Below are 126,436 nucleotides of genomic sequence, written 5' to 3' on the forward strand. Positions count from 1 at the left end.
CAAATCTCTGCTTGCATGAACAAAATTTGCAACGCAAGTTTGAATTCAAAAATAAATAAGCACGGTGTTTGCGATAGCTTTGAAACGCACAGATGATAAGGAAAGAAATCATATATTTTGACAGTTTTTGTGTGCAGTCAACTTGCCTTGTTTTGTTCAGCCGAATCAAACCCTGCTCTTTTTTTTTCCACGTGGATGATTTGTTTGGGGACTCAGCGATCACAAGCACTGAGTAATTTGGGATCAAACCAGCTCCCATTCTAGTGACGGCACGCCTACTGTCACGCGGTGAGACATCTATTTATTGTAATCCTTTGCAGCAGATGTCTTCTCATTTATGCATGGCATAGCGCCTGTTTACACATCCACAAACAACCAAACACAAGCAAAAATTTGCAAAAAAAAGGGACAAAATTTTAAAAATAATGTTTAATGAATAATGTGTTATAAAAATATGCGGTTGTACTGCATCAATGAGGGTGTTTTGTTCATTATGGATCAGTTAGTTCAATTGTGTGAGTGTTCCTGTCAATATGATCATTATAGGTGAAGAGCATCTGCAGATAGTGTTTGGAAAATTCTGGCGGCAGGAGTGAGTTTCCTGTTTAATATATTCTCTGGAAAACTCCTCTGCTCCTCAGCTGTCTGACAGCTGATCACTGCTGAACAGAGCACACAGAGCAGATGAAGCAGGTTTAAAAAGCTCTTCCCTGTCCATAGAGCACATCATGGACAAGCGTCGTTTATTTTCCTGCTTTTTTTAATGGTCCATCCAATAAGAAATAATTTAAGAGAATAAAAATATTCAAAAGAGGTTATAATGTGATTGCAAATGTGTGCAACTATTGTTATATCCAGGGTGTAGTCTATGTGGAAAACCCTGAGTGCAGCACTTCTTTTCATAACATATAAAAAAACTCAGTCATCCCTGTTTAAATAGATTTCATGACACTATAATTTTGCCTGGAATTAAACTAAAGCAAGAGGGGAATTCTGCAAAGTAATAAATGGCCACATGAGTTGGACCAAAGCTGAAGAACTACATGATGCATTGCATCTTTTACGTGAATAAACATTTTAAGTGTTGATATTTGGATTCAGAAACACCAACGAAGAAATGTTGACTTCTGATGTCAAATGGATTGCAGATTAATCCCCGGCTATTTCAAGATACTTTGCCGATTCTCTGGTCGTTAATGTTATTAGTAAACTGTGAACTTACGGGGAGATGGTAAGGAGATTGTAAAAGACTTGGACTGACCTTCTTCTCTCGTCAGCAAGTAAACAATCAGATTTTCGCTCATAAAAACATACGGTTATTTTTTTCAGAGAAACTCATAAACCGTTCCTATAGTCATTATTATATACAATATTTTAGTTAAAACATACTCTTTAAGACTGAGTGCATATGGGGTTACCTGCCTTTGGGAGTTAGCCACACTGAAGCAATAGTTATGGGCCAACATGCAAAGCATTGTTTTGATGGAGTTTTAATAGAGCAGAGGGTCGTCTGTTCTCCCCAGGAGGAGATGAGTCCCTCTGCCAACTGCTGATCTTAGCAGTGCTGATCATTTTTGGTTTCCAGCCAAAAGTAAGAGTTAAGTCTGACAGTCATATGGATACCAGATGCTGTTTTGCCCAAACAAACGTTGGAAGCCTATAACCAATGAATGTAATCAAGAGATTGTGGCTTACACACGAATCTGTCAAATGATGATAAACAACAGTCTTGTATTCTGTATCATGTACAGTGTAACACAACACGTCTGTATTTACATGTAGCAGACGTGATTGTCCTTCACTCATGGATTTTTATGGTTCTTTCTCCCTCCTACCTTGACACCCTGTGGGGTTTGTGAGCATCATACACACTGAGAGCTGCCCACACACATCTGTCTGCAGGGAGTTTGAAACAAAATGTGAAAAGTATGTGAGTGTGTATTTGTTTGCATGTGTGTGGGTACTGTGTGCACAGCCAGTTGGATGAAGGAATGTTATGGAAAATTAAAAAAGACTGTGAGGGGAAAAGAGCCAGCTGGGGTGACTGTGGCATTTTGATGTGGGGGGCAGTTTTTCCAGCCCGTCCACCGTTTTGCCGCCGGTCACCTGCTCACAATTAGACCATGTATTGAGCCCCGGCAATCAATGTCCAGACAGGGCCTCTCGCACACATGTCGAGGACGCACAGGACATTAAAAGTGAAGGACGCAATTGTGTAATGAAATTAGTTTTATGATTGTCCCATTAAACACAAAAACTTTGACACAAATGACTTTACCAGGATTTGTGTCCCACTTAAGTCGTTTCTCAGAGTTAAGGAAGGATCCCCAGCAGGACCTGTACATTGTCCAGAATCCTTGAAAAGCAACTCCTTAAAGAAAAAAATGCAGGGCACACCGATGAATCTTCTCCTGTACAAAACCAACTGTAATCCTACGTGCCATACTGAAAGTGAAATAGTACAAACCAAAAACAGTGTCAAACGTGCTCTTTACATTTAAGTGTTAAAATCCCCTATTTGAATGTCATATTTGGCATCTATTAGATGGATAAAAGTTCTGAGACCGACAGTGTGGTTCCAGAAACAATTGGCCTGTCACTGTGCATCGTCATAAAACCATTATTTTCGTTGAGAATGTCTTTTTTTGTCTCCACATAGTATGATGTCTCTGTGTAATCTCCGTATGAAATTTTTTCCAGCTCCATCAGAACAGCCAGAACCCTTCTCAAGGACAAAACTTACACTGCCAGGCTGAATCAAGACTGTAAGATCATTATCTGTTGTCAAATCTTTAAGGTGTCTCCGAAGTAAAAGTGTGCATGCATCTAAATTTTATGCAAGCATTTCCCGAAGAATGTCCTTTCCTGATGTACCCATTACTGAACAGCCACACCAGGTTTTCTCTCATTCTGGGGTTCAACTACAGCAACTCAATGTATATATTGTATTTTTTTATTAAATCATTTCAGTTTTTGTATATGGCAGTAAAAGGAAATTGAGATAATGGTTGTCCCTTGAGTATCCCTTGATTTAATAAATAAGTGCAGATCAGTGAGAAAAGAAAAATATTTAGACAAGCTGGCATCACAAAAAGTGTTTTGTTCACTTCTCTGTTTTCTTTTAAAGATATATATTATTTTGACCATCTCGGATGTAAGCGGGGAATAATGATAAACCTAATGTTTAAATAACCCGGGGGTGTCTTGTTCACACATACTTGTTAAAAATGCTTTACTCTGAGAGTAAAAAAAAGTAAAACAGTTTTCAAATTGGAAGCACAGGTTATGTTTCTCCTACACTTCATGAGAAATCAAAGTGAAAATAAAAAACAAAACAAAAACAGTCAGTTATGAGTGAGGTCGAGGGAATGAGGCCGAGTATCCACTGCTTGAGGTTTATTTGAATTCACATTTTGGAGGACACGCATTGAGATGTCACACAGATTGACAATAAACTGTCCTCACAGAATCTCATCAACCTGTCAAGTTCAGTCTACGGCGTCTTTCCTCCATGTTTGCGCTTTGATTGTCATCTGTCTGTCTCTTGAATTTGGTCCCCAGATCCCCAAACACTTGAAATCTTGGATACTAAAACATATGCATAAAGAGAGAGAAAAGCAAACTTAAACTGAATTCTGGCACTGCTGTAGATCTGCTTGATCGAGAGGTAGGAAAATATTATGTATTGCCTTTTACTTATGAAGTCAGTGGCTGGACTTGCAAGAGGTGGCCATTTTCACCGTCAGGAACAGTAAAAATGAAAGAAGGTAATCCGGCCTGGAATCATGCATACATGTGTGACTGTTTGAGGAAATGGGAGGAAATTGGATACAAAAATGGGATTAGAACAGTTTTATTCAAATCTCAAAGAGTCTGTGAAAGAGAAGAAACACCGGCACTTTTTCAATGACTATTATAGTATTCTATGGGAAGGACAGTAAATGGATTTTCGGGGCTCGGTCTGCACCCCCAGCACCATCACCGCCGTGCCCACCAGTGTTCCCGACACGTCACGGAGCTACACCTCTGTCGAATGTGGGGTCTTCAATGGAAAATGTTTCAGCCCCAAGAAACAGAGGAAGTATCATTTTCAAAACTCCAGCGGACTGTCAGAGCCTGAAGGGAGGCTATCAACACATTTAAGCCAGGTGATTTGGGATCTGTGAAATATTTAGATAGGGTTTCTTTGTCACCTAGGAGTGAAAGGTCCATATCAGGTGTTGGTGATCATGATGAAGGTGAAGGTTGAGGAGAAGTCAGCCAGGGTTTATGCTTACAGGTGCCGGGGGGATCCATCTGAGGCCCTGCTCGCTGTCAAAGCGGGCCGGAGCTGTAGCTCACTGTAGATGGTGCCAAGAACGTGCCTGGACGAGTAACAGAGCAGGACTCGGTCTTATATTTGTGGTGAGAACACTGGATGCACATATTTAGAGGCACAGAGGCGACTCTATGGAGCCATGGAGAACACTCTGTCGACGCATTGAGTCAGTGTGTGTGAATGCAGGTACTGCAGTTGAGGATGAGTCCCGGCAACGATGAAAATGTGAGCAGTTTCTGGACGTGCCAGGCTCACTTCATCCTTTCGTCAGATTAATCCAACCCTGTTCACAGTTTCTAATCTGCATTTGTTGTGTATGGGCTGGAAAGTAGGTTGCTTCTCTCCTGGGCACAAATGCGCTTACTGCCGGATTCAAAAAGATATTACGTCACAAAGTAATCAACGCTGTTTTCAAACTTTTATTTAAGTGTCTGTTTTGCATGAAGTGATGATTTTGATTATGTCTCTTCCCAACACACTATCTGGTTATGGAGCAAACAACTGCTCTGTATTGGAAAGCTATTTTGCTCTAAATTGTATCCACCTGTTACAGATGGTGTGAAGAAATATGTCAAGAAACATTGCAACTCAGAAGTTTAAAATGTTTTTAAAACTAAATCTGATAACCAAGTTCCTCAACTCTGATCTGAGTACGTTACTTACTACATGTTACAAATTCAGATTCGTGTTAATATTTGAATCTTTATTAAGAAGTTGTGTACAACGCAGGATGAAAAAAATAAATATACGTTGTTTAAAATGGATTTGAACCTCAATGTAAACTGATTTGGGGCGGAACAACAGAAATTTCACGCGAGAGAATAATAAAATACAAATCTAAAAATAATTTGGTAAAGATTTTTCCTTTCTTTAAATGTGATAATTAAAAAAACAAGGAAAACACTGAAAAATGAAAGGGATTTTAAAACGCTTTATTTTGTAGCAATCAAATAAAACATTTTTATTGTGTATAAGATGCAGATTTTATTGAGATTGAGATTTTCTTTTGAAAAACCTCTGTCACCCAATCCTGCGGAAAAACTGTTTTTTTCTTCGAGTCTCTTTAAGGGAATTTGATCATTGTATTATAATTTTTGCTAATTCAAGATGATGTCCTGTTATCCATTTTATGGTGTGTTTCCATTTTTCAGATGTGTTTGCTCACCGCTGGGGACTCAAATGCAGAACGATGCCTTGGCAGGCAGGAAGGAAAGAAATACAAAATTATCTAATTTAAATGCAACAAAAATAAACAAAATTAATACTAACCTACCCTCTGGAGGAAGTAAACAGAAAGGGCTCCGGGACACTGCATCAAAGAGAGGAAACAAAGAGACAAGACAGGATCTGACTGACTGAAAGAAAGACCAAGCCTAACTAATGATGCCACATGAGGACAGCCAGTGAGCTGATTGGGCAGAAACAAGAGCAAACGCCATTCAGCAACATGGATGCAGCGAAGTCGGGCACTCAGTAGAGAGACTCACAAAGACAGGAAGTAATAATAAATGCACAGCAGGAAGGAAACATCATAATGAAATATCACTTAATGACATCAGAAAGTAGGAAGCGATTCATAAACTGAATCCGTGACACAAAATTCAGACTCTTTAATTGTCCTAAATTCAAAAGAAAGTTCAGACAAGCTTTGACATGAGATCACTAGAGGAAAACATTGCATTTTGCAAGAAAAAAAATCATGTCTTCCATAGAAGTACCACACTTCTTTTCCTTTCGGCTTTTGCCTTCAAGGGTCGCCACAACGAATCAACTTTCTCCATCTAACCCTATTCTCTGTATCCTCTTCTCACCAACTACCTTCATATCCTCTCTCACTAGATCCATAAATCTTTGGTCTTCCCCGAGACCTCCTGCCTGGCAGCTCCAATTCCAGCATCCACCTACCAATATAATAATTAATCCTTTATTAATCCCTTGGGGGAAATTCGTTCTCTGCAATTAGCCCGTCACGGATGAACCACGAGCAGTAGGCATGCCGTCGACCAGCACCAGGGGAGCAGTTAGGGATTCTTGCTCGACAACACTTTGACACAGTCGACAAAATCAAACCTGGAATGTTCGGCTCAAAAGACGATTGCTCCATCTCCTGCGCCGCGCCGCCCCTTTATAGGAATATAGTCCCCATTTGTCCTGTGTACATGACAGAACCATCGCAGTCAGGCTTCTCTGACCTTCTCTCCAAGACATCGAACGTGCTGTTCCTCTGATAGACTCATTCCTGATCCTGTCCGTCTTGGTCACTCCCAAAGAGAACCTTAGCATCTTCATCTCTGCAACCTCTAGCTCTGCCTCCTCTCTTTTGGTCATTGTATCTGTTTGTAGGCCATACAGCATCGCTGGTCTCACCACTGTCTTGTACACCCTTCCTTTCATTCTCGCTGATAGTCTTCTATCACATAGTACCCCTGACACTTTTCTCCACCCATTCCAACCTGCTCGGACCCGTCTCTTCACCTCTTTTCCACCCTCTCCGTTGCTCTGGACTGTTGACCCAAAGTGCCTGAAATCCTCCAACTTCTTGATCTCCACTCCCTGTATCTGTCAGGGTTCACACCTGATCCCAATTGCAATCGGCGCCAGCTGCAGCAGATGCCGCTAATCAAGATCCCTATAAAGGGCAGCGGCACGCTCTGCCTGGGGCCGGGGGATTGTGGATCGCAGAGCCCTTGCCGTGACCGGACCCCATTCCTTGCCACGACTGGACCCCAGGTGCGACCTCTGTCCCCTCCCTTGTTACGACCGGACCCAGTCGGCCGACGTAACCTCTGTCCCCTCCTGCAACCCGTCCTGCCTGCATCCCATCTGCAGTCCCGTCTGCAACCCGTCCTGCCATGTCAACCCAATAAAAGCGCTTTCAACCACCCATCTCTGCTCTGAAGTGTGGTTCCCTGCTCGAGTCCGCCCCAGCGACTCGTGACAGAATCCCCTGGCCAACATGGACTTGGGGAACCACACCCACCCAGGCCGGCTCCGTGGGGCGCCAGGAGGCGTCCATTGAGGGGGGGGCACTGTCAGGGTTCACACCTGATCCCAATTGCAATCGGCGCCAGCTGCAGCAGATGCCGCTAATCGAGATCCCTATAAAGGACAGCGGCGCGCTCTGCCTGGGGTCGGGGGATTGTGGATCGCAGAGCCCTTGCCACGACTGGACACCATCCCTGCCATTGTGGATCGCAGAGCCCTTGCCACGACCGGACCCTATTCCTTGCCACGACTGGACACCATCCCTGCCATTGGGGATCGCAGAGCCCTTGCCACGACTGGACACCATCCCTGCCATTGTGGATCGCAGAGCCCTTGCCACGACCGGACCCCAGGTGCAACCTCTGTCCCCTCCCTCGTTACGACCGGACCCAGTCGGCCGGTGTAACCTCCGTCCCCGCCTGCAACCCGTCCCGGTGAGACCCAGCCTCCGCAGTCCCGCCTGCAACCCGTCCCGGTGAGACCCAGCCTCCGCAGTCCCGCCTGCAACCCGTCCCGGTGAGACCCAGCCTCCGCAGTCCCGCCTGCAACCCATCCCGCCATGTCAACCCAATAAAAGCACTTTCAACCACCCATCTCTGCTCTGAGGTGTGGTTCATACATGCTAACCTACATGTCCTGCACCAGTGTAGCATACTTCTCTGCCACTCCAGACTTCCTTAAACAATACCAGTGTGTTCCTCTCTTGGCACTCTGTCATATGCTTTTTCTAGGTCTATAAAAACACAATGCAGCTCCCTCTGTACTTTATTGGTATTCTAAAAGCAAATACGGAATCTGTACTACTCTTTCTAGGCATGAATCCATACTGCAGTTCACAAATGCTGACTCCGCTCTCAGTCTAGTTTCCACTACTCTTTCCCATAACTTCATTGTATGGCTTATCAACTTCATTTGTTTTAGAGTTGCTGCAATTCTGCACATCCCCCTTACTCTTAAAAATGAGTACCATCACACTTATTCTCCATTCCTCAGACTTCTTCTCGCTCTCTATAACCTGCTGAAAAATCTGGCCAGAAACTCTACTGCTGCCTTTCCACCAGTGACATGCTGTGAGGTTCATGGCTGGTGAGGAACTGACGTCATCAGTCAGATTTCCAAACATGTGAACCCCACAGAGTAGCTTATTCCCCATTTTATTGGCAGCAGTAGACGTGTTTTGTTTAGAATATATCAGCATTCTTTACATATACAAACTGTAGCATAGAAAAAAGCACATGTAAAAAAAACGTCTCTTACCTTTGCTCATTAAAGAAGTCCATGCGCCACTCCTTCCGATGCATCGATAGCTTGCTTGTAGAAGTTTTCGGTTTCTTTCTTTAGTTTTAAAAGTCTCTCTGTCTCACTGGAAATCACTACCAGTGAAGACAGTTGTCCTTCATCGGTCCTGTTTTGAGCCTTTTCTGTGCCGGGAATGAGCGCTCCACCGATGCTGTTGTAGCCAGAATGGTGACCACGGGCTGGAGCAACTTTGTCACCTCAGGAACAGTTTGAATGAGATCCTTCTGGACCAAAAAGTTGAGAAATTCATCCCTCACCGTTTGAGCTATACATCCCAATGAGATCGGGAAAAATTAACTGGATGGCTGCACCTGACTTGCTAACTGTTTGCTGCAGCATCTTTCGGCTTCTCCCGTCAGGGGTCGCCACAGCGAGTCAACTTTCTCCATCTAACCCTATTCTCTGTATCTTCCTCTCTCACACCAACTACCTTCATATCCTCTCTCACTACGTCCATAAATCTTCTCTTTGGTCTTCCTCGAGACCTTCTGCCTGGCAGCTCCAGTTCCAGCATCCGTCTACCAATATTTTCACTATCTCTTCTCTGTACATGACCGAACCATCTCAGTCTGGCTTCTCTGACCTTCTCTCCAAAACATCTAACATGTGCTGTTCCTCAGACTCATTCCTGATCCTATCCATCCTGGTCACTCCCAAAGAGAACCTCAACATCTTCATCTCTGCAACCTCTAGTTCTGCCTGCTGTCTTTTGGTCATTGTAACAGTTTCTAGTCCGTACATCATCGCTGGTCTCACCACTGTCTTGTACACCTTTCCTTTTATTCTGGCTGAAAGTCTTCTATCACATAGAACCCCTGACACTTTTCTCCACCCATTCCAACCTGCTTGGACCCGTCTCTTCACCTCTTTTCCGCACTCTCCGTTGCTCTGGACTGTTGACCCTAAGTACCTGAAATCCTCCAGCTTCTTGATCTCCACTCCCTGTAGCCTCACCGCTCCACCCGAGTTCCTTTCATTCACACACATATATTCTGTCTTGCTGCGACTAACTTTCATTCCTCTCCTTTCCAGAGCATACCTCCACCTCTCTAGATTTTCCTCTACCTGTTTTCTGCTCTCACTACAGATCACAATGTCATCCGCAAACATCATGGTCCACGGGGATTCCTGTCTAACCTCATCTGTCAGCCTATCCATCACCATTGCGAACAAGAAGGGGCTCAGAGCTGATCCCTGATGGAGTCCCACCTCCACCTTGAACTTCTCGGTTAAACTGTTTACTGCAGCATGCTATTGCTAATTCTATTATTCTGTAGCTGAGTAGTAAGTATCCTTGGGATCAGCGGTGCCCCCTACCATGAGGCACCGTCACTGCGTGCCTCACTTAATGTCGTTAACCCGGGACTCAACCAATCTGGTATGAGATTATAAGGTTTGATTCGCATGTTTGGTTTTGGCAAAAGTCTTATGCTAGATGCCCTTCTTGACGCAACCCTCTGCATTTATCCGGGGAGACACTGGCCCGTGCCGCCCTGAGGCTGCATTACTAGAAGTACTACTCTACAGACAGAAAAGTAATAATAAGAACATACTAAAAATGCATCTATTTGAGTGACTGATAATAACTGATTATTGTAATTTCCTGTAATTTTTATCAAGGAATCCAATTTATCAACATTAACTGGATATTAAAGGTTAAGGAATCTTTGTTGCAGCGTCTGAAGGACAGGTCTTGGAAGGATCCCTCTGACTACTGAATGATTTGTAACACAAATGGGGACTAAAAGAGGACATTTTCAAGGTAGAGGATAATCTCTTATCCATCTTATGGACTTGGCAATTTCCAGAGGACAGGCAGACTTCAAATCATTGGGATGACGGACAGGAGGGAAGACGAGGGAGAAAAAAATAGAGTAAAACACAAGAAAGAACGAGATTTTCCCAGATTTTTGCTGCTTAGTGTCAATCAAAAAGGAACATTAGGAAAGATTTCATTGTGTTCCACTTCTTTTGCTCCTTACTCCTTTTAAGTGTTACTACTTCATTTCGAATGATATTGAAAAGTACTTGGCCTGTTCAGAACCTTTGGAAACATTTTGTATTATATCTTGTTGGTTTTTCGCTGATAATACGTTCTTTCTCCAAAAGTCATTGACCCATTGCATTGTCATTCTTTGTGTTTTTGGTAAAGCAGTCTACTAACTGACAGTCAGACTTAACTGGCTTCTGGACGGGTTTAGATGTCTGTTTTTCTTCTGCTGAAAGTTACATTAGAGAATTACTCTCAGGACATACGTGAGTATCAACATGAAGTCATAGCGGACAGAAGAATCAGCTTAACTTCAATGTCTGCATTTTGGATTAAACTCAGATTTAATCTGGCCAAAAATAGTCATCCAGAATCAATTTGAAAGCGCTTTATTTCCTCTAATGTGTTTCCGTTTGGCAGGATGAGTCATTTGCTTTACCTCGTCTTGTACAACTAAAACGATACAATGCACATTGTTGTCAATCTGACTTTGACCAGTATTACCACAAATTTCTGCAAATGAGCCTCTATATGCAAAGTGAGTTACTGGAAAGAGCAGTCTAACTGTTCTCTGGAGTTCAGCCCGACTGTCTGGCCAGATCTCCAGCAGGCACTACCTTGGCTCACGCACGTCCCACCCAATAGGTCACGCTATATCACACGAATACGTTTGGATGAAAAGCATGCCTTAGAGATGTATGATTAAAAAGTTTAGCATCGCTGCCGTCTTTGTCCAAGAAACAGATAAAGAAAGATACAAAAAGATACAAAACAAGTAATTCATTCAAACAAAATAAATGATATGCATATAAAACTTCCTTTTTATTGCATTTTTATTCAATTTTATCTAATTTCCAATATGGATTGACGTAATACTGAAAGATCCTTTGCCTGTACTGGTCTTGCATTCCTGTTTTCTGTACTGTGGTTTAACTGTATCATTAACACCTGGGGGAGTAACCCGGAGCCAGACACGGAAATTAAAAGAGGAAAAATTTATAAAAAGGAGAGTCATCTTGAAGTTTTGGTGAAAATTTAATTCTGAAGCAATAAAAAAAGTATCAATTTGTGAAATCACTAAATAGGTTTTCCACTAAAACCCTCCAAATGAATTCATTTGGATGGTGCGAACTGAAGAAAAAAATTACAAAGTGTTTTAAAGACTCTACTTGAGGCTGACGGTTTCAAATCCTATTTTCACTGGAAACTATTTTAATGGCAAGTCCAGGGATGAATAATAAAAAAGCAAGAGTCGAGAGTTAGAACTTCCTTCTTCCCGTAGGACCAATTAGATGTTGAACTGTTTCTGTCAGGAATCTTTCACCAGGGTATCAAGGAATCCTAGTTTATTAGACCAGGAGCGCATCTCACCACACTGGAGAATATAATCCCATGAGACTAATGATGGTTAGAAAAAAAAACAACACAATTTATTCACTATTGACAGTTCTGACATGCCCAGTCATAATACCCAGTAATGATGAAGTGAGTTATTATGCAATAATTACTGCTGGCAAATTGCTGGATAATATGCTCATTTGTATCAAATTAAACGCAATCAGGCATTAGCATGGTCATTACTGTCCTGGCCTGGGCCAGTGCCATGGAGAATATATCCCACATGTAGCACATGGCGTCAGGTGACTCTGTAGTTTATTGTCACCCACTTTACAATCGTACGAGACTCCCTGAGGTGTGTATGCATTTACTTTTTCAAGTGTGCGCTGGATGAGGTTGTGAATCTTTACGTTGGATGATGTCTTTCCAAGCATGTCTGATGGGTTTTCACTTATGTTCCCTGTCTGACAGTTATTAAGTATTACCTTACAGAAGAGACACATGGATTTCTCATGTTTTCCACATGTGTTCAAATGTTTCTGTGTGTGAGCACATGTATCTACATGTGCTCACGCATACCCTGTGACAATGTTCCAAAGTCCAATAATAATGTTGTGCATCCATACAAATGATTATAAATTTACATATACAAATGCTGCGAATTCACATGTGGGCCTAAATACTGGATTTTTTGAGAAAATATTCAAAAATCAAAAAAGAAAATAGCCGAAAGCCACATTAAAATCCACCAAAACCAAGTGAAAATTTGGCAAATCCATGGAATTCGACTTTATTGCTCATAAACCGAAGCCCACTGATCTACTTTATCCAGCTCCAGTATTGAGTTTAGACTTGGACTTTTGGTGTCGTAACAATGTTTAGTCTCTGAAATGTTCCCAGTTTAAAGGATTGTTGCCTCAAGCTAACTTAAAGCTCCACGTGTTGATTTTTACAGTGAATTAGCACCAGTGGCTTCCCGGAATATCTCTCATAAGATGGGCTTTGGACAGTGGGCAACAAAAAAGTAAATTCCACATTCCACATAATTTACAGTTAATGTGCAGAACCATGCCAAAACCCTGGGTGGTCCTTTAGACATGCCACTTTCTTTTTGGACACCAAAGAAAAAAAGGAATGGATTTACAAATTGCTCAGTCTTGCTGTGACACAACACTTCATATCCCTAATGGAGTGGAACTGTTAATAAAATATAGCTAAAGAATGGAGCGCCATTGGAGCGATATGTTGGTCCACTTTGTTACATTTTCATATCATTCTCAGCAGTCAGTGTTGAATGTGAAGTCGTTCAAATGAGACGTTCCTTAGAAACCTGCAAATACTAATGGGGGGGGTGCAAGAAATCTCCCTGCTGGTGGTGCCAAAGAGGAGTTACTGCTCTACTCCAAATGCATAAACTCCCTTTCAGCTCTCTTTAAGACTCCAGATTGAGTGTTTAATTGTACTTCCCTGCAGAGAAAATCACCCTGTTTATAAGGAGAACATGTAGTCCACTGTGAAAAAGCATGAAACAACATAAACCACTGACTCCAGAATCTGCTCCCCCACGGCCTCTGAGTGCTTCAAGTAACATCCCTGTTGTCTTTAATATAATGCACGCAAAATGCATTTTTTAGGAAAGGATGCGGCTCTACGCTTCCAGTTTTTTAACGCTATCCAGTGATTGTCATGCTGATTTGGTATATCACAACCAGACCTCAGCCTGTATTATGTGAGCGTTCAGTATAAATGTTTAATCATGAAAAAATCCTTTTTGTTTTTATAAACATTTGTTAAGGATATTCTCTGGAAGACCTCGCCTCTCGTAAGTGGCTCCTGTTTTTGGTGGCAGGTTGATGAAGATCCTGGCGCTCAATCAGTTAACCTGCAGCTGAATGGAAGAAACTGATCACAAAGTTGACAGAGATCAGCAAAAATAACCTAATGAGAAACATAGAATTTCAGCACTTTGGATCTACTGTTAGGATATACTCACTGACTAAGTGGAAAGTAAACAAACCTTTTATAAATTTGAAGAGAAGTTTAATTTCAATAAACATGGATTGAGTTACTCAGTCTCCAGCAAGATATTGGAAAATCTGCAGAGGAAGAGAACTACTCAGAGAAAATAAAGAACAATGACCAATAATTATAAAGAGGCAAGGCATTTTGTGCAACTCACTATTTTGTCTGTTTCAGTGACATGAGCAACAAATCACTGGATTTTTGATGTGGGACATCAGAATGCCGCAGGTAAGCTATAATGCAGATTAACCCTGCATTACTTTTCTATGCTATACATAATTGTCATTAACGAAAAAAACTCGGAATTTGTTGACTGACAGGACAGTGAATTTGTGCAAAATCCACATGGTTGGTGAGGTTTCAGCAACACGGCCGTTTGTTTAGGTAAAAATATCTAATTGTTTAAAATTCATCATGGCGACAATGAAGCAAAATTATTTTACACAAGCAATTTACAGTCGAACATCACCCTCTAGAATGTTGCTGCCAACAGTCTGAAACACCAACTGAAAGATGAAATTCAGGATTTTTTTTTTAATTCAAATTTTTATTGCGGATCGGCTGATTTGATGGTTTTGCACAATGGGTACAACATACAATTTTATGAAGAAAGAAGAATAACAGCAGCTCTACAATGAAACGCGTTACTTTTCTCTGGTATGATTTTATAACGCTAAATAAATAAGCAGCAGTTCATCAATGCATGTGGATGCCTTTACATTAATTTCTTTTGCTTTAGTGCTCAAAATATTTGCATAAATGCCCGACAGTCGATGTGTTATTTTCATCGACAGTTCCAGTATGCTGCCCTGCGTGACCCAAGGGGGTACAAGAGGCAGACAGTCTCCTGTTTTCCAAGGCTTCTTTCTCTTCACCAACATCGTTGCTGTTCTTCCGTGCTTGATTATCTCCAGGCCCACAAACCTGAGCCAGCTGAGCAACCATCTGCCAAGTCCGGTGAGAGAGAGAGCGGCAGCAACGCCACCCACATTCTCCCTCCAGCTGAGAACTGTCTTTTCATACATGCCCTCTTAAGTCCACAGAACCCCTGGTGACATAAACACACACTTAGCAGAGCTCACTTTTGTTCCTGAACGGGTTTCGTGGTGGAAATTGATTATACCCTTATTTTAAAGGAAAAAGACACCTGGGTTTCCAGAGGAAATTTGTTATGATTAAAATAACTTTTCCCCCTCTTTCTTGGCAGCCTCTGTAAAAATTGGCTGGTTTATATACTTTGGAATGAATGATTTATCTCTATGACTTAGACTATTGTTTTCTTTTTGTCTGTTCCTCTTTGAACACAAATGCAGGAGGCATCGACTGTGCCGCCGCACCGAGCTTTCACTGTCTGACACGAAGAAAAACAGCAGAAAAACACCTGCCGATAGTAATGTCTTCTCTGACGTCAAACAGGGGCTGCTGTGTGTCAGTATAGTTCCTTGGACATTATCGGTCACATTTGGATTTTTCTGTTTCATAATCACCGAAGCCCCTCGTTGAAAATGCTTCTGGCGGACCCAGGAGATATCAGATGAATAGATCAGGAAGAAGTAGCAAGTATTTTCACAAGAAGGTGTGAATCTGCCAATTTATAGACTGTTACATAATTTATTGTAAACTCAAGCATGCTGTTTGGGGAAGTGTGAAATGATATATACAGTGGGTGATTATTTTCCACAGTTCAGTGCAATGAGATCTACTTTGCTTTCACCCTCTGAGTCAGATTGAATTGACTATGGCCAAATATTTCTGGTCCTCTTCCACATTGACATCCAGAGCCTGTCTTAGTTTGATTCCTTGGCTTATTTTTTGTAATTACCTGGAGGACAGACACATGGTGGAGACCAACACGTGTTTTGGTGCATTATCTATCCATCTCTTGACTGACAGCCAAACATTTTTCCAACAATCTATTTTCCCATAACCAAGAGACAGGATTTGATCATGAAAGCCCTTGTAGACGAAAGAAAATAACACAAAAGCTACATATAACCATTTACAAGATTACACGCCAACATTTTTCTGGATTGAGACAACAAAAAATGTAGCTGCTGTAGTGGCTCTGGCAAACGTCATGCTGCAGTGTTTGTTTTACTTCTGAAGGAGGGCTTGCTAACAGCACGGTAACACAAATGTCACGATGAACGGACGCAGATGGACAAAGCGGCTTGCAGGGACTGAATAAATGATTTTTATTTTCCAAACCATAGGAGGCAGGAATGGGGAGCAAAGTGGGCTAACTGAACACTGAGCAGATACATGAAGTGGCAAAGTAAACAGACAAGAGACAGAGGCCCTGACAAACATTAGCACTGAATGTAGAACCCAAATAAGAATTGAAATAATCACGCAACCAGAAACAGGTGGACACCTCAAGGGTTGGCGAGGAGTTGAGTGGGTGCAAACAGTAGGTGCTTTAACTCGACACAGGTGACGTACATTGGGACGATAACACAGGTGGGAGATTCAAACACCCCAAAAGGACAATGGGGCCAGTAAGGTCCCATCGGGAATCCTTTTTAAAAGTAGAGCAGGACACAAAGTCAAGGCAGAACTAAAAAGATACAGAGAGACGAAGTGACATTATCTGTCCTAAACCTTGTACTTGCACCCTCTTTGTGTTTTGTCCCAGTAACCTAGTTTTGTTCTCCAGGGAGTTCATGTGCCCAAAATGCGCCTTTCAGCGTCTCACAGCCCAGTATCTGTCAGCACTTTACCAAGAATCAATACCCGGAGTTCCCGCAATATTTCTTACAACTAATCAATCAGACAGATGAGGAGGAGGGAGAGCACCATGTGCAGACATTTGGAAGAGAAGACGGAGCATAGAATTATTATCATAAGGTGCAGTCATTTCTTGCTCTGATGATCTGCAAGCACTATAACTACCAAATTATCGTTAACACACATTATTAGTCATAATTTCCCCAAACGTACTACTATTTCAATGTTATTCTTGAAATGATTGTCAGGAAAAGTCAGACAAAAACAACCTATCTTGTTTTTGGACCTTAAGTTGCAGAGTGAATGAATATTTTGCAGATTTTTCATTCTTCGACAGACGTTCTAATGCCTGAAAAGATGGATTTTTACAATCACACTGTGAGAACCATAAAGTTTGCATAATCAAATAAATACTCAAATGAATTACTAATTAAATGTATGTGTTGCATAGAGGTAATATGAACTAGCTTCAAACAAAGTGACCTGAAATGAAGATTGATTATATTGAGAAAATGCATGACACAGTAAACCAGTGAGTTTGTAAACCAGTGAGATCATGTCCTGTGTTATGCATTTGTGTGACACAAATGCAGCCTGTACCAACAATCCACTTCAGTTCCTGTTGCAATTCTGTCCCTGATGTCAAATTAACCCACATCAGAAAAGTGTATACTTTGAGAAACGGCTAAGAAATGTAAGTGTTGTGACAGGACGGAGGGTTCCATTAATCCATAAACAAAAGAGTCCAATAGCTCGATCTGAAACAGACGGGATTATGAGAATAAATGCTGGAGAACAGAGAAGGAAGGGCGTGAGCAGACATGTTGTGTACAAACACTTCTTAACAATTTATCTGTTGTATACTAAAATTACCCCTGTGTTTTCTACTTTGGGTGCATACAGAAACTTTCATGATCTCAAAAACATTAACAGATTGCCGCCATGTAGTGAGCCAATGTTCCCCTGTCAACCATTTCATGAAAGTTTTTCTGCTTTAAAACCATTATGATGCTGTTTTTTTTTTTTTTTCTCTAAAAGAGGTCAGGGTGAGTTATTTTCAGTGTCAGGCCATGAAAATGACTTTTGCATGATATTGATCTGAATTGTAGTTTTAGTTTTTTATAAGTTACATAAAGTTGCTGAATTCTCTTTTATCAAAGTTGCAAACTTTTCTCAGTATAGTTTGCCATTTGCATTTGGATGTTTAGGGACACTGACATGTCTGACTGCGAAATAAGATATCCTGGAGGTAGTTTAAGAAAGAAAAAAAAATATTATAAATTACAAGTTCAACACGCAAATGGAAATCACAAAGAAATCTGTTTGACCATCTCTCACACATTTTTCTTCTTTTCCTTTTGGCTTCTCCCCTCAGGGGTCGCCACAGGCAATCAACCTTCTCCATCTAACCCTATTCTCTGTATCCTCCTCTCTCACACCAGCTAACTTCATATCTTCTCTCACAACATCCATAAATCTTCTCTTTGGTCTCCTCGCGACCTCCTGCCAATATATTCACTATCCCTCCCTTATACATGACCGAATCATCTCAGTCTTGCTCCTCTGACCTTATTTCCAAAACATCTAACATGTGCTATCCCTCTAATAGACTCATCCCTGATCCTATCCATCCTGGTCACTCCCAAAGAGAACCTCAAAATCATCATCTCTGGGACCATCCTCTACACATTGAATATTGTATTTTATTTTGAGTATAATGTGCTTATACCTTGCAAGTTGTTAGATTGTTCTCAACTTTGGCCCTAAATAATTCCAAGGCATTAAGACTTGGATGCTGAAATTCAAGATGTCAATGTTGCTTGGAACAAGACACAGTGTTTGGCACAAATCAGTATATTATATAACATGTGTCTTGTAATATTATGGAAAAAGCGTCATATGCAGACAACTGACCTACTGATGGCTTCAATTCAAACAACTGCAGAATCCTCTCAATAGCTGAGGCTCTTTCACGAGCTTAATGGATGCTTTGTCTCCAAAAACCGCTTAAGAATGCGCAAGCTAAACAACAACCACTTTGCCACAAAGCAAGCAACAATGACATAAAACACACTGTGTGGGATTCAACAGATTTTACTTTGTCTGAGCTGCTGGACAAATGAATCTAAACTTTACTCACATCATTAACTTTTTAAACGCCACAGGGGATCTGTGTTGATTTGGCAAGTTCTATTACATGGTGATAATAGACAAAAGGGCAATAATCAGCATGAGAAGCAGAAACATCATCATCCGGGCTGATAAATGATTGCCGTATTGACTTTTTGGATTGTGATTTTTTTTTTTTTTTCACCTTACAGTTGTATACCTGCTTGCCTCTGTTTCTTGGGGAATATTCAATATCCAGTAAATACAGGATTAAATATAACTTGTCAATGATTGTCATTGTTTGTGTCAAAGTTCATCTTTCAATGAACCACACTTGTATGGATCTTTTTTTCCTGACTATGTTTTCTTTTCCAGTGTCCCACAAAGGCTCTTTGTTTGGGTTGGGGTCACCTCTCTGTGTATTTGCTAAATTGGCTTACTCACTTTTTCTTGGATTAATATTTTTTCTCTGGGCTGAGGTGTACGACTCCCCCTCCCCTCCGTGGATTAAAACCCGGAGCAAAGAAAATGTCGTGAAGGGGAGCAGTGTATGTGGAAGCGCCCCGATGCTTACCGGTATAAATGTTGATCAGGGACACCTCAGAGATTAAAACAACAATCCATGGGTGTTAAGACTTTCTGGGCTCGTCCTGCACAGTTTAGCACCCCAGCGAAAAGCCTACTTCGCCATGAATATCTGCTAAAATGCCAACAATTCTGTTAGTCCTCAAGTTACAAGTTACGATGAGACCAGGAATGCAGGCTCATTAAAGTTCATTGCCATTTTACATGGTCCAACAAGTCACATTTTAGTAATGAAAATTTGAATTTGCTCACAATTTTTCTTCTATTTTTGTAAGAAAATAATGCATTATGCTTTTTCCAAAAAGTCAAACTTTGAAAAGTTTGTGTGTTTTTAATCGGGAATTAGTTGGGATAGTAGTAAGAAATCATGTGCGGGTCAGTCGTCCACTTTAGTTTGGAGGTTATTAAACCGTAATGTGAGGTGAATAGAAATGATGTAAGATACAGAAGGGAGTGAAAAGTGGGGCTTCCATCATGTGAATGTCTGTGTGATGTTGTATATCCATATCAGAGCGCGATGCTTACTTTATGCCTAAGGATTTGTCAAGCATCCGACTTGCTGTAAACCCTGAGCCAATGACCCGATCCTCCCCAAGTAATATGGTTATTTATCTTTCAGATGGAAGACCCATCGCGAGAAGTGCAGTCAGATGCATAAAGTATGCGCGCCTGCTCGGGCAAAATGAGCGAGCACACAAACACGCGTGCACGCATACACACATGTAAGCACGTAAGGACACAAAAGCACACAAAATGAGAAACATATTGAGATTTTGGTGAGACTCTTTGACTCTGAGACAATGTAAGAGGCGATGAAGTATATATGTTTTTTCTCATGTCTTATTTTTCTCTATGCTTCAATTCAATGTCCACATTATTATTATTTTTTTTTTTTCCAATCGCCCTGTGGTATTTGTCAATATGTCATTGTTCATCATCCTGCTGCTGTGGGAATGTGTTTTGTTACCCCATGCAGGGCTTTTGGAAGGAATTGCTTTTGATTAATATTAAAAAACAGCATATGGGATCTGCACATGTGTCATTCACCTGTTTTCCTGTGGCTGTATATTAAGTTTTAAGGCCTGTAATATTTTAATATTTGAACCAACTGTTACAGTGATCAGTACCGCAGGCATCTTCATGGTGAATCCAGGTACTGCAGTGATTTGAAAAGCAGCGCAGTTAGATTAAGAGCCAATAAGTGGTTGTAGGTCATGAAGATAAAATGATCCATGTCAAGTGGAGCCAAGTATATTCGTCCTTGATTTAACCCTCCTTACATAACCCTGACCTGGATGACAGAATCATGACACACATCTGCCATTTGGAAATGGATCACTTAACATCAATATCAACTGTCAAAGATGTGGGTCATGCACAAGGGAAACAATCCAAACACAGCCTTGGAAGCAGGCATAAATAGTTCAGATATTAATTCAGGAGGAAGACAAAGACTTGAACTTGAAATCATCAATTTTCCAGACAGAAAAATCCAAACAATTGCAGTCACTTGATGCGGTATACCGAGTCAAGAGCACCTGGTAATCAGAGGGTAAAAGAACGTATTGAGATCAGGGCAGTTTATTTGTGACTTTCAATTTGTGATCAGCATTAATTTTGGAAAAAAAAAACACCCAGAGTGTACTTAGAGAAACTGAAGGATGCCAGTAGAACAATATGGAGTTGCAACAAGGTAACTGACTGACGCAAGTTTAACCAAATTTAACTGCTGTCTTTGGATATAGGAAAGCATAGCAAACATAGCAACCATGTTCTGTGTGAATGCTCAGTTATGCCCAGCACACTAAATCATAGAAATTGTAATGTCGGTTATTACACAGATGTTTTGTGCTGCTTCATCGACTGTGCGCTTTTGCTTTTTCCTTGGCAGAGCTTCAAGTTCCATTTGGGGTGTCTCAGGAAAATACCTTTTTTTCCTACGATGAGCAAAAGATTAGGTAAGCATGGTATACCAAAACAGTTTGTTTTGGTTTTCATCGTTGTTTTTTTTCTTGTGTTATTGTGCCGTAGCGCACAGGAGAGAGGGGTACATTTACAGTAAACTCACTTTTTCAAGTGTTTCTGGTGATCTATCGGAGACTGAGGTGTCTGTGATTGGTTCAAGGCTGACTGCCAAGGGGTATCCGAGTATAAGGAACTGCATGCGTGATGTAAGGATGAATGGTTCAGAATTAAAAAATCCATCATTTTAGGAAAGCTGGATGCCTATCCCTGACCAGAGCTCGCATTCAAAACACAAGGACAGAAAACTTTTTCCAATCAAAGTTGGGGAAGGGTGGGGGGTTACTTGTAAACTATCATCTGTACCTTAATTTTCCAAACCGCAATAAATCACAGCTGGATGTACAAGCTCCTATTTGAATGTAGGCCACTGTTTACTTCATCCGTTTGAGAAAAAGGTGCCAGTTTTCCTGTGAAACCCTGAGTGTTTTGTGAACTTTTAAAGTTCAACTGACCTTTAATTGGCACTGGGATTTATTGAAAATGAATTGATTTTCTTTTCTTTTTATGATTAACAACTCCTTCAAAGCCTCTAAATATCTTTCACTACATCATCAGGGTTTTATGTATTCATGTTACTGAACATTGTTCTCAGTGGACGCACAAATAATATCCCAGCTGAGGTGAGTTTATTGGCCGAATAGCAACTGTGTGTAGGGAATTAGCGCAAGTTAAATATTGACCCGATTTAAGTATCTTCTCATATGCTGACATTCACTTTTAAGCCAAACAATCATCCAAGTGTAATATGTTTTTTTTTTTTTTTTTTTTGTTTTTTTCCCGGCATCACCCAGAGGCCCGTCTCCTTGATCCCTGAGATGACGTACAAGGCTACACGTTCAAGAATCGAGACACGAGGATCCAATTCTCAATGTCAACCTTTATTTTGCTGACCATCTTTGAACACCCAGACTTAACTTGATTCATGTGCGGTGGCCAGCCGTTACCTCTGTGTAAGACCCACAGAATGACAGGATGCCTACAAATGTGGGCTGGAAAAACTGCCCTGAGTGGGCACTGGAATTAAATGTTACCTTGCGTTGTCATACAGATAAATAAAAAACAAGAAAAAAAAACCTTCAATCAGACACTGGGTTAGGTGCTTTCTGGGATAGGGATGCCAAACGTAGCAGATCTGGATGTTGCTCTTTACCTTTTATGCTTTCTATAATTTTGACAGTTTGGACAAATCCTCAGACGTTCTAGGATATACAAGGCTAAGAGTTCTGCATTAATCCAATAACATCTTTGATGTTAGATATTGTTCTTGGAAAGTACTTCTTCTTGTCAAGATGTCATAAAATATTCTGCATGAAAGTCTAAAAATCCTACCTGAAGTACTGACTCAAACACATGGATGGATTTGGCCGCCGTTGTGGAACTCACAAAATAGACCAGCGGTACAGCAGCAGACACATACAGTATGTAAAGATGAAACAAAATAAGCCTGTGACCTCTAGGAGTCTAAAGATCGTCACATTTTCCACTTACACTATGCAGCACCTATTTATCTGGCAGGGAATATAGACTCTTAACTGTCACACATCCTGACAGTCTTTTAATACATTTCAGAAAATGGGTCAAGGTTAGAAAGAATTTTAATAAATCAATCACTATACTTTAATGTAGAGATGTGATGATGTAGTGACGACAGAAAGCTCAAAATATTGACAGGTGATATGACGGGTATATTTATATGTATACACTCACACATACACACATGTGTATATATATATATATATATATATATATATATATATATATATATATATATATATATATATATATAAATAAATGCATAAATATAAATAGGCATATATTGTATACATACATATATCTTTTCTCAAAATAATTGCAACTTTTTAAACTGCTCTGACCTGGTATGGAACACTTTAACTTAATAAACATCTCCATTCATGGCATCAGCGGATTGGAAAATGTGAGTGGAAAAATAATCTGAATTATTGACTTTTTTCCGTGCTCAAAATCACAACCAGTTCTAGTAGGGAAACTTGCACACTCAACTGAGCTGTGAAAGGCCTTTTGCTCTTGGCCACAGCGGTGAATGTTTCCAATCATCAGCACCAACTGAAAAAAAGATGAAACAGAGAAGAATGCAAAAAAAAAAAAAAAAAGGTCACAAACTCAAAATTGAACATTTCATCGTTATTTTGGGAAGGGGTTTTGGTGAGGCTTTCACTGAGTGGTTTTCCACTTGACTAAAGGTGATTCTTCCGGTGGCCACAACATTGTACGGGAGCGGGATACATTTCTTTACTGTCAACGACTTTACGGTAAAAACGTGCATTTCTTGCGGCTTAAGTGTATTTACGAGACTGTTCTATCCCTTTCAGTACCCATCCCGGACACAGTTTAGTGGCTGCGTGGTGCATCTTGGCAGGTGAGGCTGATGATGTGTTGAAAAGTAATAAGATGAAGGAAACGTATGACAAATCTGTGATGACAAAAGCAGAATGAGGACAGTTTTCCTGACCCATTGTCCTTTATGTCCCTCCCAAATCGAAAGGGGGGAAAACGCAGCTGGAGAAGACTGCCAGTTGCGTAACGGGATAAAAAATACGGTACGAAATGAGGCATGAAACAGATGTATGTTGTAGGCATGAATGACTATTTGAATCGTATATAATATGTGTGATGTCACACGTGAGGCGAGACGATCTGTATTACAAAAAACAGAATGTAAAACACAAATCAAGCAGGAATTTAAGACCTCTTTGCTTGAGATGGAAAAAATAACAATAAGCTGAGCGGCAAAATGCACATTTATTAAAGCTCGACTTTGATTGGTTTTATGCATAAGAGCCCTCATTTAAAAACGAATTCCCCAAATAATCAGAAGACACCGGTGAAACACAAGTAGAAGAATCGGACATTTCATCCCCTCAACTCTTCACACACACTTGGTTTTAGTTTTCTCTTTTGCACTTCAGCAATTTGTCACAGTTTGGGAAAGAGTTTGAGCGTCTTTGACATTTTTACATAGACCGATGCAGTGAAGCGGTGCTTTGTGTGGGAGGAGTCATCAAACCATTTTACCAATTGAAAATTTCAACTTACATATGATTTATTACCTGACTTTTAATCACAAGGACATCTTTTGATGGAGACTCACCGAATAGATGTTCAATATTTCTGTCAAATCTCAATTTGAGCGTCATGTCAACGAGGAAGAATAAAAATAATTTTCAAAATTCTACAAAAAGTTTGAGTGTACTTTCAACCAACTTTTTATTCAAAATCAGATCATGTAAAGGCTTGAACTAGTGACGACTGGACTCTTTGTAGTTCTTTGATCATAACTGCACAAGCAAAGACTGAATAAAATACAAAACAGTGAAATTCCATTAGTTTTTTAATAAAACTGTAACAGGCAATGATTTGGTTAAGTTGTTTGTTAATCGTTTTTTAGCTTAAAAGGGGAGCTGTCCTTCAAATTAAACATTAACAACCTCACTGTCATTACATAGAATCTTCTGATTCTTATGTTTGGTTTATCAATCAAAATAAAGGAAACAGTGAATTCACGAGTTTTCTCAATATTCTTATGGAAAAGTTAAAATGGCAGCTGAACCGACAGAGGGTGACGGAGGTGCTTTTGCCTCTTACATCAGTGAGATGTCCTGGGTCTGGTTCTGGTGGTGGATCTTTCTGGTCGGCTTTGGGGGGATGGAGATGTGTGCGCTAAATAGACAATTTTGGGTACACCTTTTCAAATTTTAATCAGTGCAATTCCCGAACGTTTTACCTTAGTTCCCTCCTGATGACACTGTCATTAACACAGCTCCCTTCAACCTTGTTTCTGCAAAACGTCTCTCATTTCCATAACAAGCCATTGCAACTTTGATCAGTTCCCAACCCTGGTGGTTATTTACAGAAACTCCACATGGTCCATTCAAACTGAAGAAACCTCTTGACTGGGAAGGGAAATGTCTTCCAGGGAAGAAAATCAAGTCCATTTGCAAGGGGGAGGAGATTTTGACAAACATCAGTTACACTTGAACATCAGTAGCACACTGCACTAAATGAAACATACCCAGTATATATACTACTGAATACAAAGGGGACTTAAATGTGGAATATTTATAGAGATGACTTGGATTATCTTTAACAACATAATTCACAACAATTTAGAAGAGGATTTTAGCTGTGGGTGAAAGCACTGCATCTGATGTCAACACTGGTTATACAAATTGGGATAGCTGGGAGTTAGAGTCCAGCAAGGACTGGTTCAAACACTGCGATAGGTAGTTTCCTCTGTTGACAAAAGCCAGACTACATTCCATAGGAAAAGAAATTTGGATGAAAAAGCCCAGAGGAGGGCTATCGTGAATGTGACATGAACGGACCGCTATTGAAAGAGAGGAGTGGGTTCGGGATGAAGACCATGCAAGAGAAAGAGAGAGAGTGGACACAGAATGTGATGTGGTAACCGAAGGCCCGTTGAAATAGCCCGCAGCCTTAGAACCGATCCAAATAAAAAGTCTAGTTTAGAAAAGCTAGATGGAATTAAGACAGCATGGTTAAATGGTAATCAAAAAAAAAAAAAAACAGGGAAATCATTAATCATATTTCAGCGTTAATTAAAACATGTACCCTCTGGTGTGACGGCGGACTTTGTTTAAAAGAACTAAAAGTCCGACTAATAAACAAGAGGGTGGATTACGAAAGCGAGTATTTTTAGCCGCTAATTTTATGAAGGAACAAATGCAGTCAGCAAAGCAGTCTGGTTACACCCTTAACTCCTGTCATGTTTGCAGATCATGATTCATTTATATTTCATGGGTTCTGGCATGATGAGGCCCGGGGTTCCATTGCAAGAATGGGGACTTCCTTAAAAGACACGCCTCCCTCTGGCATCCAGCATCATTTCCTGTCTCGTGTGATGACATGTGGTGTGCAGTGAACATCAGCGGGAGGTGGAGATGTTGGAATATACACACAAACACATACACGTGCGAGCAGATTTCTGCTACATGCGCACACATGTACACGCTTCTTGTCCTTGAGGCCGAGCAGAAAGTCTTGGCTGACCATGATTATGAGGTCACAGACAGAAACACACACACACACACTTGCACAAGCACATAAGGTTATATAGAAATTTAAGCAAAAATGAAGCCCGTTGGCGAGAAATGATGTACTTTGCGGTTCTGCCTTCGAAGAAAGCTCATGATGTAACACCGTCTTGTCACCATGGAGTTTTAATTCCCCAGAGAGTGATGTCTGAATATGCAGGATGTGGTTGTGAATAGCACGTTTTTGCAATTGTGCACATGCTGGTCGTCTGGCATTGGCAGCAAATATATTTATAGATTGAGAAATGGTTTCCATGGAATATAATGGCAACCATACTCTGTGCTCTCACAACTTTTTTTTGGATTCACAAGGCTTATATGACAGTTCCAATTAAACTTTAAATTCTTCTGACTCCGTGTCAGTGTTTATTTGATACTTAGAAGCAGCCAAATCAGGAGGCCCACTTGCACTGAAGGGACCGCCCACTTTTCAGGGGATCACAAAGCAAGTCTATCCAAGTGCTTACTTTAAAGAGTTATGAACTGCTTCGGTGGACACGTGCACCTTATAGATATTTTGATCATTTCAGTTAAATGTAAGGACGTGGAGAGATCAAACTCTGGTTTCCTAACCTTGGACAAGACTTGGTATCAATCACATTATGGCTTAATATGTTGGCTTTTGCGTTTTTTATTCGATCAAATGTTACTTTATTGGTGACACTGTGTGGCTCAATAAACCTGTGTACAAGTAAATGATTGACTTTGTCAAAATGTGATGTGATAACAACTCCCTTAATTCCATACTTCTACATTTAGAAAAGAAAATAAATCCTCTTCTAATTTTTCGATTCCTTACTCTCATAATCAAAGAATGCATTCCAATGGCTCTGCTATCTTTCTGTTAATTTTCAGTCCTTTCTATTGTTAATTTTTTTTCTTTATGGAGACAAAAGCATAGAGAATCCACCATAACACTTCAATAATGAGATGCCATTTCCCAGATTCAACCTTTTCGTCTCTCCACCAACCAAAAAGAGCACAAAGTGGTCTTTCAAAGATTCGTTGAAACATCGACTTTATAAACCAGTGGCTGATGCCAAACTGACCAAATCTGTTTCTTGCAAAAATTATCGGCCTGTGAGATTTTACACATAGCAGAAAGACAACATGGACCTGTTCATCGGTGACATTCGATTACAAATGCATTCCTATCTTTGATTGGCTCTTGGACAAAAATGTTTCATAGTTAAGAGCCTTGTTTGAATGCTGTGACAAAATCTTGCTTCAGGTCCTGACTGTAAACCCTGTCTGCTGTTTATAGTGCAGATCATTTACAAAGATCACTTTAGTGCTGCCAAGCCTCATTTAAATAAAAAAGGAAATTTTATTTTGTTGGATCTCTTTATACTTTTGAATCACATCCCAGTCCTGCTGTCATTGTGGATGAATGATGATCGGGTCTCTTTAACAGATCATAGAAAGTTAAGAAGACATACAGTAATAATACATCTCCCTTTAAAGAGCCATAAATTCTGTCACTTCTAAACATATTTTCCATATCATGCATGCAGATATTTTCACCACATTATTATTACTAAAAGCTTACTATGTCACTATACATGGTAAGCTTGATAGACCATTTCTAGGTGAGTATGAGATGTTATAGAGGTCTATGTGAATACAGATGTACTGAATTGTGTTTTGAACCTTAAAGGTGGACACTGTGGATTGGAAATGTAGGGTTTTTTGTAAGGTAAGTTAAACCTGGTTTAACGTAAAAATATTATTATTGTTATGTCAAATATGGCTTGACCCTCTTGCCTTGTGTGTCTCATTATTTCATGTGATTGCCTGCCTGGTGACAGGTAATCATTCTCATCCATTATTCGTCTTAAGATTCTGCAGAGCAGACTTGTGTGATTAAGTTGGATATATTCAAGATCCCTGCATTCTTATCAATTCCTCTCTTTGATTTGGTTTTCTTTTTTCTTTTTGCCAATGTGTGTATGCTCTGTGACTCTTTTTTTTTTGTTTCAATCTACTTGCCTCACTTTTCCAATTAGAAAAAAAAATTAACCCTCCGCAACCATGACATTTGCTGTTACAACATTCATAAACACATGACTTACAATGCAATACTTATAAACTTGAAGCAATTCTCTTACGTTCTGAATATTTGTCTAGAAGCACTTCGAGATATATTTTAACTGTTGGTAGCTATTTGACCATGACTATTTCATTGGCACATGAAATCAGTGTTATTTGGTATAGTTGCACTGAAATTAAAAACTGTTATGCAGTTTACTTGTACTTTACTAAATTGACATGTTCGAATACAATTTACAGCTAATCTTTGATTTTTATGACATCAGAAGGATCTTAGACATCTCCTTGATGTGATTGAAAAAAAAAAGCGAGAATAAGTTTGTATATTTCTGTCTTTGCGCATTTATATAGCTCCAGATATTAATGTACAGAGGTTTGTGCATTTGGCTCCTTGAGGGGGAATTCTGTTGCTCTATTTCAGGTTTCCCCCTTGTTAAAGACATTTTCCCTCTAATTCTTGTGCCTGAGAATACAGGGTGGTGTGTGTTGTCCTGATTGTAAAGCTCCAATTTATGTTTGTTGGCTTAAAACGGTCCGTGAGTTACTGGGATACTGTGATATGGAAACAGGTTGTCCTAAACTGCACCGAAACAATGTAATGACCTAGATGTTTTAAAGAAAAGGGAACATCTGTCATTCTAATAAGGCAAAGTGAAGGGAAAGTCTTACGCTAGTTATGTGCATGACAAACTGCATGGTTACTCTTGTTTTTTTTGTTGATACATATGATCAGATTGGAAACCGAAGACCAAAAGGTGCATGGACCCAAGTCCCGATCGCAATTTTTTTCTTCGGCTATTAAGGAAACCCCATTCTTCGAAACTGATATTATTTGAGATTTTGGAAGCCTATCCCAGTTGTCACTGGGTGAGAAGGTAGGGTACACCCTGTACAGGTCTTCAGTTAATCAAAATGCTGCATAAAGAGACAAACAACCATTAACCCGCTCATTCACACGGCAAAGGTAGATCTTACAAGATCTTTATTCGTCTGCGGGTCTTCTTATTTCACTGTGAAATGCTGCTTGTGTAATTTCAGAATCAAAAAGTGGGTGGTGCTTTGAAGAGTATCAGAATGGTAAATGACAATTAAAAAATTGCAGTCAAGAGAATATAAAAATCCAAGAAGACCTGACCGAGTGAGGGAGGATATCCAGTGGTCCACAAATGGTAATGGAATATTCAAGGGGAATTCTTGATCTCTGGTACAGCAGTGGTTTCTTTGGCTGCAGGAAGGGAGCAGAGCAGAACTTTAGAACATAATACCACAGCCTTTCCCCCTTAGGAGTATAGTAGAATTACAAGATACAATAAAGTGAATACTCAGATAGGGATGAATTAATGATTTTAGATTACACCTTTATTCATGGCAGCAACCGGAGAAACTGTTCATTTTATCTTGCCTCCGCAGGGGACAGCTTCAAGGCTCTTTGTGTTTAGATTTTACGTACCAATCTGATGAATGCGATCTCTCCGGAATGTCTAACAGAATGTTTTTTTTTCTCTCATGAGGATCCAGTTTAGTTCAATTTATATTATATATATCAACTCTAACTTGTTTCCCGTGTCTCATTTGACTGCTTGCTTATATAATGTTTAAACTAGACCAATACCCCAAATTTACATGTTCTTCTCACTTGTGCAATGAAAATATCTGGCTTCTGAAGCTGAAAGAGCTGATGCTGGCACGGTTATATATAAAACAGCTGGAATAATTTCCAAGTGACACATACAAAAGCAAACTCACACAAGCTATTGATTTTTGAAGCACCGAACCAGGGTTCTTATCCATTGTATTTTTCCTATTGCCTCAAATGAGGAATTATCTCACTCTTCCACAGTGACAGGAAATAACCTAACTATCCACATGATGTCAGATATTAGATTCCTATCTGATTTATTTCCATATGTGAGTAAGATCTTAGTATCAGTTTCAAATTCCAAGTGTTTTTTCCCTGCTACAGGTTCTCAATTCAGATTTGATCTGTCTCTCAAGGGAAGAAAAATCATATTGTATGGTGTAAAGGTGGCCTCCAAAGAATTGATTATCCCGTGATGGTCAAAGCTCGTGGTCAGCATAAACTTAAAATACCTGTTTTTGATGTATGTAAGAAATTGAGTAACTTGAAAAGGGTAAAATGTGACAATGACTTGTGATTGGTTAAAACGAGGGCAGTTGAAGGGTCATAATGACAACACTGAGTACTTAAAATACGGTTTTTGGCCATTGTTATCACCGTAACTCCAAAACAGATGGGAAATATTTCATAATTTAAACCCTGAAGTGGTGGCACTAATCCCAGTGACCCAACCCAAGATAACTAACAGTTCAGGCCAGAGCAAGAGAGACACATGTCTACATTTTTCTCTTTTATTTGAGCCTTACGCTATAATTTTGTATTTATAGTCTTTAGATGCATAACACTTATTTTAAGGCAAAAAGTAAATAGACAGTAAGATTTATACAAGAATTTGGCCATAAAACCTGGTTTCGTTGGTGCTGGATTTATTTTGCACTCTGAATGCGAACTGGTGTGTTCGAGTAGATTTAGGGAATTAAGAAAATGTGTGAGATTGTAAACCAAAGACATCATTAAAGACACGCAGATGGAGAGCGGGGCTGCTTGGGACACAACAGGGGAAAATAGAAGAGAAAAAAAAAAAAGAGAAAAGAGGAAAGCTTGATGAAAACTTTGCTTATTCTTTTTGCAGAGAAAGGGAGAGCTAGAGAGAGTTGGGTAAGGGTGGTGGGTGTGTATGCCTTCCTCTGACCACTCCCTCAAAGTTAGAGGTATAGAACGAGCAGGAGAGGAGCAGCCTGCTCAATCCAGACGTCCAGTTCTGTGTGCTGCACTAGTCCTGAACCACCGGCTCAGAGAAGTAGTCCAGCCACTCCAGAGATATCTAGCCTGCAGCTGCCGCTCCTCACTCAACCTGTTACCAGAGATACAGTCAATCAACACAGTAACACTCAGCAACCACCTCTTATTTCCACGCCTCACTTCAGTTTTTAAGTCTGTGAGGTCCAGACCACAACAGTTTGCTACACCTAAGCCTTGCAGCCGACCGCAGCGGTGATGATGGGCAGGATGCAACAGCATTCCTGCAGCTCTCTGGTCCTCTTCGTCATGGTCTCCGTTGCAGGGATGGTGCTGTCTGTTCCCTCCTCCTCACACAGAAGCAGAGGTGGGTGATACCTGTGTCTGTTTATCTTGGTGTGCATGTAAGATGATTGTTGCATTGGCTGAAGCTTGGTTTCCATGGTGAGTTTCTCCTCAACCGCATGCATCCAAGGCAGACTGAAGACTTCCAACTTAGTGTTTGCGGTTTGCTTGAACATTAGTTTTCTTTTCTGTCTTTGTTTTCCCTGGGATAATCGGACGCCTTTCAAGGAGTCTGTCATTTATCTTTGCCAAACAAAATGCTGCGATCCGCAAGTAAATACAGCACATCCATGAGATTAATGTTTTTCAGAAGGAAGAAGACCAGCTGAAAAAAATTTATTTTATTGTTAGCAGGGCCGCTTCTTGATTTGAATATAGTTTCCTCAAACAACACAAATAGATCTTTAACCTTGCTTTAACAACAAAGTACAGGATTGGGTAGAAATAAGCATGTGCAGAAAGTTACATGGGACTCAACAGTGCCGTCATAATGATGTCGCTCAGTAATTGGTAACACACATGTTTTCTCTGCTCAGAAAACAAGTTGCACCCTCAATAAAACTTTGTTTTTCCATCCCCTTGGGTGAGAGACGCTCCTTCAAGTAGCCTACGCTCCTTTATGTCATTTTTCTCTTAATGTTATTTGAAATTGAATTTTGGAATAAGAATAATTGTCATTGAAATTGTAAAATACTTCACATTTTCCCCTTCCAAGCTAAATATACTAGAATCCAGAAAGGCATTTGAAAGGATTCGGATTCTGATGGGTTTGAGTGTGATTTCTATAAACTGCCAATGAATTCAGTCCGTATGATGATCAAAAGAGAATCGTCCAGCTACCAGTTTCAAACCCCCCTGATTAAAAACTGTGTGAGCTCTGTTTTTACTACTCTTGTGGTTAATCCACATTTCCCTGAAATGAGGTGAGCAGTCACAGTGAAACAGGTCGTTTACTGGAAGTGTTTCAAGATTTATGTCATGACCTTTCTGCAAAGTGATCTTGATATTATCGATTAAATTTGTCGATAAATCACCCAAGCAACGGATGAAACATGTTGTTGCACTCGAGAGTACGTCACGTCGCGTCACGTCACGTCACGTCACGTCACGTCACATCACATACATGATCATGCACAGAAGTAAGAAGACAATGCTTTGTGGATTAGGAGTCACATCTATTTACAATTCTGATTTAAATTAAAGTATGTCCCGCTGAAAGAAAACCAGTGCTCGACGAATGTTTTTCACACTGACCACTTGTACACATGCAAACAGGCATAACTCTGGCTCTCTGACTCAGCCTGTCATGCTCTATTGTGTGAGTCAATCTAAGGCATCCTTTGAAGACTTTCATGGTACTAAACATGATTTAAGGTGAGTAGACTGGAGTCAGTATAAAGAATTCACAGTGGAAAAGGTTTCTTCCAGCGAGTAACTTTGCTGGCTGAACTGGCTGAAAAATCGCAGTGTGCAGGTTTGGAAGCGAGATGAGAGAAGGATATACATTTTTTCTCCAGGAGGAAGAGGAGAAGAATCTCTATACCTCTGCTCTCTTGTGATCAAACACCTGGTTTAATCATGAAGTATGTTAAGCAATGTTGCATGTTATTTTTTCATAGGTTGTTAAAGGATCAGTATGTAAGTTTTACTGGGTGCTGATGGTGATGTTTGACTCTTGCATGCAACAAAAGATCCTCAATTTTTTTAACTTATTTAAAAATTTAATTAACTAATTATTTTAACATCCTTTTATTGCTTATGTCTATGTGGCAAAATTTGAATTCTCTCGAAAAAAAGGTTTATGCAACCAATTCTGTCACGAGACACTAACTCATCCAAGCTACTACTGCAGGATGAAATGTGATTAAAATGTATAGATGCTTTGTTTGTCCATAATGTGGCCGCTTCGAATTATGGCGGGATCCAATGATGAACGTACAATAATTTTGTCAGTTAATAAATAAATACACAAAAAACAGATAGATAAATAAATGTTAGTCCCTCAATCCTGTAGTTCATCTAATGACCAGTAGATGGCCCTTTTGTAAAATCAAATCTAATTGCACAATACGCGTAAAATAAATTCCACACTGTCACTTACAGACAAGGTTTCATATATCTGTGAACATTCTGAAGGCCTCCTTAAGGACATCATTATTTTCATTAGCAAATAATAGTTCCATTTAGACCGGGTAGAGAGCCGAGACCTTGAGTTTCTGATCGACAAGTTGCCCGCAGAGCAATTTTTTGTCTTGGAGCTTTTTCAATATGTATCAATTTCAGTCTAAATACTAATTCAAATATGGTAATTTATGATTTCACAAAAAAACCAAGATGATGAAAGAACAGAAATATCCAAATCACTACTGGACAACTGCAGACAACAGGGTGGCTGCATCCACTTCATTGGTATATTTTACATGGTCTGACAGGTCTATGTGTTGCAGCACGATCCAGATGTATTTCCTATTCACATATATGTGTTTTCAGGTAGTCTGATTTAGTTTACATGAGTATATAACCATAAGTGAATTATATTCAATGCAAGACATGATTTACCATCAATCCACATCAGGAGGATAAAAAGCTTGGAAACATAAAGGGAGAGAGAGTAAATTAGAGGACATAGCAAATGAAGAAAAAAACATTTTAGGAAGTTGAAAATGAATCAAGTTGATGGAAAGATGGCCATTGACATATAGGATGGGAGAGACTGAGTGGAGAAGAAGGATGAGATGGCTCGGTGCCACGAAGGGAAGAGAAAACAGCTGTTGTTCAGTCAGACATAACAGAGGACGTAGTGTGGGAATGCACAGACCACTGATGATGTGGCCAAAGCTGGAGGGAAACTTGGGAATAGAATCCCAAGCGTGGTTCTCTCCTGCAGGGCCACAAGGTGAGGCCTTCTGGCTTCCAGTAATGTAAGACTGGGAGGTTGGGATTGTTCCTGGATCACAGAATCTCCTGCTGAAGTCGAGTAAATGTTCAGCAGGCTTTGTTGCACCTTCCCAAAAGCTCAAGGTATTCTCATTATACCTAATATGGGCCAGTTCACCGGCAAAATTATCTCAAAGAAATTGGCACGGGACTCAGAGAGACTTTCACACTTCATTGCCTTAAATGAAGGTGGCAGTTTCACCAAGAGCCAAAAAACATCTGTCTCTGCGCCAGATGAATCGACCCTCATCTCCATCTCTTCCCTTCCCTGACAGAAACCCGAGAGGTGAAAAATATTTTGTACCAGAGCAACATGAAATCACCTTGACACTCAGAACATCCAGGACAGAAAGTTAATACACAGTATATAGTTGAGTCGATGCCACCTACAGTCAGCTTAAATGATTCAAGAGGTTGTGGGAGACATACAGAGGTTGCACGGAGACATCTTGCACCAATATGAAGAGATTAGGTCCTCATTTGGTTTGGGGGATTTAGAGCTCAGCTGTGATGTTCAGCTGCTCTGACATGACTTCATTCTCTGTCACATCCATCCACCTAAATGACCACATTGATTTCAACAAAGAGAGGAAAGTTCTTTTCCGTGGCATATGGCAAACAAAACAAGCCTTGTACTTCTCTTGAGTTTTTTCAAGCTCGACTTTGAATATGTATTCATTGTTTGTTATTCCACACCAATGTCAGTCCATTTACTTCCAAACTGTATACATTAATGGAGTCCTTGTCATCTGAATCAGGAGCATTAAGACAGTAGAGGATGAGGGACCTCGGACTCACGATGATTTATGGTTTTCTAATGTCAGGCTGCGAGTCAGCATGCGAAAAGTGGATGCCAGAGATGTATAGCTTACACTGAAGAGATGCATGTTTTGAGATTTAATTCCAAACACACATAAAAGTATCAGGTTGTGCTGTTTTTCAAACAAAGCGTGTGTGCTTGGCTGACATTAACCTACTCCCTTTCCCAGAGGATCATGCATCACTGCTGCTCTGCTGTGCCAATCCTGGGCTCCTTAGTTTGCGGTTGTTGCTCTGTCTTAAGCCAGCAGGATTACATCCCTGGCCATCAATCCAAAGCAGGATGATAACAATGGGAAATGTTATTTTGGCAAACTCCCAGCAGCAAAACGGATTACTTTGTACAGTAATCACCGATGAACCGCTCGTGTTGTCTTTGAATTCACGAGGAGAGAGCACGCAGATGTCACCGTGTTTTTAATAGTGGACATAAATCAGTATCTCATATAATAGTCCGTCATCTTTTTTTCCACCGTTAAAATGAAGCTGTATCCGAAATATGTGATGAACATGACTTTTCTCCATCCATTAATGTCTATGTCACAGAGCACATCTTATGTATTTCTGTTGGACTGAATGTGCACAGCGCCATATGTGATGGATATAGTGCTAAGGTTAAGGGTTTATTTATTTCTGTGTCAGTTAGTGAGGTTCTTAATCAAGAATTTGACAGAATCAGTCAGCAGTGAACTGCAGGCAGCAGTTAATGATAAACACAACTTCCATTACTGTTAATTTAAAAGGGCTTACTGCAAGCCCTGCAAACAAAAACAATATGTCATTGTGGTTTAGCATTTTTGTATTGGCTGACTGCATGTCAGGGGTTTCTTCTTGTACTCTATATATTGATGATCAAGCCTTTAACTGGAAACCTTCCCAGAGCATTATCATTTTTCCTTGGAAATATTGATAAGTCTTAACAGTTTGAAAGTGGTGTGTGGGCCAAATAGCTGAGTTTGGAGGAGTTGTCGTGGGACCCAGCCAGTGTTTGCTTGTACTGGAGTTTAAAAATACAATGCCAAGAGTTTGCTAATGTTTCCTACACTCTTAGATACCTCCCTCTGAGCCACTCACTCAGTTTCATTGGAAATATTGATGGGCGAAGCAAAACAAATGCAGTCTTGATAGGAAACACAGAGCTGGAAAAGCATGAGGGTATTTTTCAAATCCAGGGCTTCCCCTTCTTTCTCTCGAAGTGTCTGTTTTGGTGGCTGGAAGCTTCTGGCATTATTCCTCAAGCAAAGTTCCACTATTTCATTTAACACTGACATATGAGCCAAAGACATGTGCTTTTTGAGAGTATAGTACAAGCAATTATCCAGGCAGAAAGATCGGCTTTAAGCTCTATTTACGCATTTGTTATTTTCAGAATTGGAGTTCATTATTTTATGTATAGACCGGGAATGGATATTAAATTAAATCTCTGTTTAAAAAAAAAAACAAAACTCAATTTATAAAAGGGTTTATTAGACAAATGCAGTGTTAGTGCTGATCACAGTTTATAAATCCCCGGTGTGATCGTTTATTCTCCTTCAGGTCCACAGGCCAACTATCAGTCATGAGTCAGACTTTTGGCTCAACAGGCTCATCCAACTTATCTGTCTGATGTTGATTCACATCCCTGTAATAAACTAGCTAATTGTGAGCATGTCGAGCTATTGACCGCCATAGGCTACCTGGCCACGGCCGATTCCGTCAACTGCAGAGAAATAAGTTAAACATCCAAATGAAGTGACCTTGGACTGAATGGGAACTTGCCTGAGTGCCTCATCGCACTGAAAACTGCTTGTTTTTAACACATCTTCCGGAGCCCCAAAAATAGTAGTGTGCAATGTTTATTCATGTTGTTTGTTTTTCAGTAATTTACACATAATTTTGGACTTGAAAGTTAATTTAATTTGTTTTTTCTCTCAACTTTTTTTTGGAGGAAGGGAAATATAATTTCAAGAATTCAACGCAATTACAATTACAATTCATTACAAAACCGTGCGCCATTGAGATTTAGGCAAGTGTGGGATGAAATTAATAACATTATGCTCTAGTAGAACTTAACTTTTTTTTTTCAGACTGACAGCAAAATTCATCTACGCTATCATGATCTCAGAACATGTGCGCATTATCATGATCACAAAGGAAAAGGTTGTTTTCTCCTTGTACTGTTTGGCCAAGATCTGCATCACTTGCATCTAAAAAGTGTCAACAGGCTCTTTTGATGGAATCAATTCTGGTGCGGAATGTGAACTTTCTTATGAACTCACCTAAAAATGTATTGGTTTTTTTTTTTATACGCAACTCATTTCATTCAAAACTGAGGGAAATTATCCTTATATGGCTTTGGGTGCAGAGCAGCACTAGCCAACAGGAGCACCAAGTGAGTAAGATGACTGTACCTCTAAACTATTCTTCATATTTACTTTTAGAATTACCAAAAGGATTGCCGGCAAGTGCTACATCATCAATTGATTAGGCAAAGAATGATAATGGAGAAGGTCGCTGGGCAGAAAATGTATTCGCATTTTAAAATTGCACATTGGATGTAAAATAAGTCATAATGACATAGAAAATAACTGCCAAATATTGCCAGGTGTTGAGGATGTTAAGAAAGTGTTGTGCAAAAATTTGCATATCTATTTTTTTATTAAAACAATGACGATAAAAATTCTTGCAAAATGATGAGATTCAACTAAAATGCTGTTTCTGATTTTTTCTGTTTGAATGCAAGTATGTTCATCCAGGCCTCTATTGGACATTCTTTGCTGGTCTCAGACTTTCAGTAAGATATGTTAAGAGGTCTTCAATCACTGTGGTCAATTAATCATGAAAGAAAAATCTGTTTATGATCAAGCGGAAGATACATAGTGTTCTACTCTCTATAAAAATAATTTCTTACCCATTCAGGAAATACTATGAAAAACAGGCAGAGTATACTTCATAAAAGTGTCTGTGAGCCTTCAGTAAACCTCATTATACATTTCAAGCAGCAGCAACTCCGGTGTGACGGCACGTTCACTGCTAACTTTGACGCTCAGTGTGGGCTGGTACAGGTTGTGAAAGATTCAACATTTATTTGACCATGTAAATTATAAACTTTTCTATGTGGTTTTATAAGACAGAGGTGCAACTATTTCTAGGATTTACCCCTTCCTGGGAGATGTTTTGTTTGAGAAGTTTTCAAGCATTGGAGAAATTATTCTCCTAACTGATTGAATGACGAGCCACCAGAATCACTAGAAGTGATTGTGTTATTCTTACATAAAATAAACTCAGTAAAAGAATTAGGCTTTACTAATTCTGTCCTCTCCTGCCTCCCCAGTGAGAAACCAAAACATGAAAGTCCGCATCACTGCAACAGGAGACACCATCGTGATGAAGTTTTTGCGTCCCAACTTGGACACCAAGCTTGAGGGCTACATCCTGGGCTACGGCAGCAGCATGTTCTCCAAACAGTTCATTCAACTGCCTGAGAACGGACAGCCTTATGAAACAGAATTTGGTGAGACCGGCCTTCGACCTGATTGCTGTGAATTGTCCTTTGCCTCTTTTATTTTCTTTTAAAAGGCCGAAAATATGTTGATAACTTATTATAGCTCATTCAATTTCTAGATGCTGAGCCGAAGTACCTTATTGCTGTCCAGCCCATGCCAACCAATGAGGTGAAAAAGCAATGCGCAGGTAATGTGTCTATCGTGACTTTTAATGATTATTTCATTCAGATATGAAGTGAGGTTGACAAATGCACCTGATGCACATTAATTTTTAGGCAAAGTTGAACTGGAGAAGCCACTTCACTTGGTCATTGGTTCGGTGACGCCGACTTCAGTTCTCCTGTCTTGGGGGACGCTGCTGAAGACTCCCTACGAAGGCAACATCATGAACGACTGTCTCGAGGATGGGTAAGCCTTCTCTTTTAGAACTAGATGTAATACAGCATTGTGAAAAGAAACAGACAGGTCTGTGTGGATGGATGTGCAAGATTATTTTTTTAGCCTGTTTTATTTCATGGGGGCTGGATGTGCAGTCATTTAGGTAAGCCGAAAAACAGATGGTGGAAGGTTGAGTCATTCTTCCTCACGCTCTCGCTCTTACCCTCTCTCTGTCACACACATACACACACACACAAACACACACACACACACACGCTTGCACGCGCATGCACTAACTGACCTGTTCTCGCAAAGTTATCAGAAACAGTGCATTTCAGTGAATCAACAAACTCGTCATACACTATAATTTTCTGTATTTGTTTTTTTTTGCTTTCTAATTTCTCGACATCTTGTTGGTAATTTTTTTGTAATATTCTTTGTTTAAAGATTGAAAATGTTAATATTTCTGCTCTCTTCATGCTATGTTTTCCTGTGTCCCGGGCACAGACACTACACAGTGCGTTATCGGGAGAAGAACAGGAGATGGAACTACCAGACCTGCCCAACTAGTGACACGGTCATTGACAATCTGAAGCCCAACACTGTGTATGAGTTTGGCGTCCAGCCGAACTCCAAGGATGGCACTGGGACGTGGAGCAAACCTGTCATTCATAACATCAGCTCAGGAGGTGTAGAGGGTATGTTGTGCAGCAGTCTTTATTATAACTTTATCAGTACCGTACCTGCTAACTTGCAAAAAAAAAAGAATAATTTTCTTCAACATTAAGGTTATACACATGCAAATATGCTGAATATTTTATTAAACTGCAGGAATCTACATTGATACATGCAATTGAAGGTATTATGCTCATATCCAGCCAGCACTGGTCTTCTTGTCTTGTATTACTGCTATGTTCCTCAGGATACAAAATTTTACATTCTGGAATTTGCTGCTATACTATGACACCTCTCCCTAGTCATTGCTGTAAAAGAGTACTGCCAATACTCACAGAACCAGGAGTCCTCTTTTCAGAGTTCTCCATCCATCTGGCAATTACTGAAAGACAGTGCGGGAAAGCATTCATGCTGGCCAGCCACCCCGTGCAAAAGATTTTTTTTTTTTTTCCCAGTCAGTTTTCAGATGCCTCTGCTCAAAGAATAGGGTAGACAAACAGAATTGTTGACCCTAAGCACGAGACCGAAGTGGAGTCCCTCTATTTGGTGGCTGCAAAGGCAAAGCCCCTCAGGGGTCTGGCAGTGCTCCACAGACTGATTTGAGCTCAGGCTGTCGCAGCTCTGAAGTCTGGCTGTGGCTCTGGAGACCTTGGCTTTGGCTGCGTCTCTGAAGGCTTGGATGAACACAGCGACCCTGATTGCTGGGGTCCCCCTGAAGAATTGGGCTGGGGACAAAGAAGTGGAGACTGTGGCTTGGGCTGCAGCAACCTGAATCTGGGGACTCAATTTGGGCCAGACTTTTTTTTTTGTCAAAAGAGGAGAAACTCAAGGCAAATGTTTCTGACCACTGACTGGACATTGATTTTGTAAAGGGTGGCTGATGTGGCTCGCTTCCAGCTGGCTTGAGGCTGCGGGCTAAAACAGAGACTTCCAAAGAAAGAAGTAAAAGCAATGGGTTCGGGACAGTTAGAATCATACATTGTATCAGGGGTTACACTAGTAACATTGGAGGAAATCTGCAAATGTGACATTCTGAGCCATACCTCCTTGTGTTCAATCTCTGCAGTGTCATTCACTCCAAAGTATCATAAAACCCTGTTATCCATGATGTGGATGGATCTATCTTTCAAAATCAAGAAATCAAAAGAAACACTGTTTCTTAATTATAAGAAAAGCAAATGACAAGCAGGCAAATCTATTTATCCAGCAAAGGCTGGAATAAAAAAATATCATAAATACAACATAACATGGGTTGGGCAACATGAGGAACAGGAAGTGCTTTAAAAAACATTGTTCAAAACGGACAGTGACATTTGCAGGGTTTTATGACGTATCAGTAATAAGTAATAAGCAGTAATAAGCAGTAATAAGCAGATGATAGTCTTATGGAACTTTTGACCCTCACACAGGGATTGGCATTTGTAGGGATGGTGTTAAATAACTAACTTATCTTTTGACTAAAAAATAACTTACTCTGTAACAGCTCACAATGAGGTCGGAAGACTATCTTGAGCAAACAGACCATGAGCTCTGGAGAGACATTTCTTTTGACATTCTTAAAATGAAACATTTTTTTTGGCACTTTGTCCACAAGAACTGTATTCCAGAGAAGTGAGGTATTTCTCATTTCTTGGGATAATATTTCCAAAAATCAAACTCCAATTAATGCCAAAACAATTTAAAATTCTTACTGACGACATAATCGCTTTATTATTATTTGTTTGGGTCAGCTTCCCCGTTAACCCTTGGTTTCAGGTTATTTATGCAATATTTTTTTTTTACACGTATGTATTTCTTATATTTTGTATATCCTTTTTCCGGTATATTTTCTCTAAATCCTGTCAGTCTGTCCTTGAACAGATCTTTGGCTATTCAAAAATGTTTTTAAAAACTTTATTCCCATGAGAACATGATGAAATACTAAGTGGTTGTAACAATGGTGACATCAACTTCAGAGTATCATATAAACCATTTGAATAAAACAATGAGATACTGAACATCATTGAACCAAAAACAATCTAGTTGTTTACTCACAATACACCACTTAGGAGGCAGTTCATTTACCCCCAAACATAAACCCGACTTGTGTTTGAAATGAGGTGCACTTCCTTCAGTTTCTATTAGTTCCTCTATGTAGATTCATTAACGATTTATTTTTTCATCCTCCGAAATCTTGTTTTGTGTTTCCAGAGAAAGTCATCAGGAAAATCTTCAAACGCCCCATCAACCTTGTGGTATGTACTGGACACATTTCATAAACAAAACCTTATGTCATGACATTTTGAGTAATTGCAACTTCTTATAATATCTTATTACCCTTTGGTTTTATTGTATCAATATAATGATACAGGTGTTTTCTTTTTAGATGTTGAATGAAAGAAGTGTGACTGCAGAGAGATTGGAATGATACAATTGGCCTCCCAATGTATTTTTTTTTGTTTTTTTTTTGTGGACTTGGAACAAGTAATATCCTTTAGACACTTTGTTGAGAAACAGGTATATGTATGCCATTCTCAGGGTTGTTTGCCTCATTAGTTTTCCATCCAGCTGCAGAATGGAAAGAGCATCAGTGGAGCCAGGGCAATTCCAGCCAGAGGAGCAGTCTGTAGCTAGCAAACTTCACTGTCCTGTGAAAAATAAGAGACGAAAAGAAAGATGAGACTGCTGGAAAACAGAAGCAGAGGGAAGGTGTGGGAATTGTTGCTTGATGCAAGTAGAAAGATGGCATACGTTATCCAACACTTCATATTCGAAAATGATCACCTGCATAACCTCCAAAACAATGTTTAAACAGGCTTTTCCGTGCCTAGTTTGCCAATTGACATGGAATAAGAATTCAGTTCAGTTGCTGTAAGAATTCAGTGAAACACAGAAAAGGGCCTTTGTAGAAGTACTTTTACTTATTGCAAATTTCTAATTAAGATATTCCTCTCTTTGTGTTTTTGTCTTTGTTTTATCAGAAGCCACTACCAGGGCCAAACTCTTTCCCCTTTGCTCCCCGCCATGGTAAGATAGTGGAGACACTCTGCTTTTATATAAATCCCTTGTTGAATGTGATTTAATTCTTTAATCGAATTAATGAAATTGTATGCTCTATGAATTACAACTGACCAGAAAAGTCTCTTACAGCCTCTCTCTTGGAATCCTCCACAAAGACTCAACACTGGAAGAATTTTGTTGTTAATCTTTTTGCAGACCTCTTCCTGTCCAGTCTCCCCTCCTTTTATTTCACAATCCCCATTCTCTCCTGTTTGATTTCAAATTCCATTGTCAATTAACACTGTATCCGTGAAGATTCAGCGCATTAAAAGATGAAGAAATCAAGTGACTAAATCTAACCTGCCACAAACATTATTTATTTGCACAACTGAAACATTTTTTCATCGGTGTAAATGTATTCAGTCTCTTACCTTCGGTCATACTATGTCTGATATGTGTTGCATAGGAAATGTTTTGCATAGGAAAAAATATATATGATAATCACTAGCATTCAGAAAAATCTACATCATATAAATGAACTTGATTTCACCCATTTGATGTATCTGAAGTAAAATGAATTATTTCTTTAACTCATTTCTTTTTCAGGGCCCCGATGGCATTTCTAGTGTGTCACATTTGGCGCTAATCTCTTCTCCCCTATTTTTGTCAGTTTTCCATAACAGGACCAAAGGCAAACTACCCACTCCGCGGAACATAACCCCAAAGACAACCATTGGTAATTAATATTCTGACCAAAATTTCAGTCAGTTACACAGGTCAAACTTAAAAGAAATTCTTCCAACAATACTGCTTTACATCTCTACCTCCTCCATGCAGGAAATCAGATAACTGTGTAAACATGCTATTTTTGCACAATACGAAGGAGATGCAGTATTAAACCGTCTATCAGTTCTATTAATGTACACTATATTTGTCAGCTCCAACCACAACTACTAGACAGGAAAAGCTGTTGACCCCCGGACCGACAGTTCCCGTGATCACCAGACAGCCTTTTGGTAAACAGTGAATCCCATTTTTTGTTTTTTTTTAAAATATGTATGGCTTTCATTATGGCTGTGTTTGGGTTGTCTGTAATAGTGAAGATGTCAGTGCTCCAGTAGTGTATTTAGAAATGCATGATCAAGAGTAGCATGCAGTCTGAATCCAACTTGGCCTGATAAATCAGTTCTTTATTTTTCATTTTCTTATTATGGCAATGTAGATAGCTTGACATGCATGGCATTTTCATTAAAACAATCAGATCCAATACTCTGATCAAAAAAAGAAAGGAAAAAAATTGATTTCCCAGTGCTGTGCTGTTCCATACATTTGTGTAGGATTTAATGTAAACACAGAGGCTACAAAATAATAACATTTAAAATCTAGTTTACTATAGCTGTGGAATAGGAGGCATTTTCCAAATAACTTGTTAAAGAAACTTTCAGAATGTGACCATTCTCTGTACTGGTTCTGTGATGACCATGAGCTTTTAATTGATTTATTGACTGAATTTCTACTGCTATGAGTCCTTAACTGACTAAATGGTTCTGTGTATGATGAGTACTGTAGACACAGAACAGACTTTCCTGTTGTCTTTATGTCTTGGATTTTTGATAGTGGCCGACATTACTGGCATATGGACAATAGCAATGTAACCGTACAACTGCCCACTTAACACTGTCTGGTGATGCTTCAGCAAATAGTGCATTTCACACAAGTTATTTTTCACGTAGCGAGTATTGGGGTTAGACCACTCATACTTGTACTTTCTGTTGCAATAAGAAATTCAGCACATTTGCTGTGCAATTCAAACAATCTGTTACCTAGTTAGATATCAAATAAGCAATCCACTACCTGCGTTTTCACAAGCAGTAGTTTACTTAGTGCCAGACAAACAGAAACTGAATGCCCCAAGAGCTGAACACAATATGTTTTCAGTGAGGTTCGGCTGGACAGTGGGCAATAACCTTTGGACCGTTACATAATTTTGCAATTCCTTTTAATATCATTGCATTTTATTGCTCATTTGCATTTGTAGATTCATCAGCAGTAACATAACATTACCTTACAGATTAATTTTTTTATGTATCCATTTTTTTCCTAGCTGATAACAATAATGTAAGTGGTTACATTTTAGTGGCACGACTGATGTGCTGTATCAAGTTAATTTTAGAAGCAGGAATAGAAGCAGTAATAGCCAAATATAAACTATGTTATAACTATGTTTATTTTCTGCTCCCCTCTATCTCCTGCATGACATTTTTAAAATGCTTTAAAATTAGCTTCTCAGTCATTCTAAAACCTATTTCATTTTTGCAAGTTGTTCTACAACTTAAGACTTTCAGTTTTGTTGTTGATCTCTTACAGCAGTTGCAAACCGAAGGCTTTGGCTTGTAGAACATCACAGTTTGGATTGAATACATGCATGACAAACTACATGAGTGCATGCATCAAGCATCTCTTTCCTTAGCCATCATAAACCAACAGGATCTTAAAATTTGAGTGATTCTTTTCTTAATCCTTGTTTCCTCCTTTATGTTGTTGAAGCTGTTTCTAAGCCACGAGCTGACAAAAATGCCATCAATAACTGCATTATTAATTTGTAGAATAATCTGCCAATCTTTGGAAAAAAATTACATGGCCATTAAGACGACATAAGGTACTTGGAACCATATGTGCACCTCCTGTCTATCCTGTCACTGTTTTTCTCCTCTAGCTTTCTTTTCTTGCTTTTTCTCATTTCTATTTTTCTGTTATTCCCTTTCTCTTAGGTGAACATGTATCCTACTGGTAAATGGGCAGTACAAAGTCAATTGTTTTCTAATATTCAGGTCCCCCCCCCCATAAAACAAAATTTAAAAAAACAAACAACCCCAAAAAACATTTATCAATGCGCATAAACATTTTGTATCATATCAGGACACACTGATTTTTCGGCGTGGCCACAGAATCAGACCACTCCACCACTGGATAATGAGATGGCATCCCCATATCTAAAAAAAAAGGAAAGTGAAGCAACTAACTCTTGGAGCACCAGAAAAACAGGCAACTATCAACCCCTGTTTGCTGTTTTCTCATATACCAGAGGTCTTAGGGGTTCCTTGCTAACAGACATGCAGACCGCAGCAACAGGCCCCGTCTTTAGTGGCATGGTTGCATCAAGTACCTCCATATGGTCTTTTTGGCTTTGAAACTTGAGTTGGCTCGACTTCATTGTTTACTTTGGCTACAGCTCAATGTTAATTCTGTGGGTACCCGGACCGTACTAGCTGATCTCAATATATCAGGTGTAAACCATTGCCTTGATGTCTTGCCTTTGTTATTTCATAGATATTTTGCTTTATTTCAGTTTGTATAGACTGTCCTACGTCACATTACATTTGAAACTGTATTTTGCAGAACATTGTTCTCGCATCATGGCCATACTATATTTTTCTTTTTTTTTATACAACCTAGGGGGAGGAGATGCCTACAGATCTGCCTTGCCCCCTTTCCGTGAGGTCCCCTTAGGACCCAAGCTTAGTTCTCCGATTCAAATTTCAGTGCCTTCAACCCACAGTGTGACATTACCCCAGGAAAATGTGGAGAACCGTGGTGGACATCCTGTGATTGGCACACATCAAAAGCCCTGGTCCACAGGTTATGTTCAAACCCATTCCCAGCCCCCATGGCAACAACTGCCTCCGAAGCCAAGGCCCCACTCTCAACAATCTGACCTTGAACTCCTGGCAAAGATTGAATCACAGCCTAAATCACCCTTCAAGCTTCCACCACAGATTCCACCTACATCACAACTCCCACCAACATACCAACCCATTCCACAGACCCAACCTGGATCACGGCCCATGCAGAATGTCCAAACAATTCCCCAAATTCCACATAAGTCAGAACCACAACCAAGATTTCAGCATACAACCCTTACCCAACCTGACTCACAACCCCTGGCAATCGATCATCAAATAATAGATGCACAACCTGAATCACAACCCCTGTCAACATCTGATCCAATAATAGAAGACCTACCTGAATCATGGCCCCTGCCAATACCCTATACAATAATTGAGGCACAACCAGAATCACAACCCCTCCCAATATCTGATCCAATAATAGAAGACGTACCTGAATCATGGCCCCATCCAATACCCGTTACAATAATTGAGGCACAACCAGAATCAAAACCCCACCCGATATCCCATCCAATTGTAGAGGCCCAACCTGAATCACAACCCTTCCCAACATCCCACCCAATAAGTGAGGCCTTACCTGGATCACAAACTCTCTCCAAATCCCTTCCAATAACAAATGCCCAACCAGAAACTCAACCCCTCCCGATATCCCATCCAATGATAGAACCTGAACCACAACCTCTACCAATATCCTATCCAAAGATAGATGCCCAATCAGAATCACAACCCCTGCCAATACCCCGTCCAAATGTAGAAGCCCAACCTGAACCCCAGCCCCTCCCAGTATCCGATCCATTTACAGAAGCTCAATATGAGTCACAGCCCCCACCAAGATCCTACCTGATACCACAGACCCAACCTGGAACAAAACATCTGCCAATATCTAAGCCCATGAAAAAGAACCATATGGAATCACAAACCCTACCAACAACCCAATCCAAGCCCCAGAGCTCATATCAACCACAGCACAAACAGATGAACAGCCCCATACCTGATATCCTGAATCATCCCATCACCCATGTGAAATCCAAGATCACTCTCCAAACTAAATCTCAGTCACAACCTCAACCAACACCTCCATTTAGGCCCCAGACTACAACTCAGTTGTGGTCTCAGCCAGAGCCTCATCACCATTCACAGCCTCAAACCACACCCTCAAGTAATTCGGCATTTCAACCACATTCAACAATCCAGCGCAAACATCCATCACAAACACATTCAGAAGAAAAACATCAGATGAAGCAAATCCAACCAGCAGATTTGACAACTGCTAAAACACCTCAGACAACACATGGGTCCATATTTCAGACCCAACAGGGATTACCAAAGACTCACATGGAGCCACAACAAAATTCTCAATCTGCTCGACCACAAACCCTCAGTAATTCTAAACATGAGATCAAATCTCCACAACCTCAGCCTCAACAAAACCAACATCCAAAGCCCAAGTCAGACACCAAGCGGCAGCATAAAAGCCAAATTAAACCCAAATCAAATACAGATTTGTTCTTATTCCAATCCAACACAAAAAGTAATAATCCATCAAAAAAGCAGTCAGTGTCGCTGTTAAAGCCTCAACCGAATGTCCGCACCAAGGTTAAAATACATCCTCAGCCAAAGAACCAGTCACGGCATCAGTCAGAACCATCAAATATCCAGATCTATCCCCTTCCCCCTTTTCAACCCACTTCCCCATCTCAGTTTCCCAAAACAGGCCAGGATAAGTCCCATCCCAAATCTCTGCCCAAGCCCCGCCCTGCTTCTAAGTCGCAACCACAACTTCAACATGGGAGTCTGTTTGAGCATCAGACAAGGAACCTCTCTGATCCCACCAAGGTCGCTCCAAGGGAGACAGTCCCTACGGGTAAAACCCCTACTTTCTTTTTTCCCCCCCATCAGCAATTAGCTTTTCAATGTTAAGATGAAATTAAAAAAATCACTTTTTGAAATTTTGGCCTTTAAAAATAATGCTGTATTTCAAAGAACCATTGGTCCAATATTATCATTATTATCCGAGTTATGTCTTGATTTTCCCAAATTTTTAAGTTATACAATCAAACTGCAAAAATATACTATTGTAATAAGTTTTGAACAACTCAAAGAAATTGATTAAATCTATTTAAATTAATTGAATTAATATGTGTCATCCAATCAGAATTTATTTTTTTAATGTTCTCAAGCAAAAGAGTTCTTCAACTATTTATTCATTTTATCTGTAGAAGAGTGCCCTTGGGATATAGTTAATGAAATCAAAGCGTCATATAATTATGCTTAAAGAAACAAGTTTTGCTTCCTGTAAAATTCGAGACAAATCAATATACACATTGTTTTAGATAAATAGTGAGTTTTCTTTCATACAGCTCCTAGTCCACCGGAAGAGGGCAAGCCTCTCCCAAGACCTGCCCTGGCGACAGAGAAGGCTGGTAGTTATGATCATGGTAAACACCATGACAAGCTGAACCCATTATCATCTCTGCTTTCGTCGAAACCACCCAGAACTCAGTGCTTTCCGTTGTACTGCAGTTGGATGATGTCCAGTAACCGCTTCCCCATCTCCATTTCCATCCTGACACAATGGCTTATCGCACAGCCTCTCCATTCATTATCCCTACCACCATGTGTGCCTTCATTTTCAGCCCAGCACACCCAACTCACCCCTTGCCCATTCACAACCAGTGCAGTCCGTCTCTATTTCCATCTAATTTTTCCATTTATGTCTGTCATTTCATTTATCCTTGACTCCTCTCCATTCTTTTCCACTGATGTGTTCTATTTATTCAATATAGGTTAAGCTGTCAAGCTCAGAAGCGGATCCTCCCCGACTTGCCTAACTGCCTTTCTGCTCATCTAGGTACCGGCATCCTTAAACCATCCACTGCCGAAGTTCCTCGTTCTCCCATTAACTCATCAGCTACCACATCGGCGAGAAACACAACGTTGTCACGCACCCGAGTTCCCCCACATTCCACTCGTAACGGTGGCAGATCAGTCACTCCACCCAAGACATTCACCTCCTCTCACAGCTCCAGGACACCTGGGGGTAATGGAATACTCACTTGCTTTTCTCTAAAGCTGTTTATCCCCAACATCTACCTCAGATTTTCTTCTCTTGTCAGCGCCTTTCAATGCTTTCGTATCCTGCTGCTATTACAGAAGGTGACAAACAACACCGGTGCTCAAGGATTGAGCGTATGAATGTCTTAACATATGTACACAACTACATTTCAGTACATTTCTCCCTGTTTTCTGCTTCTTTACATATCATTTCTCCCCCCAGCGTTCATCTACATGTGCTATGTGGCCTTGTTTTGTCTGCATTTCTTACATTTGCAGCAAGTAGCAGTGGCATCTCTGAGGTCAGGATCAATAATATGACTAACAGTTACTCTTGGTGGCCAGACTTCCCATCTGGCCATGGCATCAGTGAAGACACACCACATATACCAACCATGCAAAGCCAAACATGACGCAGAAAAAAAGCCACAGCCAGTCTCCCCCTTCACTTTCTCTCACTCTCTCTGGCTCTTACTTTCTCTCTCTACCTCAAACAATCCCCAAAGATGCCTTGAAGAGTTATCAAACGATGACGTCTAAAGAGCCTTACAATGGTGTTAGTGTTAAAGTCCTGCAAGTTCCAATTGTTTATATTTGCCAAAGCAGGTTGAAAGGGCAATAAATACACACAAAGAAAATGAACTTTTCCCTCCTTTCACTTGTCTATTAGTGTGTTTGTAAGTGACGCAAAGCCTTTTATAACAGAAATGTTTTTCCCTTCAACAGCCGATGGTGCACATCATAAGGGCAATGCTCTTCCTAAGCCTGTGGTGTGGTCCAAAGAGAAACCTGGTAAAGATAAACAAAGAAAATCATCTGTCAGTGTCCCTGGCTCACTAACCCACGAGGCACTGATTTGTTCTGTTCCAAACAATCACACCGCTTTCGTTCCAATCCTCTCATGCTTTGCGACAAATAACTTGCTTGTCACTGTAATGTTTTTTTGTGTAGCGTGTGCTGTTGACTTTGTATAGAACCAGTTTCACGTAGTTGACTGAGACTGAAGCTGTATTAATACAACTGAATATACCAGTCCTGCCACCGTTATTTAGTCTGCAGTGCATTCAAATTTAGAATTAGAAGGTGGTTTGAATTATTTCAAGGATAGTTTTGGCCCACTTTGTTGTTAAAGGTGAATGTGGTTTGCCCTTTTTTGGTCAATCACATTGTTTCCATTCTGCCAGGGAAGCTCGGTTAATTAGACTAATTGAATCCATCTTGCGTAGTAATGCAAACCAACCGTGTCTTGACCACATGTATTGATGTTGACTCTCCTCTTACTCCGTGTTTTTTGGAGTCATGAAGAAAAGGTTGCGCTTCAGTCTCATGTCACAGCTCATGTCTGTTATTTCTGGAAACTTGGATTAGTTTCAGAGGTCTTCAAGGAGCATCGAGTCTCTTTGGAAGCACCTCTACATAATAGAATCATAGGTTTGTCTGCTGCTCCGCACAGCCATCCAAACACATTACTACTGAACATTTTTAACGTTGCAAAAAGGCCACTTGGCTATGATTATGAAAAAAAAAGGAATGATGAGAAAAACGGTTAATCACAGTATTAACTTTATGATGAACATTAGTGGTATGTAGGGTGCTTCTGGCACAATGTGAATAAGTCCGTGCACTTGACAGTTTTATAAAGTTCAATTCGACATTGGCGTTTGGAATTGAATTTATTTCAAACCTGTGGATTTGCAGCTGTATAGGTAATGGACAGTGTCCATCCGTGGATCCAATCCATGCACTGTGAATGTGTTACAAAAACAATAACCCCAGTGAGGTGAGACGCTGGTATGTAGTTCAGTGGGAATATTTTCCCTGACTGAATGTAAATCTCTCTGTTTTGATCGCTCATACTTTTATATTCCTGTCCTGGGGTTGAGGTTACCTGTAAGAAATCAGCACTCACATCATCACTGCTGTTCCAAATCACAAATTCGTAGTATAATACTTTTAGTACACCGCTGGATTTCCCTGCTAGTTTTGAGTTTTACTATGGTACTGCAATACAAAAGCATCCACTGTAGAAACAAACAAAAGAAAAAAAAAAAAAGCAGGCCTGATCGTATCATACACAAGGTAACTATATTTTTGACATCACATTACCTCATTCAGCCTCTGATCTATTCTTTACTCATTCAAGCATGATGTCATTCTTTTTGTCAGGTTTTCATACTTCATATACCTCTGTTTCGTGCAACTGGCATTCAAACGACTGCATCAACATACTGTGTGACTTATAAACATATGTTTGCAATTACCCAACACGTGCTCATTAGGCACACGTACCTGTAGAATGTATTCTTAGGGTCCATCCGTGAGACTTGTTGGCAGTTTTCAGTTTGTCTTGAGAGCCTCAACTTGTTTCTAACAAGGTTGTTTGCCAAAGGTTTGCCAGATACCACTGATTTAACTCAGTGGAGGTCAATCCGGGCAGAGTACAAGGAAGAAAGAGTGCCAAGAGAAATATTTTTTAGCTGTTTTGGCTTCAACATGGTTAGTGTAAACAGTTAAACAAAATGTTCATGGAGTGAGAGTGTATCAATCTATGAGATAAGAGGAAGGGAGGTAGAAAAAAGTGGATGCTTTCTGAAATATAAGTCTTAAAAATCATGGCAACTCAGACAAGGTATTCAGTACCGTCAAGATACGCTTGCAGCATGTTGCAGCATCTGAGACAGGAGAATCAAAATAATTTGGGCTGATATTATTCCATTCATGAATATATCAGGGAAACCGTGTGGCGGAGGAAAAATAGCATCCATTCAGTTCTACGGATGCTGCTCAGTAGCCCTTCAAGCAAACATCTGCGTTCAGTCATCTGTGTTTTGAGGCCAATAGAGTTGTCAATAAGCACAGCTTACTTGAATCCTTCTAAAGTCATTTAGTCCAGTAGCTCTTCTACACTTCAAAAATATGTTGAATAAAAGATCCAACTATGACAGTTAAGGCATTTCTTGTGAGTTTTGGCTCTAAAAAACGCTTATCCATCATGTGACAGCTACTTATTTTCACGGAAAGTCTACGGGAAAAAAAATCCTTTGGGCTCAGTGACTGACGTCATAGTTTTAATTCCAAATTTTGGTCACTAAGAATATTTGCATCAGAGGAGTGCACCGCCTTCATAGATTCATAGTGCCTTTACAAAAAGTCATCACTAAATTATTTATTGCACATGTGCTCTTGAACTTACTCGAAATTTGCACCCATTCCAAACAATCTAAGAGCGATCAGTTGAAATTTAACAAAACACTTATTGTATCTGCTGTTTCTGTTTACAATTCATATTTTTGATTTGCTGGTGGTTGTTAGGATTCAAAATTGACTGGTTTAAACAAGTTTTGAGCCGTCGAAAATGACCTGGTTCAAATTAGTCATAGTGTTTTGCCTGCTCTCTGGCAGCAATTGCAATCTGCCTGGCTTTTATGTGCTTCATTGTTGCTTATTTTGTGCCTTTTGTGTGTAACCTCATTTTACAGCACACAGTTTTACAGCGGTTGTCTGCAATCCTAAACATCTCTTCATTTTCAAATCCATCAATGTGATATACTTCCGTCATTATTGCACCATTAAAGTAACCATCACCATTTGTTTGCAGTTTTGTGTCTCATCTTCAGTGCTGACCACCTGTTCCTCTGTTTCCGTTATGCTTGTAAATCTGATTTGGACTTTGTTTGCCATCAATTACAGCAGTTTTGCACCCCTCCGTTCCTGTCAACAAGAGGCCCAACCTGGTGGGAAAACCGACAGGACATGGTAAGCGTGACAGACAACTACCGTACATTCCCTCTGCAGTGTGCTTTCATTTTTCAGGCGTATCACTAAAACTCCCCAAATATAAAGACACACAAGCATTCACGCCATCATTCACACATCTGTGCATTGAAGGGGCTCCAATTAATCCACTGCAATTTTTTTGGTCTGTGGGAGGAAACCGGAGAGGCAGGTTGGAAACCCACAAAAAGTTGCCCTCTGTCGGGTTTGAACAAGGTTTCGATGTCATGTGGCATGTGATTTCAAAGTGACAAATACAAGAGTTTAAAGCACAGGAAAAAAAGAGTTTTGATTAGTTTAAAAGCAGCTCTTAAAATCTATGCATGTTTGTTCCGAAATTATACCGCACACTGGCTGAAAGAAATTTTACCATAGTTAACTTTAACCCCAGTGAAAACCAGTGATCCCGTACAGATCGGCACATTTCTGCTGCACTGAGGTTTCAGGAGAGCTTGAGGCTGGCGTGGACGCTATTTGGTTCAGAAATCAGAAATACTACCTACCTACTACTACCTACTAACAAATGTACTCAGAATAGTAATGTAGGTAAACCTGCTTTCTCAATAGGTAGGAACTCAGCGCATCTTTTCATTTGAATTGGCACTTAAAGTTCCTGCAGCCCTGCAGTATTTAAGTTCCATCCTGTTTCACTTACGGGAAAAGGTTTCATGATCAAGGATCTTTTCTTTAGCTTGTCCATTTCCCATCTTGGTCATGGAAAATGAATTTCATTGACGAAATTAACACTGGGAGCAGATTTATTCGCTTTCATTGCTCTGCGTATTTTTCCACAAGGTCATTAATACTTAATTGCCTCTCCATATTTCAGTGTGAAGACTATTGCTGTAAGCTGTCCCCTCCAAATGAAAAGCATTTACCACATTCAAAACACAGGAGCTGGCAATGAATGGACCAAAACTGAATTTGTTTTGAAAAACTCAAAGTGCCTCCCGAGCAGTCCTTGATTAACCCAATCTATGGCTTTCGGGATTCATCTTTCACTTGAATCTGAAAATTCGGGCACCCTCGCTGTCAGGGAATGAATCCTCGCAGAACTTTTTACCCCAAGAGATTTATACAACAAGCAATCTGAAGGAAGTACCACTGAACTGCTCAGAGAAGATGCAGATGAGCAGATGGATCACAGCTGTTGAAGTAAAAACTGAATCTCTCCTCTTCTTGCTCCCTGTCCTCAGATAAACCCATGGACCTGAAACAAGGAGAGCAGGAGTCCATCTTGAAGCCATTCCCTCTGGTCACAGCCAAACCGAAGCAAGAGCGCAGACAACAATCTACAACTACCAACGCTCCGACACTGAACAGTATCAGTAACACAACCTTTAATGGTAACCAAAAATGTTAAAACCCATTATCATAGATTTATGGAGACTAACTTAACCTCCATGACTATGACAGAATTTGTAATTGAAAAAATGAATTATGAGTATTAGAGCATATGTCAGCCCAGGCCTCCGAGAAGTTGATGATACAGCCTACAGGTGTGTATGGCAATGACAGAAAGAAATAATATAAGATATTTAATACGAAAAAGGCAGACATGAAGCTGGAGTGAAGGCCCGGGCAGGTGCTGGTGTGGCTGGTGGCTGATCAGGGCCAAAGCTTTAAAAATTATGAGAGAGGGAGTTGCCAGGGACTGCCGCCACATCCAAATAACTCCCCTGCTTCCCTTTTTTAGGCACCCGTTTTGACATAAATCAGAACTCCTCCATATTCAGACCCTTGCCTGCGTCCGAGGTCGACCTTATGGGCAGGATGCGCTTTGTAGGTAAGACTTCAGTACAGCCATTTGAGTAAAATCTTCATCGAACAACCGGTGGCTGTCGTAACACTTCCTCAAGACCTTTGGGCAATAAAATAATTAACTGATAATAAAGTTTGGATTAATAGACATCCTCTTCTCACTGCATCTACAGCTCCGCATGTCATCTATAAGACAGACAAAGGGCCAAATGAGCCGTGCTCCATCACCTCATCTCTCGCTTACTTCCCCGATGAGGAGGGCAACGAGCAGAATGTGACCGGACCCCCGCGCTCGTCCCCCTCCAACCTCACCGTGGTGACCGTGGAAGGCTGCCCCTCTTTTGTCATTCTCGACTGGCAGAAATCGGATAATGAAACCAGGGGTAAAGTGAATCTAAACGAAAGGCTGAAATTAATCAAACACGCATTTGGCGATTTTGTCGGAGGGCAATTTGTGAAAATTGGACGTTCAAACTTTAAAACTAATATGATTATTTGAAATTGCATATTTCAAGAGGGGTATTGGTATGCAATTGGACTAGTGTTTCAGTAATTACATCTTTCTGAGTCCAGAATTAACACTCTTAACAGGGATTGATCCTGAGAGATATTGGGCTCAGAGGTCAGGAGCTGTGGAGTTAACATAAACTGTAAAGGTGCTGCGCCCTTAACTGTGTATATTTTAGTTTGCCAGCGTTTTTGCAGTATTGCCAATAATGGAAAAGCAAAAAAAAAAAAAAAAAAATTCATATTTATGAAAGACTTTTCAAAGCTACTCAAGCATTTACAAACCACATACCATTAAACTCTTCAGCTCTGAATTCTTTTTAGACAAGGACAAATGTGTGCAGCATGTGCCGTGCTCACTGTTTGTATAAATAGATTTAGATTGTCGTGACCACAATTTCGACTGACCGCAGAATCCTTAGGAATTGACATTTTGTTCCGATGCGGAAGAAAAATATGGGAAATAAATGCTGTGTAAATTGAAGGCATCTGTACCTTTCAAAAAATAACATAGCCTTTATTATAAAGGTTTGTAACATCTAAATGCATTTAAATATCCTGCCATTCATTTCCTGTTATATCTGAAAATGTCTAACAAGTCATCTGCAAGGTGTAATTTCATGGTTTTTAATGTTTGCAGGAGTTTTTGCAACCATTTATTGTTTTGTATTCATCAGTAGTAGGCGTGGCAGATAAATTATGCCATTGAAGTTTTGAGGTTTAGTCTCAATGCTGAATAGTTGAAAAAAATGTCTTTTTTTTAATTTTTTTGTCCGAATGCTTCATCAGAATATGAAGTTGTATCCACCACCAAAGGACCTAATGGGGAGGAAGTGTCCGTGCTGACAACGAACCAGACACACACAGCGGTCGAAAATCTTAAACCGGAAAGCAGGTACGTGATTCAACTGTTTCCAGATGTACTTCCTGTAATGCATAGGAACACCATTCCGCTATTTGCTGGTGTAGGTGTCACAGAGGAGCAGTCTGTTTCTTAACTATCTTTATAAATACACCCTCATATCCCTCTCTGTGAATCACGTTTGTTTTAACACGGATAAAATGTCCAAAAAGACAGAAAATCTGAGCACATTTGGGTGGAGTGGGTCACTGAGTTTTTAATTAGATCACAGCATCTGGAATCTCAGAACTCACCAGAAACCTTCCCTCGGCTGGGTTTGTGAACCCAAATCATTGCCAGGACATCTGAACGGAGCACGTGGAATAACCATCAGTTGTGTATTTGAGTGTGTGTGACCCCTGCTTTCCCTTCCAAAAGCATGAAAGCATCTCTGTTTTGCGAAAGAGAGGATTCATAATTTGGAATAATGCCTTTTGTTTTTCTGTATGTAGTTCAGAACACTTAAATATATACTAAACTTGCAATTCTTGTTACAGTTATGAATTCAAAGTGACACCAAAGAATGAGCTGGGAACAGGACCTTCCAGTGATCCTGTGTCTTTTAACACAGAATCAGGCAAGTTTTGTTATTTTGTCAATTTTAAAAATAGAGATCGACATATAGAGCAAAAGATATACCTGTATGTATTTGACCTTCTCTAATCACACTTTAGCAGCAAATCAATGCCAAAGAAAATGGAGAGGTTCAGAGTTTACTCCGTCAAAATTCCCCAGTTGTACATCAGTAAAACTACACATAGGAATTGTGCTGTGAAATGGTATGTTTTACAACAACACATAGTATCCAATATCAGTGCTGGAATAGTGGCCATGTTACATTTAAAGCACTTTATGCTGCTGTGTGGTTAAATCTTTACAAATCAAACTATTGCTGTGTGAGGATCCAATGTTGCTAAAATCAACCTTTACCTTTTTGATGATGCATTTACTGGTTGATCCAAGATATTTATTTAAGATAGGTGATTCATTTTGAATTCCTCTCAGTTCAAGGCGAAATACTTAAGTTTTCAATTTTTCACAAACAGATAGTAATGGAAATATTAAGAGGTATATTGTTTAAATAGAACATGAGATTACGGTGATTTGTAAAGTAACTACAGTTTACGAACATGCAGCATTTCCCTCTGAAACACATAGGAAATACTTAATAAATGAATGAATAAACAAAGAGTACATGCCTCAAATTTGTAACGAAGTACACAAAATGACTGAAAGGTAATAGATATAGTCCAGCATTATGTCCTGAGTTGCCTGACTGTGCTTAAAGGTGCACAGCATTTCAGATGGTGGCTTATTATACAGTTGTCAGTCGATTTATTCTACATGGCACTGATGTTTCACTGATTAAGACTTGAGGGTCTTGTCAGTTCACCAGATGTTTAAAGCAGAGAATCATCCACCTGGTGATCACGGCATTTTGTATAAAAGCTATATTTGCATCAATCATAGTGCAGCTGAAGTATAACCCTGAACTGATGCGCTGGAGTGTTTTAAACTCATGATGACAATACTGAGAGAGGAATGCTTTGCTAAATTGGCGTCTTGCCCTCGTGCAATCAAACCCCTGACATTTGGGGGCTACACGTTGTTAATATTTCGCCAAACCTCTGCTACAAATTTGGGTTCATCCAACACAATATCTGTGCTATAGCCAAAGTTGCTCCAAAGACCTTATTGATTAAAACTTTACTTCATTATTTGCAGCGGATCCACGAGTAAGTGAACACGCTTCAGGTGAATATCATCTTTGGTCTTCATACAAGCAAAGTCTTTCTGAGTTGAATTTCTTCTTTCTCTCCTACTGTAATTCAACCAAAACATAAACTGCTCTTGTTGATTTACTAACAGGAAAAGATGCCATCTGGACTCAGTTCCCATTCAAAGCTGATGCCTATTCTGAATGTAACGGGAAGCAGTATGTGAAAAGAACTTGGTACCGCAAGTTTGTGGGAATCCAGCTCTGTAACTCGCTGAGATACAAGATTTACCTGAGCGACTCTCTCAGTGGTAATTACAAACAAAATATCATCATACAGTCATGTCACTATGTAGCCAACCCTTCTGTCAACTCTTTGAAATCTTCTATTTGTATAAAAATGGTCAAGGTGTTTATTGTCACATGTACAATGTAGAAACGTGTTTCCCTGTGCAGTGAAATTCCTACTTTGCTGTCCACAATGCATTTGGATATGTGCTGATAGGAAGAGTGTAAACATAATTATAAATATGATCATAGATATGAATATGAACAGTGCAATAGAACAGTAGCCGTGCAATAAGACATTTGAGTTCAGCTTGGTGTGGAACTCACAAAGTGCCGGTGCAAAGATGAGTGCAATTCAAGTGGGCAGTAGACTTTACATGTGCGAGAAAAATGAGTGTCAGCTGTTTAAGAGTCTGATGGCAGGCGGGTAGAACTTAAATCGTGTTGTTCTACATTTCACACTCCAACTGGAGGGTAGGAGTGTAAACAGTCCATGTTGGGCGTCGGCGTGGTCCTTGTCGATGGAGGCAACCCTCCTGTGGATTCTACGGTGGTAGATGCTCTGCAGAGAAGGTTCTGGTGATCCTCTCTGCAGTCTTTACCACTCGCGGCAGGTGTCTGCAGTCCTGATCAGTGGTGCTGCCGTACCACAGAGGGATGCAGCTGGTTCGGATGCTCTCATGCAGCTGTAGAAGTTGCTGAGGATCTTAGATGACATGCCAAATCTCCTCAGCGTCCCCCCGACCGTCTGTGTGGTGTTGAGGGACCAGGTGGGGTTAGATGGGCTTGGGATAACTGGACACCGACTCAGTTAAGCTCAGCAGTTATGCTGGTTAAATTATAATTCATAAAATCAGATTCTTTAACATACGCAAACCTTTCGAGGGGCCACAAAGAAATATGTGGATTATTTGAGAATTACGTTTGATTTCTTTTTAGCATGCAACTTCCGCATCTGCACTGTGATGACAACATACATGTCTAGATTTGACCACAAATTGTAATAACGACAACTGTGTCTGTCTGTATGTATGTATATATGTATGTATGTATGTGTGTATGTATGTATGTATGTATATGTATGTATGTATTTAGAAGGTACATTTTTTCTTTTGGCAGAAATATGTTTTCACATCTGGTCAGTTCCGCAAAGTTTGACAGGGAGATCACATTCGCTGACTGTTGTATTCAAAACACAAGAATAGAAAAACTTGTAAAGAATGGAAATCTGTTAATATACGAAAGCACAATTTTCGCAAAACTATTAGCAGTTCGCATCTATATGATCTAGCAGTAGAAAGGATACAGTCTAATCGACGATGACTTACTTTTGGCAAATTATGTTTATAATACAAAGCTCTGGGTTAAACATGGGTCAAGTTATGCCTTTTACAGTCAGGAACATACTTTTTATTTCTGTCTACCTAGGAAAATTCTACAACATCGGGGATCAAACTGGCTATGGGGAGGACCACTGTCAGTTTGTGGACTCTTTCCTAGACGGGCGGACTGGCACCCACATATTTGCTGACCAGTTACAATCAAGGCCAGGTATTAGGATCGACCGTCGCCATAACTTGCTCGTTTGATGCTCTCATTCGTGCAGATATTCATCCCTCTGCCTCCTGTGTCAGGATTCTACAGGGCGATGAGACAGGAGCCTGTCAACTTTGGGGAGATTGGAGGGAAGTCACATATTACCTATGTGGGCTGGTATGAGTGTGGTACGCCCATACCAGGGAAGTGGTAAGATCTCCTATGGCCTTTTCAGGCTGTTTTTTTTAGCGATGGGCTGGAAGAAAAGGACTGTAGATGCCTGCTGCGGCCTTAGAGGAGATGGTCCTTCTCTATCGAGTTACCATGGACATTGTGGAAGTGTCAAATTTATTTGAACTTATCCTACACAACCAGGTATGAATGTGTACAGAAGTATTTGGTGTCACAAAACTGCACTTGTAAAAAATTGGTCTGGATTTCTCTATTTATCAAAACATATCTCCGTGAATGAAACAATGCAGGAGGGTCAACAAAATGTGTTGAATATACAGTAATCAGAGAAATATTGGGAAGCTGGCTCCCAAATTATAATGACTTGTATATTATTTATCAAGGGGTTGTTATTGAATATTTAGTGTGTGCTTTTGAGACGAGATCATAAAAATACTTCTCAATAGTTGCATGGCTATGAACACACACATTGATCATTTGTATACAGAAATAAGGTGGGGATCATATACTGTACTGATTGTACATTTGGACTATGTAAAATACAAGCACACAATACACACAGACATGCAGAACTAACCGTCTGCTGGCCCTGGGGGATTATTAGCAGCTGCAGTTTGCACAGTATCAAACATTTGTTCATATATGTATATGATGTGAAATCATTGTGTTCCAGGATAATAGATGATAGTATTAAAAGTCTGAATATCAGGTAATGAGTGAAAAAGACTTACGTTAAATAGTGTAGTAAAGAACAAAACTTGACCTAAGAGGTTCTACTCATATCACTTGAGAATTTTGTATTCTTTAATGTTCATGAAATATTTCCTGTATTTTACAAATGAAATTGATGATAAATCATGATGAACTGAGGTGTAATATGGAAATAAAATAATCTCTGCTAATGTTTTTGTGTTTAAACATGACGTGCATTGTACATAAGGTCTTGAATCAATATCGTAGCTGTCAAGTCATTTCTACTTCTCTTTATACCACAGGTGTATTTGAAGAACCATGTAGACTGCCTCCTTATTAAATGTTGTTTTGTATTTACTTTACTTTATTTACTTTGTTGACCATTTCCATGACTTGAAATACTTGTATGTTGTACTACAGTTACACATTTAGGGGAAAAATGATTTTTTTGTTGTGCCATAATTAACATTTGGCTAGATTGAGTCAGGACATAGCAGGGATTTGAGAACAGCAATAAAAATATACATACCAAATCCGAGACATAAAATATCTCACACATAGTACCTACAACACAGGATAACATGTGTAACATTTCTTAAACTTGTCAGTGCTAATCTATATTTTACAAATAGGTCTGTGACTTGTAGCAATGTCTTCTAAAATATCCCTAAAATCTTTGTGGTATAAATGGGAGGAAAATTGGCCTTCGGGGTTAATTTCTTCCTTTATTTCAATTTATTTGCTAATTTCCACGGTTATTTGTAAAGTGACGAGAAAATGCCATGAGTACAGACGGTGGTAAGACAGTGGTAAAAAACAAACGACTAACCAAAAAGGAGATATGGGACTGAGCTACTCTTTATTCTTGAAGGAAACTTTGTTAATTCCACCCAGTTGTGCATCTGACATAATTCTTGAACTATTCCCCTTTTCTTAACATAATTTGGATTTATTGAAGTTTGTCCCAATGAGGATATGTGGCTTGAAACAGTTGGTCTGGCTATGTTAACAAGCAACTACTAAAAAAATAAATAAAAAATGGTTGTTTCACACTACATGCTATCAATTAGGGTCACCAGAATACAAGGTTTATTATGGGTACAGAGCTGGCTGCTCTTTTAGATTTTCCTGTGGTGTTCATCATCACTCTGTGCGATGGGTACAATCTTCTTTAAAAAAATGACACGATAACTGCAATTGTCCTCTTGTGTTTTGATCTGGATCTGATACAGACCTAAAAAGGATATGAATTATTAATCTAGGTAGACTTGCTATATTTCACAAATCCCCTGTATGTTTTCCATCAATTAATACTACAAATCATCCATAACGATAAAACACGAGTGATTTAAACTTAGCACTGATTCCAACGAAAGTGTTTGATGATTTTTCTAAATTTTCTTTAATAAACCCTTTGTGCTTCATTCCTCTCACTCGTTGCGACAGTTTGACATGACATATCAACCACATACTCCCGGGTGACATGTCCGAGCCAACCACAACCCTCAAACAGGAAAACCAAATAGGAATACCGCATTACAAGAGTTTTCCAGATCTGGTTGGGGGAGAAGCCAAGAAGAAGAGCCAAACTTCACAGACATGAACTAAGAAACCACAGACAGAAAGACTGTGTTAAGAAAGGGACAGTGAGCCAAGATGGCCAACAGCAACTCAATATCAAAACAGAGAATTCAACTTCCACTGGGTCTTGATCATTTATTACGTTAAAGAAAAATGTTACAGTTTATACATTAACAACTAATTTCACTTGAAGGTGGAATTGGATCTTATATATTAGTAGAAAACAGTGATAGATCATGAGCGCAATAGCAAGCTTTACTGGAGGTGATATAACAAGGTAAGCAAACCCTTTTGATTACACCTGGAACTAAGCCTCCCAAGAGCCCTCATTTAATTGGTATTCCTGTCATAGGGCAGTTTTAATCATTAATAATATCAAAACATGAAGGTGAACTGCTGAAGAAAACAAAACAAACCAATGAGCATAAAATGGGTGAAGTGTCATTTAGATAGGCACCCACACACCATATGCACGTAATGATCAGGATGTCTGTATGAGAGTGCGAGGATATGGAGGCAACTCACAAAATAGTGCTCGAAGAATAGCAAGAGCTTGTGGACCATCATGTTTTGGTCTTCCAAGTGTGTGTGCACGCATACAGGCTGTTAACACTTTTACAGAGACGTGAGAGTGCAGAATAGACAGTGAGAGAGGGCGGGAAATAAGGGAAAAATAACACGAGAAACACACATCAAGAACAGTGGTCTGTTGCTAGACAGTACACAAACACTAACCATTGGCCTGGGGGCGAGGGGAGCTTTCCTGGTTCATATTTAGATTTAATATTTGTATGGGGGAGATGCAGAGCAATAAACCATGCTTTCTGCACCCAGTTCAAATAGCTCAAGCCACATACTGTAGAGGGCAGGGGTATCGCTGCGTTAGGATCAATCCATTCTCTTTTACCGGTATCCAGGGCCTGGCTGAGTGTAGCCCTGGCCATAAGGGGGGCGGTTGCGCGCATATGGGTTAGCAGCTCCAGGTGGAGGGGTGACTGTGCTACCTGGGGGTGGAGTGTATCCTGGGCGGGGTTGGTACCCTGAGCCAGGCTGGGAGCTGGGTGGGATGCTGTAGTTGGCAGGCTGGGAGGCCTGGGAGGTATAGTTTTGGGGAGGGAAGGCTCCCGGCGGATACTGCTGTGTGCCCTGTGGGGGATGGGGCTGCTGCTGCCCCCCCTGGAAGCCAGGGGCTGCAGCTTGGGCTGGACCAGGTGCTTGAGCCTGGGAGGATGGTGGTGCGTAGTTCTGGAACTGCTGCTGCTGTGGCTGTGGTGGACCAGGCTGAGGAGCACCAGGCTGAGGGCTGTATCCGGCTGAAAAAGGGGGAAGAGTCTCTTTAATTCACGATGGGGAGGAAAGAAATCCTGATTAATTAAAAAAAGGCAGCTACCTCTCTTACGATTCTGACTATTTTTACTCTTACCAGGATACTGCATACCATACTGTTGCTGTGGAGGAGCCCCCGGTTGCTGAGGCGGGTATCCGCCTGGAGCCTGGTACGGCTGGTACACCTGACCTGAATGAAGTAAAGAAAAAAATGTTCTTTACATTGCGACTATCTTTTCATCTGACAACAAAACCTTTATTCTGTGATTTTTTTTTGTATGAGCTCACATCATTCTCATGCCAATGCAAAGGTATAGTATTGTTAGGCAAACAGGTGTTTTGGAGTGTCAGGGCTGAAAGACACACCTACTTGATCCATAATCTCTTACAAATATGCCCCCTTCAGTGTTGGCATTGATGAGGGATCAGATATGATCTGCAACAGCTTCTCCCTAATGAATATATACATATGATGGCTGGAGCCATGAGGCCTGAATAAACTTTAAATTCCATTATTATAGGAGGGACACCTACTAAAGGCCTCTATACTCCAATAACTACATGGTTTATTTGGGGGCAGAGTATACAATTTGCAGATGCAATCAATATAATTTCTACATCTGGCAAGAGCGTGCTCAGTTTGATTGTAAACATCTTCAATGGGTACATCTATACTTTTTGGACCCGGGACGCATGAGGTGCACTGAATGTTAATGAGAAATAATCTACCTTCTTGGGAACACCTGTGCATTGTGACAAACAGCTGCAACCACTTTAATTTAATGTGCTGCTAAAAAGCACAACACGCAGAGATCTGGCCGTGGCACATTACAGTAAGAATTGGCTTCAAGCAAGAGGGCAGGGTGCAAGTGCCGAGACAAACACAAACACAGGACCTGACAAATACAACAATGCGATCCTTCTCAGAACTGTGGCTGAAACAACCCACATGGCATCCTTAACAGACCCGTCTATGTTTGCAGACAGTGACTTCCTGCTGCACTTTTTATTAACTATGACTTCACCAGGCGAAACTACCTTCGTGCACACGTGGCAGATGATCTTCAAGTCATGTCATTCCCTTATGTTGTGATTTAAGGAGGACAAGTAATTCTTACAATCGGATGTCGTCTTTATGTTTGAAAAACATGAAACCTGTTCCTTGGTATTTTAATGAGCTCATTAAGTTTTCCTTTCATAGAAGACTTGGCAAAATACTGTTCTCACTTAACTAAGCCCAAAATACCACCCCTAAATGGCCTGTGCTTTCAAGCTCGAGTAAAATTAATGCTGACTTTCCACTCTTTGGGAGGGCTGACACTTTGGGACTTTCTGAGTCTGAACAGACTAAAGCAGAAAGGAAGTCTATAAGCTCCTACCAAACTACTATGCTGGAAAAACATCAATAGACTCAAGTATGACTCAGTTTCTACAACTTGAAGTCAAGTATGTCTTATGAATTCACTAGGTCATTATTTAATTTTGTCATTTAAGGCAGGAGACGCCACACACATGGCAAAAGTCCTTTCAAGGAAACAAAACGAGAGTGGCTGAGGTGCAGCATACAAACAGTGAGGGGCACAGCAGTGACATGACACAGCACATCTAGCATGAGCGCCACAGTCCTCATTGTATGAAAATCTATGTGTAAAATTGGATGCATTTCATGTTTCTCTCAGTCTGTAATGGATCAGAACTGTTATGTAATAGTAATAGAGGTATGCGTGGCTGTTAAGACACCATTAGCCAGGAGAACTTATGTTAACTCCAGTGGGGCCGATAGGACAGCAAGCAGCCTGCCAAGAGATCACGGGAAAGAAATGTCTCCCGGCTGACAGAACTGAATTGATTCAGCAGCAGCAAAACTCCACATAAAATTGATGGCCTGCTGACCTCTGACATGCCTTTAAAACAAAACATAGACCATGAGTTTATTTTTAATTAATCGTTTTACACCAAAAAGACCCTCCTACTTTTGAGCCTCATGCGATGATCTGAGTGCTTGCTCTGTATGTACATGTTTACGGTTTCTTTCTGTCTTGCACAGATGTGAAATTTTGCTTGAGGTCTATCACCGTCTGAGAGACAACAGGTTGAAATCTTTACCATCTGCTCATGGCTCTTGTTAGCAGCATTCTCATGACAACAAGTAACCCAAGCTTCCATTAAAAGTGAGCTTAAGGCAACCTTTAAAAGGCCACACATGCTCAGTTGGCTTGCAACCTTATAAGTTACCTTTTTTCCACATTTTTGAACATTCACTAGTAACTCTGCTTTGTCCAAAGGATGGATCCAGAGAAGCTAATCATGTGACAACAAATCCAGAGCATCCTAAGTATATACCGAATGTATAAATGTTGAATTAGAAAACAGATATTATGATGCTCATTTAAGGCTTTTTTTGTTTCACGTGGACACCATTTTCACATAATCTATTTGCAAGAGGATGAATATAATCATACAGCCCACAATGAGAATACAAGACAGGTCTATGGGTGGATTTTCATCCATTCTTTTCTACAATAGGAACTTAAGACAGCTGGTCTGCGCCCTGCCTTCCTCTCGCCCATGGGTCTACAGCCTAAATAGGCAAAAATGGTCACACATCACAAAATAATCACAAATCAAAAACAGTACAAATTCGATTAACCAGTGGGATGTAGAATCCTAAACAGTTCCATCTTCAAATTATTGAGTCAAACGTGACAGATTTTTGTTTTGATTTGCAGACTCACAATAATGCCCCCATCCGTGTTGAAACAGGAGTTATAACACAGCAAGATGTTACAGGAATGTCTTTTTTTTTGAAAGCCTTTAATTAAATAAATGTCGGTAACATCTACAACTACTGGTACATAACGCAGATGCATTTTTTTCAGAACAGGTGCTGATCTTATGTGCAGCAGCTCTATATCCTTCTTTGACAGCCAGACTGATCGCTTTTAACTTGAAAGCCGCATCAAATGCATTTCTGTGCGTCTTTTTCATGATGGGGGTGTGTGCAATAGGCGCAAAATGGCTGATCTGAAGAATTTTCATAAATGCGAGTGGGCTTCATTTGGCCACTATGACGGTGATGGCAGAAGGAACCTACCATAATTACCCTATTAAAATCCATAAATTAGCTGCATGGTTGTAAAAGCCGCAGTTCTCAAAAAATGTGAAAAAGGGAGCAACTTATATGCCGGAATTTACGGTACTTGAAAGTAACTGTGAGAATCATACAAAAAGAGCAAGTTCTTGCAGTGCAAGGAAATCAGGTTGCTTTAAGAAACTTTACTAACCTTGAATAGGTTCCTCTAAAGCTGGCTAGCTATGTGAAATATAATGCATTACTGGCCAAATTTCTGACATGAAAAGTCTTTCTTCTGGCCTAACTACACTCATTAAACTTTGTGGACAAGTCCTCGTATGCCAAACCACAAAATAATGAGTGCTCATACCACATGTGAGTTGAGCTTCACTGTTGCAAGCGAGCACAGGGGTAAGAAACAGGGTGCAAGAAAATGCAGCACCTTTGCTCAAGTCGCCTCCACAACCACAATATCAAATTAATCTAATCCTTTTGCAGCAATGTATTAACTGATAGACATTTTTAACCTCTATAGCTGCACTTGAACAGAGAGAAAAAAAACAAAGGAAACAAAGGCACAGGTTGGATTGGCAGAGGAAACTTTGTCCATCCAGAGGGGTACCACACATACTTAGGTAGATCCTGTTACAATATGGATCAGGCTCAAGGCTCCTATCAGGAGATCAATGGAAAACAAGTGGCCAGACTTCAGCCACCTCTTCAATACATTCTATATCTTTTATCTGCCAACTGTGGTTAGGTGCACGTAAATGATGCTTGTCATTTTATTACCATTCTCCAGGAATGTAGTATGTAGTGTGTCTACATATATTAATGCTTTAAGAAGTGGGCTCACAGCAACAAACTGAGGATGGGGAAAAAAATTATATAAATAACAGTCATGGGTGACTGGAAAAATTAGACAAACTAATGGGACAAAAGGCTATGTATTTGCAGTGTTTTGATTTTCTGAGCTTGCTTTTCCACCTCCCAAAACAACCCACTGCAGTCACTCCCCTTCCTATGGTTATAGCACATGCAGAAAGGTTCAAGTTAGCTAAAAAAGGATACTGTTTTTGTCATAATTCTGAGCAGATTGTTCTAAAAATGTTTGAATTTTGCTGGAGACATTTACTTATTTCAGCTTATTCTAGTCATTTTAAAAAAAACTTTTTTTTTTCACCAAATATAATCCGCTTAGATGAAAGTGACACTTTCTGTCTATAGTCCTGGTGAGCGGTAGGATGATGGTAAGTGACACGGCTCAGTAAATGGGGATCATATACCTCTGTCTGGCACAGTCTTTGTTCCTGGGCACAGTCAAGCATAACATGAAATTACTTTTCACATGCAGTTGACTGGAGTGACTGTGGCAGTTGTTACGTACGTTCCTGGAGTAAATCCTGAACTTACAGTAAATAATAAAAGGATCCACTGTGTCAGTCCTGAGCAGACATATTGTATAAGCACAGTCCATGTTGAGAGGATTGGGCTAAGACACTTAGCAAAAGTTTTTAGTTTAATTAATTCTTTCATTTTCTGTTTTTAATGTTGTATTTTTCAAACTTATGTTTAGGTTTCTCTTTGGGACCTTACTTTGACAAAAGACATTTCTTCCTTGTATGGTAGTTACTTATTAATGTATTTAATTTGAAAAATATTCCAACACTAACTGCACAGCATAAAATAACAGTACAGAGTGTTGAAGGGCACTGTCAGTCTATGTGCTGGGTGGAGGAATTTACTGTAAGAATAAATAGCAGTGATGCATAGTGTTTCAAAGACATGTCTGACAGTTTTTATGTTATATCATTAAGTACAATTTACACTGTGGAAAAAAGCACCAGGATATTTGGGTAACAGTCATATTTTAGTGGGTCGGAGGAGCATTCCATAGAAGACACCTCTGAGAAAGAACATTTAATTGATTAATGGCCCTCAGGCTAGGTTCTCTGGATCTGTGGTCTTTCAAACATCAATCCTCTGTGCAGGCTGGTTTGTTCCCCATTATGATCTGCTGTGTTAAACATTGCACGTCTCACCTTCCATGCCAGCTGGGGGTCCCTGCTGTACTCCAGGGTAAGGAGCCTGCGGTTGGGAGGGCAAGCCTGGCTGAGGGGCTGCAGATGATGAAGAAGTAATGCTATCAGGGGTTCCTGAGCGCTCCTCTGGTGCAATTGGTGGTGGAGCTACAGATGGCAAAGAGAGAAGCAAATGCTCCTGAGAATGCTATATGTCTAAGCTAAAACAAAAACTGGTGAATTGTAAAATTTCATCTGACACAGGCAGGAAATAACAAAACAAAATATATTTACATAAAACGCAAGTGCTCCAAGTGATCAAGGTTGGATAATTTGATATACCTGGGGCTTGGTCCTCGCTCAGGCCAAATGAGGAGATGACATTCTTATTGACCTCATCCTGGTTTTTTAAAGGGTCAAAGGCTGACATGCTGGCTGCACTGACAGGGGTTGAAAGCTTTCCTGCGGGCTCTGCTGCCACCACTTTGCCTTCACGCCCATCCACTGATTCTGGTAACACAGACAGATAAATATTCAAGGACAAACTGGAAAGACATAATGTCAAAATAAACCTTTGCTATAATTTGTTATTACCCCCAAAGTTTCTTGATGAACTACTACTTCATTTAAGACACAATTACAATCAAGCATGTACAATTAAATTGTGCTTGCTCTAAAGAGGGCAGATATACAAACTACAACACATAACTAGTGTTTAGGTATGAGGGACCACAATCTTAGTTAAATGACACAAGAATTTACAAAGCAAAAAAAGCTTTCTATTTGGTGCATCATTGAAGTCAAATTTCACAACAAAGAAAAATATCCTATTACTTTAACAATTACAGGCTCCTAAAAAGCCTCTCAGTCTGGAGCTAATATATGGGATACAGGGCCTATGATTATAGCAGTGGGTATGTTGGATAGGTTATGTCTTGAAAAAGCTGTGAAAACCTCTTCAGTGGAAAAGACATAAGATATGTGATAATAAAAGAAAAAAAAACAATAGTAAAAAGAAGAAAAACAATGTTTGAGTGCACATATGCCATTACCTAATGAGACCCAAAGTTTATTGTGTATCAAAGTTTATGATGTCTACAGTATGTGGCGCTTGTTAGTAAACTCATTTTCAACTTCAAATCTTAGTTTAACCATTAACAAGCAGGTGGCAAGATTTCTCATTAAAAAAACTGCAGCTTTGCACAAATGACGTGTAGACAAATCCCACAGAAAGACATTTTGTCAGAAAGCTCATGAGGCTGACCAAATTGATGCATTGCACATTGTAAACAAGCTGTCTACAGTTTTTAAATCTTGTATTTCAGACAGAAAAACAATATAAAAATAGAGACCTTAAAAGTGAAGTCATGTGACAAGGTCTCCTTTAGCTACAATCTAAAAAACGTGTGAATTTAGATCAAACCTAAATTCTAGTTACCATATCAAAGGGTCACAGGGTAATATATGTAGATTTAGATGTTTTCGTTTTTTTATTTTATTTGACTTATTTCAATTACCTTTTTAAATATTTGCTTTATTATTACATTTTCCAACATATTCTCTATATTATGGAACAGCTGTTTATCTCAAATTTCAATGGTATTTGAGATGTGCTACATAAACAAAATTTTGTTTGATGGATGGAAAATATATCCCAGTGTTTAGAAATCGAGACCTATGAAAAATAAATGGTTGTTGGGAGCACAAACTGTTTGATAAATTTTCCAGTTTGACCAAAAGTAAAAAACAAAACAAAATTTTGCATTCTATAAAAAATTAATACATCTAATCAAATGCAGGCCTCAAAGCAGTCATGGGATTTTAAACATTTTCAATTTTATTTTAAGGTTTCTTATTTTGTTTCTTGTTCTCTAAATGAAGAACGCATAGTTTGTAATGTGCTTGTCGGGTGTGGGGTTTACCACTGTCTGGTGCTGCAGCAGTCACACCAGGTTCTGCCGGGGGTTCCAGGCTGTCCAGCAGGTTGTTGACTTTATTTCTCAGTTCAATCAACTCCCTACGCAAATGCTTCACCTGACTGGATTCCAAAGGCCTTGGTTGCCCATTGACTGTAGAAATGAGAGGTCAGTGAACAAATTAAACCAGTCTCTATCCGTTCTGAATTTCCATCTGTATATTGACTTTAAGTGGGATCAGAAAAAAACACTACCACAAATTTGAGACTGATAATAAACAGAGGTCATTAAGGCTATTTATAAATATATCCATTAATGTACTGCTACATGAATTGTCTTCAAAACCAATCTTAGGACACGCACGCCCACCTACACGCAAGCACCTGAGGTAGTGCAATCAACTGCTTTTCTAGTAACAAAGTGTCACAGACAGCATAAGCAGGACTGCCCTCAAGTGACAGAAAGTCGCAATTGAATTTCCACAGTTGGTGTAAAACGTCAGTGTGGGATTTTTCAATGCATCATTCAATTGCAGGAAGGGTATTTGTCAACTTACCAAACAAAGTCAGTTTGAGTATTCTACTACACTGGATTGCAAAGGAGAGGTCAGAGCTGTCAAAAATGGTAATGAGGTCATCATCTACAAAAAAGAAGAATAGCTTGGGGTTAGAAACAGAGTCCCGGAAAAGGGACATACATAATGCTGTATTACTCTTTACCATCGCATACTGAATTCAACTTACAATTTGCTTTGACATGCAAAATAAGCTGCACATTTTGATAGACTCTAACTATATTCAAACAGAAGGATGATCAAAAGTCCCCCAAACACAAGGATCTCAAATGTTCTGACTTTCCACATACAATAAATGCGCTTATCAAATGTTCTTGCATCCATAAGGATTTCTGAAAAACAGAATGACAATAAAATGACAGAAGTAATCAGATGTAATCAGCATCTTTCCATTCTCCTACTTCTCGATGTGAGGAAATGCATTTGTCCACTGTTCCACAACCAGGGAAAGTTGGGGATAAAAAATTTAAAATAATTAATAAATGAGTAAAATCAAGAGCAAACTAAAATTCATATTTGAAATTAAATTGTCACATTTCTGTAAAGTTCATACGAAAAGATATGTTATATTTAATTCATAGTGCCAGTACACACTGCAACTATGGAATTCCCGTTAAAAGCCTTTCCATCAAGAAGGACCTGCAATAATCTGAAGTTTTTCCGTAATTACATCAAATTCAGACTTTGGCAAGATATGTGGGTGAAAGTGATGGTAAACAGACATGCTTATATTGTTTCGTGCAAGATTCAATCTTCAGATTCATATATGTGGATGCTGTGATATTCTATAACCACATATTCCGAGGCAACCAATTTCGTATCTATTGAATATCTAGCAGCACCCACCAAATCCAGAGGATGAACTGGTCTGGTCTAGCATGTCATTTCTCTTATTACAGCTTAAAGAAAAGCCACAGATCAAATGCTCCTTTGAATGCAGTTTTTTAGACCTGCAGCCAACAACAAAATTGAACATTAAATGAAACAACAAATTAGTGTTAGGGAAAGTCTGATGTTATGTTGAGATTCGGAGAAAACCATCCAATTACATGTTATGTTCCCAAACCTGCAGAAGGTCCAAAACAATGATTTTTCCAAACAAACCTTATACATGCTTTGATTTTTTTCTTTCTTTTACTAAATTTATTATGAAGGCTGTTTGATCCACTTGAACCAAGGGTATCTTGGGTTCACAAAAAAAAAAAAACTGCAAACAAGCATTTCAAATGTAAAAATGTATACAGCATAAAGTTTTACTCCTATCAGAGGGTGCCAATGATGCACCTAAAAACATTGACAAAGCCAATAACAGATTATATTACTACTAGCGTGAATTTTGGTTGAAGGAGTGGTCGAATTAACTGACCATTTTTTTCCTCGTTCTCCTTGTTTCTTGGTATGAAGTTCCAAGATACAACTTTGATGGTGATATTGAATTAAGAAGAAGGGCTCAATGAAGACAGCATGTCACAAATCATTTGTTTCAATTTGTTCATTAATTTAAAATCTATCATATGCAAGTACTTCTCAACTTAAGGTGAGAAAATGCTGTCACCACAAAAACATTGAATATGAATTCATCAGGGCAAATAATAATTACACCCTTAATCCGTGTCAAATTAAATATAGAAAACGCTATTAATTTATCAAATGCTCAGACGATATGGTCCAAAGATTATTATTAACTGAGTAATAATAAAACTAGAAATGTACCGACCTTCATCCTTGTATTTGATTGTAACCTCGTCGTTACTCTGCAGTTTCCCTCTAAAAACACGTTGCATCATAAGCACTAGCTCATCATAGGTGATGTCTTCGTTGTGTATTGGAATGCGTCTGATGTCATCACCCAATTGGGCTTTGATGATCAGCTTCCCGCTCAGGTCCAGCTGGCCATTCATTGTGCGGACCGTTCTGCTCCAGACACTTAAGAGACAAAGCATTACAACAATTATATAAAAAGTTACATTGCAAGACTTCTGCCTGACGGGTCATTCAATTTTAATTTTTAAATTGAAATCACTCCAAACATCAAAATTTAATAGTATAGTATTGTCCAAGTGTGAGGGGGGTTCAAACTGAGGGTGAATGTTATTTACCTTAGAGGATGCATAGTGTTATATTTAGGTCTTCGATGCCACTTAGCTTTGGAGGGTAGCAGACAAAGATGCTTCATTGTTTGGGTTCGGGTTAACTTGGTTGGTGTTACATATTAGTTCATGTGAGACTCTGGTCTACACAAATTAAGTAATCACTATTGATCAACTTGCACCCACAAATTCATTCATGCACTAGGAGAGAATTTCCAATTGGAGGCTGATTTTTGGTTGGTGTTTCTGTGCTTAAAAAAAAAGATTGGGCATAAACCAGAAATGCAAAACAATTAGATGTACTTGCTATTTGGAGCATGAGGCTTCAGGGTAAGTTCACTTTTTATTAAAAACAAAAAGAGTTGTGAAAATATACTAAAATTTGGCTGTTGTACTATATGGGGACAATAATTTAATGATTAAATTACCAATTACCATTGATATGCATTGTCTTCTGTGAGAGTAACCTAGTCACTAATACAGGGAGACTGATATCATATCATTGTAAGGGCCTCTAGATAATGTGGTTCTCTTTTCCTTGAACAATGAATTGCACATTCAGTACTGATAAGAATCTTGTCAAAATGAGAGGCCAATCCAATCAATGTGCAGGGAAACTACCTCTAACTTTCACAGCAGATTCCAAAGGTCAAGCATCAGCATGTGAGCTGGCAATGACTCATCTGAACTATTCAGGATCTTAGCGACCATTACCAAAAATTACAGTCAATATGATTCCATTACTAAGTGCTGTGCATATGCTATGAACATTTAAAAGTTAGACCTTTAAAATGAAAGTGTCAAAAACAATGATGTGCTTGTTATCGTAATGTTGTATGAATATCATATAATCATACCAGTATTAACTTACATAATTACATATCAACTTTAATAAGAAAATAGAATTCATCCATATCTAGTTGTTCGTGCTCATCACCAACTGGACTCACCATGGTGTTTAAGTCTGGACAACATACTATTGTGAATTTAATTCCAGGATTGCAGAGGCTTTGAATGACCCTGCCAGATGAATAATTGGCTGGATGCTAGGGATTGCGTGCTAGCTACCATCAACCGGAAGCAGGAATGAGACATCTACAACGACTTGCAGACTTGCACAACGAAATAATCCTGGTTTGTGAACCAGAAATGTGAACCAAAAAATGCACGGTTAATTTGTTAAGAGAATCATCATCTGGCAACGGCTTATACACACTTACAGTATCACAATCAACAGCCAAAGTTTGCTAGCAAGCCTTTTCCGCCCTGTGTAAATTAGGACAGCTCAGGTATTATGCTATATAGTTTTTATTCCTTTAAAATTGCCTCAACCCAAAATGGGCAGTTGAAAAGCAATCGGTACCCTAAATAAAGGTTTACAATATAACATTGCTAACTTGATCAGGGGTAATGTCAACTTAAAGCAAACACTGTGAGACGTGTACACCAATATGATTTGATACGTCATCGTAATTCTTGCATCCTATCTTAATCAATACAACTTAGATGGGACAGTGTTATTTAGTTAGAGCTACCCCTTGGAAACCGGCGGCCCAAACACCTGTTCGGGCAAGCTAGCTCGACGTTAGCTTGCTATATTGCGAAGGTAACATTAGCCGGCTAACGGTTTAGCATGCAAGCTTGCTAGACAGTTACACAATGACTGCCGATAAGTTTCCCGTCGTTAAAACAATAGTACAATGTACTTTGGCGTCAAACCCAACGATGTATTTCACCTGAGCCTGACGACTTCTCCCCAAACGGTGAAAATGGAAAATGTTCGTTAGCTTCGCTAACTGGGTACCAGCATCAGGAAGTGCACCGTCGCCTCGGCTGTCGACGTCAACCAGTACGTGGCATTCCCTGCGCGCAGCCGCAAATCCCCTGACGTGACTGCTGAGTTGAGCCGCCCCCTGATCATAATTATAAACGTATCCTAAAGATCCCAAAGCAGAAGCAAGAGCGACATTGAATTATATAGTAATACCACTAATTGTTAGTTAAATGTATTTTGAGCCCCAACACGAGATGGAGCAGAAGATATCCTGATGAATACGTCAATCAACTAAGTGCAAAAATATACTTGAACTTGTCATTTTTTTTGCTCTCATCAAAAGATCTCAAGAGTCATTTGTTGTCATTTATAGAGACATTTATTTGAGACATGATGATTTCAAGGTCTCAAATAACTTCACTCTGAGAAGCAATAATCCCAAACTCAAAATTGACTACGTGTAAGGTAACTAAATACCACCAGGAGGCTATTACAATGTAAAATGTTACCTCATTGGAATGCAGCAAAAATAGTCAAAAACCAAACAAATGACAAAAACAGAATCATTTGAAATAATTGTTCTTTATTTTACAAGCTAATACACAATGTTACACAACAAATATAATGAGATATCCAGACATGAATCAAACTCAAAACTTGTGTATGAATACAATTAAAAAACAGTTAGCTTTCATCCCATAGTTATTTCTTTTTCTTTTCCTGAGTGGTATTAAACCATGAGTCTAAAAGCTTTTTCATGTAATATAATTGCCAAGTGTGCACTTGAACAGCTATCACCATGACTAGATACATTACAGTCACTGCAGAAAAGCCAAAGATGAAGCGGTAGGCTTTTCCATGGCGGTACAGCTGCTGTGCCACAGGAAACATCTCCATTCCACCATAGATAAGAGGAGCCACTGAAAACAGACCTGCACTGATCATTGCTAAAACCAAGTAACTGATATTGTTTTTTGGAAGTGACAGGCTGCTGCAAAGCAGGGGAAAGAGGCTCAGCAAATATGGATACTCCCACTGATATGGCATGGCTACTGTGTCATGTGACACAAGGTTGAAATGACTGACGATTACTTGAGCAGCCACAAGGAGCCACACCAAAAGATGGACCATGTTTAATTTCCACACTTCTGACTTTAAGGCAGCACTGCAAAAACAAGAAGAAAAAAAAAACAGATCAGTCACAGGTCCTTGTTACTACTGTGTATAATCAGATACAAAAGATATTTATTTATGCTTTTTCTTGAACAAAAAAGAAAAATCTGAACGTAAAAAGGCTTGCTCTCACTGGATGTTTTTAAGAGAATGCTAGACGGCAGGCACGTCTGTTTGTAGGTGTTCACCGCAACTTACTGGGTTTTTATGATGGGTTATTTACTTTTTGTGATCCAGAAATCTGGTTATATGTTTTCATAGTATGTGGGGCCGCTGATTGTCTGTCTGTAACTCTATTGTAAGTCTGTTAAATGTGCTGCAACCTGTCTTGGCCAAGTCACCCTTAAAAAAAAAAAAAAAAGATTCTTCATCTCATTGTGGTCTCCCTGGTTAAATAAAAGTTACATAATAAATATAAAGTCAACAACAACAAAAAACAAACAACAAAAAACAAACATCAAATAACGACAACAAATAGCTTGCCTCATCTGGTAATGGGGGGCCATCTTTTCTCTGTGTCGATATTCACTCCCATTGGTACCTGCACCTCTGAGGCCAACACGTGATGTCATGTTGAGAGAAACCTACAGGTAGACAAACAAAACCCATACACCTGCAACAGCTATCCATTAGAACTTCAACTGTACAGTCAACTCACGATATGTTTCAACAGATGATAATATAATGGAAAACATTTTTTCATCTTTCCCCACACTTGATCTACAGAAACATCTAGGTACATCCGTATCAGCAGAGGTTCATTTGCTTATTGAATCATTAATTATCTATGATGTAAACCAAAGTACTTAATTTAAAGTGTATGTCAATTGTATAAGGAAGAACCATTGTGATGCTTCTTGGTATATACATGGAACTTAAAGTAAATACAAGCATTATTCTGCCAGTAACAATATTTCCCTCAAGAAATGAATTTTCACTGTATGAAACCTCAGTCTGCGCATCTTTCGATGGGGGAAAATAGCACGGTAATTACAAGAGAAGAATATTGAATAGTGCCTGACGGTAAATTAAATAAAGCTTATAGTCATTTACAACAATATAGAAATGCTGATCAGCTCTTATGTGCAACGAGCTGAGCAGAGCTGTTGAGGCAGGGACGCCAGAGACATTAACCCGTTTATGCATTGGTAAATCTGGCTAGGGAATGCTAGCATGTTGATTTTGTAGTTGCTATTTTTTCAAAGGTCGCAAAATTCAGTAACTGCAGTATCCGGCTTGCTTATAATACTTACCGTGACGTGAGTCCGTCTATTTGCTCAACTCCGCTGTTTGAAATTGTACGAACAAAAGATGTGATGATGTACTCTGCAAACAGATGTGCGCATGCGCAAAATTTCTGATCTAGAGCCGTCACACTGCAGCATCAGCATCTTCTTCACGCCCCTTCAGACGCGCCCACCCCCCTCTCTCTCTCTCACACACACACACACACACACACACACACACACACACACACACACACACACACACACACACACACACACACACACACGGTGAGATAGAAAGCGAGACAGATAGAGAGAATACGTGACACCCATTCAAGATTTTAATTAAGACTGTTGTCAGTGGCTTCTGTCTTATATAAAAAAATATCAATTTTCAGCAAGAACTGACCTTAAATTGATGATAAACAATATTAGTATTAATATCTGTAGAGATGAACCTTGAAGATACCCAGAGCATGCTGATGCTTAAGTGCAGTGCTTCTAACTTTTCTGTTACCCCCCCCCCCCAGAAAGAAGAAAACACTTCGCGATGCCCCTCACTTTCCGCACCAACTATAAATAGTATAATTTGTCCATAAAATTATTATAAGTGCATTTCTGCACAGCACTGTTGTCACGACTCATCGGATCCCCGGGCAAGCGGCACAGCAATCACGGCAGTTATCCCCCGCACCTGGTGAACACGACTCACCAGGAAACAATCCCACTAATTAGGCAAGAGTATAAAAGGCGGACCCAAAGTGGCAGACATTGTCTGATCTCGTTGCTATGAGAAGTCTGCGCAGTCTTCTCCCTGACGTGTGTATGACATCCCGATCTGACAACTTATTAAACCACCTGTGAATCTACGAACCTGTGTCTGTCCTCCTGGAAGCCAACCGTAACAGACGATCAGACCTGGTATGGAACCCACAAGCACTCCAACACCTCAGCCTCCACAAGTCATCCATGCTGCACCGCTGACCAGCCTGGCTACGTACTCCAGCTCCCCGGAGAGCTGTAGGGGATTCCTCCTCCAATGCTCTCTGAGGTTTGCGATGCAGCCCGCTCTGTTCCCCACGGAGAAGTCGAAAATTGCCTACATCATCTCCCTCCTGTCGGGCTAGGCCCTCCAGTGGGCTGAGGCTATCTGGAATTCCCCGGGCATGGTGACAGCCACGGTGAAAAACTTTGTGGACCATTTCAAAGAGGTCTTCAGCTTTCCAGATGGGGATTCCTCACTTCAGGCCCGACTTTACCACCTCCGCCAGGGAAAGCAGCCCGTCATGGAGTACGCCTTGCAGTTCCGGATGCTAGCGGCCGCCAGTGGATGGAACGAGCCAGCCCTCCTGGCAGCGTTTCGGCAAGGCTTGAACCCCTCCTTGCGACTCCACTTGGTGGCTTATGATGACACCACGGGGCTGGAAAGGTTCATCATGGCAATCAGGGTATCGCATCGGAGAGAGGCCTGTTTCTCTGACCCAGGAAGATCTACTACCGCCACAGGGCCATCCCTCAACCCTCTGGAGCAAACAGAAGAGACCAGGGAAGTGGAGCCCCCCCGATTATCCGCCACTGAGAGACGCAGACCTCCAAGACCCCTGGTGGGCGCAGTGACTTCCCCCAAGGTCCATTTAAGGACGTTGACCATCTCAGCCCAGGTTTGCGTATCCGACTCGACCCACCAGGTACGAGCTCTCCTCCGGCTCGGCAGGGAACTTCATCTCCGGCGCACTCTGCCGAAAGCTACAAATTCCCCGGATCCCGTGTTCCCCCTCCTTCACTGTACGATCAGTGATGGGAAAACCTCTATCTCCCAGGCAAGTCAACACACAAACCTCCTCCCTTCAGCTTAGAATTGGGGTTCTGCATGTGGAGAACATTTCGTTTCATGTCCTGGAGGAATCACAGATAGATCTGGTGTTAGGCAGACCTTGGTTGATGGCGCATGTGCCTATGGTTTCCTGGGGAAATCCTGCGCTGGGGTGAGAATTGCAAGGAGCAATGTTTCCCCAGCTCCCTCTAATGAGAGTAGTGCATCTCTATGCCACATCAGTGGAAAGCCCCAAGCAAGACCACCGGGCCCAGATCCCTTTCCAGTATGCGGGTTTTCAGGACGTCTTCAGCTCCCAACGAGCCGCCGCGCTGCCTCCACATCGTCCCTGGGACTGTGCGATCGATCCACTTCCAGGCCAGCCGCTGCCGAACGGAAAGATCTACCCTCACTCTCTCCCTGAACAGGCGGCCATGGAGACCTATATAGAGGAATCCCTGCGCCAGGGCTATATCGACCGTCGAAATCTCCTGCGGCCTCGCCATTCTTCTTTATCGCAAAGAAGGATGGAGGGTTGAGGCCCTGTGTGGACTACCGGATCCTGAACCAAGCCACCGTAAAATTCTGTTATCCTCTACCTTTGGTGCCAGCGGCCTTGGAGTCCATCCGGGGGTCCAAAATATTCACCAAACTGGACCTCCGGAGCGCCTATAACCTGGTGCGCATTCGAAGAGGGGATGAGTGGGAAAACTGCCTTCGTAACCCCCTCTGGTCACTGGGAGTACAGGGTCATGCCATATGGCCTAGCCAATGCCCCATCTGTGTTCCAAGGCTTCATGAATGAGATATTCAGGGACTTCCTTCAAAAATTTGTGGTAGTCTATATAGATGACATCCTGATCCACTCCCCTGATCTGTCCAGTCACGTTCGCCATGTCACCCAAGTCCTCGCCAGGCTTCGTGAACACCAACTGTTCCTCAAAGCAGAGAAATGCCTGTTCAGACCACCAGACCACCGTCCAGTTCCTCGGCTACCACCTCCATCCACAGGGAGTGAGTATGGATGGAGACAAGGTCAGTGCCGTCCACTCGTGGCCTCAACCTCAACCTACGCCCCTCACCTCCCTGTTGCGCGGCAAACCAAAACGCCTGCAATGGAACCCAACCGCCACACGAGCCTCCCTGGAGCTCAAGAAGGCCTTCACGACCGCCCCTCTGCTGCACCACCTGGACCCAGATCTTTCCTTCACAGTGGAGGTTGACGCTTCGACCACGGGGGTGGGAGCCGTCCTGTCCCAACCCCATGGAAAGCCGGCCCGACTCCAGCCCTGTGCCTTCTTTTCAAAAAGGATGAGTTCAGCAGTGGCCAATTATGATATTGTCACGAAGTGCTGGGGCGGACTCGAGCAGGGAACCACACTTCGGGGTGGAGATGGGTTGAAAGCGCTTTTATTTGGTTGGGGACTGGACGGTACGGGTTGGGGACTGGACGGGTTGCAGATGGGACAGGATGCAGACGGGGCGGGCCCCAGGCAGGGTGGCAGACTGGACGGGTTGCGGGAGGGAACAGAGGTCACGCTGGCCGACTGGGCCCGGTCGTGACGAGGGAAGGGAACAGAGGTCACACCTGGGGTCTGGTGCTGGCAAGGAATGGGGTCCGGGGCTTCACAGTAGTCTGTGAGGACCACAATCCCCCGGCGCCAGGCAGAGAGTGCCGCTGCCCTTTATAGGGATCTTGATTAGCGGCATCTGCTGCAGCTGGCGCCGATTACAATGGGGATCAGGTGTGAACCCTGACAGTACCCCCCCCCTCAATGGGCGCCTCCTGGCGCCCCCACGGAGCCGGCCTGGGTGGGTGTGGTTCCCCGAGTCCATGTTGGCCGGGGGATTCTGTCGTTGCGACAGCTGGGCTAGAATCGAGGTAATCTGGCCCAACTGAGCGTTGATGTTCAGGATCTGAGTTTGATTTTGTTGTAGAGAGGAGGCTAAGTCACATAATGTCCTCTCGTGTTGTCCCAGCCTCTGGTCTTGCATCGTCAGGGCCGCTACCAGATTGTCCTGGGGGCTGGGATCGGGCCTTGGTGGTGGGCCCCCTGGGTCCATGTTGGCCGGAGAATTCTGTCACGGCACGGGAGGACTCGGACAGGGAACCACACCACCAGAACTGGAATTTGATTAAGTCTCTTTATTGATAGGTCGGAAGCGCTTTTACTTGGTTGAAATGGCGGAGGGGATGCAAACGGGATGGGTTGCAGACGGGACAGTACGGGTTGCAGACGGGACAGTACGGGTTGCAGACGGGACAGTACGGGTTGCAGACTGGACGAGTTGCAGACAGAACTGGAGAGGCTGGGCCTCAACAGTACGGGTTGCAGACGGGGCGCGGACTGGTCGGGTTGCAGACTGGACGGTACGGGATGCAGACGGGGCGGGACTGTACGGGTTGCAGGCTGGACAGTACGGGTTGCAGACTGGGCGGGCCCCAGGCAAGGTGGCAGACTGGACGGGTTGCGGGAGGGAACAGAGGTCACGCCGGCCGACTGGGCCCGGTCATGACCGGGCCCAGTCGGCCCTGGTCCCATCTCTGCATTGATTATGCCACAGACCTTCCCCCCTCCAAGGGATACACGAGCATCCTAGTGGTTGTGGATCGATTTTCTAAGGCATGCAAGTTGATCCCCATGAGGGGAGTCCCTAAAGCATCAGACAGCAGAAGCCCTCTTCAACCAGGTCCTCCGGAACTTTGGACTGCCGGAGGACAAAGTCTCTGATCGAGGACCTCAATTCATATCCAGGTTTTGGAGAGCCTTCCTTTGCCTGCTGGGGGTGACGGTGAGCTTGTCATCTGGTTACCATGCCCAGACCAATGGACAAACCGAACAAAAGATCCAAGAGGTATGCCGCTACCTCCGAACGTGCTGCCAGCGACACCCTGCTAATTGGAGTCAATTCCTTCCCTGGGCAGAATATGCTCAAATTTCCAACCACCGGGATGACACCATTTCAGTGCATGCTTGGCTACCAACCACCCATGTTTCCCTGGACAGGAGAATCCTCAGAAGTCCCAGCAGTTGATCAATGGTTCAGGGAGAGCGAGAGGGTGTGGGCCAGAGCCCACCGGCATTTGCAAGGGGCTCTACGCCGCCGCTGTGCGGATGCCCACCGAGCCCAGGCCCCTGCCTATGTTGGACAGAAAGTGTGGCTCTCGACACGGGACCTTCGCATGAAACACCCCTGCAAAAAACTCAGGCCAAAATATATCGGTCCCTTCAGGATCTCCCACCAGATCAATCCGGTTACTTTTCGCCTACAGCTCCCGCCTGAATATAAAGTTCACCCTGTATTTCATGTATCTCTGTTAAAACCGTGCTATTCCTCTGACTCTTCAGCCGCAGCAGACCTTGGGGATGCAGTGCCGCCTCCCCTCCTGGACGAGGGGCCCATCTACGCAGTCCACCAGATACTCCAATCTCGATGCCGCCGGGGTCAACTGGAGTATGTGGTTGACTGGGAGGGGTATGGGCCAGAGGACGCTCCTGGGTCCGCCGCAAGGACATCCTGGACCCAGGGCTGTGGGAGAAGTTCCATAGCGCCCATCCGGGTCAACCAGCTCCGCGTCCCCGTGGCCGTCCCCATCGCCGTGCGCCCTCGTCCAAGAAGGAGGAGGCTGGAGGGGGGGGTACTGTCACGACTCATCGGATCCCCGGGCAAGCGGCACAGCAATCACGGCAGTTATCCCCCCGCACCTGGTGAACACGCCTCACCAGGAAACAATCCCACTAATTAGGCAAGAGTGTAAAAGGCGGACCCAAAGTGGCAGACATTGTCTGATCTCGTTGCTATGAGAAGTCTGCGTAGTCTTCTCCCTGATGTGTGTATGACATCCCGATCTAACAACTTATTAAACCACCTGCAAATCTACGAACCTGTGTCTGTCCTCCTGGAAGCCAACTGTATCCTTACTAACATTAAGGAAAAGAAAAGAGACACATAGATCAACTTGCACCAAAGAATAACTTTATTAACCTTTATTAATAGTGCTCGCTGGTTTACTGAAGTAGTTTTCACAAAGCGGGATGATTGTTGGCAATATTTGGCGCTGAAAAAACCCTTATCAGCGTAATCTGGTTGTAATGTCTTTAGGTGACACCTTAATTTATTTGGCTTCATTTGTCCTCTGCCAACATTTAGACTCAGTAAACACACCGGTCTTTCCCACCGTAGTCACAGTGAAGCCTATTGTTACATATGCTTTGTCATATTTCCTCGTCTGAGCTTTTGGGTGACTTTCGCTTGTCTCGTTATCTCAATCTCTCACCATCTTTCTTATCCTTGTTAAATATTTTTCCATGGTGTCTCTTGAGGGTTTGTTCACTGCAATTGATACCTCCTGCTCTGTGCTGTGTGTACGCATGCTCCGTGTAATAACAATAACAACTTCTTCTTTCAGCTTTTCCCTTCAGCGGTCGTCACAGGGAATCAACCCTCCCCATCTAACCATATTCTCTGTATCCTACTCTCTCACACCAACTACCTTCATATCCTCTCTCACTACGTCCATAAATTTGGTCTTCCTTGAGACCTCCTGCCTGGCAGCTCGAATTCCAGCATTCGTCTACCAATATATTCACTATCCTTCCACTGTATATGACCGAACCATCTCAGTCTGGCTTCTCTGACCTTCTCTCCGAAACATCTAAAATGTGCTACAGCAACAATAATAATGATAATATATCCTTTATTAAACCCTGTGGGGAAATTTGTTCTCTGCAATTAACCCATCATGGATGAAACCTGAGTAGTGGGCTGCCGTCCCCCAGCGCCAGGGGATTAGGGGTTCAGTGTATTGCTCAACAACATTTCAACACACAAGGAGCAGGGAATCGAACCAGAAATGTTTGGTTGCAAAGCAGTTGCAACTTCCCCCTCCACACACACACATTTTGGATACTTGTGCTTCTCTGATCAATGTCTTAGAGGTGATACTATTTTACCAAAATAACAGTGCTCCATCAGACTGATATATGACCAGCCAAACAAGATAAAATGTCTAAATCAAGTTTCACCTGCAGATTTGCAGGTGAAACTTGCAGAATTGCAAGTTTAGGAGTTTGTTGAACTCCTACACTGAATATAATAAAGAATTTTCTCTTTCTGTACCATCAAATTGGCATGGGCGGGATTATAAATACAGATGTCATGGGCAGTTTTTTTAAATAAATTTTATTTAGAAAAACAACATTGACAAAAATAACAAATGTGAAACATTTAGAAATTCACTCTTAGTTACAATGAAAATATCAGCACCATGGCTATAAGGAGAACTAATTATCTATTGTAGTTTAAAAGTTCTCATACTCAAAAGATGTAGGTGATCTCTAGTCAAAATAATAAATTACTGACATACTTATATCCAATAAGTATTTATTTTGACTCCACTGTCTTCAATACAAGAATCTGAAGATTTAACCCAGAATGAATTGAGTTATTTTATTGCGCAGCTAATCCCACATGTGGGATCCCAACTGGCACCAGACGTTAATTTAACATCAGAAACATGTTGGACTCGAAGAAGCACAGATGTTTAAATTTAAGCAAGAAAGGAAAAATTAGACTGATGTTAAAATCCAACACGGGTCTGGCATCAAACTATAACACTGGACGTAAAACATACAAAATATCAGTGTTGAAAGATGTTACAACTGACATTGTGGAAGATCTGTGATTTTGATTAACAACACAACTTCATCAGCTGTCATCTGTCAGTTGGGTTCCTGTTTGAAACCCGCCGTCTTTAAAGCATAACTTTTTCGGAATAATGTTTCATGAATTATTCCAGCACTTTATGTTGACCAATCACCGTTACTACAATGAACTGATTATTTATCATAACATTCTTTTTTTTTTTTTAAATCTTGGCTTGTAGTAACACAGTTTACAATCATGACATTATGTATAAATAAGTTGGGTCATACTTTTTCTCTGCAGTTCTTTTGTTGTAAAAATAAAAGCCAAACACAATGAGACAGCCTGTGGACAGATTTGTTTGACTTTTTTTTAGATCAACGGGATTAACTGGAATGCTGACAAACACATCACATAGTATTTTGGTGATATTGTGAAAAAAAAATCTGAATTCTGCACTTTCACATGAAACATCTGATTCCTGCTATAGACTCTTAAATAAGAAATGTACTGGAAGAATAGATGTGCTATTTGAAAGTTTTTTGTATGCTCTGGTTTGCAAGGAGTGATTTTAAAAATTTTGGGCAAAATCTGTTTGTCTGACCAATGTGGTTTCTTTCCAGCACAAATACATCAATGTATCCTGACCAGTGGTTTGCATTGCACTTGGTACATGTAGTGCATTACAATGGACAGAAGCAGACCTTCACAGGCAAAAGGTGTTGTTTTTTCCCAAGTTTTACTGAATATTACTCATTTGTCCAACTGAAAGCCAGCAACAACTCTTTCTGCACACGCTCTACAACCAAAAATGCATTTCCCCTCCATTTAAAATACATACAATCTACTCCTCATGTAATCAGTTTTGTGCTTCATGGTTTACATTATTGCTGCTATCTATCAAATACCTAATGTAATACACATATTTGCTGGAAGGTGACTTAAGGCAAAACTTTAGTGACCAATTATATATGCTGGTGACCTGAATGGAAGAACCTTGCAAGTAGTAGACTCTTGTTTTACAGAGTAAAATTGCAGTATCCTCATTTTACTGAGCATCTATGAAGATTGAAGAGAGAAAAAAATGTCATGTTCATTTTCCTTAAGATTTAAATTCCAAGTCATTATGTCCATAAACCTGTGCTGCAATCAGCATGGCAAAAAAACAAATAGGCCCTGTGTAGGGACTTTGACCTTGAGGGACCCTTACTGCAACATGAGGCTGCAGAGAAGCACTACAACGCCTGATCCTGCATGAGTACAGCAAAGTTGCATTTCCTATTGACTATCACATTCTCTGCCACTTGGGTTAGCTGCCAGGTTTGCAAGGAGGTGTAGGGACATTGCCACAACAGTGACACTGGATGATTTTTTTTTTAACCCTCTTTTCACATCACATGTTCTCTTTACCAGCTTTCACTGTCGTTACAAATTGCACTCTCGTGTATTTTTGCATTATTGTTGAAATACTTCTACAGTATTATAGGTACTCCTTAAATCTCTTATACATTGTCAAAGAGTTATCAAAAAATTGCACATGGCTATATGGCTCTACAGTATTAAATCTGCTGTATATAGCAATCATCACAAGTCAGACATTCCTCAAGATAATTTTCTCATCCGTCCTGATAAGTCTGACCGCTTGTTGACTTATATGCAAAGACTGCCCAATTACTTATTTCACCATGTTTTATATAACACGAAAATGAGCACCCACTTCGTTCTGACAAACGCAGCTCTCTTACATTGGATACAGCAAATATCCAGAAAAGGAGGAGTGCACGTACTGTCCAGCATAAAGTCCGGCGGCCTGATCTGACGGCAGCTGAATATGCACAGTGTCCCCGGGCTGTAAAGGTAGTACTGCACTCCCCGATGCTTGATCTAGAAAACCCTTTTTATACTCATCATACGTGTACATCACTGGCTCATTGTTCCTCATCAAGGCCACCCACACATTTGCCCCTTTGCAATGGATGTGGTAGGCAAAGTAATATATGCCAGGCATGTCACATGTGAAAATTCCTGTTTGGGGGTCATAGTTTTGGCGGCCGTTGTATAAGAGCTTCTCGAAAACCACTGGAGTGCCCACTGGGGGAAAGGGAGCGGTCGCCAAGGCGGTAAATGCTGGCATTTCCAATCCACTGGCCCCCATGACTTCTGCCCCATTTGCACCATATTTTCCTTTCTTACCATAACCACCGGCCTTAACACCATCTATTCCTGGGCCCATCTCAGAGAGAACTCCTGACATGTCAGGAAACGCACCCGGTGGTCCGGGAGGGCCTGGAGGTCCAGGAGGCCCGGGTAAACCATTCTGTCCTGGTGGTCCGAATGGGCCATCTTTCCCTGGAGGCCCTATGGGACCAGGATGACCTGGACTCCCTTCCCCACTGATGCCGGGTGTACCTGGTGGGCCGATGTCCCCTTTTGGTCCAGGAAGACCAGGTGGCCCAATTGGACCTGCTGCACCATCCATCCCAGGGATTCCTTTGGGACCTTGAGGTCCTGCTTCACCAGGGAGTCCTCCTGGCCCTCTTGGGCCAGGCGGCCCCGATGAACCAGGTGGACCCGGTAGACCTTTGTGTCCATTGTCTCCTTTTGGACCGATTGGGCCTGGTGGTCCCCTTGGCCCTGGCTCTCCTTGCTCCCCGGGCAAACCGTCTTTACCAGGTATCCCAGAGGGACCAGGGTCACCCTGTTCTCCGTCAAGTCCTCTGGGCCCTTCTTCTCCAGAGTCTCCTTTTAGACCTGGTGTGCCTGAACTTCCCGGTGGTCCCATAAGTCCAGGAGGGCCCGGTGGGCCATTTGGTCCAGGGGGTCCTGGCATACCTGGCATTCCTACATGACCCTTGTCTCCTTTTAGTCCTGAAGATCCAGGGGGACCACTAATGCCTTTATCACCCTTTGGTCCTGGTAGGCCTGGTTTACCAAAACCAGGAAGCCCAGGCTTTCCTGGTAAACCTGGTGGTCCTTGATGGCCTTTAGCGCCTGGCGTGCCTGGTTGTCCCGGTAACCCATTTTGACCTGGTTTTCCATGGCCAGGTAGACCCGGAGGACCGGGTGTTCCACCTTCACCCGGGGGCCCAGCTTGTCCTTTCTGTCCAGGATGTCCTTTCTCACCTGGTAGTCCTTTGGGTCCTGGCATCCCATTCAAACCAGGTTTTCCAAAACCAGGTAACCCTCGTGGGCCAGCAGGTCCCTGGGGTCCTGGCAGCCCTTTGTGACCAGGTTGTCCTGGCAGGCTGATTCCTCTGTCTCCCTTGGGTCCTGGTAGTCCAGGTAATCCTGGCAAACCTTTATGACCAGGCTCTCCTCTGGGCCCCGGTTGGCCGGGCAATCCCTGCACACCTGGTTTACCTATCCCTGGTAGGCCAGGGGGTCCTGGTGGGCCCTGAGGTCCTGGCTGTCCAGCTGGTCCTTCCTGTCCCCTGGGGCCCATTTCCCCTTGTGGTCCGATGTTACCATTTGCTCCTGGCTTCCCGGGCAGTCCTAACAAACCTGGTTTGCCTACTCCAGGCTCTCCTGGTGGACCAGCAGGTCCAGGCAGCCCAACTGGTCCTGGTTGTCCATTCCCTGGAGGGCCTGGAGGCCCTGGAGGTCCTTCTGGTCCAGCTGGCCCAGCAGGGCCTGGCTCACCCTGTGGAAATCCCTCAGCACCACTAGGTATAGTCTGACCTGTGACAAATTATATGGACATTCAACCCCATTAGGTCAATGACAAATACATGTAAAACACACAAACAAAAAAACAAACAAACAAATAAATAAAGGAATAAATAAATAACAAAAGAGAGGGAGGGGATCATCAAATCCTAATTTAAGATGACATTAACATCAACACAATATGCAGGAATTTGTCAATGTATTCATCATTATTACACCTCTTTCCAGAATGGATAATGATAATAACAATAATAATAATAATAATGATAATAATAATGATAATAATAATAATAATAATAATAATAATAATAATAATAATAATAATAATAAAAATACATAGAAACAAGAAGACACATTGAAATAGTAAAACAATTAGTCTTTCAGTTACTTATTGTCTTCTCTGGATATCCCCAAGTCATGGTAAGATTATCGGATTTTGAAAGCGTGCAGAACAGAGCAGTGAATATATAGGTCAAGGACATTGAGAAATGACTAGGCTGAGTAGCTCTCTTTGACCTTATTTCAAGCTCAGGAAATTGAAAATTGTCCCTTCATTCAGCAGATGCATGACATCATGCTTATTTATAAATTTTGACTAATACATTCTAGCGGCAGGAGTAAAGTTTTACAAGGTGGCGGTGAGACCTGCCCAACTGTACGGCTTGGATATAACAGCTCTGACCAAAAGAAAGGTGATAAAGTGGAAGATGTTAACATTTTCTTTGGGAGTGATGAGGATGGACAGCATTAGAAACTAGTCCATCAGAGCTACAACTCAGGTTAGATGTCTTGGAGAGAAGGTCGGAGAGGCCAGATTGAGATGGTCTGGGCATCTGCAGATGAGAGAGAGTGAGAATGCTGATAGAAAGATGGTTGAGATGGAGCAGCCATATAATAAGAAAGGGGGATCATTGAAGAGGGGATTGGTGGATGTGGAGAAGGACAATATGCAGTTAGTGGGAGTGCAAGAGGAAGATACAATGGGCAGGATGGAAACAGATGATCCACTGTGGTGACCCCTGATTGTGGAGGAGGAGGAGGAGGAGAAGGAGGAGGAGGAGGAGGAGGAGGAGGAGGAAGAGGAGGAGGAGGAGGAGGAGGAGGAGGAGGAGGAGGAGAAGAAGAAGAAGAAGAAGAAGAAGAAGAAGAAGAAGAAGAAGAAGAAGAAGAAGAAGAAGAAGAAGAAGAAGAAGAAGAAGAAGAAGAAGAACATATGCACTCCATCATTGAATCCACTGATGGAAATAATCAAATTACTCCTGATGTACATATTATTATTATCCAATACTTTATTCAGTGTCTCCACATTCAAATTAAGATGACAAGTTATGTGGAATATACATCTTTGTGGAAGGGGTGAAATATTACAGCTATTATGGTACATTGAGCTCCAGCGAATGTATTTATTCATTAAAAAAAGAAAAAAAACAACACAACCTATACCTGTCATTAAAATAATATATTTCTTGGTATGCAGTTGTTTTAGTATTGTGTATTAATAAAATGTGAATACCAGAATTAATCTGACAGAATAGAGCTGATAGCCATCAAAGTAAGGTCTTAGGATGACAAAATTACTGAAACAGGTGTAAATAAAAAAAGAGTGATTTTCTCACCTTTATCTTGCCCCCCATTATAGTTTCCAGTTCCTTTGCGACCCTTGTCTTTGCCCTTATGCATGGGAATTTGGGGAATCTCCTTCCTGTAGTGAGGATACTGCATAAAAGGCACCTCCTTGCCAAGGAACTGTTGCTGGGGAAAGCCTTCCTTGCTCATCCCCATGTGTTGGTGGTGTTGCATCTGCTGGTACTGCTGAGGGTGCTGCTTGTGTACATAGTATGCCCCTCCACTCACATAGGTGAGTACTAAAAGCTGGAACACCGTCAGGAGGAGGGAGGAAGGAAGGGGTGGCATGGCTAAAGTCTGTATGGGAGGTAAAAGAAAAAAGAAATATTGTAGAATTGTAGCCTTTATTCTATTTTGTGATAGCTTTTAAGACTGGTTGATGTCCTTAAAATTACAAAAAAAAAAAAAAAGAAAGAGAAACAGCCATGCCTTTGGAGTAAAAGTAAATCTAGAATATCATTTGTGGGTTGCTGTTTGAATTTTTCGATCTTTTTTGTATTTCAGATGTATCAGTGAAATTCATGTATTATTAAGAACTTAAAGACAAAAATTAATTTCAGTTTGTTATATATTTGGCGTGTATGAAATCCCTATGCATGTATGTTTTGACATTACTTTGGATACAATCGCTCTCCACAGTAAGACGTTAACATGTGTCGCCAACAAAGTGTACTTCGCAAATCTGACCACAAGAGGTCGCTATGGTAAACCATAGGTTCGCATAGCCACTGTTTCCTAAGTCGGGTAAAAACTACAATATGATATATTGAATTTATATTTATAATTAATCACATTGAAATATGATTGTGAAAAAAGTTAAAAGAAACAAAATACCTCAAAATTTACATCCAAGCCACATTGAGATGGTTTTCCATGCTATGCACACAGGTGTGCCTTGCAATTATGCTGCAAATACGCAGTGAAAAGAATAAAATATGATGGTAGTAATATTACAAAATATTCATTACAACAGCGCAACTTTTATCCCATCATCCAACATTCATTATAACATAGTCAAAATTGATCTCCTGATAATGTACCTGAAATTTTCATGTAGAAAGTATTTTGCATAGTATGCATTTATTCATCATGGAGAGAATAATTTGAAATACACATCTGAATTGTTTGACAATCATTCCACTATATTTAAATAAAATATGTTTGCAACCTTCGCACTCACTCAGGGGTCTTATATTTCTCCTACATTTATAAAATGTAATTAGTTACACAGAAGACTTCCTAATTTCATTCGATGTCCACAGCATCATAACATATCAACAACTCTCAGGCGAAATCAAAATATATTACAGTGCATGACATCATACTGGTTATAGCTTGGTAAATATTTGAAATCACTCAACAGTTTATTCAGTTGGGTCAGTGGGTTCGATTCCAAAGTCAGTCGCCCTACCTCCTGCGCCATGCCACCTCCATATATGAAGCAAAGCTAAAATATCACATTGCATAGAAAGTGATAACCAACTCCAATATACATATGATCACTAAATAAACTAAGGAATATTTTCTCTGTATGACATAGTCGCTAGTTTATTCTCATACCTCAACTACCATTGATCTTTTTAAGTGGGTTAGTTTGTATTTTACAGGTGGAGGAAAGTTGTACATGCCCTCGAGTTTGCTCTTGCAGGAATACTTGGCCTTCACAACCATGACAGAACTCCTGAGAAGTCTGGTTGTGCTGGGTCTGCATGACTCAAAAAACAAAAACAAAAACAAAAAAAAAAACAAAATCTGCTCATCTGAGTGAAGTGCTGCAGATAATCAGTCATTCATCTACTTTGGCAACTAATCACAAGAGTTTCCCAGATTTTTCAGCCCCAATTTTATTAGTGCCAACTTCTCTAGTATGTTTGAATTCACATCCTCAACCATATCCTAATGTCTACTCACCGCTGACCCTTTTCTCAGTAGACTGGTAGTTTTGACATGCCCATGCTGGTGTCTGCCCTGATGGGAGCCGGTCTTTGAAGGAAACTAACCCGGTTTCGATGGTGACAGAAGCCAGACATGCCAAAGACTCAAGAAGAATGCCGCTGACTATTTTTTCTGTTTAAGAGTAGAGCCTGTAGAACCTACAAATGATTTATAAATCAGAAAAACACATTTGGACTGTTCTACAAGGGAAGACTGGGTGATGATTTTGGAATAATGTGACTGGCTCACGGCCACTGTGATTAAAACAAATGAGGAAACAATGAAATGTCTTCCCTCCTGCAAAGTTTTAGATACATGAGTCAGTGTTAAATTGAGGTGATACTGCTCTGATATGTCAAGCACCTTACCATGGCCCTTTATCCTGTTTTTCTTTTTTCTATGTTACTGTTTTCGTTCCCCAATCGTCTGTACAAGTTTAATCAAATATCAATTTGGTTGGACCAGACTTCAATGACACTGAGAGAACAAAGCATAATGATGACATAAAAGTTGGAAACATAGAGGAATTTTTAAATATGTAATGCTTTATCATGTGGCAAAAATAAGAGTCCTAACTGATAAGTCTGGAGTTTGTTTATAGGTTATAGATTTGTATGCAAAAGCAGATGTTAAATGAGTAAGTAGTTGGTTACTCTTGCATTAAATATGCATACATACAAATATATATACAAATATCATACGTGTCATTTTGAAGTGACTCAAAAGCAAAACCAGACAAACATGTTAGTGATGCTTGATAAAACTAAAGAATAATCCAAGAAGGTCTTAAGAACAAAAAGAGATCTGGTCTGACTCATTTGTCACGTCAAAATATTAAGTCTTACTTTTAAGATCTGTCCACATTTTCACAAGCTGGGTATTATTGGGAGGAGGTCAGAACCTGTGGTAACTGGACTGACCCAATCAGGAGTTCTTTACTTTGTTTCATAATGAGAATAAATGGCAGGATTACACTCTTTTTCAATATTATAATGGTTAAAGAGAATCGGGTTAGATGGGGGAGGTTGATTTGCTGTGGCAAGGGAGTTTACTACACCCTTCAGGCTGTAGCTGAAAGGAAAAGATGGAGTAGAATGGCAAAGTTAACTACATAGCATTTTCAAAGTATGACATTTTCACATTTATTCATGTCTGCATTCATATGAGAGTAAATTTGTCTCTATGTGGAAAATGGATAGATGGATGGATATTGCAACACATTTTCCAAACCTAGGCTTCAATGCAGACACATCACAGAGCATCCAATAACTAATAAATACTATTTATTACTATAACTCTTAATGGGATTTATTCATTTCTGCTGCAAGATCAATTTGTGGCACCCCATCTCACAAATTTAAGTTTTCTGGTGGTAAACATTCAAAATAAACATCTCATAAATTGGCAATTGATCATTATCACACATTATGAGGTATTGAATTTCTAAAACAAAGAATGTTGTTTGGTGACAATCGTGAAATACTAATAAAGTCTATAGCTCTGGCAAAATAAGAACAAAAAGAATGTTCACCCTTCTTACAAAAATAACATACAATAAATTAGTTATGCAAGTATAACTAACTAACTAACTAAATAACTAACAATAAGGATAATTAAAATAATACTAACAATAATCATTGTAAAAATGCAAGTGCACACAGAAGCTTGGGAAAAAGCAACAGAAAGAAATAAAGAACACATTACATAGTTTGCATATCCTTCAGGATCACCTAGCTCAGTGTCAATGTGCCTGTGTGTGTGCATGCACACATGACTTTGGTTAGGTATGTGTGTGTTTGCACGTGCAGTGTGCAAGCATATGTGTGTGTTGATGCTGTTAAACGGATGGAAATATTCAAACAGAACTTGTGACTACACATCAGAGAGACCCAACAACGAGGGTCTGTTCAGTGTCACAAAGCAACAACAAGATGTTGTCATGGTGACAGCAGAGTGCTGGAAACGCCATGTGTCTTTACCTGCTGTGTTTATTCTCAAACATGGTTTTCAGCCTAAGTGTTGCCTCCCAAGTGACTTACTCATACAGTAGCGCCACTTCACGCACATTAACCAATACTTTCCAGGTTTTTAAATAGTAATTTGAGCAAACAAAACAAAGAAGGAGGAGAAGGCTGAAATCATTACAAAGCAAGCGTGAAAGAGTTTGTTATACTTTTTACATGTGTGTCATCACAAGCTCAGTATTGGTGCTGGAGGCCAACATGACATCATCTGAATGTATGTTTCCCTGCTGCTAGCCAACAAGTTATGAGTAGAGTTGCCGGCTAACTTGTATGTTTTTAAAATTTACTAACTAAATTTTTATTCCCAAAGGGGTGCCAAAAAATTTGTGACAAATGATGTCTTCACAAAACATATTTGTAACAGCGTCTTAACAGAAACAGAAGCTGTACTGTGCAATTTCAACCAGACGCCATTTGTTAATCATTCACACACTATATCAAATTAATTTGAAAAGAGAGAATTAATTGGTGGTTCAGGTTTGAGTATTACCACTGCATACATTTGAATTATACAAAGTATTATAGTCTACAGCACCTAAGCAAGGAAAACGGTCTACAGTGAAAATGGCCTCATTATTTAGGTAGGACTTACCTGTATGAAGGCAGCAAAAGGCTTCAGGTGGATGAAGTTTTTTCAATTGTATTTAATTTGCTTTGCTTTATGGGTGATTTTTCATTTCCTTTATTTTGTTAAAATTATATTTATGTATTCATTCATTTGCCAATAGGGCTGCAACACCAACTGACACTGCTTGTAGTGAAATGACATAAATGGCCACATTCTCGCCACATTCTCACCTATTGTTTTTCTGTCACCAGGTGTAAACAGACGGTTTTTACACTGACACTTGGTACAACCATCTCACCATCTATGGTGTAACATCCTTGTAAAAGAAAAAGCTCAACTCCTGTTTGTCCTCACAGCTCTCCTCGGTCTAATACATTCACAAGACTTTCTTTTGTAGAAACAGTCATTCAGTTGGTGTAGGTCGTGTCACATGCCGTGGATACTTGGTGCATAGTGTCAAATACCAATGCAAAATGCTAAATTCCTTTTTACCGGTAAAAAGAGAGCCTTGTATCCAATATTGATTAAAATAAGTTATAATTGAATTTCAATGGTCATGTTAATCTAAGAGAATTGGAGGCTTGGATCGTAATAAGTTTCTAGGAAATGCTGACCTCTATGAAATCAAAGTAATGTAGCCATAAAATTGTTAAAATGGCATCTTTGATTTTGAAACCAATGGTAGATATTTAGTAAAAAATAAATAAATGGATGAATAAAGAGAACATTGGCTCCAGCATCCCCCTGCGACTATGAGTGCAGGATAAGACGGATGGATGGATGGATGGATGGATAAAAAGAACATTTTGACTATTCTATAGGCCTGTAGGTCAGGTCTCTCATCATTCATTTTGGTCATTAATCATTGCCTTGAGTCAGACGTCCTGAAGTTGGTTACTGAATTTCTCAAATGAAAAGCTATCTTCAGGGACTTCAACTGAAAATAGCACTCCATATACATATACACACACACACGATGTTGAAAAAAATTGTCCATTTTCAAAATGCATTTCCATCACATTTACCAAGTTTCCCATCACATGCCAAGGCATGTGTGTGTGAAGACATTTCAGTGAGACTGATATCTCAATTCAGCACTTGAACTTCTCCTGTGCTGCCAGAATCATGTGTGGCTGTTCCCCACACATTGACTTCCCAACATGTTCTGCTTGAGCCATCTAACACGTGTGTGTGTGTGTGTGTGTGTGTGTGTGTGTGTGTGTGTGTGTGTGTGTGTGTGTGTGTGTGTGTGTGTGTGTGTGTGTGTGTGTGTGTGTGTGTGTGTGTGTGTGTGTGAGAGTGAGAGAGAGAGAGACAGAGTGACAGAGAGGTTCTGTTTTCCAGCCTTCTTCCAGACGTTTGACTTTTTACAGAAAGGAAACGGAACGACGTGTCTGTCAGGAGTAATGAGACTATTTATGGGCATCACTTGGTCTGTCAGGTGATGTTTTTGCTGAGTCAACATTGATTTGTGGGAATTAAGGTGCTGAGGTTTATATTAAATGTGATATCCATAAATAAATCCAGCAGCTGTGAAACCCCTAAAAAGCCAAAGGCTTAAACATTTTTGAGGAAGTACTTTCAAATGTTATTGAGAATCATTTATAATAGCTGTTCTTTTTTTATTCCAGCATACTTATTTCCCCACTCATTTCCTTCTTATTATTATCATTTTGTTGAACTCATATCAATAAGAAATGTGTAATCATGGGATACTGTAGAGCTACTTTACTATTTACTCACAATAAACCTTACCTGTTTGTAATATTAGGTTGCAAGTGGCACTGAATATATAGTTTTCTTTATTCCTATAGCATAATATCTGAGTAGCATTTAAGGGTGTGAGGTCATAATCCCTAGTGGGATTTAGATTCAAAAGTGCATACAATTAATATGTCAATTACAGACATGCATAAGGGTGAGACAGGTACAGAATAAGAATAAACCTTCAGCTCTGTCTTCATGTAGGAAAATGCATTTGTTCTCCAATATTCTGATATGATTGAAATGGAGAAGCTCACACTGAAAGAAACACTCTATAGCACTTGTTAAGGGTCAGAGGGAAACAGTCCACATTCTGCATTAACTCCAGCGTGCTGGCGTTCCTTCCTCTCTGTAAGATACATCCTGACTGGAGGGCACTACATCTTTAGACCTCAAACCCTTAACACTTATATTAGAGCCAGCAGGATACTTGTTCTGGGCTTTGCTCCTTGACTGAAGCTGTGGTTTCTCTATGAGAGAAAAAAACATTTGCAGCTCCACAGATCCCCAAACGCAGCTTTTATCACAAAGCACACCTCATAAAATTAACACCTCCTCAATTCACATTGCAAACCTCCTTGTTCCAACAAACTCTAGGAATGTGTGCCACATACCACACACATGCACGCACACACACACACACACACACACACACACACACACACACACATACATGTGTACATGCATGAATACACGCATCCAAACACACACACACACACACACACACACACACACACACACACACACACACACACACACACACACACACACACTGCCACAGCTGTGCTGATAAATGATCCCAAGTGTTTACCTCGTCCCATCTCCTATACACAACCATAACTCTTAGGTTTCATAAAGTCCCTTTGTCCTTTTGTCCAGTGTGTCCCTGAAGTTTGCTTAATAACAGGATGGTGTGCTATTTGCACACATGCACATGGTAATACAAACACATGCAGTGCACCGAAAAGGTTACTTCTTGTGCACAAGGCCAGTTATGTTTAATTTTTTTTTCTTGTGCGGTACTTTCGATATAAATTTCCAAATACTTTGGCAGCAAAGTGGACCTATCAAGTATTTTAAAGCTAGACTAAATTTTTGAGAAAGAGAAACGTTTATACTAAGTAAGCAATAGAAGAGTAGGCAATATGAAATCTCACCAAAAAAGAAAGTTTAAGGCGAAATAAAAATTGCATATTTCAAATAGCTGCACAATTCAAAGCAGTCTATTCATCAAACTTCCCATTAGTGACCAGAGCAAAATGCTAACCTTTATTCTCACAACTATGATGTAAATTGATGAAAACAAATGACCTTTCATGAAAATAAATCTGATGATGCCACACATTCACACCTAAACTTTATCTTTCAAAAATAAGATTCCCCCTTACATGTCAATTCTACTGATTTAATTTAAATTCTTACCATAAAGATGACACATCTTCTACAAAGATGTATGCTGTCAACTCATCAGTCCAAATGATTAAATTCCTGAATATCGAATTATTTAATTGTTGAGACTTTTGGCTGTCAGATCCACTACATAGTTACATTACAGAAATTTATCCAGATTGTTCTCATGACACAATTCAATCTTGTTGCATCATTGTTCAACTTTGAGTGACTGAAAAGGCAACGATTAGATGAGGGACAGACAGAACATCACAGAGCCATTCAGGAAGGCAGATATGCACAGAGTCACAGTGTTTGCTCTGAAGTCTCTTCTCACCAAACTGCTGTTCTTACCCCCTGCACACATATCTGACAGTTTGGCTTTAGACACACACACACCAACACATACACACAAAACTTTTGAATACATATTTGCTTTCGACACCAGGATTCTCTCACAGAAAGATGAGGCGCACAATCGAGCTCTTTGGAGCCTGACAGAAGGTGCATTATCGAAGAACAGCACAGTCTGGAAACTAAAAATCAAACAGGAGCTGGAAGGTAATCTTCTCTACAAGATCGTGATGTGCAAGAAATGTGCACGACATCTTCAACAATCAATCACAGCAAAGCATATCCATCACAAGGAAGCAGTCAAACAAAGTACTAAGTCATTGATGCACCTGTTTTATCCAGTTGGAATGGTCAAATCTCTCAGTAATGAATGTGGAAAAAAAGTTTTTTTGGCGATGAGTGCAAAAAAATGCATACACAAAGAGGTAAAGCAACAAAGGGCAGATATACCTTCCAGCACAATAAAAATCATTATATTATTAGATCTTTTTTGGTGAACTATATATACATATATTAGAAAAACCATGGAGAGTTTTAAGTTTTGTGAAACAGTAAATATAATGCGAGTAGGAGGTGCTTACCTTTGTAGGTTTCATTCAAAGAGATATAATCACTGCTGACTGACTCACAGAGGAATCCTGGGATATGTGCGCATAACTGATGCACACCTTGTGGACACAACTTATATCTGCTGCAGGGTGGAGCAACAGGGTGGGTGGGAGAGAAAGTGGGTAAGAAAGAACAGAGGATGGAGGAGGGATGGAGGCATGGGTGGATGATGTAAAATAAATACAACGTCCTCAAATCATTTTATGTGTTCACATTTCCCAGCTGAGACCAAAAATAATGAGAAATATTTCCACATTCATGGGATCCCTCTGAGGTGCAATGCATAGGACAGCAATGTTATTCATTACTTTTGTGAATGAGCCCAGATACACTGATCACCCTTTTCCACTCACCGGTAAATGTCCTCACTCTTGCATTGACTCATTTACGAGTGAAAGAGACAATAACTTATAACATACAACCATCAGAGATTAATTATCAGACTCCACGGTACTGAATTAAGACATAATGTTGCATTAATTTGGCAGAATCTATGTTAATGTACCAAACTTAATTGTATAATTTGAACAATTGAGGCATGGGGCTTACATGATTTTTTTCTTAAAATATTAGAGGCGATTGTGAAGTTACACATATGTATTACGGAAAAGTGAAACTAGAATTGTTATAAATTTGGGCAAGCTTACCATTAAAACATGCATTTACTGATTCAAATCTTAAACCTAGATGAATACCAAATTACAAGACTTAAGGTGCTAAAGTCTATATTCTAATTTTCTGTTGCACAATGTCAATTATGCCAGTCCTCACTCTAAAATAAAAAGGCTGCTGCTTTATTTCTTCCCAAAGGTGTGATCATCCATCATTATAAATTCACATTTGCTTTAAATGGAAAAATAACCACCATTACTTTTACACTTAGTCAGCATTAAACATTGTGAAAAGGGGGTCTCATGAGCTTTTATTAGTAGCCTTCAGTCCCACCTGAACAGTGCCTCTTTGTTGGTGCATGATGACAGACACTTTCCAGGGACATTTTGACACCTGTCATTGGGTGCTTACGAACTGGGACCTGTCCTCTGCAGGCTCGTTTGATATGTGCAGACAGCATGACTACCTGTACTGTACAAGGAGCATGTTGCAATTTAGGGTCTCAAGGTACGTACGTGTGAGGCAGTGATTGCGTGTGGTTTCAAAGTGACACAGTGGTGTAAAAGGGTGGATGCCCTTTTCCATCTCCAACAGCCAAGTGTCAGCTTAGTCAGCTTACTATCCCTGCCTGATTCAGAAACTGAGGACTGTCAATCTTTTGTCAGGATGCTTGTGATGGTCTCATAAATGTTATTTTACTGTCTTGCTATCCATTACCCGTTCATTCGATACTCAGAAGACATCTACTCATCAACTTCCTGACTACAACGTTGATAGGATGTAGCATCTATGGTGAGTTGGAATGTACAGAAAGTACAGTTTTCATCTTAAGGACAGGAAGTTTGAGGTGGTTCCAAGCACACCCACTCAAACAAAAATCTCAGATAAAAGCAATAAATGTGCCTAAAACTCATACACACACATCCAGAGGCACACACTTTGAGTTGCGGTGTGAAAGGTACACAATAGCCAGGGTAATGAGTCGTGGGTGTTTGCCCTTGTGCTTCAATTCTCTTCCTGTTCCATTAATGAAGCCTCATCGGGCCAAACACCAGGATCTCGCCATCCCCTGCATACTGTAAGTCTCTCATTCCCCATCTGTCACAGCATGATAGATCTAATCGTTTTCTCCTTGCGCCTGATGACTTTACCCATGTTGGCTTATAACTTCACCACTCTGTATTTCCTTCCAATAACAATAATCCACCTTGTTTCAAGCATCAGCAGGCGGCTTAATAAAACCAGAAGGTCCTGAAATCGCCCGTGGCACCGCCTGCTGAGCATTAACAGCTGGAAGGCAAATTTATTGACTGGCAGCTAACTACTAATGGATATCGCTGGGATGTGCATAAGACATTTTAGGTGAAACTGAAGTGTTGTTAATTATAGATTTTTTTCTACAGGATCCCCTTCAAGAACCTTGGGAACCTCATATTCGATGTAATATATACGGTGGCGCAGTGGTTAGTGCGTTGGCCTCACAGCATTAAGGACCCTGCTTTGATTCCCACACGGTGACCTTCCGGAGTGGATTTGCATGTTGTCTGTGTGGGTTTCCTCTGGGTTTCAGAATCAGAAAAACATTATTTGACTCCAAGGGGTAATTGGAGTTCTGGTTTCCTCCACAAGTCCAAAAATATGCAGCATGATTTTTTTCAGAAAAATCAGAAAAACATTATTTGACTCCAAGGGGCAATTGGAGCTCTGGTTTCCTCCAAAAGTCCAAAAACATGCAGCATGTTAATTGGAAAAAAAATGGGAAAATTGCCCCAAATGAGTGAGTGAATGGTTGTCTGTCTATATATGTGGCCCTGCAATTGACTGGCGACCAGTCCAGGGTGTATCCCGCCTCCCGCCCAATGACAGCAGGGACTCGCGCCCTTGTGTGCAGGATCAGCGGCAGACGATGGACGGATGGATATACATACATACACACATAATGCTATCCTGAAGACATTTGTTGAAGGAAGATGGAAGGAAAAGTTCCTACAAAATGACAAGTGGTGTTCAAAGTATTTTATATTTATTATGTGAAATTGCAAAGGTAGGAGGTATGAGGTATAAGGTAGCTTTAAATGAATGTTTAATTTGATTTACTAAACTATCATTCTCACGGAAGTGGGGAGGTATTTGTGCTGTACATTAAGAACTTTTGAACTTCTGCATTTAAAAAAACGAACAAATTTAACATTTGTATCAGTCCGGCATGGGAGTGACAAGGCATCAAAAAGAAAACAAAAGGTTAACTATCTGGTTCTTAATTCATTTCATATTGGAGTCTAAACTTGATGTTAAATACAGGTATAGGATACAATATGAAAAAAAGGCATCATATAAAACAATAAAGGCCGTCATTTGCCAAGTCCCCCTTTGGTGCAGAAACATGACCGATTGACTAAATAGAGCCACTGATAAATATCACTGTCTTGTGTTGAACCTTCAGTTTTTCAGCCTCTCTGCGTGACACAAATTCATCGTGGGCACAACATTCATGATGGGTTAGGGTCTGCATGAAATTACTTTGCAATGTAAGCTGTGCATTTACCATTTCCAACAAAACCAGATATTTGTCCGTATCAAAAACCCTACTCATTAGGTTCCTGAAACTGCATTTGAACACAAAACCCAGTCATAATCCAAGCAGCGCAATTCTATAGTTCCCATTTCAAGTCTATATCAATCATGCTTAGGAGGGTAATCTGTACCCAGGAAGTAATTTATCAATGTCTATCTTTCGTTCATTGTCACCGGCGTTCACAAACTAATTTCTGTGAGCTCCGCTCTTCAAACCATGTTTACCTTTGTGCTTTGTGTGCCGTCACACATATTGAGTTGTACAGGGTCCCAGCATCTCTGTGATTGTGTTCCGGTGCAGCATGGCAACTGTACGTGCAATTATAAACATTTGCAGTACTGCAAGTTTGCATCTTACAGTCATAAAGCTACGACAATGGAACCATCACCACAGTAACTCATTGTCAAGAATCCAGTTTAAATGTATTCCCATAGTATTGTCACATTTTTGGATGACTTTACGGCATCTGAGTTTGTAAGCCTCCCGCATTCCTAGCTCCATCAGTCTTCACCGTGAGGCAATCTTGGAATTTGCAGTGCAAACATGAGCTAACATGAGTAGGTGTCCATGTCCCCTTGCCCAAGTACAGGGCACTGTGGAATGTAGGCTTGCTGGAAACCTTCCCAAACTATCTTAAATAATCATCAATGTTCTGAGGTACTAGGCATTATAATATGAACCTGAAAATATTATTCTGATGTGAAGTGAGTAATATTTACCTCCTCATGATGGGTCCATCTGAGTAGTCAAGGATCCCTCAAGAGAATTAGTAAATCACATTCATACATGCTCTGCTTTTCAACAAGTGTGGGATCAGCATCTTTTTCTTTACACTTTTATTATTGTGAACTTTTACCCCAGTGTCCAAGGCAGTGAACCTTGACCTTCCCGCTCTGACCCCAGGCTACACTAAACCAACCACAACGAACAATGACGGCCAGTAAATGAGAGCGAGACCCTGTGCCCACGTGCACTTTTGGGGATAAAAATGCCCCAGTGAAAGTCACCTAACATGCAACTTTTGATCAACTGACATTTTCTGCTAGTTGTGGGACTCAACGCTGACCTTTTCGTCAATGGAACAAGCAGGTTATCCAGGCACTCGATAAAAATATATGTAACTTCAAAACTGGACACTTGAATTGTTTATGTGTGCGAGCGAGCATGAGGTAGATGTTGACTGTTGACTCATAGGACGAAGGTCCTGAATGAAAACCTATTGAATAGTATACGGTTATATGTTACAGCCACAGTAATATCAAATATATACTGCTCTATAACACTATATACTGTTATATACAATATACTATATATTAAGTATATTGGAAGATTAAGAAAGTTCTTCTAGAGATTGAAAATAATCCAGTGTATCCTATTTTTTACCCCGATTGGGCCATGTGATGTTATCCTCTGCGAATCAGTGACTCATTCCTCTGAGATGTTTAGTGCTCTTTGCCAGAGTAAATCTGGCAGAGGCATAAGAGACAAGAAGTATTCACTGAAAAATACATTCGCAATTAATTTATTTGTTGTGTTTGACTGATCTTGTAGCATAAGAAAAGCATAATTCTCCTGATTTGGAGAGGATTGTGAATGCCAGAAATCCCTTTCGACACATTTCAGAAATATTATCTACCACTTGATTTGAGGCACGGTTGACCAGATTTTACAGAAATTAATATGTAAAGTATTTGTAACAGTTGAACTACAAACAGAACTCCCTTGGGTCACCCATTCCTTGAAACTGTTTACTTTGTGACATCAGCAGTCATAGGAAATATGACAACATATTGTCAATATTGCTTTTCCTGTTTGAAAAAATAAATCGAACTTTTATTGACTGAAACTAAAATATTTTATATATATATATTGATCTTCTCCCTTACTCTAACCCTACATGGCCACTGATTAGAGAGCCTGAGATTGAAAGTGTGTTACCTTATTCTCATGTAACATGTTCTGTATGCATCAGAATATCAAGTCTGACGTCTGCATGTGCTCACAACTCTGAACAGTTTCCATTGAAAGAGTCTTCAGTCCCACTATGATCACACAGTCTCCTTTAAATTGCATTTGCTTCCTATGCTTGTGTATGTGCTCCAAAATGAGTAGGGGTCTCATTTTGCTGTGTGTTAGTGAGTGTGCGGGCAGTCCACACCCCTCCGTCCCCAGCTGGCCTGTGCTTGGACAAGCCTTCACACAACAGTGTCACACCGGTGCGCCCATATATCCACATAAGCATACACATGCAGCCTCTTGTGCATAGTCTCTTGGTTCCATGTTAAAATAACACCACAATTCTTTTCCTCAATCAACAGGCTGTAACATTCCAGTCTCTCACCCAGGCTGTCCAACGATGACATCACTGCCCTTAGAGAAATGAGCAAACGGTTTACAAGGTATGAGGTGGCTCGGTTGGTTGTGTCCCATTTAAAAAGTGCTTACTCTAGGGTCCATATAAAAATAACAGTTAACCAAATAAAAAAAATTCACGCGACATGAAAACAAACAAAATACATAAGCTTTGTCAGGTGGTTCTTAATGGAACACGTCTTTGTCTGTAAGAAATGGCAGCAGTTGTACAGCATGCCATCCTGTGGAATGCAGGTTTTATTAGAAATGTACAGCAAATTGGAAAATGTATTCAATTCCTTTCTTTCCAAATATTGTGTACTGCTCCAAAGAATCTCATGAATGTGAAATGACCGGGGTTAATCCAGATTAACAAAACGACTTGATAAAATAGAATAGAATAGAAGGCAACGTTAATCATCCCACTGGATGCAGGTTTATGCTGCTTTCTCCCATCAAATAATAAAATTGCCTTTTTGCAAACAGAAATTGTATTTTCAGAGGGAGATATTTTCAAAGTAACTGTAATTATGGAAAATAGGTGAGGTGAGGAAATCAAAGCTCATTTTTTATACAGATTTAGGTTCAACTGCTCCCCAAAGCACTCACAAGTACTTAAAAAAAATAGATTTTTAGGGAGAAATTTGACATGAACTTCATCTTAGATTTGAAAAGGGGAATCCTGCTGTATCTCTTGCAGCCTGCACCCTGCTATCTAATCTCATGGTTTCCCAAAATGCTAATGAAAAGCATCATTAAATGCAAGTTGAACATTCAATGAACTCCATCCCCCTGTAACAAGCAGACCATCTCATCCTCTACCGGCACAGTTTACAAAATGTATCCCTTTCAACGTGTTGTAACGTTAACATTTTCCTCGAGTTCAAATATATGACCCATTTCTGAGAATTTTTATGGTTATTGAAATAAGAATGTGCTAGAAATCATTTTCCTAAATAGTCTGATATTAAGACAGAATCTTAGAATGTCCCTAGGAGTGATTTTACTCCTTAGGGACATATTAAGCTTGTCAGAGTAAATGTATATCCTGTTTTTTTTTAATCAAATTATGTAAATCTGCAGAATTGTACATGTCCCTGAATAGTGATGGAGCAGCAAAATAGGCAGATTTTTGCAGTAGTGCAGGATACATAATCATATTTGGTCAAGATATCATATGACATGCTACATGTCAGTGTCATACGATAGCTCAAAGACGTGAATGCACTGTAACTTCAAAAAAATTAAAAAACTTAAAAAACTTAACTAAAAAAGAAAAAACAACACATGCAATTTCTAGAAATCCTCTTATTTCCCCAACCAAAAGGTTGAAGTTTAATGAAAGCAACAAATGACTTGCCGTCAGTTTGGAGGTTGATACCATTCCTTCACCACCACAACAACAACAACAACAACAACAACAACAACAACAACAACAACAACAACAACAACAACAACAACAACAACAACAACAACAACAACAACAACAACAACAACAACAACAACAACAACAACAACAACAACAACAACAACAACAACAACAACAACAACACACTACCAGAATGTTGCAGACCCTGAGTGCACATTTTATTATATTGTCACACCTACTGGATAATCCAAAACACCTGTACATATCACACATATGTACAGAATCCCAGGGCGCCCCTCATCACACCCTGGTACAACTGACTCCTGCATTTGTATCTTGGCATACCCACTGAAGCGTGTCAGAGGGAGACAGGCTGTCTAAAACATACCTGACATGGTTGACTTCATGGTAAACACTCGGGAGCGTGGGAGAGACAATGGGTTGACAGACAAACATATTCAGAGGAGCAGTTGGCAAAAGGTTATACAGACTTGTGAATGGACTGAAACGTTCATTTCAAAATGGTAATGCGGTATCTTAATTGGCAAAAACATTTCTCTTTCAATTTAGCTTATCAAAAAAATATTGCTTTTTAAATCTGACAGGCATAGTTACCTTTAACATACATGCAAGAATATACAGTTTGTACATTATAAACTGTCCACAAATGGCTCTCCACCAGTCTTTTTTTTTTTGGTTTGCCCATGTATGATTAGTAGTTCTCATAGCTTTGTGCCAACTCTAACATTACGATGTGAGATGAGGGCCGATAGCAACTCTATCAATCAAAACTCAAGTTTATGAAACATAAATTTACAATAGTAGAATCCATCTAAGGGGTGAATGAAAGGAAATGAATGAGATCCTCAACCGAGTAGCCAAACACTTACCCAACTGCTCACAAAAATACCTCAGTTTACTATATAATGCTAAGCTTTAAATTAGTTATTTTGTTGATCGCATTGCATCCTTAGGGTGGCCGGGTGGGTTTTAAATCTTGGACAAATTGAAATAAAACGGCGGTTGTCTGTCAACAGGTCTGTTATCCGAGGTGGGCTCCAGTACCCTGGAACACTCAAGGATTCAGGGATTCAAAGTGTTTATTGTCATTTGCACAGTCAGGAAAAGTAATTTGCTGTACAACAAAATTCTTACTTTTCTGTCCAAGGTATAGGCGCATACTTTGATTGGGTGTTACTTGAAGAGAAATCGGTGAGTTTGTAGAGACGAAGTAACAAATAATAGGCATAGTAAGGATTGCGTGCAGGTTAACATATAGTAGATAACTGAATGAATAAATATGAAAAACTGGTACAGATAAATTTATTAATCAATATTTGTCTCTCAAGGTGGAACTATAAGCACAAAATATTGGCAGCTGGGCTCAATTAACTGATTAATCTTACTGATTGTATGAAATAAGAGTTCACTTTAACTCCCAAGTTATATTTAATGACAACAGTCACATGCAAATATGCTGAAAAAGTAAAATTGTTCCTGCTGTTACTTTTGTTGACCCACCTCTCCCGTCATCCTCTGTATTTCTGGAAGCTAAAATCATGATGTTGTATTTTGAGGTAAAAAGGTAAAGATATTTGCCCATAAATACAGGTGATTGCTGAAAGGCATTGTGGGCAGGGTATTCTACAGTGAGGTGTTAGTATGTGAAGAATGCTCATAGGTTTTGCTGTTGACCAGGGACAAACAGAGAGCATGCCAGGGAACAGCATATGTGGACAAGTCATCCTTAGCTCAGACAGTTTGCCATTTTCTCCACATGACAATCACAATAACCTCTCTGACATCACGGTTTAGTGCGTGGGGAGGCTACGGGAGACACACTTGACACATGGAGAAAGTAAATATCTTTCAAAAGTCACAGTGACTGATATTTCAGATGATTTATCCGCCTTATGGCACATAACGGGAAAAAAAATCTGTATGTGCTGCAAATTGATTCTATGAAATCTGGTAGATGTCATCTGATTTTTGAGGCACAAGCAGGGACCATAATATGCATGTGATACATAGATGGGGACAACAACTCACACTTAAGTAAATTAAAGATCCATTTATCCTTCATGACTGCAGACCAATTATGCTCAGCAGTGTGATCTTTGAGCAATGGGACTTAACAGGTTATGGATGATACACAACATTTTAATGAAACCACATGTTTTCTACAATAAGTTGAGACTCACAGAGATGTTTTGACAAAACCATACAGATTGTGTATGTTTACCGTCCACTTCAATCTACATTACGATTTTCTAAAAGAATGTTCAAATATTTGTTCTGTTAAAATATCTAATTCACGCAATTTCGGTGATTAATATGTTAATAAGAAGAAAGGAAAATTACAGCAAGCAAGTGGAATTTTTGCAAGTGTAAATTCAACAGAGCTAAAAAGTGACGTAATGGATGTGAAACCATCGACAGCATTGACAAACAGTTGAGCAGGGCTTTGCTTTCCTTTTGTGGGAAAACTTTCAAAGTGAGCCTCGCATTTAGCCACTGTTCAACCCACATATTAAATATGACCGTAACATATATAATACATGGTAATAGGACGATAGAATAAGTCCTATTTATACAACACAAATGCAAAAGCAAAATATCACAGTTATGACATCATTGTGACTCAATGGTTACCAATGTCATCAAGCAGCATGAGCCAGTTTTCAACGCCCATGTAGGGCTGGATCTTTTTTTATGGAGTTTGTATTTTCTCACTGAACTCCAGTTTCTCCACCACTGAAAATGTGCAACCACCTTCAAATGTCCTGTCAGCTCATTTAACCTAGGAATTGAAATCCACATGAAACTAATACAGGAACAATGGGGTACCTACTGATCCTTTAAGATGTCTAATTGCAAAGACTGACTTTTACGTAAAAAGAATTATAATGCAATAGAAAATACTCCCGCAGAAAGAAAAAGGGAACAATAAGGGCTTCGGTAAAATTTTGATGTTGATAATTTTCAGTAAGTACTTCTAGAGGTAATGTTTAATTAATGTTATTACTTATGGGTGAGATTAGGAATAACACATTTAGTTGCTAATGACTCATTGGAAATGAAATTATCACACCATAAAGATACATCAAAATATTTTTATGTTTAATAAATAGGTGACAACTTGTCATAACCATATCATGTGAAAAAAGCCTTGTGTTAACACATGTTCACTTCTATCAAGTGTATTTTTGTGGCAATATGTCCATCACATTCTATCCCTATTAATTTCTCATCTTTTTTCCTGAATCTATTAAATTTGAAGGGTGCAGGTTACTAGTTGCAGCCATGTATAATCTCCTGAAGGTGTAGTCAGTCTAACTCAATTGAAAATATTTAGTCATCCAGTCAATCCATTTCATGATCAATTCTTTATAAATGTGGACTGTTGAAAGATTTTATATTACAACATTCATATTTATACATTCATTGAATCAGAGAACAACCATTGGTGTTTTACTCCTCAATGATGACACTGTCATGTCTATCTTTGTATCATCAATATAACCTTTTTTCAGCTGAATTCAGCAGAAGAAGCCGGTCAATAGGAATTTAGGAAATTAGGAAATGAAGAATTTGGGAAATTAGGAAATTAGGAAATTAGGAATCAGGAAACTAAATGCCATTTGTGTCTGTTCTGATTGGTTTGAAACAAAGGGCTGAAACTAAGTGCTACAACAACAGTTCCAGAGAGGACCGTTAACTGCCAGGAACCAGATTAAATATTAGGATGAAGCTCAAAAATATTTACATTTTGGCAAAAATGCAACAACTACTAAACTCTATATGGAGCCATATAATTTTAATGAAAAGTAAACTCTCTTTTTTATGTGTGAATTTTTGAAAATATGGTCCATGCTATTGTGGCCACTTTTTTTTTTATCAAAATATTCACATGTTGTTTGTGTCTTCACTTGCAAGGATATTCACTTTGGATCTTTTCCAGGAGGCTTTGATTCATAATGATAAAATGCTCTGAGAAAAAGAGGTTCTGTGAAAAAACAAACCCAAATGAAATCTTTGCCAACCAAAATGCACTTCAGGTCTTTGCAGAGAGATAAGTTGTAACTGTTCTCCCCACCAAAATCAAACAACCTCTCTGGTCCAATTCTGCTTCTCAAATTGAAGAATCATGCAGAGCAGATTTATAAACCACATCATTCCCAAGACCTAATTTCTTGCAACAGAGGAGCAGATGCATAAACAATGAAGCTCCTGCTGTGGGTGTAGTCTCTTGTAAAGTAAGTTGAGTTGCTGCGGTGGGTGTACTTTGTAAAGTAAAAAGACTGTGCAAAGCTGAAACCGCAATCTGGCTGCTGAATTCTCTGCCCATTTATGTGCATGCAGTCATATGAAGGTGGGGGAAAAAGTCAACGCTTTGGTAAAATCATGTAGGAAGAAGGGCAGATATTACTCATGTTTTTTCAACACCAAGTGGAGTTTGTATTAAGTGGACTAAAGCCACTCAGAGGTATATTGTACACAGATTTCACCAATAATTGTGAAATTATTTAACTGTGGTTAATATGATGGTTACTTCTTTAGTCTAATAACCCAAGCCACAGCCTGTGACAAAGGGATCCAAGAGGAAAAAGGATGGATCAGCTTCGGTGCTTGCGTCCACGTTCTCTGAAGGCTGCACCACATACACAGCGACGCTGATGTTCGCCCAAACAATCTGGACTCAAAGGCCAGCCCTCTTCAGGATGCAGAAGATATGCAGGTTCTGACAACCAGGTCCCTGTTGGCAACAAAAGCATGGTACCTTGAAGTCTTGCTCTTAATGTACTTTAGTACAGAGGTACTATCCATCCAAATCATTAACTCTGTTAATGACATGCACAACTGCTTTTTCCAAAGGGTTGCCAAGCGACTTTTTATGGCAGCAGCTGTAAGCTCTACGCAAGGTACTGAGACCGACTTTAAATGAGACACCCTGGACTTTCCCATGACAAAGCTGCTGTGCACCTGTGAATGTGCATTCTGCAGAGGTAGGTAGGTACCGCACCATAACCGTTTTCATGGGGATCAATAAAACTTGTCTTGTCTTGTCTTGTCTTGTCTTGTCTTGTCTTGTCTTGTCTTGTCCTGTCCTGTCCTGTCCTGTCCTGTCTAATCAAGCCTCATCAGACCAGGGATAATAGGAGCCTGCTGCCAAGTTCTTGAGACTCCGATCGCTCCCAAGTCCAGAAGTCTACATCTCACCTTTCCTTGCAAGTTCCTGAGTCTCCCATAACATGACCCCAGAGGCAACCTGGATCAGCACAGTCATCTGTTCACTCCCCTTGTAAATAAACCCATACGCTTACCTCCTCAGAGTGTTCTCGCATTTGGGTCAGGTAGCCTCTGAAAATCATGACATGACCTGGATTGGAATGTGAAAAAGTAAAGCTAACAGTAACTTCTGGTGGTGAATCTTTCCTGGGTGTTTTGAGGGTGCAGATGAGCCTGGTCCATGTGTGCAAATCGGTCTTGGTGTTGATCCTAGTATAGTGTCTTGCTGACGTGTTCTATGCACAAACAGCCAAAGCACACTCCCCTTTCACTTAAAAAGGCTATATTCTCAGTGTGAGCCCTTTTCTCCTGTCAAGGCCAGAACCCTAAAGTGTGTCCATCCTCACAGGACAGTCCCTCCGGACTGATGAGATCGTATCTAGTCTCCTTCGCTTTGTTCAGGTGTTCTTGTTCCCCACAGTAGTCACAGTTGGTCTAAAACCATTTCCTTTTAGTCTAGATGTAGGTTTCAAGCTGGTTCGATTTATGCCTCAGTTTAATGCTGCTTAGGCCTCTTGAATAAATATAATACTGGGTCTGTTAGAATCCTTACTTGCCTTACAATGAAATGAACAATATCACTGAATGTAGGCCTTTGGTTGCACCCCTCTAATATTTCACAAGCAGTTGTTCTCTCCCCAGCCCTTAGCTTGTAATGCAGCTTCTTTACAATCATCAGCATATTAGCAGGCATATCCATTTCAAACATGTCCTGCACTTTGTTCATTGCATTAGAACAGCCTCTAAGAAATAAGCTGTAATCTTAGAGCGCCTTATAATTCTCCGGTTTAATTGGGGCCTATGACATTGTCTTGTCCATATGAGCAACCTTTTGTTTCCAAAATGTTCCTGATGTTGGATTTTAGCCTGAGGATAGCTCCTGGCTAGGTCCATATCTTGGCAACTTCTCACAAGATCCCTTGGGTGACCTCTGGTGAACTGCTCAAGGAAGTACAGGCAATCACTAAAACTTGCTTTTAACACCATTTTCAAAGGCTTTCATAAATGTATGAAACTGGTATCTACCACTATCAAGGACCTAAAAATCTCTTTCGGATAGGGATGACCATTGTTGCTGCTGTATCAGTAGTGTCGCTATTTCTTTCTGTCTTTTCACAATATCAAGAAAATTGTTACGCAATCCCATTGCCTGCTGAACCTCACTTTGAGTCAGCGGCATTGGTTGTCCCATCTCACTTCGGCCTTGTCACATGATCGCTGATGATTATTGTTTCCAGCGTCTGAGGAATGGTAAGTGGTGGCGTTGAAATTGAAATTATTTTTTTCTTGTTAATCATTAAGGTAAGAATTGATTACATTTGACCTGTCTGTAACAGTGTTTTTATTGCCAAATGTGCTAGCAGCCCTTAGCACACTCACTTTAGCCAACTGTGCAGCAATTTCATCATCCAACTTAAGCCTTTCCCTTTGTTTCTACAATCCATTTCACTCATATTGCTCTTTGAAGATCAGCAACTCCATGATTTGCACAGTGATCAAACATTCTCCAGCATCGGTTTGGGTTTTTCCACAGGTCGTTTTCTACACATCCGTAAGCATTGGAAAACACAACAGTCACACAACCTAAACAAACCAATCCAACATACACAGCATGATACCGGGCCACCCGTCTGAAGTCAGGAATTTGACAAGTCTCTGGTGTTGCAGACATGCACTGTGTGGCATGATCCTTGTTTCCACATGTGCCGTTTGGGTGTGTTTTTTTTGTTGCCAAAGTTATAGTGTCTCCATAAAAAAAAAAAATTAAAAAAATAAGCTTCTGTGACGCTAAGTGAGGGAGCATTGCATTGCTGTTTTGCTGCACAAATTTCTGTGATTGTGACTGCATTCATATTTATTTCCAACATTGAACGAACAAGAGAACAGGGCTAGGCATGGCTATCTGTTCCAAATGCTCAGTTGGTAATTAGATTTTGAAGTCAACAAAAAATACACTCGCCCTACTCCTCGTGCAGTCGCCGTGGTGCACAGGCGAATTACACGTCCGTTCAATCAATCATTCAATCACAAATCCTTAATCACACCGAAAGGCACCAAACTGACAGCCGATGTCGATACAAACACCAACATGGACACCCTCGCATATAGTGTGTTCTGTTGAAATCATGGAGGAAGAAGTGCAGCGATTTCTCATATTTTCTCTAAGAAGTATTCTGATTTCACAAATGGCTGTGGAATTATTTAACTATATGATTGACGGTGACATTAATGGTCTTCTGCACTGTAATATGAACTTTAGTTATGGTTCTCGTCTCAAATACCTCTGTAAGACAAAAAAGTCCATTTGGACTGTCACTTTGAACATTGAATTAGAGTGAATTAAACATGAAAGTCATACATTTCAGATGCTTGTGAATGAATCATTGTTTGAAGATCAAGTAAATGACAGAGAGAAATTGCCTTCTGCCACTGATCTTTTTTCCTCACATTGGACCATTCATTTTTCCTTTATTTGTGTACATTCTCTCATGCCTAAACTACATCCCCGTCCGATTATGTGGACTGTATGGGCCCTGCATGTCAGTCAAAGAGACACTTCCATAGGTTCTGTTTGCACCTGGTGACCTGACATCATTATATGACCAGCTGCAAGCATTGATTGCACTGACCATTTCTGACTAGCTGCCCCTCAGCGGTCTGTTATATTGGAAGCAACTTTAAACTGAACTGATCCTTGTTTATATCACAGCCCAGGGGAAACAACTTATAATTAAACATATGTAATGTTGCCATAATTTTTTTTTGTATTGCATTCTGGTAGAACTAAGTATGGCTACACATAAATGAAAGTCTATAAACCATATGAATGTATTGATTCTATTATATACTCAGATATACTGCACATCATCACGTGACTACTACTGAATTCATTTTAGTTTTTCATTGTCATATCTAAAAATACATTGAGATTGATTATGTCAGTTCTCAGAAAAGGGTTCTATCTGAATTGTCATAAAAAATTACATCCATCACAGATCCTACATATCCAGGATGTTAGAAAAACACAATGTTGCCAAATGGAGTGCCTGCCTGTCTGACATCCCTGCACAATTTACACTCTCTTCAGTTTCTGGCCTGTCAGTCACTCTGCAACGTTTTCATGGACCGTAGCTGCTGTTTGGGAGGCCTACATAAAAACCTGTATTGTAAACAATTTGGGAAAGCCATGTTAAGACAGCCTCCTTTCAATTGCAAACATTAGACCACACACACACACACACACACACACACACACACACACACACACACACAAATATATTATTCTCATTCTCTTAAAGCTGAACACTTGAAGAAGCTAGGTGATAAACTGAGCTTCATTTAAGTATGAATTAAGTTATTGATGGAATATTTCCTACATTGCTGCATTTCCATGAACTTAGGATTTTCATGCATCCTCTGGAGCTTGTTTAAAGGTTAAATGTCTTCAACAGAATGTCAAAAAATGTAGTCAGGGACGGGTGCCAAAGAGATGTGTTTGAATGATAAATTAATTTTTCCGACAGAGTTTACATTTGTGGCTCATGTAGACAAAGAAAATACACAGCAGCTGGAAAAGGAATGTTCCCTGATAGCTGAGATTTGATGCAGGACAGTCAGAGAGTTATTATAAGTTTGTCAGATACCACAGAAGAGAAGGAGCCAGAACTGTACGTTTTAGTTTCTCAAAAATGTTATCTTTAAACCACTAGAGCAGTGTAAAAAATGGTGTGGAAAATACAAAGTTTTTAAGTGCAAATGCCATATGTGACTGCTATGCAGTTTTGTCACATATTTGCATTATTGTGTTGCATTTTCATCCCATCCATGCAGTATTTTAACACACAGAGGAAACTTATTTATGAAATAAACCTTAATTACACAAATTGAATCAGAAAACAAAAAATACTTTAACCTAGCTGTCACCCCACTTTACTTTTCATGGATGATTATCTTTTGCATTTCCTGCCACTTACTAGTCCTTAAGAGGAAAATAATTGATTTTATCCCTTGTGGGCGCGTGTGTAAAACTGCTTGAAATGGCATTGATAAAATGGAGTTACTTCCCATCCAATTTGACGTAATGGTCGTGGCCAACCATTTGAAAAGTGAATAAATGACTGCTGGGATGTCCCACAAGTGATGAGTTCCCATGTTCCTTGTGTGATGTGGTTATGTAAGTGTTTTATGTCCTAAAACTCGTTTGTGCCTAAAAATTTGTATAAAGAATGCATGAGGGTTAAGTGTCTTAAGTGTGTTTTTACGATGGGTCTTTAACTGATGAAGACTACGTCTGAAACAAGTGTTGAACATTATTGTCTGGCTGCTTAGTGACACTATACATGATACTTTCTTACCCATCTGCTGTTTAATTTTTTATCATATATGTCAACATTATGTGAACTTATCAGAACAACGGCCATTATTACAACGATATGTGGGGGGGATTGGGTGCATGACATCCGTGACATGCGTGGCATCGCTGACACAAGAGAGAAGCACACAGCAAACTAACATTCCTCCTCAACAGCAAACACCCTGTCGGAGAAAAGGTCAGAGGTCTTGTGAGGCCTCTTCACGATGAGCATTACTGACAAGTCTACAACCATTGTGTCTGTCCAAACTGACCCAGTAGAAACCTCATACTGTGACTGTTATTCCTGCGGTTGATGAAATAGGCCAGAGCAATAGATATGGTAGAATCTATCGCACAACAAGATTTGTTTTTTCCTCTTATTTTTTTTTGCTGATTTATTCAAAGCAAACTGTTTGCGAAGCACACACAGCTTGTGGTGGTTGGTGATAGTGATATGTATTTGTGTCCTGTAGTGTCCGAGTGAATTGCTGATGTACATTCTGTGGCATTTCTTCCCTGAAAGGGCACAAGTGTGTAGAACAAACACAATTTGCTGAAGACCGCAAAGCTGGGGCACAATCAGAGGTCACACAGTAGTCAACAAGAAGACAAGAGAAAGAAAGAGGAAGTGAACCAACAAAAGCCTATAATCAATCAGAAAATGACAAATATTCCTTTATAAGAACACTGTGATCAAATGATAAAACAAATTTGAATGAATCCTCAATCCAAATTAAACAGTAACTTTTAATTACAAAATTAAACCATTTCAATTTTGTTATGCTTTATGACTATTATCTATCCCTAGGTCCCTTAATATCTATTTAAATACAAATCTCTGAAAAGACAAAATACAGTATTATGGTAAGAAGAAATGATCATTTAAAACATATCAGTTGGGCTGCAGTACGAAATTTCTTTTAGGTTATTACTGTTGGGATCATTTTTAATATGAATAAAGAATAGTGACTAAAATGGCATGAAAGATGATAAGTTAACTAAAAACAAAAAATAACCACCATAGCTTTTTGTGATCATCTTTTCTGATGGATTTTTCCTTTCTTTAAGATTACATTACAAAATCACATTTAAAATCATAGTGCTATGTTCTTCATGATGAAAGCCAATTGGCAAATTATGTAGTACTACTACCACTGCTACTACTACTACTACTACTAACTACTACTACTGCTACTACTACTAATAATGATAATGATAATCATAATAGACCATTTTAATGATGTAATACATAACACAGGCCTCTCTAAAGCGGGGGTGGGCAAACTACAGCCCACGGTCCACATCCGGCCTGTTGGTCTTTAATCCGACCCGCCAAAGATTGGTACAGAATTCATACTTGATGTGAATGATTGAATGATTGGATCAATGAATGTGGGAGCTCAAACAGGAGATTATTTCATTTTTGGAGCTACTTGAGGACACTTGAGAATTTTCCTGAGCTGAATGACACAGATTGGCTTTGTGATTTAACCTTTACTGTGGACATACTGACACACATGAATGAGCTGGATGTGGAGCTACAAGGAAAAAAAGTGTGTACATGAAATGCAAGCTAACGTCAGAGCTTCAAAACCAAGCTGGTTTTATTTTCAAAGAAAATGTCACACAATGTTCTGACAAATGTCAGACGAGTCTGATATGCACTGTTAACAAATGTGTTTTTTTTTAATATGTTTCGTATCTTGTGCTGACCCAGCCTGTCCGTAATCTGTCCGTCAAATTTTGAAAGTCAATGCGGCTCCTGAGCCAAAAAGTTTGCCCACCCCTGCTCTAAAGCTTTCAATTACATACCAGCAAGGTATGATGGCTGTTCCAGAATTACATTAAATACCAGAGACATTGATTTAAATTAAGAAAAAGTGAACTCCAGATGGATCTTATCTTTAATTGTCAACATAATGCTCTTGTTCTGATCTTTGCCAAACGGTCATCAGATTGCTGCAAACAAATTATTGGCCTGCCCTTAAAGATTGAAGATTTCTCATTGAATTTTCAAGTAAACCTACAATGTGATTGTCGCTTATTTAGTATTAACTTAGTGTGAAAAAAGAGATACATTCAAACAAACTCCACATCTCATTTATCATTTTCTGTATATCTTGATCCTGCAAACTACACAAAAAACCAAACTGACTGCACTGCCTTAGTTGTGCACACAGAAGGCAAAACACCACCTGAGGCTGGACATCTATTATTTCCATTCACCTCTGGTCTGAAAGGTGCTTTTTTTGTTTATTTATTCTTCATGTTAAAACAAAGCCTCTTTTTTTTAGCAACCACTGAAAACTACAGGAAATTTGCAAAGTTAAAATATCAGGGCGTTGATTACTCACTCCCGGTATGTCTTTCATGAACTGTCTATTTGACAGAGTGAGTTGGTGAATGTGAGGAGGAAGCAGGGTATGTGATGTACATGTGTTGACTGTCCCTCTGGGTGGTGGGGGCTGGGGTTTGGGGGTCTCTGATGTGAATAAACACTGTGATTGATGCCTCGCAGCTCTGGACCACCAGCCACGATCTCCCATATAGCCGTAGACAGGATACTGAAAGCGGCTCATCAAGTCCCATATGCTTATTTAATGGTGCAAAATAAATATTGAACAAACCAGTGGCTAGAAAACCACATTTGCCCCCACATTTTAAAAGTACGCATCAATTCTGAACATTCATAGGGGGACCCTTTGCTCAACATCTGTCATGATGAATAGGGGATGACACATAGCTCACATGCATTCAAGTATTCACTCAGACACATGCACATAAACAAAAGTACACATGCATGGAAACTCTTGCTGATTCAGTAACTCTGTGAAAGACGCACACAAGCCTTCTGTTGTCTGGAAACACAAAGAAACATTGATTATGTGTAACATAAATCAGAGGGGGACAAAAATAATCATTAGGATCACACACATATGTACCCGACGTGAAACACGTGTGCAAAGCTGCAACAAAATGTTACCCAGAGGGCTTTCAAAGACAGAGTCTGACAGATCTTTTCTTGTTCTTGCTTATTGTGGATCAGATCGGATTAAGGCATTCGCAGATGGGGTGAGAGGAAAAAGGGTTTTGTTTTTTTCACTAATAAATCCCATGTTCCAAAGATGACTGTACTGATCTAGACCAGGCAACATAAACAGAGGATGCGGAAATGGATGTGACCCCGAGTCCTCAAATAGGAATTTATATTTCAAGTTCCTAGCAACTTATATTTCCCTCTACTTAACTTTGACTTGTCTGAACTTACAGTTTTTGTGCTAAAAATGGAACAAACTAATAAGAAAGTTTCCGTTTGTGGATAATTGGACTTATTATATACGTAGCATATAATGTATTTACCTCAATTAAGTCAGTTATACGTCACACACAAAATCAAATCATAAAGGAATAAAATGATTCAAAATAGAAGAAGAAATTTAAGCCAAACAGACACTTAGCACATTCAAATATTAATTTCCAAAAATGAAAAATATTTTGCTCAAGATAGGACATTTTTATTTTCAACATAAAGAGATGCCTCTTTAGTTTACCTTCTATACACATTGTGAAACAGCAGTTATACCACATTAAGAGAGAAAGAGTGAATTATTGGACCCAAACAAGGTCATAATAATCAGATATGTGTCCCTGAAATTATTCTTATTATACCATTTGAGGCCCTGACACCTCCTAATTTGTCTGCCTTTAAACAAAAATTAAAGGAGAAACGTTTCTTCGATGACACAAAACAAATCAAATCATATGATAAAAAAATTTACAAATAAACATAATTACCACAGAAAAGTATGGGATGAGACTTAAACATTTCAAAGTGTGTTTTGCTTTTTTTAATTTACATAGAAAAAAGGTCCTAGTTTAAACCTTTGCACTGTTTTACAGGATTTAACCACTGCTCACATTCAAACTCATACATACATATCTTAAAATAGAAATAAATTCATAAGGATTTTAGTGTCAGAAATGTTCTTGAAGTAACCCCTAAATTACAGTTGACTTTAACCTACTTCATCTTGCTTATTTGTATTTATTTGTATTAATAGATTACAGATGTATGATTAGTATAGTATATGAGCAGCAGGTATATAGCTGCTTGTGTTTTATTACAAAACAATTTTGACACAGTGGTTTGAGTTCGAGCTAATATTTACCTCTGCATTTCTGTAGATTATCAACAACTGCAAAAAACACTATTTTAACCATCAATTATTGTTCTGCTGAATTGCTGCCTCAATAGAATTTCCATTATGAAGCATGACAAATGCTCTGAACAATATGAGAGTACCGCTAGTTTTCAACTGATTAACTGACATTTACTGAGGATTGAGTTACAACAGATTTGTAATTGGTTTCAAGAACATTTTTTTTTAGTTACGACTGGAGCTATCACAATACTGGAAGTGACAAGAAAAAAAATGTATAAAAAGCATATATAGTACAGTAAGTAATTAAAGAAGGACGAGAAGCTTATACGCATTTGTTAAAGTCAGTTGTACTAAACAGTGGGGTAATTAGAATAATAAAATGAATGCAATTTGCAAACATTAGAGACAGAAAAAAGGCACACCTTTGTAAAACAAAGAAAGAAAGAAAAAAAAAATCATTCACTGTCTTTCTAGCCAGAAATTCCATAGCCAACTTTGAGTGGTGTTATCGAAAAGTAGAAGAAACAGCAGAACTCAGCCAGAAAGTGTAAGACCACATGAACCCACTGAGCGGGGCCATCGAGCATTAAGAGCGCGGTGTGTGTAGAGGTCATGCGAGAACAGAGAGGTTCCAAGCTTTCTAGTATCCTACCACCCTTATTCCTTTTTAGGGTAAGTTCAGCACTACACTCTACAGTGACACCCAGTGGCGTCTGAGTTTGGTGTAAATATTTTTCTCCAAACGATGAGCCTTTAGTCAACAACATGCAACAACTACATGAACTACAAAAAGGTTGTTGCAGCAACTTATGATCAAAACATTTTCCCATTCACCGAATAATTCTACCCCAGTATCTAATGATTCTCACAAAAACCTTCTGAAATGTATTTAGAGTAATCATAAAGGCCTGGAGAAAAACACCCATGGGATGGAATCACCATGGAAATGATTGGCCCTGTGGTCACCACAAGGACCTTGGGTGAATTCTTCAAAGTCCAACATTCCCTTTGCAGCGGGTGTGTTAGAATACCAATCAGGTTTCCCCTGTGTCTATTGACCTTCTAGCGCTCACAGGTCAAGAACAACCTACATGCTGAAACTTCAAATGCCTAAGATGAATTTCCTTTAACTTCCAACTGTATGGTCCAGATCACCAGATCAGTCTCACATAAGTTATTACTCCTTGAGATTGCTTATTTCAAAATGCTTCATGAAAGAAGAACAAAAACCTAATGTGCTATATAACTTGATTTTTCCACAAAGAAAAAAAATGTCTCACCACTGATAATGCAACAACAATTTGAATATAGTCCCCATGAATAACAAGCAGCACCTTAACTATATTAACAAATGAAATTCAAAGGCACAGTAAGGGGCTACTGTAACACATTGGACTTTTGTCTGAATCATTATCTTTTTTAATCAACAATCAGCCACTAAACAGTCTGGACTATAACAGTCACAATATCAGAGTGGAGATATAATTCAAAACAATCTTCAAATGAAAAAGAAAAACTTTAAAAAGGATTTTAATCTGACGTATCTAAGTTACAGTTAAAGTCAACTTTTCTAAGCCTGTTCCTGAATCAGCTCTACAGCGATCCTGACATGAAGTGGCAGGTTCAGACAGGATCCAGGCATGTGATGACTAACACTGACTATGTGGTTGAATAGTCTGGTTTGAGATGTGGAAGCAAAAAAAAAAATTAAAACTTACAGAGCTGTCCTTATTGAAACTCAATCATTTCTACCTGATAGTCTTGGTATTGTTTTAGTTACCACTTATTTGCGTTGTGTCATGTGTCAATCTTCGATTTTCCCTCCATTTGTTCTCACGGATTTGTAATCAAAATGATCAACTGCATGCAAACTTGTAATAATGTCAGTGGCCACTGAGAGGAACAGTTTTCCCTCCCAGGCAAGGCTAATTTTGTTTGATGCAACCTTTTCAATCTTTATTTATTTAATTTTTGCCACTTACACTGCTCATCAAAACCAGCACAATGTTATTCTCATAGTACCGTTTTTCTCATTCTGTCTTCATTAGACCTTCAGTGCATTGAAACATATTTCGGTGTGTTTTTTTATCTAGTCTATCTGTATTTTTTAAGTCAAAGTCTGCATTTGAAACTGTTGGTTTTTTTTATTTTATTTAGCGGTATAAATGTCATCATTTTGATTAGTCTTTGGGTTGTACCCGTGGTTCTCGCTACTAAACATTGAGAGATATTTTGCTTATGCAGTCTTCATTTTATTATAGACTTGTGATGGTTTGTCAAGGACATTCCCCAAACCTCTCTGTGTCTGAACATAACTGCAAGGACAATCATTCCCACACAAGCTGAAGTAAACAACATTGTTTACCTATGCTTAGCTGGAAGCTTTTGTGAACGCATATAAATGAATATGTTTTCAATTTTACTTCACATTCTATCCTTTGATACAGTCGTGGTTGAAATATTCTATTTTTCATCATTTTAAGATTTTTCTTAATTCATGGGAGCCATCCCAGGATATCTTTGGGGTCATGAACCCTATTTTGGCCTTGGAGACTAATTCAGTATGAGTGGCTCTTTTGTGGCTTCTCTAAACTCCATGACTTATACCCACATGAACATTTGCCTCCACACTGCAAAAGGAGGTGCAGAAAAGCACAGTGTCCAGCTCACACAGTCCATTTGGTGTAAAAAAAAAAAATCTCTGAATCATCAGACTTATTGCTCATAGGCTACAGGCTAAAAGCTGTGTTTGTTGATACATGTTACTAGTGGTAACTGACAGTTGTAACATATTTGAGCATTGCCAAGCAAAAATCACAAAAAAACATTCAAATTCCACAATATGTGCCGCCCTAATTTGCTTAGCATCTCTTTTAGAACAGCTTTTGCAGTATAAATAAGTGAATGAGAAAGGAAAACTAATAGTCCGACCCAACTTCATTTGTTCGCAGTGTTAAGTAGAATAAGGAGTGTTTCATTTTACATGGTATACTGGTGAAGAATTATGTTGTTTTGTATTCTGCGCAAGGGAAGGAAGAATAATTAAGACAGGAAAAACCCTTTAATTGAACATTTGTCATCCAGGTTGCCAGACTTCCCTATTAGTAAAACAAACCTTTAATCACTTGTAACCTTGAGGGCATCATATTTTAAGTTCCTCACATTTTGTATATTTGTCTAATTTCTCTTCTATGCAGATACTTTTTTAGTGGCTGCTGCTAATAACAAAACTGAACAATTTAACACTAATTATTAGAAATCAAATATATATGGAAACACATTGCTTCAGATCCTCAAATAAAGCGTCAAAGATTCAAATCCATGTAACCCCAATACCATGAAACTGACTGCAGGTGATGCTATTGAGATCTAATGGTGAGGTCTGAGCAAAATTAAACAATGATCCATGTGGCTATTTAACAGTAATATATACATCCATTGACCCCGGATTTGGATTTTCTAGGCAACACTTATCAACGTTGATTTGTTTGTTTATGAACGTATTTACATTCAAATGCTTCTTAATAGGTTGGAGAAATCTAAATTTAATTGAAAACAAAAGTCCATGTTTCAAAAAGTACGAATGGCTGTCCCATTGTACCAAGTGCCTCAGTGAGTCTGTGATCACAGTAGATCTTTCTCACGGTGCTCGTATTCACTGAGCAATGAAAACGTAGGAAGAATATGATAATATTCATTATGGCTGCATTCCTGTGATACGAGCCAGCATGTGAGGATTTGTGCTACCTGGCCATTCATTACAATAAGTTGTAATGCCCCTTTGTTCGGGGCATTGTTTACATTGTTTACCACTTCTTTTTGAAAGTTAAAATGTCAAGTGAAAATGAAACTCTTTTCCATTAGTTCAATCACATATTTTCACATATTGTCGTGGTAGCTCAGATAAAGGGTTACATTCGCACAATTTAAATCCATGCAAATATATTCAGGACTTTCACTGCTTTATTGCACTGTTTGATACCTATAAATATAGAGATCACTACTCACACTTCACAATGGATCTGAATATGACTTTCAACTATGTTAACGGACTGGCTCGAGGTCGATTGCTCTTTTATAGAAATGAATTAGGGCTGAATCTTTCAGGCCCAAACATTAAATTACAAGGGCAACTTCAAAATAGAGGATTAAATGTTCTTTCCCTCCAGAAGCTTCCACTTTACACTGAAAGTGTCCAAAACCTCAGCATGATTAGCACACACAGATCTGTTGACAATTTAAGTTTGATTGTAACTCTGTGTGTGCGTGCATGTGTTTGTATGTGTGTGTGTGTGTGTGTGTGTGTGTGTGTGTGTGTGTGTGTGTGTGTGTGTGTGTGTGTGTGTGTGTGTGTGTGTGTGTGTGTGTGTGTGTGTGTGTGTGTGTGTGTGTGCGTGTGTGTGACCTTGCAGGAAGATATATGTTTTTGTTTGGATAAGGTCCTCAAAGTTGGTAATCAACAGCTCAAGATACTGGTTGTGTTACATTTTTGGTGACACCATGTTGAGCTACTGGACAATTGAAGTATTTACAATGTCCCTGACAGGCAACAGGAAGTACTTCTAATGTGACAAACATGACTCTATTGAAATGAATGACATCCTGTTGTCCTCACTTGACTTACTGCAACACAATGTATTGTTAATGATATGTATTTGATTTAATGTTTAATTTCTCCAGCACCAATAAAACTAAGGTCTTAGTATGTGGAGTTCTTCTCCACGCTGTGACAATGGTGCTTCTTTGTGCAAAATCCAAATGTACAGTAAAATCAATTACAGCTTGAATCTTTAGTTTGACTTCTGCCTAAATGGTATGAAAAAACCTACATTCAACATTTTCTTGTTGAGAGAAGATCCTGTCCATTCCTATCTGAACTTCTCTTCTCTGTCTAGAACCTTATCTCTTTCTTCATGGCTCACAAAGCTCATTACACTTTCTTACACTGCTGGATGACAACATTTTCCTCTCAACAGGAATATTTTCTTTGTTGACTGAAATATGTTTTTAACTTTGGTGATTATGTCTTTAATGCATGAGATCCAAAATCCTTATGGTTAAGACAAGAACAACATTATCAAAGTTAATTGAAACACCTGTGCATATACAACTGTGTGCACGTTGACTGTCTTATAAATTCATACTGGTATTAATTTTCAACAACAGCAATAACAATAACAACAATAAAAATAATAATAATAATAATAGTAATAGTAATAAGAGGAATATATTTGTGAGGAATCTGTAAGCAAATTGTACTGTATCTGACTGTGGCTGGGGCGGGGGCGATTGCCGCTCAGAGGAAAGGACACCTGAAACAGGAGTCTAGGGTTGTGGTGAGAGCGACAGTCTCCATTGCATTAATCATAGGACAGACTGGAAGTGTGTCCGGAAGAACCCTGGGAAACAGTGTGACCACTGGATCCTCCTGAAAGCTCACCGTCCCTTTCATGGGTCCAGTACTGCGGATACCCAAGCTGGGTCATGTATCGTGCCATTCCCGCCACCCCCACCTTCACAGACAGCATGGTATCCCCGTAGTCCCCGTATCTACCGGTGCGAAACAATGTACACCCTCGACGGTGACGGGAATGGAACGATAGTCAGCTATAGAGGATTGTTCAACCGTGACTACCGGCTCCCAGCCCAAACTATACAATTGTTTCTGGATGGGGCGCCGTCTGACTCCCCCAGCTGAGATGTCGGGGCTGCCGTCAGGGTCCGCATATTCCCCCTCTATGTGTGCCCTGATTTTTCCTGGAGCCTGACGTGAGCACTCTCTGACCAAATGTCCAGTACGGCCACACCACCGGCAGACTCTGGACTCCAGGCGTGTCCTACATGTCAGCTGTAGTGCCACAACCTTCAACAGCTCAGTTACTTTTGCTTGAAACTCTGGCACAACAATTTCCTTCGGGATAAATAAAGTTGTTCTCATTCTCATTCATTAACCCACACTGGCCTCTCTCCTTCCGTGGCGCTCGCCATTACAGCCCTTATAACATGAGGGTTCTCCTCATAATCGCTTGTATCAACCCCACCCCATGCAATCTCTCTACAGCCATAGCTGCTTGCAGGGTCTTGGATGTTGTAACTGACAACCTGGACACACAGCTCTGCAGGATAATATCTCTGATAAACTGTTCGCGGGACCCTGTACATCTGATGGCATGTGGGCGAGGAGTGCCGCGAATCTCCGGCGGTATCGTCAGGCCGGCCTCATGAGCCAATTTCACTGTGGTGTCTCTCACCCGATGTCTGGCTGCATACGTAGACCTGACAAATTGACCGTCCATCTGAATATAATAGGAATTGCTACCTGAGATGTTTCAAAATAAGCTAAAAATACACACAGCCTCGAAAGAAAAGTATTCCAGATGCCTTGACATTTCCAATGTTGTCACTAAAACCAAAAATGAGAAGAAGACAACTTGTCCCAAAGGCTGCAAGGTAATAAAATTACTGTGCGCAAACACTTCCCCGTTGACC

General features: G+C 40.1%; 4 protein-coding genes across 14 annotated transcripts; 1 reads left to right on the forward strand and 3 right to left on the reverse strand.

Annotated features, from left to right (window-relative positions):
- The first annotated feature begins 31,350 nt into the window (after positions 1–31,350).
- On the forward strand, positions 31,351–61,442 carry abi3bpa (ABI family, member 3 (NESH) binding protein a). Of its 8 annotated transcripts, none has more exons than XM_086145049.1 (23): positions 31,351–31,725; positions 38,773–38,952; positions 39,063–39,131; positions 39,220–39,352; positions 39,830–40,020; positions 42,188–42,231; positions 42,958–43,003; positions 43,647–43,712; positions 43,915–43,992; positions 46,433–48,526; positions 49,023–49,100; positions 49,514–49,702; positions 50,443–50,508; positions 53,407–53,472; positions 54,687–54,836; positions 55,187–55,276; positions 55,425–55,634; positions 56,548–56,653; positions 57,157–57,236; positions 58,385–58,414; positions 58,529–58,687; positions 60,093–60,215; positions 60,299–61,442. In XM_086145049.1, the coding sequence occupies exons 1-23, from the start codon at positions 31,617–31,619 to the stop codon at positions 60,412–60,414; spliced, it is 4,473 nt and encodes a 1,490-aa protein (XP_086001175.1). In that variant the 5' UTR covers positions 31,351–31,616; the 3' UTR covers positions 60,415–61,442. The 8 variants fall into 8 exon arrangements, with proteins under 8 accessions (XP_086001175.1, XP_086001176.1, XP_086001177.1 ...); XM_086145050.1 differs by having other exon boundaries at positions 49,023–49,085; XM_086145051.1 differs by lacking the exon at positions 43,915–43,992.
- A 1,342-nt stretch (positions 61,443–62,784) lies between these two features.
- tfg (trafficking from ER to golgi regulator) lies at positions 62,785–75,523 on the reverse strand. 2 transcript variants are annotated; one of them, XM_086145059.1, is made up of 8 exons: positions 75,403–75,523; positions 73,294–73,502; positions 71,559–71,642; positions 71,009–71,155; positions 69,429–69,596; positions 69,108–69,254; positions 64,105–64,182; positions 62,785–63,979 (listed from the first exon to the last, which is right to left on the reverse strand). In XM_086145059.1, exons 2-8 carry the CDS (start codon positions 73,475–73,477, stop codon positions 63,570–63,572), a joined length of 1,218 nt encoding a protein of 405 aa, XP_086001185.1. In that variant the 5' UTR covers positions 73,478–73,502; positions 75,403–75,523; the 3' UTR covers positions 62,785–63,569. The 2 variants fall into 2 exon arrangements, with proteins under 2 accessions (XP_086001185.1, XP_086001184.1); XM_086145058.1 differs by having other exon boundaries at positions 64,090–64,182.
- Positions 75,524–76,021: 498 nt separating this feature from the next.
- jagn1a (jagunal homolog 1a) lies at positions 76,022–77,950 on the reverse strand. Of its 3 annotated transcripts, none has more exons than XM_086144541.1 (3): positions 77,867–77,950; positions 77,097–77,197; positions 76,022–76,605 (listed from the first exon to the last, which is right to left on the reverse strand). In XM_086144541.1, exons 2-3 carry the CDS (start codon positions 77,183–77,185, stop codon positions 76,143–76,145), a joined length of 552 nt encoding a protein of 183 aa, XP_086000667.1. In that variant the 5' UTR covers positions 77,186–77,197; positions 77,867–77,950; the 3' UTR covers positions 76,022–76,142. The 3 variants fall into 3 exon arrangements, with proteins under 3 accessions (XP_086000667.1, XP_086000670.1, XP_086000669.1); XM_086144544.1 differs by having other exon boundaries at positions 77,097–77,226; positions 77,867–77,938; XM_086144543.1 differs by lacking the exon at positions 77,867–77,950 and having other exon boundaries at positions 77,097–77,841.
- A 9,047-nt stretch (positions 77,951–86,997) lies between these two features.
- Positions 86,998–99,249, reverse strand: col8a1a (collagen, type VIII, alpha 1a). Its single transcript, XM_086144545.1, has 3 exons — positions 99,206–99,249; positions 90,581–90,887; positions 86,998–88,976 (listed from the first exon to the last, which is right to left on the reverse strand). Exons 1-3 carry the CDS (start codon positions 99,218–99,220, stop codon positions 87,040–87,042), a joined length of 2,259 nt encoding a protein of 752 aa, XP_086000671.1. The 5' UTR covers positions 99,221–99,249; the 3' UTR covers positions 86,998–87,039.
- Positions 99,250–126,436: the final 27,187 nt, after the last annotated feature.

This window comes from Fistularia commersonii, chromosome 4, assembly GCF_037954325.1.
Source record: "Fistularia commersonii isolate RoL2024-O1a breed Wild chromosome 4, RoL_Fcom_v1.0, whole genome shotgun sequence".
Lineage (NCBI taxonomy): Eukaryota > Metazoa > Chordata > Actinopteri > Syngnathiformes > Fistulariidae > Fistularia > Fistularia commersonii.

Bases quoted from the DNA above. Each gene is read 5' to 3' on its own strand.
- jagn1a (XM_086144541.1), bottom strand. From the start codon at position 77,185: ATGACATCACGTGTTGGCCTCAGAGGTGCAGGTACCAATGGGAGTGAA. The intron at 76,606-77,096 runs GCAAGCTATTTG...TTGTTTTTGCAG, and splicing joins GCCCCCCATTACCAGATGAG to TGCTGCCTTAAAGTCAGAAG.
- tfg (XM_086145058.1), bottom strand. From the start codon at position 73,477: ATGAATGGCCAGCTGGACCTGAGCGGGAAGCTGATCATCAAAGCCCAA. The intron at 71,156-71,558 runs GTAAGTTGACAA...TCATTTCTACAG, and splicing joins ACTCAAACTGACTTTGTTTG to TCAATGGGCAACCAAGGCCT. The intron at 69,597-71,008 runs GTAAACCCCACA...CTGTGTTACCAG, and splicing joins TGCTGCAGCACCAGACAGTG to AATCAGTGGATGGGCGTGAA.
- col8a1a (XM_086144545.1), bottom strand. The intron at 88,977-90,580 runs GTGAGAAAATCA...AATTTGTCACAG, and splicing joins TAATGGGGGGCAAGATAAAG to GTCAGACTATACCTAGTGGT.
- abi3bpa (XM_086145049.1), top strand. From the start codon at position 31,617: ATGATGGGCAGGATGCAACAGCATTCCTGCAGCTCTCTGGTCCTCTTC. The intron at 56,654-57,156 runs GTACGTGATTCA...TTCTTGTTACAG, and splicing joins AATCTTAAACCGGAAAGCAG to TTATGAATTCAAAGTGACAC. The intron at 58,415-58,528 runs GTGAATATCATC...ATTTACTAACAG, and splicing joins AGTAAGTGAACACGCTTCAG to GAAAAGATGCCATCTGGACT.